Genomic DNA, 144,179 nt, shown 5'->3' on the forward strand with positions numbered 1-144,179 from the left:
AAGTAACCCTGGCATCACAAATCCCCTCTGTGGGAGTCCCCAGGCAAACCCTAATCCTGGAGATTGTCATTTGACGGAACCCATTGTCATATTGGTTTCCAATAGAAGCAGGAGGTCACATGATGCAAACAGTATGACAAAGGACAGAGGAAAGTGATAGGGAAGAGATAGTTACAGTGCAGGAATTACAGACGCATGTCCACACTCTAATCCCAGGATTACACCTTTAAATCTTCATAAACGTCTTTGAGCCTGGATTTATCAGGTGAGCACAGATCCAGTTACACTTTCCCCCAGGCATCAGTTTGTAGAAGAGGTTCTGCAGCAGCTACTGTAAGTAACATGATCATTCTGTTATTATAGAGGATATCTGCATCACTCAATATGAGTTACTGTCTCCCCACCTCATCCGCCCTCAGTGCTGCTGGAAACCACTTGTCCTAGATTTTGTTGATCATTGTCTAATCCAGGGATTCGTTTTATCAACCGGACCCCAGACTTTATTTCATGAAGTTGTAAATGAAGCTAACTCAAGTGAATTTGTCACTATTGTCTAAGAAAATATAAACCACAACAAAAAGAATGATAGACTTAATACTACTGTTGTTATTGTGATATAAAATAGGCTTGTTAGATGCACACTGGGAAAAACACAAATCCCAAGACGAAGAGGGGAAGAATTCCAGGTCCACCAAGCTGTGAGGTGTAATTAGTGTGTGCTTTGTAATCTGAGGAGTAATTAAAGATATTTTCCAACAAGATATTTTAGGACAAAGATAACAGAACTATTAAGGGGTGTATTTATCAAAGAATGGAGAGAAGATAAAGTGGAGAGAAACATATCACTAACCAATCAGCTTCTGACTCTCAAATTACAGACTGTGTTGGAGAATTTACATTTAGGAGCTATCTGTCCACTTCATCTCTCTCACTGCTACGATAAGTACCCCCCAGGTACTGTAGAAATTAATGAGCAGATTCCACACCTTAAGGGGGGTACTCACGGGAGAGATGTGTGCTGAGCGATCTTAACACAGACCGCTCAGCACACATCTCTCTCCCCGCTCAGCACAGCGCGATGTGCTGAGCGAGGGGGAAAGCCGACGGGGGGCCGCTCACTTCACACAACGGTGAAGTGAGCGACCCGCTAGATTGAGACTGCATGCAGGCTCAATCTAGCATCGGCGACAGCGATGCGCGGGGCCGCGCATCGCTATCGCTGGAGGGCATACACACGGCAGATCCGTGCTTAAAATCTAAGCAATCTAGCAAGATTGCTTAGATTTTAAGCACGGATCTCTCCGTGTGTACCCCCCTTTACAGTACAGCTGATAAATAAATGATGGAACTCCGTACGGGAGTAGTATATTTTGTTAACACGAGAATATTGACATGGGGGGTCATTCCGAGTTGTTCGCTCGTTATTTTTTTCTCGCAATGGAGCGATTAGTCGCTAATGCGCATGCGCAATGTCCGCAGTGCGACTGCGCCAAGTAAATTTGCTATGCAGTTAGGAATTTTACTCACGGCATTACAAGGTTTTTTCTTCGTTCTGGTGATCGTAGTGTGATTGACAGGAAGTGGGTGCTTCTGGGCGGAAACTGGCCGTTTTATGGGAGTGTGCGAAAAAACGCTACAGTTTCTGGGAAAAACGCGGGAGTGGCTGGAGAATCGGAGGAGTGTCTGGGCGAACGCTGGGTGTGTTTGTGACGTCAAACCAGGAACGACAAGCACTGAACTGATCGCACTGGCAGAGTAAGTCTCGAGCTACTCAGAAACTGCACAGAGAAGTATTTTCGCAATATTGCGAATCTTTCGTTCGCAATTTTGATAAGCTAAGATTCACTCCCAGTAGGCGGCGGCTTAGCGTGTGCAAAGCTGCTAAAAGCAGCTTGCGAGCGAACAACTCGGAATGACCCCCATGGTCTTAATGCATACTTGCCGACTTTCGGGGCAGGTTGCCTCCCCAGGGGGCGGGGCTCAACATCTGAGGGTGGTTCGGGGGCGTGGAGATGTGGTCACGTCATTGCGCCCCCCCCGCTATGCAATGCCCACATTACCGGCATTGCAATGCGGAGGTGGAGCTACGATTACGCAATTCACTACAGATCGCATCATCGCCCCACCCACTTTCCCTCGGTGCGGGCGGGTACAGGCCGGCTGTTAAGAGGGGATGTGCAGGCAGCTTGCGGGAGACTAGCCCCCTTTTCCGAGCGGTCTGGAGTGCCATCCAATTTTCGGGAGCCTCCCGGCCATTCCGGGAGAGTAGGTAAGTATGTCCTAATGTCAACATGCTTGGCATATAATTACTATTTTAAACCCAGGGGTCAAAAGAACCAATGAAAAGTGCTGATTTGTAAATGTAACCACTTGTCTTACTCATACAGTAATTCCCATAATGCTTTTACAAATGTTTAATGAGCTTTAATATATTCTATTTGACCTGTCTACTGGGATCTATGAAGTTGATTAACTAGCGAATGAAGAGCGGGGTCTGCAGAATACAGCGGCTTAATAAAGCAAGGCAACCTTCTTACGCATTTATCAGTTTAACCATGTCAGGGCAGGATGTACTGTACTAAGCTTCAAAATGCAGCCAAACTGGATGGTCCGCATTCCGTATGTACCAAGCTCCGGAATGCGATACATTCCAGAGCTTGGATCCGGTGGGTAACACCATTTTTAGATTTGCATTACCCGGTAGAAGCCTATGGGCTTCTATTCTAAGAGGGATCCTTGCCAGCAGCCGCTGCATCCCTGAGCAGAAGGGATCCCGGGTCCTAAATGTGGAAGCCCGGTGATCAGAAAGGTCAGTTCTTATCAGGAGAGCTGTCCTTTGTGAGGGTGGTATTCATGTGACCGCCGGTCAGCTGACCGACAGTCACATGACCTCCTCCGTGAGCCCGACGGCTCACTATCCCGATGGTCGGCACGCCGACCAACAGGGACTATTTCCACTCGTGGGTGTCCACGACACCCATAGAGTGGGAATAGAACCCGCAGCGTGGCGAGCGCAGCGAGCCCGCAAGGGGCTTTCTGCACTCGCTCCTCCCCGCCGGGATCCCGGCGTCGGTAAGGTGACCGGCGGTCAGGAGACCGCCGGTCACCAGTACTACACCCCTTTGTGATACTAACCACATTTCTAGGTACATACCACTCTTATTAACACCGGTATGTACCCAAAAAGTGGCAGGATGTATCACGGATGCAATGTGTATTGTGTAGTACATCCCACCCTCTGTCTCTGTCGGCTTCCATGATGGTTTACCATTATGTACAGTATACTATAAATGCTTAATAACAAACTGTATTATGGTGATGTTAGCTACACCAGATTGTTTGCCCTGTAGAATGTAAGATGTCAGGCAGGGCCCTCTTCCCTTTTGTTATTGTCTTGCACTATCTTTACCACCAGTGCTCCTGGTCTTTTGTCTCCTCCCCTTCAGCGACTCCGACCCTGGGCCTGATTCACAGCTGGGCGCAATGCTCAGGTTGTGTGCATCGGGTTATTCAGAAGGACGATTATAGAACGATGTGTGCCCAACGGTTGCATCTTAGTACATAAGCAGCAGATCTCAGAAGTCTCCAGCGGGTGTTTCAATACATATCCCAGCGTCGACGACATTAGCATATTTTCAAACAGCCGTTTCATACTAAATCACAGCTGTGAAGCCATTTGCATCATCGCTGAAGCAGGCCCACTGTTTGCTTATAATATGGGTACATGATCATTAAGAGCTCCTGTGCCTTCCTAGTGGCTGACCAATGCTTGCTAATTCCAGCTACATACAGCAAGATGCTATACGATTCCCCTTTACTCATCACTCTCTGGGGTCAATTCAACTAGCCGTTACTAGGGGGGGACCAAGTTGCTGTTGTAACAGCATGGAAACGCCCGTATCTGCACATCAACATACCGGCTCATGCCAAATCTCACCCCTGGACTCGTGGAATTTTGTACACAGCCCTATAAGGGTTGCATGTATAGATCCGTGAGTCTGGAGGTACTGTAAATGCAGCATATAGCCACACTCATTCGCACTGCTAAGGGACTCACGGATATTGAATTGACCCTTCCTTCTGTGTTTTCTTACAATACTTGTATTTATGCTTTGTCGCCATGCTTGTATCAATGCTGTTTACTCTTATCTTACCTCTAGGTCTTGTACAGCGTAGCGTACACCTTGGGGATCCTAGCAAATAAAAGCTATTAATAATAATAATTATTATTTATTAACACTAATTTATTTACTTATCCTGTAAATTACCTGGAATAGAAACTTTCACAGAAATATGGCAGCGTGCATGGGTGACCTCTAAATTATTTTCTAACTGACTGAACAGACAGGGTATGATATCTGAGGAAGAGAAGATAATACAAATTGCCTCTAAAATATTCCAAATATGTCCCACTTTAAAGAGATCTTAATCTCAAAAGTAAGGTATTTTTTTCTCCTTTTCTATTCCTTATAAATCCATTAACTCAGTGGTTCTTAAACTGTATGCCATGGCTCCCTGGGGTGCCTCGGAACACTTGCAGGGGTGTCTTGGATTGCTGGTCCAGGACCAATTCTAAATTTTTATGGTCAATGTAATCGGCAAAACCAGTGCTGGTGGCTGCCAGTTATACAATATGTGGACAAACCTGTCCCTCACCACATAACTGACCCTAAGGATGACCTATAAACACAATTTACTTCATTTAATATTTCTTTCTAAATGTCTCACTAAAACTTCTGGCCTACGGGTGCCGTGAAAAAAAATCTGATACTCTAGGGCGCTGTGATTCAAAAAAGTCTGGGAACCACTGTATTAGGTGGATTGTGTGGAAAATATTACAAATGGGCCTAATGTGCCTTAATAAAGTAATTTGTTCTCCCCTTTTTAAGTAAATGAGTTTGTAATTAGATGCACCATCATAACTTCAGAAGGGACACATGCCGGTTACCTAGCGATGGTAGGAGTAAATGCTTCCTTTTAGCTGGGATTGTTGTCATAAACAAAATAGACTTGGTTAGCAGCTTCAGTAGTTTCTGAACAAAAACAGAATGAATCCCCCCCCCCCCGGTTGCTGCCTCTCATTGGTTGTTACTGCTTGAACATTATTGACACGCGGTTCTGTCATTGCAGGAGTGCAGCTGACCCCCTGCAAGGCCCCAGAATGAGCCTGAGTAAGTACATGGGATCTCTACTGTACGGATGTGGTATAATATATCTACACTTAGGGCAGTATTCAAATGATAAATCACGCCCAATCTCCTTTCTAAAGTGATCCCTGATTTTGCGCATATCGTGTCCATAGTGATCAGGTTTAGTTTTGTAAAGGTTTGGGTGCCCTCGCTACCACAAGGGTAGCGAGCGGAAATTATTATATCACGCCCGTCAGGAGAAACGGAATGGGTGTAGAAGGGGCGTGAAAAGAATTGAATACCGCCCTTAGTGTCTAGGTCGACAAGATATGGTCAACTTAAGTTGGGAAAACATGTGATAGCCCTCACCCTCCCAAAATGGGTCAACCATTTGTGTGTCGACCATTGTCAGGTCAACCTTTGTACCTGTTGACCTTATGATGTTGACCTATTGACTGCCAACCAATACATTGTTAATCTCTCATCCAGATACAGCCTGTAGGCCACCTGGTTTATCCGGCAACAGCGCCACCTGTGCAGAACAAACCATAAACAATTGTTTTATTTTTTAGAAGGGGTGTCACTGCCAAGTACCCCCGTTGTTACCTGGGGAAACTGCAATCCTCCTAAAAGAAGATGCCCCATTACTCCCCTGTACCTTCCAGCCTTGCCTTCAGTAGCAGTGTCACATACAGCAAGTATGGTAAGTGTGGCGGATATATGACTATATTGGGGGCTAAACAGAGATATGTGCTGTAAACGTCGATTTACATACAGGACTAAAAGAAACACTTTAGAAACACATTAAATACGCTTTAAAATGGAGCCGCTGCGGCCGTTTGTGATCAACCTTAGCCTACGTACTTTTTACACCATTAGCGCACAAAGCCCCGTACCGTGTACGTACTTTGCGTATAAACGGCACGCTGGCCGTACAAAGTACACGCAGTGCGTACACACCCAAAGACTCGCCGTGAGCACTCTGCAGCTACACGTGTGACTGAAATACACTTATAACCTTAGCAGGGAAAAGAGACACGACACCAGATTGTATTTAAGATGCTGGGTTCCGACACACCAACATATAATTAACAAAAGGGGGGTTACAATAACAACAATACAATACAATAGAAAAATGGCTACAGTCAATGGTACATACGTTTTGGTTTCGCCTGCGCTTCCCAGCCGGTCCTCAGTCATCAAGGGAGATGACCTTCAGAGTCTGTGATAGTGACCTGGCCTGCCGCTGGCTTTTTATACAGTGGATCAAAACATAATACAATAGACACTGTGTGCTCTTCTTCCATTGGTTCGGGGGTGGGACATATCCTGTGCACCGGGGATCATTGGTCAGCTCAAGAGGTGGGCGATGGCTAAGACTTGAGATGTGATTTCTGTTGTTTGCATCCGAGTTCCCGCCCCATGACCAGTTAAACCCATCACATTAATCATACATAAATCTGGTATTATTAATAACTTAATGTTGCAATATATGATAATATTCTTATACCCACCAGATTAATGCTTATGTGACTCTGAACAATAAGATCCCACACATGATATGATTATCTAATTCCATCCTCGATAGATATATATATATATATATATATATACATATATATATACATATACACACTCCTGCTATTACAATTTGTTAGGAAATATATATATCTCCAAGAGTTTAGACTATGAATGTTATTACCTCAGATTTCTAAATGTCTGGTTTGTAATTTGTTAGCTATTGCTAATTGAGTTTCTCTTCAGTCAACCTAGGTTCCTGGATATTGTCTTTCTGTTTGTCCGGTCTTCAGATAAGACAATGACAATCCAGTATTTATTGTCTTTGACAGATACTGGACAACTCTAGAACAATAGGGGTAAACAAAGGTATTTGCCTTCTTCATAGGAGTTCAAAGCTTTGCGTAAATAAGGCCATCTGGTACATTGTATTTGAGTCTCTGGGAGGATAATTTATGTGCGAACCATCTTCATGCTATTAGAAGAGTGAGCAGACAGTGGATGATTTATGCAATATATGGATTAAATATATGATATGTCTTTGTGGCTTTTCCATGCGAGTACAAATGCCTCCATAAATTACTCATACCACGCGCTAACACGCACGACCGCGTGAGCAATCATATGCAATTTGCGAATATGTGCACGCACGGCCGAATAAGTACGCGCACGGAGGCCATCTATTTGGTGTTTGTACGTGATGTGTGTACTGTAATATTTTCCGACTTCGACAGTGCAGTAAGCTAGATGTGAGGTCACTCACTTAAAAAGCAGAAGTATAGGGTTTTCTGCTGTATTTTGCCTCAGGAGAAAACCTTTTAAGGGTCCAACAATATTCAGCAAGCATACTTGGACTCCACTTGCCCTGTTACAGCTTTTCCATTACGGAAATATCCTGGTGGAACCACTCCTTCATTGCTGACTGCTCCAAGATTTGCTGGGAAGAAATCCAGGTGCAAGTCCAAGAAATGGATTTTCAAAGACACGTTACATTCCATGGTCTTGTAAGATTTGAAAAGATTGTCCACTATTACTTCATAGTTATCTGCCTTATGTTTCCCGAAGACGTTCCAGCAAAAACACCCATGCAGCTTTTTCAGATTAAATCAGACCATCAAAGCTCTCATCTCAGTTATCTTATTTGAGGTCCTACAACAATCCCCTCTTTGATCTTTGCATCACAGATCCTCAGGATTTTTTTTCTTAAGTATGTAAATCCAAGTCAACTTCGTTCCATTGCTTTAATAATGTTCTTTACAAGACCAAGCTTTATATGGAGTGGAGGATGATATACTTTTCCCAGATCAACAAGTGGTGTACTGACAACGTTCTTCTTTCCTGGGGTTACTGATATTCGCTTTGGCCACTACGGTCTCTGCTGTCCCAAGTTGTACTCCAAGCATAAGAGCAATGACTTTTAAGTCACCACAGACATTCTATGTGTATTCTCCATACATGATGTTATCCAGGAGTTTCATGTTCTCATATGTTTCTTTCACATCAGAAGCATAAGCGTAGTGGTCCTGATGGAAACTTATTTAATTGTGGAGCACAACATTCAAGAGAACTTTTTAGCTACTCTGGACCCTCTTCTTATTATATGAATATTCCCAGAACAGTATAATTAAAGATAGCAATGAAATTTTATGGGGAAAAAAACCCTCACTAAACGCTCTATAAATGGGTTATATATAGTAATGTAATGTAATGTAATGTATATTCTAAAACTGATTGGCAGTTGGCGCGTCTCCCCTATTTGAATTTTGAACTGAGCCGCAGCCCCACTTCTGGAGCTGCCCCTGCCAGGGAGGGTTGGGGTTAGGCTGTGGGAAGGCCAGGTGGGAGGTTAGGGCTGGGCTGCAAGAATGGAGGGTTAAGGTTAGGTTACGGGAAAGGATTGGGGCTGAGAGAGGGTTAATATACTTACCTACCAGGTGTTGGGACTCTAGGCATCAGGATGCCGCTGTCGGTCATGTGAACGATGGTATTCTTAATACCTCCCCAACCCCCGTAGGGATGCCCTTTGATGGTTTGACAACTATGTTTGTGAACATAAAGAGAGGAACCGCAGCATTTATCACCCTTGTTAATTACCCCCAAAGCCCCAAAATGCAGCAATCATCCTACAACAGCAGTTTTCAGGAAATTTACCACTTTTTTGTCCATAATAAACAGGATTCTAAGTTCAAACCCCAATCAATTAAAATTATATACAGTATCTATTTTCACTGTCCAGCCCTGGTGCGTGATATCTTGGCGGCTCTGCACAGTAACCACTAACTGTATCATCAACATTTTGCCATACTGTATATTGATTCCCTAAAGATGTATGAAGACCTGCAGCGGTCTGTATATCAGCAATGTCAGGTGAAGAAGGATTCATTTGTTTACCTTCATTGTCCTAATGTAATCTCTTTATGTTTAGGGGTTAGTGCAGAGGTTCTCAAACTCGGTCCTCGGGAGCCCACACAGTGCATGTTTTGCAGGTAACCCAGCAGGTGCACAGGTGTATTAATTACTCACTGACACATTTTAAAAGGTCCACAGGTGGAGCTAATTATTTCACTTGCGATTCTGTGAGGAGACCTGCAAAACATGCACTGTGTGGGCCCCCGAGGACCGAGTTTGAGAACCTCTGGGTTAGTGGGTCCTTTAAACAGCCTTCAGCCAAACTACTTTATAAGCAGCTTCACCGTGGGTCGATTTATCAAAGCTTGGAGACGGATTAAGTGGGGAGAGATAACGTATCAATCAATCATCCTTTGTTTGAAAAACGACATCTGGGAGCTGATTGGTTGGTACTTTCTCTCTCTCCAAGCTTTGATCCCCCCTTATGTAAAAATTTTGGGTGAGTTTCTATCGGGTGTGGATCATCAAATCGACAGTGTCTAGGTCGACAATGTTTAGGTCGACCACTATAGGACGACAGTCACTAGGTCAATAGGGTTGGAAGGTCGACAGGGTTTCTAGGTCGACATGTGCTAGGTCAAAGGTCGACATGAGGTTTTCTGTGGGGGTTTTGTGTCGTTTACTGCGTACAGTGACCGGGAAGCTGAATTAGTGCACCGTGTCCCCTCGCATGGCTCGCCATGCTTCGGGCAAGGTGACTCGCTTCGCTCGGCACAGATTACCGTTCCAATCATAGTCCACGTGGATCGTTAAGTATAAAAAAGTTCAAAAAATATTTTTTTTTTTAAAAACTCCTCATGTCGACCTTTTGACCTGTCGACCTTCCAACCCTGTCGACCTAGTGGCTGTCGACCTAAACGTGGTCGACCTAGATAGTGTCGATCTTCAAACCGGATCCCGTTTCTATCATGTTACATGCAAAGCTATTGTATTTTTGCAGTTCCCCCCTCGCCTAAACCCCCTGCATCCTCCAGGAGTCAAGAGGAGGACGGTGAGCCTGGAGACCATGGCTGCTCATCATCATAATCAGCAGAGGGTTATGAACATGCAGCAAAAAGAATACAGCAGGTGAGCCTGGGCCCGTACAACACAGTGGTTACGGAGCACGGCCTCTATTAGCTGCTGATAAAAAGCGGTGTTCCCCGGGTAGGTACTAGAAGTATACACTAGTTACAGTAAGTTCCATTTCACTTACCTGCAGCATTGCAGCAATCAGAAATGACTTATGTTTGTTTCTTTAGTACGGATGCCAGGAAAACTCATTTTGAACGCGATTATTTTTATTAGTAACGTCACCTCTGTGTTCCGCTAGGTTCCACCAGGGTTGGAGGCGACCGTTCTATGGCACAATAACAGAAAGAGAGGAATACAGGTAAGAAGTCATTTAGGTTGTTATCTGTAGGTCATCACTGCCCAGCCAGGGTGCTTGGATCAGTTTGCTTGTTGTCACCGGGTTGGATGGGACTATGAAGTATGAGCAACAAGGGAAAACTACTCATATACAGATGTAGCCATGTTCAGATTTGCCGCATGGCCCGCCGGGATGCGACTACTTCTATCCAACGTTCGCTCCATTAATTCCTATGGACATGCGTGCCAAACCTAGGTCGCAGGCACACTAGTCGTACCAATTATGCATATGCATCGCGCAAAGCTGAGCGTGGCTAGATCTTTATGTTATCTTTTGCACAACTGGGATGGAGGTGATCTATTTTTAACAAATGTAACACAGGTTGAGTATCCCTTATCCAAAACAACAGTTGTGCTCATAAGTCTACATACCCTAGCAGAATTTGTGATTTTCTGGCCATTTGTCAGAGAATTACCTTTTCCCGCAGATCCTTTGACAATTCTTTTACTTTCCAGATGACTCAGAATCCAGACACGTCAGTGCAGCACTGGATGAAAGATGCAAGGGTCTTTCAGGAGTCCAGAAACTCACTGACCTTTTATACACACACTGATTACAAGCAAACAGATCACAGGTGAGGATGGTCACCTTTAGTAGCCATTCAAACCCATTTGTGTCAACTTGTGTGCATGTTATCAGCCAAAATCTCCAAGGTATGTAAACTTTTGATCAGGGTCATTTTGGTAGTTTCTGTTGTCATTATGATTTAAAAAGAGTAAACACAGTTGTTTGACAATAAATGGCTTCACCCAACCACTAACCATGAGTGAAAGAAAAGTTTGTGAGTTATCATTCATATTCTCTGACAAATGGCCAGAAAAGCACAAGTCCTGCTAGGGTATGTAAACTTATGAGCACAACTGTATATGTCATTAGCTCAGTAAGCGACACAAAAATGTTGTATTTTGTATTTTGGATAAGGGATACTCAACCTGTACTTGGATTTGGTTTTCAAGTATATTCAGATTTATGCAAGATTCAGTTACATCAGTGATTCCTAAAATCCATCCTCAAGGCACACTAATACCCCTTTCACACCGCAGCTTGTACCCGGTAATTTGCCGTTTTTACTGGCTTCCTAAACGGTTCGAGCTGCGATGTGAAAGGGTCACCTTCAATTTACTGTTTACAAAATACCGGTATTTTGAAACTGTAAAAAAGCAGGGTCCTACCCGTTTCAGACCCGTTTAATTGTGCAGTGTGAAAGGGTCTGAAACGGTATTTGCAAGCCCCAGGAGGTGATAGGCTGTCTCCATGTGTGATGTCACCAGGCAGAAGCAGGAAATAAACATATAAAATGACAACCACTGTTTTGTATGGGTGAAACGGGTTCAGTGTAAAAGGTACCAAAACGGTAATGAAATGGTAACATACTGGTTACAACATGCGATGTGAAGGGGGTTTAACTGCTCAGACCCGTTTTAAGAACCGTTTAAAGAACCGTTTCAAAAGCAGGTTTTGCGATGTGGAAGCTGCTTAACAGTCCAGGTTTTAGCGATATCCATGCTATTGCACAGGTGGTAAAATCAAAATAACTAAGGTACTAATTAAGTCACCTGTGCTCACACATGGCTATTCTTAAAACCTGGACTTTTAGTGTGCATTGAGAACCAGAGTTAGGAGATCTGAACAACGCAGTGTCACAGAGAAGTTACTATGGCATACCTCCCAACATGACCCTCTCCAAGAGGGACAGAATGCTCTGCTCCTGGACTTCCCTCTTAATTTATGATTGCCAGCACCTGTGCTGAAACACCTATCTTATCCATTAACCCTTTCAACACAGGTGCTGGATATCATAAATTAAGAGAAAAGTCCAGAAGCAGAGCATTGTGTCCCTCCTGGAGAGGGTCATGTTGGGAGGTATGCTATGGTGAAAATGTTGAGAATTACATCACCCATTTTTCACCTTTCCAATGGTTTATCTGGTCACTGAATGCCAGTGTCCAGACCTGGAAAAGGTGCTGCTGTAGATGGTCCCTCTACCTTTGTGTCAACAAGTAGGTGCTGAAACACAATGGGTGAGATTCAAAAGTTTGAAAAGTCAGTTGGGCGTCTGTTTTTCCTATCTAATAGACAGGAAAAAACAGATACCCAACCGACTTTTCAAACATTTGAATTCCACCCCATGTCTACCCATTATCACACAATTAGCAATTACAAAACCAAGACAACGCTAAATATCACAGGTGTGTCAGGGTTAGTCCTAGCCGCCACCCCCAATGGTTAGCCCTAGCCGCCATCCCCCTGGGGGTGAAGAAAAGCAAAACTACTTATCTCCTCCTTTGGTGGGATGCCGATGTCAGTCATGTGACCGCTGACATTCCATAAACCGGGATAACATACCGAACCCCTCAGTATATGTTGGTGTTAACGAATAGCCAGTGTGCTTAAAACGTCTAACCAGACCTCCTAGCTGACACAGCAAGATCACAAATTGTATGATTAGACAGTGGTAGATGAAAATAATTTATAAATGTCTGCTGACATACACTTAGGGACCAACTCAGTTGATTTGGGCGTCTAAAAATCCTGTCTAAATGTGACTTTTTAGATGCCTAAACAACGGTCACAATTCAATTGTGTTTGGGCGACTATGTATATCGTGCATGTCGCGCCCACACAGACCGGGTTTAGCCATCTCAACCCATCCAAACTCCAGATTAGACGCCCAAAGTACAGAGTTTGCAGACACTTTTTTTCTGCAAAGAAAGGCGGCTGCGAGAAAAAAAAATGTCAGCCCCGCGACTACTGGGCATCTAAATGGAGCGCACAATTTAATTGCTGAGTTTTGCGCCCCCTGGTGGTAGCAGTGAGGTAGAAAAATTGAATCGGCCCCTTAGGGTTCATTTCCATTGGCAGTTTTTTATTCCATATAAAAAAAACCAGGTCAGCATGTAAAAATATATGGGGGAAGTCTACAGAGATTTGTAACAAGCATATCAAACACATTACTATGTAACACTACAGTATAATAAGGGCTAGCGGAACACGGCAAGCTTAGCCGAAGAGAACGCAACCAATAGCCAAAAACTTTCTCCAGGTATTGATGGGTCGGCAGAGTTCCGTTCCGTCTTCTGTGGTTACCACATTTTGGGCTTGATGGTGCATTCTACAACAACTTCTGTACATACGCATTGATGCCGACATTGGGTCACTTTATAGTAACAAATAACAGCAGGAACAGCTACATATAGTATACATATATTTATTTTCTTTCATCGCAGGAGAGAAATTAGACAACTCCTTAAGAAGCAAATGACTGAAAAATGGGCCACGAAAAGGGAGGGACTGTCCAGCCAAAATAAGGAACTAGAGATCCTAATGGAAGCAGATAGGGCTGCTGTGATTCAAGACCTAGAGCAAGAAAAAGCCAAGTCCCTGTTCCTGAGGCGATACAGAGATGAGAATAAGAGGGTAAGCCCGGCTGCATCTACAATTCGTTGCATACAGTAAGTGGTGCTTACTGTACGGTGCCTGCTACCGCCGCTGTCCCTGCATGCGCCGAAGGTACACATGCTCCCGGAAAAGTGGGCACGGCCGTGCCTCACAACAGGGGGCATGGTCGTATGGTGAAGAGAGGGAGATGCCCTGGAAAGGCAGAGGGTGACAGGAGAGAGATGGTGATGGGGAGACAGTGATGCAGGGGTGATGCAGTGGGTGAGAGGTAAAGGGTAATGGGGAGAGGCAGTGGGTGACATCAGGGAGAGGGTGATACTAGGCTGAGGCAGTAGGTGACCGGTAAAGGGTGACAGAAAGAGGCAGTGTGTGATGCCAGGGATGGGGTGACGGAGAGGGCAACAGCAGTAGGTGACAGGGAAAGGGTGATGCCAGGGAGAGAGCAACAACAGTCAGTGCCAGCTGTGGGTGACAGGGAGATGGTGATACTAGAGAGCACATCTCTGTGCAATAAGCCACACACACCCTCAGCTGTGTATTTAATGTATGGTATTTCTCATTGGCATCCTGCACACTACAACTCCTAATCTGAATTCGCAATAATATATGATTTAGCAGTGTATGTAAATGTATTTGTATAAGATTAGTACGTGCTTGTAGCTGATATTATGTCTTCTGAAGGAATACGGTCGTTAGGTCAACCACTGAAGGTCGAATATTGCTGTCCAAATCTTACACACAAACGCACCGTTTTACCACCTGTTCTCTCGCTCGCATTTACATAATTTTGAAGTACATTCTATTAGGATTGTCACCACTTTCTCTCTGCGTGTTGCAACTATCTATTGCCCACCTGGGCAACCCAAAAAGTTTCTGACATCTCCATCCTCATTATGGGGGATTTCAATATCTCTATTGACAGTCTACAACCTTCCCATGCATCCAAACTACTCTCTCTAACCTCCTCTCGTGGCCTCTTCCAATGGACTGACTTCCCTACTCATCAGGAGGGGTACTGCCTTGATCTTGTATTCACCAGACTATACTCTGTTTCTGAATTCACTAACACTCCTTTCCTTCTCTCAGATCACAACCTTATCACCTGCATGCTCTCCTCCATTACTTCAAACTCAATGTCCCTGAAGTCTACAAATCTGCCTGTAACCCGCAAAAATATTAACGCTATTAATTTTCAACAACTATCTACCTCACTGCAACCACTGCTCTCACCAATTTTTACATTCACCTTTCCTGAGACGGCTGTATCACACCTTAACCAAACTCTAGAAACGGCACTCGAAGTGGCTCCAGCTATCCATCACACTCCACGTAGACTTAGATGTCAACCGTGGCACTCTAAATACACAAGACACCTACAAAAACTCACGTAAAGCAGTTCAAGTGACTTTCGCACATATAAGACTGTGTACCACTCTTATCATAATGCTCTGGAGACTGCCAAACATATTTCCAATCTCTCATCTCTGCTCAAGCCTCTAACCCCAAGCGACTTTTTAATACATTTAAATCACTTCTTGTCCCACCCAACCCACCAGCCACTATCAGTGCGCAAAATCTTGCTTCCTATTTCAAGGACAAGATTGAGAAGATCTGAAATTAAATGGTATGCTCTTCCACAGCCAGTGCCCTGCTCAAGTCTCTTCCTGAACCCTCTAACACCTTCTCTTCATTTGAGCCTACAAATGAAGATGCAGTATCTGCACTCTTCTCATCTGCCTACTATACTATCTCTCCCCTATACCCTCACAAGTTAGTAAAGATCTGTCATCCCAAACTAAACTAAAATTTGTAATCTCTCTCTGTCTACTGGTATCTTTCCTTCTCTGTACAAGCATGCAGCGATTACTCCCATTCTGAAAAAACAAAACTCTGACCTAAACTCTTTCAAACTACCGTCCCATCTCTAAGCTCCCATGCCTCTCTAAGCTACTTGAGAGACTTGCCTACACCCGCCTCACACACTTTCTTAACTCACACAGCTTACTGGACCCACTTCAGTCGGGATTTCGTGCCCAACACTCCACAGAGACAGCACTAAGGTAGTGAATGATTTGGTCACTGCTAAATCTAAAGCCATTACTCTTTACTCATTCTCCTTGATCTCTCTGCTGCTTTTGACACTGTTAACCACTCTCTTCTCATACAAACACTACAATCCCTAGGTCTTCAGGGCACAGCCCTTTCTTGGCTCTCATCCTACTTTTCTAATCACTCCTTCAGTGTTCGTTTCTCTGATTCCACCTCCTCTTAGCTACCTCTCTCAGAGTACCGCAAGGCTCAGTCTTTAGTCCTCTGCTTTTCTCTATCTATACCACATCTCTTGGCAAACTAAAATCAACTCTTTCGGATTTCAGTACCATCTGTATGAAGATGATACTCAAATCTACCTATCCTCCCCAGATTTATCACCATCTGTATTGGGCAGTGTCACTGAATGCCTGCCATTTCATCTTGGATGACATCTCGCCAACTGAAATTTAATATTTCCAAAACAGAATTAATTGTATTTCCACTGGCCAATAGTAGTTACCAACCTGATATTTCTATCACTGTTGATAACTCAACAATCATCCTTACCCCCAAAAGCTCGCTGTCTAGGTGTCATTCTTGACTCTGAACTGTCCTTTGACCCCACATTCAAGCTGTCTCAAGATCATATTACATACATCTAAGAAACCTATCCAAAATACGACCATATCTTACACAAGACACAGCAAAAACTCGAATCCAGCATCTCATTATCTCCCGCATTGACTGGTCTTCCCAAACATAGGCTCTCATCATTACAATCCATTTTGAATGCAGCTGAGAGGCTAATATTCCTTGCTAGACGTGCAGATCCGCTCTGTCAATCCCTCCATTGGTTACCGGTATTCTACCGTATTAAATATAAAATACAATTTTACTTACATACAAGGCTATTAACCAAACTGCACCAACATACATCTCTTCACTCATCTCAAATATCTCCCTACCCGACCAATCTGCTCTGCACAAGATCTGCATTTCTCATCCACACGCATTACTTGTTCCCACTCAAAATTACAGGACTTTATCCGGGCTTCACCCACTCTGTGGAATGCCCTCCCACGCACAATAAGACTCACCTCTAATCTCCAAACATTCCCTGAAAACTCACCTCTTCAGACAAGCCTATCAAATTCCAGACCCACCCACATACCCTTCAATGCTTCCCTATCTAATTACATCCTCTCTGTACAGTACATATAACATCACCTATCTTGTCTTTCTTTACTCACACCCTCTGACCCTTGGTCAACATTCCTGGGTGACCATATCATACAACCCATTAAGAACCTAGCAATCTGGTGGACCATTATGCAATAGGTAGCATCTATCCTTGTGTATCAATGCCTATTTCCTTATAGATTGTAAGCTTGCAAGCAGGGCCTTCCTACCTCTATGTCAGTCTGTTTTTACCCAGTTTTGTTCTATTACTGTTGTTCTAATTGTAAAGCGCAATGGCATATGCTACGCTATATAAGAAACTGTTAATAAATAAACAAACATTACTCTGCTGGTAGTATAGCATACAACATAAGCAGTACAGCCTTGGGTTCCCAATACAGCATGAGTGAGCTTAGCCCATTATAAAACTAAATGACCCACTACTCTCCCTTGTAAATCCCAGCCAGCACTCTCCCTGCCACAGCCGGTAACAGAGAGATGAATTAGCAAACCTGCTCCTTGTGGCGGGGCTGCTCATCCTTCAGCACTTCCTAGCTCTGCCTGCTCCGTACAGGGCTGTGCTTGCCTGCGGTTACTACTCTGGTGTGGCTGGGAGCCTGATAGATAGGAGCAGACGGAAGCTAGGCTGGAGTAATTTGGAGAGGTGAGGGGGATCGCAGCCCTTCCTTTCCCTCTGGTTGGACTGCGTAACTGGGGGACTTGAGTGGGCAGCCGCATACAGTGGGGATTGAAAGTTTGGGCACCCCAGGCAAAAGTTCATTTTAATGTGCAAACAGAAGCCAAGGAATGATGGAAAAATCTCCAAAAGGCATAAAATTACAGTTTAGACATTCTTATAACATGTTAAAAAAAGTTTGATTTTATTTCCATCATTTACACTTTCAAAAGAACAGAAAACAAAAAATGGCATCTGCAAAAGTTTGGGCACCCTGCAGAGTTAATACCTTGTATGGCCCCCTTTGGACAGCTGAGACCTGGCAGTGTCATGGATTGTTCTCAATCATCGTCTGGAAAGACCAGGTGATGTCAATCTCAAAGGTTTTAAAAGCCCAGACTCATCTGACCTTGCTCCAACAATCAGCACCATGGGTTCCTCTATGCAGTTGTGTAGAACACTGAAACTGAGAATAGTTGACGCTCACAAAGCAGGAGAAGGCTATAAGAAGATAGCAAAGCGTTATCAGATGCCCATATCCTCTGTTCGGAATGTAATTAAGAAATGGCAGTCATCAGGAACAGTGGAAGTTAAAGCAAGATCTGGTAGACCAAGAAAAATATCAGACAGAACAGCTCGCAGGATTGTGAGAAAAGCAAGTCAAAATCCACGTTTGACTTCACAATCCCTCCAGGAAGATCTGGCAGACACTGGAGCTGTGGTACACTATTCCACTATAAAGAGATTCTTGTACAAATATGGTCTTCATGGAAGAGTCATCAGAAGAAAACCTTTTCTACGTCCTCACCACAAAAATCAGCGTTTGAAGTTTGCAAATGAACATATAGACAAGCCTGATGCATTTTGGAATAAAGTTCTGTGGACCGATGAGGTTAAAATTGAACTTTTTGGCCGGAATGAGCAAAGGTACGTTTGGAGAAGGAAGGGCACAGAATTTAATGAAAAGAACCTCTGTCCAACTGTTAAGCATGGGGGTGGATCAATCATGCTTTGGGGTTGTATTGCAGCCAGTGGCACAGGGAACATTTTACGAGTAGAAGGAAAAATGGATTCAATAAGATCCCAGCAAATTTTGGATGCTAACTTGATGCCATCTGTGAAAAAGCTGAAGTTAAAGAGAGGCTGGCTTCTACAAATGGATAATGATCCTAAAACACCTCAAAATCCACGGTGGATTACATCAAGGTTTTGCCATGGCCTTCACAATCTCCTGCCCTCAACATAATTGAAAATCTATGGATAGACCTTAAAAGAGCAGTGAGTCACAGACAGCCCAGGAATCTCAAAGAACTGGAAGACTTTTATAAGGAAGAATGGGCGAAGATACCTCAAAACAAGAATTGAAAGACTCTTGGCTGGCTACAAAAAGCGTTTACAAGCTGTGATACTTGCCAAAGGGGGCAGTACAAAGTATTAACTCTGCAGGGTGTCCAAACTTTTGCAGACGCCATTTTTTGTTTTCTGTTCCTTTAACAGTGTAAATGATGGAAATAAAATCAAACTTTTTTTGACATGATATAAGAATGTCTAATCTGTAATTTGATGCCTTTTGGAGATTTTTCCATCTTTCCTTGGCTTCTTTTTGCACATTAAAATGAATTTTTGCCTGGGGTGCCCAAACTTTCAACCCCCACTGTATGTAGATACATTTTTTTTTATTCTAGATGAGGCCCCCCCCCTTCCCCCCAAAATCTACCACTGCCCAATCACATCAGTCTCAGTGACAGGGGCGTGCTTTTATATGGGCTGACAGCATGCCCCTGTCAAAGATGCATTTCTAGTAGGTGCCGTTTTTTGGTAACGGGCTTTTACTGCACGATGCTTGGCCCCGCCCCCCACCCTTTCACATTGATGCAACTGAAACACATTTAAAACAGATTTTTATAAGGAAAAAATGATTAAAATAACGTAAAGGCTAAAGCACATACTTATGACACAGAATGTGTGTCATAAGTATCTTCATTGTATTATTTCAATAATTAATGACAGGGCAGTCGCTGCCTCCCCTGAGTGCACGTCCCTGGTCAGTGTACACAAAATGGTTTACAATTTTGCATAACATTACGTTCAGGCTATGTATAAAGCGTATAGGAAACAAATTAATTTTTTGTCTCTACACAAACTTGGGTTTATGCACAAAATTATAAAAAATGTTGTATAGGATGACCTTCAAGCTGTGTGTATAATGCGTATATGAAACCTAAATGCATTTAGTGTTTAGACTTGGGTCCCATCCCCAAGATCGCTCATTATGGTATGCAAATATTCCAAAATACAGAAAAACGAGTTTTATGGTAAGAACTTACCTTTGTTAAAACTCTTTCTGCAAGGTACACTGGGCTCCACAAGGATAGACATTGGGGTGTAGAGTAGGATCTTGATCCGAAGCACCAACAGGCTCAAAAGCTTTGACCTTCTTCCCAAGATGCATAGCGCCGCCTCCTATATCAACCTGCCTCCGTGCACAGGAGCTCAGTTTTGTTAACCAGCCCAATGCAGTAGCAAGTAAGAGACGACAACTGCCAGTTGTCACAAACACCACACTCTCCCGACAGGAGAAGTGTCAGCGGCTAATGCCATACCAACCCAAAGAAGCCAAGTGCGGCAGGGTGGGCGCCTTGTGGAGCCCAGTGTACCTCGCAGAAAGAGTTTTAACAAAGGTAAGTGCTTACCATATAACACTTTTTTTTTTGCTGCGGGGTACACTGGGCTCCACAAGGATAGACATTGGGGATGTCCTAAAGCAGTTCCTTATGGGAGGGGATACACTGTAGCGGGCACAAGAACCCGGCGTCCAAAGGAAGCATCCTGGGAAGCGGCGGTATCGAAGGTATAGAACCTTATGAACGTGTTCACAGAGGACCACGTAGCCGCCTTGCACAATTATTCAAGGGTCGCACCACGTGGGCCGCCCAAGAAGGTCCAACAGACAGTAGAATGGGCCTTAATGTGATCAGGAGCAGAGAGACCAGCCTTCACATAAGCATTTGCAATCTCCATTCTAATCCATCTGGCCAGAGTTTGCTTGTGAGCAGGCCAGCCCCGTTTGTGAAACCCAAACACAGCAAAAAAAAATAAAAATCAGACTTCCTAATAGGAGCAGTTCTCTTCACATAGATACAGATAGCCCGTACCACATCCAAAGACCACTCATTGGGAGACAGATCAGGAGAAACAAGTGCCGGAACTACAATCTCCTGATTAAGGTGGAACAAAGAAACCACCTTAGGTAGATAGCCGGGACGAGTCCTAAGAACCGCCCGGTCACGGTGAAATATCAGATATGGGGAACTACAGGACAAGGAACCCAAATCAGACACTCTTCTAGCCGAAGCAATAGCCAGCAGAAACACCACCTTAAGGGAAAGCCACTTAAGGTCAGCTGAACCAAGAGGTTCAAACGGAGACTGTTGTAACGCCTCCAAAACCACCGACAAGTCCCAAGATACGCAACACGCCCTGAGTAAAGGTATGCACATCAGGTAAGGTCGCAATTTTTCTCTGAAACCACACCGACAAAGCAGATATTTGAACCTTGAGGGAGGCCAGACGCAGGCCTAAGTCCAGGCCCTGCTGAAGAAAAGCCAACAACTTGGCTATACTAAACTTGGAAGCGTCATAATCGTTAGATGCGCACCAAAGTAAGAATGCCAGACCCTATAGTAAATCCGAGCAGAAGCCGGTTTCCGGGCCCGCAACATAGTTTGAATGACCGCCTCAGAAAACCCATTAGCCCTTAAGACGGAAGCTTCAAGAGCCACGCCGTCAAAGACAGCTGGGCTAGGTCCTGGTAGACACAGGGGCCCTGAACGAGGTGGTCTGGGAATTGTGGAAGTAGAATTGGACACTCTGACGATAGGCCTTGCAGGTCTGAGAACCAGTGTAGTCTGGGCCACGCTGGATCTATGAGAAGCAGAATTCCTTTTTCTTGCTTTAACTTCTGAATTACCCTGGGCAGGAGTGACACCGGAGGAAACACGTACGGCAGCACATCTACGAATGCTGCTTGAGGATCCCTTGTCCTTGCTCCGAAGACCGGAACCTTGCGATTGTGTCGAGACGCCATCAGATCTACGCCTGGAAGGCCCCACCTTTACACTAGGAGTTGAAACACTTTTGGATGGAGGCCCCACTCGCCGGCATGCACGTCCTGACGACTGAGAAAGTCCGCTTCCCAATTCAGGACTCCCAGAATGAATATTGCCGATATGGCCAGTAGATGGCATTCTGCCCACTGTAGAATCCGTGAGACTTCCTTCATTGCTAGGCGGCTTCGAGTGCCGCCTTGATGATTTATGTAAGCCACTGTGGTGGCGTTGTCCGACTGTATTTGAACAGGACGGTTCTGAATTAAATGCTGGGCTAGGTTCAAGGCATTGAAGACCGCCCACAACTGCAGAATATTGATTGAGAGGAGGAACTCCTCCTTGGCCACCGCCCCTGAAGGGAGTGTTGCTCCAGCACCTCGCCCCAACCTCTTAGACTGGCATCTGTCGTCAACAGGACCCAGTCGGATATCCAGAACGGACGGCCCCTGCACAGTTGTTGGTCCCGAAACCACCAGAGCAGCGATAGACGGACCTCCGGAGTCAATGAGATCATTTGAGAACTGATTCGGTGAGGCAGGCCGTCCCATTTGGCTAGAATCAGCCTCTGGAGAGGCTGAGAGTGAAATTGAGCGTACTCCACCATGTCGAATGCTGACACCATGAGGCCCAGGCACCTGCATCGCCGAATGTATCGACACTTGCGGACGAGATAGGAAGCAACGAATCCTGTCCTGAAGTTTCAGGACTTTTGTCCTGAGACAGGAACAACCGCTGGTTGTGAGTGTCCAATAGTGTTCCCAGATGCACCATGCTCTGAGCAGGGATCTGGGATGACTTCTTCCAGTTGATGAGCCACCCGTGGGCTTGCAGAAACCGTACCGTCACATCTAGATGACGCAGGAGAAGTTCTGGGGAATTTGCCAGGATTAACAAGTCGTCCAAAAACGGCAGTATCCTGACCCCTTGACGGCGGAGTACCACCATCATCACCGCCATGACTTTTGTAAAGACTCGCGGAGCCGTTGTTAAACCAAAAGGTAACGCCCGAAACTGGGAATGGCAGTTGCCAATCGCAAATCTCAGGTGTTGCTGATGAGACACTGCTATAGGAATATGCAGCTAAGCATCCTGTATATCCAGGGAGACCATGAAGTCCCCAGGTTCCAAGGCCAGAAATATAGAGCGAAGGGTTTCCATACGGAACTTGGAAACCTTCACAAACCTGTTCAATGCCTTGAGGTTGAGAATGGGCCGGGAGGACCCATTCGGTTTCGGGACTAGAAACAGCGGAGAATAGTACCCCCGGCCCCTCTGTGCAAGAGGCACCTGTACTACGACTCCTGTATCCAGGAGGGTTTGTACCACCGAATGTAGAGTGTTTGCCTTTGTCTTGTCCAACGGGACATCTGTCTGGCAAAATCGATGAGGGCGTTGGTTTTTGAAGGCTATGGCGTAACCTCGAGTGACGACTTCCCGTACCCAGGCATCTGAAGTGGTCTTCAACCATTCCTGGGTATACCCTAGAAGCCGGCCCCCCACCCTGGGATCCCCCAGAGGGAGGCCCGCTCAGTCATGCGGCAGGCTTATCGGCCTTGGAAGCTGGCTGACGGGCCGCCCAGGCTCTTTTGGGCTTAGGATTACCAGGTTTGGAAGTGCGGGCCTGCTTGTTGGACACCTGACCTTTTGCTTTACCTGAAGGACGAAAGGGGCGAAAGGAAGTACCTTTAGACTTCTACACAGAAGGAGCAGTACTTGGCAGACAGGCAGTTTTGGCAGTAGCCAAGTCAGCCACAATCTTATTTAAATCCTCCCCAAACAGAAAATCTCCCTTAAAAGGGAGTACCTCCAGGGTTTTTCTAGAGTCCAGATCCACAGACCAGGATTCTCAGCCACAATATCCGGCGAGCCAGGACTGACGTAGTAGAGGCCTTGGCTGCCAGGATACCGGCATCAGAAGCCGCCTCTTTAATATAACGAGAAGCTGTGACAATATAGACAAGCATTGTCTAGCATGGTCAAAGGACATTTCAGCATCTAACTCCAAGGCCCATGCTTCAATGGCCTCTGCAGCCCATGTAGCTGCAATAGTGGGCCTTTGTGCAGCACCCGTGAGGGTGTAAATCGCTTTCAGACAACCCTCCACACGTTTATCCGTAGGCTCTTTTAGAGACGTGACGGTGGTGACCGGTAGAGCGGTAGAGGAAACTACCATCCTAGCCACATGTGAGTCCACTGGAGGAGTTTCCCAATTCTTAGACCGCTCCGGCGCAAGGGGATAGCGAACCAGCATCTTCTTTTGAGGCACAAACTTTGTACCCGGGTTTTCCCAGGGTTCCTGACTTATATCAAGTAGGTGGTCAGAGTGATGTAAAACTCTGGGGGGGGCAAGGAGCCCCCAGAACCAGATCCCAAAGCTGCTATATTCTCTTCATAGGTATCTGCGGCTTCAGCAACACCGGCAGTGTGTTCAGCCCCAGAACTGTTACCCCCAGAAGCAGACATGATATAACTTGCAGTATCAGGTAACACAGTACAATTTGTCAGCAGCACAATACCTCTAGCCCAAACCCCTGTGAAAATCCTATATTAGATAAAACCTGACGCACCAAGCCCCCTCAGGTTATGGAATATAGGGATAGCATGTTGAGTGAAAGACACGAAATGAACACCACTCAGCTATCAAATGCACACACAAATAGTCAGTCTGTACAATGCAGAGGTTATTACTAACAATAATACTGCACTGGACTAGCTTACACAGCTATATAACAATAGATATAACTTTACACAGTAAGAACTGGATGTATATCACAGGGTAATTGTACTAGGAAACCCTGACTAAGTGCACTCTTTCTTAACTAACACCGACTAAAAAAGGCAGGTAGAATACTTAAGTGTCTTGTAAAGTCACAGCACTGACAACCAGGCGGCTTTACATAGGAGGATTTGCCCAAGCAATCCCAGGAACAGTGAGCGGAGGGATAATGGTGCCGCAGACACTGCCAGGGAGTGAGGGAGAGACAGATATGCAGCTCCAGGGTGGGAACATTTGCAGAAAATGGCGCCCTGGGGCTGGGGGAGGGGCTTCAGGTCCAAGCTCTATCCCCCTGCTAGCAAAACCACCGGGTACTGCGGGCTCTAATAAAACGGTTTATAGAGAAAACCTGACTTGTTCCATGCCCTGGTGATCTAGTGGGATCGCCTGTACTGCCACAGTGTCCACCGCCAGCGCGCGCGGCCCACCTCCCACCGGCCGCGCCGGATCGCGATAAAGTGCGGGTCCCGCGAGCGGGACCCACTTACCTCCTCCCGAAGTGCGGCCACGCGATCCCGGAGAGCCCCAGCCATGTGTGACTAACTTGGAAGAAAATCAGAGCCTCCTACTGTAGGTACCCGGCAACCAGGGCACGGGAGTGTACAGCGCCGCTGGGGGAGAGATGGAGCTGCAGCAGGCAATGTCTACTGACATCCAGCACAATCTGTGCCTCTGCTGCAGCCCTTGTAGTCTTCTTTTTTCCTCAGAAAAAGCTTTTTCTGGAGCTGCTGTGAGCAGCTCTTCCTGTTACATGCTTGCCCTGCAAGCACAAACTACAAACTGAGCTCCTGTGCACGGAGGCGGGGTGATCTAGGAGGCGGCGCTATGCATCTTGGGAAGAATGTCAAAGCTTTTGAGCCTGTTGGTGCTCCGGATCAAGATCCTACTCTACACCCCAATGTCTATCCTTGTGGAGCCCAGTGTACCCCGCAGCAGAAAGTCATGTTATCCAAAGTACTTCTGGTCCCAAGCATTTTGCATATGGAGACACAACCTGTAATCAGAGGGGTGGTCGCCAGAAGCGTTGGGCGTGTTGGACTCCCTTGTCCCAGCAGAACACTATAAATGAATTGAAATGGAATAGAAGCATTTTTTTTTATTTTTTTTATTACAGCTTATGGAGAGCAAGTGGCAAGAAAATCGCTTGACCCGATCCATGGAGACACTGAAGGAGAGAGAACTGCTGCAGTACAACCCAATCAACTGGAGTGGAACACTGAAATAAATACAGCTGGACGCACATGCAGAGTGGTGCTTTTAACCAAGAAACCTTAACTAGCAATATACAACCATACCATACACAGAATAATACGGCGGTTCCCAACCTCCGTCCTCAAGGCACCCTGATTTTAAGGATATACATGCACAGGTGACTTAATTAGTAGCTCAGCCAGTTTGATTATGCCATCTGTCCACAAGCATGGATATCCTTAAAACCTGGAATGTTAGGGTTCCCTGAGGGAAGAATTTAGGAAACCTTGGAATAATGTAATAAGTATCTATTGTGCAGATTGCTCAACATTACAATGATTATATTGAGCAATTCAGAGATGTACGCAAATGCCTTCACGGCTGTGTTCCCATACACCTGCTCTGGCACTGTTTGAACCGGATTGACAATAGTTATGGCACATAGACACCTATGTACTAAGCCTTGGAGAGAGAAAGTGGACAGAGATAAAGTACCAACCAATCAGCTCCTAACTGCAATGTTACAAGCTGTGTTTGAAAAAAATGACAGTTAGGAGCTGATTGGTTGGTACTTTATCTCTGTCCACTTTCTCTCTCTCCAAGACGTCGTACATAGACCCCTAACTTTGCTGTTGGGTAGTAAAGTAGTGAACTTAGATTGTGCGACATATAAAGGGTTTTGCATAACAGCGTCTTTATTTTTTATCTCCTTTTATATCTGCAGATAAACAGAAGTAATAAAAAAAAAAAAAAAAACGCACTAAGCAAAAGTAACGGAAAGTAGACTGACATACAGAAGATAACATCTAATAAAAAAAATAGGAATACAGTTCAAGTTTAAAAGGTTTGAACATGTTTATTATTCTGAGATGAATAAATAGAGACAAAACACAGCAGTTCTAAACAAACAGTGAGATAAAACAAAGACTTGAGCACAAGTTGCTCACTTCCCGTTACCGAGAGCACCTCTCTGGTACACCCAGGTTTGAGGAATACCAGAAAACATTAAAACTAATTTCCATTCTTCTTTTTGTGCAAAAGGGTGAATTTAAGATTTAAAACATGTTTTTTGTTGGTTTAATTTAGAAGCGATAAATTGGGGAACATTTCCAGCTTATAAAGTCTTATTTTATTGTTTTTTTTTCTTAGCTTATGCTCAACTTAATTTTGATATTTCTGAATAAGTGACGCTTTGCTCCAATTACTGCTGCTCACCGATCTTCCTGTGCCTTGTGATTGATACATAGGCTTCATTGAATATAGGTCTGACCTGCGCACCATATCAACTGTGTGTAAGCAGGAAGCTGCAGAACCAGAACACAGGAGCGACTGTGCAGCAATCGGATATTGTTTATGGCATTTGCAATATGAAAAACAGACAGTAATAACAAGAATCCATATTAAATTATGCACAACATGCTTTCATGTGACAAACTAAAAAGACACGTCTAAATGTGTAGTGCAAATCTGAGTGGCAGCTCCCAGGCTAGTACAGCGTCAGACACCCTGAGACTATCTGGGATCTACTGTATATACCTGAAGCAAACACCACTAAACCGTACATTCCCGGCTCTGGAGGACTAGCAATATCCTCCCCCAATAATAGACTAAGGGGGAGAGGTTTCAAGCCTTCTAAACAGGACAGGTGCAGAAGTTGCTACGGGCTCTTGACCTCTTTTACAGGCCTGGCCAACCTGTGGCTCTCCAGCTGTTGTGACATTACACATCCCAGCATGCACTGCCACAGTTTTAGCATTCCCTAATAGCAAAACTGTGGCAAGGCATGCTGGGACTTGCAGTTTCACAACAGCTGGAGAGCCACAGGTTGACCAGGCCTGCTTTAGATGGTCTGACATTTCTCCCCCTAAGAGCCAGAACCTCTTTAGGTTGGATTCAGGTGCACTAAATCCTAGCAACCAATTACATTTACATTCAGTGTCTAACCTGCACGAAACATAATAGCCGATTGGTTGCAAGTTTATAACCTGAACACCCTGTTAGAAAGTGCGGAATAGATATTACTCACCAGCACACTTCCAATTGTAACCCTTAATGTACAGCCACATTAGTAAGCAAACAAATACACTTTCTTTAAAGCGGCAATCCTCTCCCCCTCCTCAGAAAGTACTATTAATGACTGCTACTTCTGCAGGGTTTCCAGCAAGAATCATGCGACTAGCATGATAACCCCAGGCGCGTGATTTAGGGTTCTATTTACTAAGTCATAGAGAGAGATAACGTGGACGGAGATTAAGTATCAGCCAATTAGATCCCAACTGTCCTTTTTCAAACGCAGCCTGTAATATAGCAGTTAGGAGCCGATTGGTACTGGTACTTGATCACCGTCCACTTTCTATCTCTCCAAGACTTAGTATATAGACCCCTAGGTGAGCTGAGAGGCTTTGAATTAAACTTGATCTTCAGCCATACTGGTCTGTACTCTGGAGAGATTTTTTAAATGAACAAAATTATAATTTTACATAAAAAGAAAAGATTGCTGCTTTACGTATTAGGCACAAATCATATTTAAGGGAACAGCTTATGAATCTACATTTCTTTCCAAGTAGTTTGGAAAGACGGCTTATACCCACCGAGGATGCAGTAGTTGTAGTCCATCTTTTTGGAAATACATGTAAATAGTTGGAACTTCCATGCATTGCAACACAAGCGCTAGTCCTCAGATGGGGATATGAAAGTAGACGTTTCCCTACACTGACTGCAGATTAGGCTTGGCCTAAGTTAGGTAAGTGATCACACCACATAAGCTCCTCCTTGCCAAGAGACAGTGCAACACGTCACAATAAAACGAGCATTATACAGCAACAGTAGTCACCCTACAGCCCACCCTAGTATGAGGCGCAGGTGAAGCAGATAAAACGTTAAATGCAAGTCAGTTCGCCAACATGTGTCGTATATTCAAGTTGACATTCTTTCGGTTCATGACAAGACACCTACAGGGCACAAGCCATCCAAATCTCAGACTGTTCAATATTCTTCCTGTGCAAATCCATTTCAGTCTGTCCTTCTGCAGAACTGTCAAAAGCAAAGTCCATAAACCAGCCTAGTGCCCCAATAAATCATAGGAATACCCAACCAGTTGTGTACGGTGCTGTCCGGGGGTGCATTGCGCATACAGAACAGAGGCACGTGATGTCTTATCTCCGAATACAGAGCCGGGAAGATAAACATGTAGACTGCATGAAGAACTTGGTAGTCAGAAGCTTACATCCATGGTCTTTTCATCCACGGTAGGGAGATAGAGGAAAGCGACTTTCTATCCTTTGCCAAAATTGTTCCGTTATGTATTTTCCAGATAAAGAAAATCCAAGTAAACACAAGTAAATTGTTGTTCATAAAATAGGTACAACAAATATATTGTTGTTTAGTGGTCTCCAGTACGATGCTGCTGCCATTTGTGCTTGTGTCTTTTTAAAATAAATACAAGGGCGTTACCTGGGGTGGTTGCTTATTAGTGCCTAGTTTAAGGACGCTACTCACCATTCTCTGCTTCAAAGCAGGACATGAGCTCTTTGGTGCCTGCTTGAGTGGAGCTCCGCACACATTACCTTCCGTCACATATCCATGTCCAGGTCACTGAGAAGTTATCTACCTTTCAAGAAGCCATCTAGGACTCTGTCACTTTTCTCCGAGAACCAGTATCCGGCCATGGCAGCTACGGCGCCAATGAAGATGGCGGTGAAAACCATGTCTCCTTTAGCCGCTAGTGTGGCCAAAGCACAGATCACCACGCCGAAGAACATCTGCTGCAAAACCACTACCTCGTCGTCTGTGATGTCATCAAAGAGACCTTTATCTGCATCATCTATGACAGAAGAAAAAATAAGAATTTACTCACCGGTAATTCTATTTCTCGTAGTCCGTAGTGGATGCTGGGTACTCCGTAAGGACCATGGGGAATAGACGGGCTCCGCAGGAGACTGGGCACTCTTAAAAGAAAGATTAGGTACTATATCTGGTGTGCACTGGCTCCTCCCTCTATGCCCCTCCTCCAGACCTCAGTTAGGGAAACTGTGCCCGGAAGAGCTGACATTATTAGGAAAGGATTTGGAATCCAGGGTAAGACTCATACCAGCCACACCAATCACACCGTATAACTCGTGATTACTATACCCAGTTAACAGTATGAACAACAATTGAGCCTCATTCAACATATGGCTCATAACAATAACCCTATAGTTAAGCAATAACTATATACATGTATTGCAGAAAGTCCGCACTTGGGACGGGCTCCCAGCATCCACTACGGACTACGAGAAATAGAATTACCGGTGAGTCAATTCTTATTTTCTCTGACGTCCTAGTGGATGCTGGGTACTCCGTAAGGACCATGGGGATTATACCAAAGCTCCCAAACGGGCGGGAGAGTGCGGATGACTCTGCAGCACCGAATGAGCAAAGGCAAGGTCCTCCTCAGCCAGGGTATCAAACTTGTAGAATTTTGCAAAAGTGTTTGATCCCGACCAAGTAGCAGCTCGGCAAAGTTGTAAAGCCGAGACCCCTCGGGCAGCCGCCCAAGAAGAGCCCACCTTCCTCGTGGAATGGGCTTTTACTGATTTAGGATGCGGCAGTCCAGCCGCAGAATGTGCAAGTTGAATCGTGCTACAGATCCAGCGAGCAATAGTCTGCTTTGAAGCAGGAGCACCCAGCTTGTTGGGTGCATGCAGGATAAACAGCGAGTCAGTTTTTCTGACTTTTCTGCCGTCCTGGAAACATAGATTTTCAGGGCCCGGACTACGTCCAGCAAAGTGGAATCCTCCAAGTCCCGAGTAGCCGCAGGCACCACAATAGGTTGGTTCAAATGAAACGCTGATACCACTTTTGGGAGAAATTGGGGACGAGTCCTCAATTCTGCCCTGTCCATATGGAAAATCAGATATGGGCTTTTACAGGACAAAGCCGCCAATTCTGACACACGCCTAGCTGAGGCCAACAGCATGACTACCTTCCACGTGAGATACTTCAACTCCACGGTCTGAAGTGGCTCAAACCAATGTGATTTTAGGAAATCCAACACAACGTTGAGATCCCAAGGTGCCACTGGAGGCACAAAAGGGGGCTGAATATGCAGCACTCCCTGAACAAACGTCTGAACTTCAGGCAGTGAAGCCAGTTCTTTTTGAAAGAAAATAGACAGGGCCGAAATCTGGACTTTAATGGATCCCAATTTTAGGCCCATAGTCACTCCTGACTGTAGGAAGTGCAGAAATCGACCCAGCTGAAATTCCTCTGTTGGGGCCTTCCTGGCCTCACACCAAGCAACATATTTTCGCCATATGTGGTGATAATGTTTTGCTGTCACATCCTTCCTAGCTTTTATCAGCGTAGGAATGACTTCATCTGGAATGCCCTTTTCCATTAGGATCCGGCGTTCAACCGCCATGCCGTCAAACGCAGCCGCGGCAAGTCTTGGAACAGACAGGGCCCCTGCTGTGGCAGGTCCTGTCGGAGCGGCAGAGGCCAAGGGTCCTCTGAGATCATTTCTTGTAGTTCCGGGTACCAAGTTCTTCTTGGCCAATCCGGAACGATGAGTATAGTTCTTACTCCTCTCTTTCTTATTATCCTCAGTACCTTTGGTATGAGAGGAAGAGGAGGGAACACATAAACCGACTGGTACACCCACGGTGTCACTAGAGCGTCCACAGCTATCGCCTGAGGGTCCCTTGACCTGGCGCAATATCTTTTTAGCTTTTTGTTGAGGCGGGACGCCATCATGTCCACCTGTGGCCTTTCCCAACTATTTACAATCAGCTTGAAGACTTCTGGATGAAGTCCCCACTCTCCCGGGTGGAGGTCGTGCCTGCTGAGGAAGTCTGCTTCCCAGTTGTCCACTCCCGGAATGAACAACGCTGACAGTGCTAGCACGTGATTCTCCGCCTATCGAAGAATCCTTGTGGCTTCTGCCATCGCCATCCTGCTTCTTGTGCCGCCCTGTCGGTTTACATGGGCGACCGCCGTGATGTTGTCTGACTGAATCAGTTCCAGAATATTTATGTATAGGGAAGTCTCCTGACTCGACCACTGTCCTTGGAAGTTTCTTCCCTGAGTGACTGCCCCCCAACCTCGGAAGCTTGCATCCGTGGTCACCAGGACCCAGTCCTGAATGCCGAATCTGCGGCCCTCGAGAAGATGAGCACTCTGCAGCCACCACAGCAGAGACACCCTGGCCCTCGGGGACAGGGTGATCAACCGATGCATCTGAAGATGCGATCTGGACCACTTGTCTAACAGATCCAACTGAAAGATCCTTGCATGGAACCTGCCGAAGGGAATTGCTTCGTAAGAAGCTACCATCTTTCCCAGGACTCGCGTGCAGTGATGCACAGACACCTGTTTTGGTTTCAGGAGGTCCCTGACCAGAGATGACAATTCCTGGGACTTCTCCTCCGGGAGAAACACCTTCTTCTGTTCTGTGTCCAGAATCATGCCCAAGAACAGCAGACACGTCGTAGGAATCAGCTGCGACTTTGGGATATTCAGAATCCAGCCGTGCTGTTGTAGTACTTCCCGAGATAGTGCTACTCCGACTAACAACTGCTCCTTGGACCTTGCCTTTATAAGGAGATCGTCCAAGTACGGGATAATTATAACTCCCTTCTTTCGAAGGAGTATCATCATTTCGGCCATTACCTTGGTAAATACCCTTGGTGCCGTGGACAGACCAAACGGCAACGTCTGGAATTGGTAATGACAGTCCTGTACCACAAACCTGAGGTACTCCTGGTGAGGTGGGTAAATGGGGACATGTAGGTAAGCATCCTTGATGTCCAGTGACACCATAAAATCCCCCTCTTCCAGGCTTGCAATAACCGCCCTGAGCGATTCCATTTTGAACTTGAACTTCCTTATATAAGTGTTCAAGGATTTCAAATTTAGAATGGGTCTCACCGAACCGTCTGGTTTCGGTACCACAAACATTGTGGAATAGTAACCCCGTCCCTGTTGAAGGAGGGGAACTTTGATTATCACCTGCTGAAGGTACAGCTTGTGAATTGCTGCCAGTACTACCTCCCTTTCCTTGGGAGCAGCTGGCAAGGCTGATTTGAGGTAACGGCGAGGGGGAGACGCCTCGAACTCCAGCTTGTATCCCTGAGATACCACTTGTAGAACCCAGAGATCCACCTGTGAGCGAACCCACTGGTCGCTGAAGTTCCGGAGACGCGCGCCCACCGCACCTGGCTCCACCTGTGGAGCCCCAGCGTCATGCGGTGGACTTAGTGGAAGCAGGGGAGGATTTTTGTTCCTGGGAACTGGCTGTCTGGTGCAGCTTTTTCCCTCTACCCCTGCCTCTGGGCAGAAAGGACGCGCCTCTGACCCGCTTGCATTTCTGAGGCCGAAAGGACTGTACTTGGTAATACGGTGCTTTCTTAGGCTGTGAGGGAACCTGAGGTAAAAAAGTCGACTTCCCAGCTGTTGCTGTGGATACGAGGTCCGAGAGACCGTCCCCAAACAATTCCTCACCCTTATAAGGCAAAACCTCCATGTGCCTTTTAGAATCAGCATCACCTGTCCACTGCCGAGTCCATAATACTCTCATGGCAGAAATGGACATTGCATTAATTCTAGATGCCAGCCGGCAAATGTCCCTCTGTGCATCCCTCATATATAAGACGACGTCTTTAATATGCTCTATGGTTAGCAAAATAGTATCCCTGTCAAGGGAATCAATGTTATCTGACAGGGTATCAGACCAAGCAGCTGCAGCACTACACATCCATGCTGAAGCAATTGCAGGTCTCAGTATAGTACCTGAGTGTGTATACACAGACTTCAGGATAGCCTCCTGCTTTCTATCTGCAGGCTCCTTTAAGGCGGCCGTATCCTGAGACGGCAGTGCCACCTTTTTTGATAAGCGTGTGAGCGCCTTGTCCACCCTAGGGGATGTTTCCCAACGTAACCTGTCCGTTGGCGGGAAAGGGTACGCCATTAGTAACCTCTTAGAAATCACTAATTTCTTATCTGGGGAACACCACGCTTCTTCACACAATTCATTTAACTCATCAGATGGGGGAAAAGTCACTGGCTGCTTTTTCTCCCCAAACATAATACCCTTTTTAGTGGTAACCGGGTTAATGTCAGAAATGTGCAACACATTTTTCATTGCCGTAATCATGCATCGGATGGCCCTTGTGGACTGTACATTTGTCTCATCCTCGTCTACACTGGAGTCAGACTCCGTGTCGACATCTGTGTCTGCCATCTGAGGTAGCGGGCGTTTTTGAGCCCCTGATGGCCTCTGAGACGCCTGGGCAGGCGCGGGCTGAGATGCCGGCTGTCCCAAAGCTGTTACGTCATCGAACCTTTTATGCAAGGAGTTGACACTGTCGGTTAATACCTTCCACATATCCATCCACTCTGGTGTTGGCCCCGCAGGGGGCGACATCACACTTATCGGCTCTTGCTCCGCCTCCACGTAAGCGTCCTCATCAAACATGTCGACACAGCCGTACCGACACACCGCACACACACAGGGAATGCTCTGACTGAGGACAGGACCCCACAAAGTCCTTTGGGGAGACAGAGAGAGAGTATGCCAGCACACACGAGAGCGCTATATAACAGAGGGATTTACACTAACACAAAGTGAATTTTCCCCCAATAGCTGCTTATATCACCTTTTGCGCCTAAATTTATGTGCCCCCCTCTCTTTTTTACCCTTCTTGTAGTGTATACTGCAGGGGAGAGCCTGGGGAGCGTCCTTCCAGCGGAGCTGTGAAGAGAAAATGGCGCCGGTGTGCTGAGGGAGATAGCCCCGCCCCCTCCGCGGCGGGCTTCTCCCGGTTTTTTAATAATGTTAATGGCGGGGGATTAGGCACATATACAGTTTATAACTGTATTATGTGCACATTTGCCAAAAGGTATACTTATTGCAGCCCAGGGCGCCCCCCCCCCCCAGCGCCCTGCACCCACCAGTGACCGGAGCGTGTGATGTGGGAGCAATGGCGCACAGCTGCAGTGCTGTGCGCTACCTTATTGAAGACCGGAGTCTTCAGCCGCCGATTTTCTCCTGGTTCTTCCGTCTTCTGGCTCTGCAAGGGGGACGACGGCGCGGCTCCGGGAACGGACGATCGAGGTCGGGCCCTGTGTTCGATCCCTCTGGAGCTAATGGTGTCCAGTAGCCATAGAAGCACAAGCTAGCTGCAAGCAGGTAGGTTTGCTTCTCTCCCCTCAGTCCCTCGTAGCAGTGAGTCTGTAGCCAGCAGATCTCACTGAAAATAAAAAACCTAACAAATACTTTCTTTTCTAGTAAGCTCAGGAGAGCCCACTAGGTGCATCCAGCTCTGGCCGGGCACAGATTCTAACTGAGGTCTGGAGGAGGGGCATAGAGGGAGGAGCCAGTGCACACCAGATATAGTACCTAATCTTTCTTTTAAGAGTGCCCAGTCTCCTGCGGAACCCGTCTATTCCCCATGGTCCTTACGGAGTACCCAGCATCCACTAGGACGTCAGAGAAATATCAGAAATTCTTAAACAGAAATCCTAACTTGTGGGCCAGACTATGCTGTATGTACGGGTGTGATACATATGACTGGCGGTCAGGATGCCGGCAGTCACATGACTGACACCGGCATCTTGACCTTCAGAATGCAGGCAGGGAACGTGGTAATTATTTTACCCTTCCCCTGTCCCCTACCTTAACCTGCCTGGGGTGGTGGCTAGGGCAAAGACACCGGGGGTGTCCGCTGCGGCTAACCCTCTCCTTCCAACGCCTAACCCTAACAGGCACCCCAATACTTACCTTAGGGATGCTGGCGGGCAGCACTCCAGCGCCGGGATTCCAGCATTGGTCACCTGACCGGTGGCATCCCGACTGCCAGGATGTTAACCGCGTTCCGTATGAATACATGCTGATGTGTGGTCACTTCCAGGTACGAATTGGCTGCTGGCATCTGTGCTAATATAAAGGTTTCAGTGCTGCCAGTTTATTGGCTGACTTATGAGTACTAATCCTGCGGTGTGTATTGCTGGAAATGGATCTTGCTGCTTTCCGTTGTTAGGGGTGCTTGCCAGACCTCCTAAAACGATTGTCTACCTTTAATAAAAAAATCCTATTTGAGAATATGAAAAGCTGGCATTTCCCTTCAGGTCTAACATTATCTGAAACTTAAAGCTGCACTACTACGAATGGGAAAGATTTTGTCAACAAACCCCAGAGATGGCCAAATGAGGGTTGGGGCTGGAGGGCCAATCACAAGGGACTGCTGCTTACGATTGGGCCTCTTATTTCCTTCCCCCAGAAACCCCACTCCTGGCACCATTTCTCAGTCAGCATTGATTTGCAGATGTAGTGTAGCCTTAAGACAAAGTATTCAATCCCTTTAGGACAACCACGTTAGATAACCATGGGGGGGAATGCAGGAAGCACATACTGTAGCAGCTATTCATGATTGGTGCTATGGACAACTTCATCACTCTTTTCCCCCCATGTCTTCTACTAAGCCATCATCACACACAGGAAAAGGAATGAAAGGAGAGAAGTCCGTAATCTGTGCAGACAGGCATTTCAGTGAAATACGTCCTTCTATACTCAGTACTGCCTTAAAACCTATGGGAATAAAGTGTAGTGGGGAGAGGATGATGAGCAATGAACGGGGTACAGAGAGAAGACTAGGTGCCACTACCTTGGTTGTCTGCTCTGCACATTCCGTCAACCTTGGAGTAACCCTTCTCACACACACAGGTGTAACCCCCCTCCGTGTTTACACACTCCTCCCTGGATCCTTTGCACCTGGGCAACTCATTGTCGCACTCATCCACATCTGTAACATAGAAAGGGAGAAATAGCACAATCATTTCCAGCAACAACTGAAATTTAAATAAGGATTAGTACGCTTCGTAATAAATTGTTTAACGATAAAATCTATTGTAGTCAGATGTTTAATGCTCAAGCAAGCATGACTCCTTACCAAACTGATCTGGGATCTTACAGTCTACGGTCATAAAAAGGTGGGGGGTTTCAAGCCCCCTAAGGGGTATATTCAAAACCTGTCAGATCCTTTCCGACGGAAAGGATCAGACAGGTCAAATATTCAGTGTCGCAGCCAAACCACACAGGTTTGGCCCGTTCCCGACATTGCCAATCCGACTTCTTCTTAAAGTCGGATTGACATTGTTGGGAACGGGGCTAAAACCTGTCAAGTTTTGCCGCGCTTCAGACAATACATGCGGCTCAAGCTGTCGAACTGCGTGTATTAAGACTTGTATTCCTAAGGAACAGGTCGGAACCCCTTCCGACCTAAATCTGTCGGAAGCTGCCGTCTTTCCGACGAGAAGGCAGCTTTCAACACTTATTGAATACACCCCTTAAGAGTAAAGAACCAAACCACTGCAAGGTAGCATTTATCAAGTGCATTCTATAAAAGGTGTTCACTACGGCTGGCCGGCGGTCGGGCTCCCGGCGACCAGCATCCCGGCGCCGGGAGCCCGACCGCCGGCTTACCGACAGCGTGGCGAGCGCAAATGAGCCCCTTGCGGGCTCGCTACGCGCGCCACACTATTTTATTCTCCCTCTATGGGGGTCGTGGACCCCCACGAGGGAAAATAAGTGTCGGTATGCCGGCTGTCGGGCTCCCGGCGCCGGTATACTGAGCGCCGGGAGCCCGACCGCCGGCATACAGAAGACCACCCCTATAAAAGGGTAGGTAGACACCGATTGATTGGTTGCTATTGGCAACATCTCCACTCTTTAGAAGGGTTAATACTATCGTGGCCAATCCCGGGATCGGGATCGGCGGGATCCCGGGATTTAGGCCCAAAAATGGCCGGGATTCAATCCCGGGATTGGAAGCTACAATCCCGGGGATTGAGGGATCAGCGTTGAGCATCCACAGGACGCTCAGACGCTGCCCGACTTCCTCCTTCCAGGTCCCCAGTGCAGCATGAGAGGTCACGCTGCGCCGTCAGCAGTGATCAAAGGATGATCTCCTCCTGCCCGCCCTCGGTATATGGTAAGGTATATGTGCGGGGCGGGCGGGGCAGGGTGGGGCGAGGCGGCGGCCACCTATCTAAAAGCCAATCCCAGGATTGGCCATTTTTCAATCCCGATAACCGGGATTGAAAAAATGGCCCGGGATTGGCTTCCCTAGTTAATACATCTCCCCCATAGTTCTATCTCTTCAGCAAAATGCATTCATTAAGGCTCTCTAGCGCCACCTTGTGACAGGTTATGGGGCTGAACAGTTAAGGACTTTAATTGCATTGCAGTACCGCCTGCGAGTTCTACTGTGACCTCCGTATTAAGTTCTGTTGAATGTTTAGTCTATGACTAGAGACAGGGTGATGATCAAACTGCGCTAAAATATTGGAGCGTATTCAGAACACGGCAAATGTTGCATTCGACATCAATTGTGTAGACTGCAAGAGATTATTGGTTTTATTGCTGTAAACTACACTGGTTGTCACTGCAGACGGTCTGTTTGGTTCTAAAAGAACAGCAAGCTGCAAAATGCATAACTAATAATTATGTAGGACTTAGCATACCCTGACCAAATGTTAGTAAAGTGGTCTTCTCATCGCAATACACTGACTGCAGTGTCTGTAATGTCATTTTCAAACTAAAACTTAAAAAATGGTTCATTCCAAGCTGCTTACAGGAGTATTACGCCCACATTTAATTCTGTATAATAATCCACGCCAGCTCACTAGGAAAGGGCACGATACTGATTTGCACAGATACAGGGAAGTGGCTGAGCACCGCACAAATGAACTGCAAATGTAGCACGGGGTTTCTGCAGGAAATAGACGCCTCCTGCCAGCATCCAAAGACCAGTGATCGCGCTGAGCCCCAAAAAAAGTGGGTCCCAAGGACCCCTCACTTTTAAAAATTGGGGTCTGAACGGTCCTTTTCTGGGTCCCATCGGATTAAAGGTTCTTATTAATCTTAATCTTATTTGGACACTACAAAAAAGTGTTGCAAGGTGGGGGGATGGGGTGACAGTGCTGCTGGGCTGTGTAGCATGCAGGACACCCTGCACCAGAGCTGTAACTAGACATTTTGGTGCCCTTTGGCAGAAAGTGAATTGCTGCTCCACCTCCAAGACCCTAGACCAGTGGTTCTCAAACTCGGTCCTCAGGACCCCACACAGTGCATGTTTTGCAGGTAACCCAGCAAGTGCACAGGTGTATTAATTACTCACTGACACATTTTAAAAGGTCCACAGGTGGAGCTAATTATGTCACTTGTGATTCTGTGAGACCTGCAAAACATGCACCGTGTGGGGTCCTGAGGACCGAGTTTGAGAACCTGTGCCCTAGACTATAGGCAGTGCGTGCCGCAAAAATATAGGGGTGTTTCTTCATGGGGAAGGGGCGTGACCACATAACAGTGCCAATTCACATTACACCACACAGTAGTGCCGCTTATACACATTGCACCAGGTAGAACCTCCTATACACACTGCGCCAGGTAAAGCACGTTATACACATTGCGCCAGATAGAGCGCATTATACACAATGCGACAGGTAGAGCACGTTATACACAATGCGCCAGGTAGAGCACGTTATACACAATGCGCCAGGTAGAGCACGATATACACATTGCGCCAGGTAGAGCACGTTATACACATTGCGCCAGGTAGAGGATCACTTGCACATTGCAGCCACCACCTCAGACCCCCACTACTTGATGTGCAGGCTAGAGATGGTGTAATATGGCCAGGGAGAGAGAGAGGGGGCAGGATCCAACCTGCTGTTGCTAGTGGCTGCTATTACATGTCTCCCTGCAGTGCAAACTGCAGCTCAGCCTCTTGGGCTCCATGAGCTGAACGTTCAGAGCAGCCCTCACCCCTGGCTTGTGCCTAGCCCTGTCCTATGCTGGGAGCTGGCTGCACATAGTAATAACTGTATGGACACTGCAGCCCTCCCCCACCACCTCCGAGCTCCGTTCACAGCACAGCCTAATAAATCAAGTAGAGGCTGCCGCTGATCTCCATAAATCACGGGTGGTAAGAGAGTGTGTACAGTGAGAGCTTTGTGATGGATTACATAGAGAGAATCAAGGACGGACTTTGCTAGGGGATGCGAACACTAGCAATGACGTGCGGTAGTGTAGCGGCCCTTTCACTCCTTCACTGCCTGATCCTCCTGTGCGGTGTGCGCCTGGAACATACTCGCCAACCACATCCCCGCTGCTGCTGCGCTTAGTGAAGCATGCGGGACATCAGAGGTGCGTGCCCCCCCCCCCCCCACATCCCCATGTGGTTTATATCTAAAACAGCGCGTCAGCCGATCAGAACTGCAGCAGCGCGTTATAAATACACACACAGTCACTGTTGTGGCCAGAGCGCCCGGGAAGCGTCATATACACTTTCTGAATAGGTGTGTCCCTGGGGACAAGGGAGACATCAATCATTACACCTCCAGCCAATCCCAGTGGAGCGTGTCCCCGGGGACCCACCCATTCAGGGCCTTAATATTGGGTAAAATACGCGCTATGCCGCGTTTTTGCGATCACTGAAAGACGCAGGATCATCACGAAGGTCGTTGCCCTCGGTCAGTGTGTGTGTAAACTGAAGGTTACCCAGACTGAGCATTGGAACCAGTCAGCCAGGTCCAGGAAGTGTGCGTCCGATGGCGCAGACTCTGGGCTCGACAGGCCTACAAAACAGGGAGCGACATGCCCGTTTTTTTAGAACGGTCCCACTTGCTGCCCCCCAAAATGCTGCAGTGGTAATGGGGTTTGCGAGTGATAGGACCTGTTCTACGCATGCACAGAAACATCAGATTAGTATGTAAACCACTAGATTTATGTATTAATCAGTATTAGGCCCATAGACAACATATGAATACCTATGCGAGTAGACTAGTTCAGACACACAAAGATCCTCTTATAGGGGGAAATAATTTTGCACAAGACACACAGATTATGTAGAAAACTTTCTGACGGTTACTTTACTCTAGATCCACTTTCCACACTTCCGTCTGTATCCTTGGGGCCAGCTTCTGGATTAATCCCCCTTCCCCTCTCCTTTTCCCCCCTCAGCAGCAGCGTTATTTCTTGCCTATGAGTCATATGTTCCTCAATCAGGTGCAATGTGTGTCCATCATAACGGCAAATCAAGTGGCTCCTACATTGTCAAATTTACATCGCTCCCATAGAAGCGCACACAGGAATCATATGCGCTGCCACAAGTCACGCCACATCATGCCCACTAACTGAATCAAAGCCAACGTACGTCACAGCGTCCTAGTCTCCTTTTACAGTTATTGTGACTAGTGTTGGCAATTGCTCTTCTTGTTCATTTCGTCAACACCCATTAGTCTGGTACATTTGTAAAACTAAATAAAAAGTGGTCTAAAAGAAAAGGGGTATTCATAGCAATTCTAGGTATGTACCATGAGACGACAAATAACTAACTATGGTACATTCTTGGTTCCTAGCTTTGTACCTGGTCACCTGTCGGACAAGAGAGACTCACCCAGACATTTGGCGCCATCCCGATAATAGCCAGCGTTGCACTTCTTACAGCGGACTGACCCTGCTCCCATGCAGCCAATGCAGGATTTGTCGCAATCTGGATAACAGAGGCAACATGGATTCACAAGATGATGAATGACACAACCCATAGAAGAATAAAAAGGTCAGGCTGGTAAAGGAAAATGGCTATGCTGCACGGAGAACCTCCCTCAGACAGACCACCTAGAGATTTTATTTTTCCCGGTTACATGTGTGTCATTAATCCCTGTAACTAGAAGGCAGATTTTCTTACATGAAAGCCTAAACCGTAACCAGATTAATGCTATGTAATTACTAATCATCGATTCCCACTGTGGGCACTGCCCTTACCAATAATGAAAGGGGAGGGGGGAGGGGACCTACCAGTTTGATTCAGTCTGTGTGAAGGGGCGGAGCCAACTGTAAGGGGCAGGGCAAGGCAAGACATGTGTTCTACGGAGGAGCTAAAAGATCCTATCCTCCTCTTACACCCAAACTATGAACACACATTTAACATGTGAATGTGGACCGTGGCTACAAACCTCTGCATTCATAGGATCCTTCTGTGTTCAGACAGTACTGGTTGGACTTGCAGCGATCCAGTGTGCCACATTCATCCACATCTGTTGTTGAAGAACAAAATCATTCTTTTCTAAATTTGTTTTTCCTTAGCATGTAAGCAAGGGTTCCAATGTCACACTCCCGTCCCCACGCTTGTTACTTACCGATGCACTTCATGTCATGTAGTATCCAGCCCCTCTTGCACTGAACACACTGGTCTTCCTCGGGTCCCAGGCACTTGCTGCAGGCTTTGTGACACTCTGCGCATTAGAATCCACAAAATGATCAGTCTTACACATCAGTCTGACACAAATACAATCTCAGCTACAACACAACAGCAGTTACCGCCAGTGCCAATAAGGATCTAGGTCTGCAACGGTCCCAAAGCTCCTGGGGCTTAAATGGTGACCTCTATTGATAAAGACCTGGATTCCTACATTGTTCAATAAACTGATGGACGTAGACAAGAAGCCAGGTGAGATGTTTGTGGTGTCAACTGATGGAAACCTCTTTAAGAGTCATCTCCTATGTAGGCAGATTTTAACCCGTCTCCCACAATTATTAAAGGAACTGTAAACAGTTATTATATTTGTGTCTACTATAGGGGAATCTGTATGTCAGATATAGGTTTCAGCTTTCCCTCTGTACAGGCGAGTATGGGTCATTAGGTCGACATGCATTAGGTCGACATGAGGGTTTGTTTGTTTTATACGTTTTTGGTGTCGTTTTCTTCGTAAAGTGGCGGGGAACCCCAATTAGTGCACCGTGTCCCCTCATGGATCGCTTCGCTCGCCATGCTTCGGGCAAGATGCCTTGCTGCGCTTGGCACCGGTTACTATTCCCAATCGTAGTCCACGTGGATCGTAAAGTATGGAAAAGAAGAAAAAAAGAAAAAAAAAAACGAGAACACACCCCCCCCCCCCCCCCCCCTCATGTCGACCTAATGACTGTAGCCTGTATGGGATACGATCATATTCAGGGAGTGTTTGGTCATGGCAAAAAACAGGCTTTTAATACCTACCGGTAAATCCTTTTCTCTTAGTCCGTAGAGGATGCTGGGGATGCTTCAAGAACCGTGGGGTATAGACGGGATTCGCAGGAGACATGGGCCCTTTAAGACTTTAAAAGGGGTGTGAACTGGCTCCTCCTATGCCCCTCCTCCAGACTCCAGTTATAGGAACTATGCCCAGGGAGACGGACATTTCGAGGAAAGAATTTATTGTTAAACCACGGTGAGTATTTTACCAGCTCACACCTCAAGTATGCCGCAGAACGTGGCATTCAATAGAATACCACCGACGGCATGTAGAATATGCAGCAATACGCTGACATAAAAACGTAACACAACCTATGTGTGTAAACACAACCAGTAACAGCATAACGCATGCTATGGCCTGAATATCGTCAGTAACAGGCTGACTTGAACACAACACACCATGGGGGAGATTCAAATGTTTGAAAAGTTGGTTGGGTGTCTGTTTTTTCCCATCTAATAGACAGGAAAAAAAAAAAAAAAAAAGACTCCCAACTGACTTTTCAAACATTTGAATCTCCCCCCATGTGTGTAACCATACCCAATAACTGCAGATACAGCCCGCACTGGGACAGGCGCCCAGCATCCTCTACGGACTAAGAGAAAAGGATTTACCGGTAGGTATTAAAATCCTATTTTCTCATACGTCCTAGAGGATGCTTCAAGAACCATGGGGTTTATACCAAAGCTCTAGAACGGGCGGGAGAATGCGGATGACTCTGCAGCACCGATTGACCAAACAAGAGGTCCTCCTCAGCCAGGGTATCAAACTTGTAAACTTCGCAAAGGTGTTTGATCCCGACCAAATAGCAGCTCGGCAAAGCTGTAATGCCGAGACCCCTCGGCAGCCGCCCAGGATGAGTCCACCTCTCTGGTAGAATGGGCCTTCACCGATTTCGGTAACGGCAATCCCGCCGTAGAATGAGCCTGCTGAATCGTATTACATATCTAGCGTGCAATAGTCTGCTTGGAAGCAGGAGCCCACAGGACAAACAGAGCCTCTGTTTTCCAAACCTGAGCCATTCTGGCGACATAGATTGTCAAAGCTCTGACCACATCGAGAGACTTAGATTCCGCCAAGGCGTCAGTAGCCACTGGCACCACAATAGGCTGGTTTACGTGAAACGATGAAACCACTTTTGGCAGAAATTGCTGACGAGTTCTCAACTCCGCTCTATCTGCATGGAAGATTAAATAGGGGCTTTGGTGAGACAAAGCCGCCAATTCAGACACCCACCTTGCGGATGCCAAGGCCAACAGCATGACCACTTTCCAAGTAAGGAATTTCAACTCAACATTATGCAAAGGTTCAAACCAATGAGATTGAAGGAATTGCAACACCACGTTAAGATCCCACGGTGCCACAGGGGGCACAAAGGGAGGTTGGATGTGCAGCACGCCCTTCACGAAGGTCTGAACTTCTGGAAGGGAGGCCAATTCTTTCTGAAAGAAAATAGATAAGGCCTAAATTTGTACATTAATGGAGCCTAACTCTAGGTCCACACCCGCTTGCAAAAAATGGAGCAAACGCCCCAGCTGAAATTTTTTCGTAGGAGTCTTCTTGGATTCACACCAAGACACATATTTTCTCCAAATACGGTGGTAAAGCATCGCCGTTACTTCTTTTCTAGCCTGAAGCAGTGTTGGAATGACTTCACTGGGAATACCCTTTCGGGCTTGGATATGGCGTTCAACCGCCTTGCCGTCAAAAGCAGCCGCGGTAAGTCTTGATACACGCACGGTCCTTGCTGTAACAGGTCCTCTCGTAGAGGAAGAGGCCAGGGATCTTCTATTAGTAATTCTTGAAGATCTAGATAGCAAGCCCTCCTTGGCCCGTCTGGAACAATGAGATCGCCTGAACCTTTGTTCTTCTTATGATCTTTATCCCTTCGGAAAGAGTGGAAATGGAGGGAACACATAGACCGACTGAAACACCCACGGTGTCACCAGGGCGTCCACCACTATTGCTTGAGGGTCCCTCGACCTGGAACCATATCTCTGAAGTTTCTTGTTGAGGCGAGACGCCATCATGTCTATTTGAGGAATTCCCCAAAGACTTGTCACTTTTGTGAAAACCCCACTATTCTGGATGGAGTTCGTGTCTGCTGAGGAAGTCTGTTTCCCAGTTGTCTACACCCGGAATGAAGACCGCTAATAGAGCGTTTACATGCCTTTCCGCCCAGCGGAAAACTCTTGTGGCTTCTGCCATTGCCGCTTTGTTCTTCGTTCCGCCCTAGTGGTTTACTTACACCACTGCTGTAAAGTTGTCCGACTGAATTAAGATGGGCAGATCGCAAAGATGTTCCGCTTGCAGAAGGCCGTTGTAAATAGCCCTTAATTCCAGAATACTTATTGCAGACAAGCTTCCCGGCTTGACCTTTTTCCCTGGAAATTCTTCCCCAGCCTCGGAGACTTGTATCCATGGACACCAGGATCTAATCCTGGATCCCGAACCTTCGTCCCTCTAGGAGGTGAGAACTGTGCAGCCACCAAAGGAGAGATATCCTGGTCCTGGAAAATAAGATTATTTTCCGGTGCATGTGCAGGCGAGACCCGGCCCCCATGTCAAACTGGTCCCGCTAAAACCACTCTTGCATTTAACCTGCTCACCAAATGGCCTCGTAGGCCGCAACCATCTTCTTCATCAACGGAAAATATTGATGGGTTTACACTGTTGCAAATCTGATCCGACTCTGGATCCTCAGATCTCTTTCCACTGGAAAAAACAAACTCTCAACCGTTCTGTATCTAACCTTATTCCCAACTCAGACATCCGCGTCGTTGGGATCAACAGTGATTCTGGCAAGTTCAGGAGCCAACCAGTGTGTTAAAGAACTGTCAGAGAGAAAAAAAAAACAATTTGCACCACTTGTTTCTTGACCTCGCCGTAGTCAGGAGAGCGTCCCAGTACAGAATAATAATGGCTTTTACTATTGAAGGAAAACCATCATACTGCCATCACTTCGGTGAATTGGCAATGACAATCCTGAATAGCAAACCCAGGTAAGCCTAATGCGGAAGAAACTGCATTGAAACCCTCTTTCTCCTTTAACAGATTGGAGATCCCTGCCCTGAGAGATTCAATCATGTAGTTCAACTTCATAAGTAGAAATTTTGGGGATTGTTCTGACCGGGCTGTCCGGGTTTAGAAGCACGAAAAAGCTTGAACAGCTTTTTTTTTTGTGACAGGGACAGCAGGATATTGTCCTGATCCTGACCCAACTCTTGTATGGAGTCGCATACTATCTCCCCGTCCAGAGGAGAATCGGTAAGATCTATTTGAAAAATCAGTGAGGGGAATTATCTGGACACTGCAGTATGTCCCCCTTTGGGACTCTATTCTAAGAATGCCAAATTGATTTTTCACAAATATTTAAAATGCCCGCTCTAATATATATTGCAGACGCCAGGTGCATCTTATTACCATACACGATAAAAGTGCGCTGTACATCGCAAAACACTGTATCCCATAAGAGAAAACAATACACCCACACATTATCGGAGTTCCAAAGCTCATTGAAGTATATATTTGCTATTAAAAGGATATGGATTCAATATATATTACAAAGTACAGTATACCTATAGTTACATGAATACAACTCACACAGTAAGCAGTTAAAACATAGTTACATACAATTACATACAGTTACATGCCAGCGATACAATACCATTATCCTTAAGTTTTTTTTTTTTAAACATTTCTTTCTTTATTGAAGCATTTCTTTAGATATAGTAACAATAAGCATAGTGACATTGTGAGTGACGATCAAAGAAAAGAAGAACAAGACAAACAGATATAACGTGGCAGTCACAAAATGTAATACATGACGCAAAGAGGAACTTAGATACAAGCAGTTTGCACAATATTCTAAAGTACCAGGCAGCATCTATAAATATTCCATATACGTACAGAGAGACAGGAACACGTCATAGCCCCTAGTTAGCGCTATCAAACTCGATGGGAGGGTCTCCAAGAAAAATTCTAGTTTCATACCAAAGTGTGTTGCGAAAACACTGACTAATGGCTTCTTTGGTATGAATAGGAAGTGTTTCAATAAAACTTTCCCATGTTGCGAAAAAGGATTCTGTGCGAGATTCTTTTTGAAGTGAGGCCTCCAGCCAATCCATATGGCAGATGAAAAATAGTTTGTCCCTAAACATTTCCAGTGTCGGAGCAGAGCTATGGACCCACATTTGCAAGATGGCAATCTCCTCGGCAGCTAGGAAAGCTAACAACAACTTCCTGACGGGTTTGGAAACTCTAATACCAGGGGGTGCAATACCAAATATGGCCCATTCCGGTGTAAGGGGAGTGTAATTCACTAAATGCTGAGAGGCAAAGCGCCATACTACTAACCAGAACCTTCTTAGAAGCGGGAAGGCCCAGAAGCAGTGATACAAATCGGCCGAAGGGTGGCCGCATTTAGGACAGGAGGAGTCAGCTAGTAGGCCTATCAAGAAACCCCTGTGGGGAGAAATATAAGATCTGTGAAAGATGTTTAGGTACATTTCTGTGTATTTAGCGGCTGGGAACGTGGCTATTGAAAAATGTAACATGCGTAGTAACCCATCTACATCCAAATTGGGAAAGTGTTCCAACCATTGAGCTATTCCAATTTTATATAAAGAATGGTCTAGTGTGGTGTGGAACTGTTTATAGTAGAATGAGATAGCCCCTTTAGATTGTTCTGGTCGCATTAATATGTGGTCTAATTGGTTTCCCCAATCAGTTGTAGGTATTAATCTAGAAATTTTACTTATGTAATGTTGGGCTTGAAAAAAAGCAAAGTTCTGTGGGCCAATACAAGGGTATTTAGATAAGGCCTCCGCATATGTTAATGGTTTATGGGATCCAGGATCAAGGAGCTGGCCTATATTGCAAATTCCTAGGGATTTCCATTCCTTAAAAGAAGGAGCGGCTTCTCCATTTTGAAAACCCGGGTTATTTAGAAAAGGCAAATGAATAGATATATGTTTGTGTAGTTTGTATTTATGTCTCAATGACAGCCAAACTTTCCTCGTAGTCATTAAGAGGGGATTGAGCATTAAGTCAGATGAAATCTCAGCGTCAGTCAAATGTAAGAAAGCTACCAAGGACACTTGCGGAATAAAATTTTGTTCGAGAAGCGAGTCAGCGTATGTGTGGGTGCTAGACAACCAGTCTTTGATATAACGAACATGAGAAGCATAACTATACGTCAGGATGTCTGGAAAGTTAACTCCCCCATTTGTTTTAGGCTGACCTAGTTTGAACAGACCAATTCTCGCGCGTTTGTTGTTCCAGATGAATTTCCTAAAGGTCGCCGTAATTTGTAGGAGATCCTGTCTAGAAAGTATGAGGGGGAGGACTTGTAGTGGGTAGAGGAGTTTTGGGAAGTATATCATTTTTATTATATTCGTCCTTCCTAAAAAGGAAAGTGGTAAGTGTACCATTGCCTCAATATCCCTTGTAAGTTTTGAAAGTGTTTTCCCAATATTTACATCATAGAGGTCCATAATGTTCTTGGGGAGGATGACTCCCAGGTATGGGAGTTTCTTTTTAGCCCAGTTTAGAGGTAGCTGCTTTGCCCACAAAGGTCTATAAAAACCCTTTTTAAGATAAAATGCACTGGATTTTTCAAAGTTAATAAAGAAACCAGATAGGGATCCCACCCTGTCAAGCAACTCCAGCAATGGCCCGAGGGAGTGTTTAGGATTAGACATGTATATCAGAACGTCATCCGCAAATGCAGTGAGTTTTACTTCCACCGAGCCAATCGAAATGCCTTTCAGGGTGGGCCAGGAATCAATTATACGGAGTAAGGGGTCGAGGGATAAATTAAAGAGTAATGGAGATAAAGGACAGCCCTGGCGGGTGCCTCTAGACATGACAATAGGATCACTTCTCGTGCCGTTTACTAAAAGAAGAGTTGTGGGGGAACTATAGAAGAACTGTATGAGATTAATAAAGTCTGAGCCAAAATTTCTGGTTGACAGAACTTTAAATAAGAAGGGCCAGGATACCGTATCGAAAGCTTTCTGGGCGTCTAGGCTCAAAAGCATGTTGGGGACGGTGGGGTTATTGTTGGAAGCAACAATGGAAGCAATGGCTGTTCGAATACCCTTGACTAGTTGCCTGCCTCGAGTAAATCCTAATTGGTGAGGTGAACAAAGGGAAGAGGAAAATAGTTGTAGTCGAGAGGACATTATTTTGGATAGAATTTTAAAGTCCACATTTAATAGAGTAATAGGACGATATGAACTCAATTGTGTGGGGTCACGGTCAGGCTTCGGGATGAGAGTCGTATAGGCAGCATTAAAGGAGGGATAGTGTGGGCGTTGTTTGTGGATAGTGCGATATAATTCTAGCAACGTCGGGACAATGTCTATGGATAGGATTTTAAAGTATTCTCCCGAGAAACCATCTGGTCCCGGTGCTTTGCCAGTCTGTAAGGATGAGATTGCCAGCCTTATTTCTTCCTCAGTGATTTCCGAGTTTAAAAGGTCAGTTTGTTCTGGATCTAGACTAGGTAAGTTGGCCTCCCTAATGACGTCTTCTAACGATTCTGGGGTCGAAGGTCTTGCAGAATATAGTTTGCAATAGTAGTCATAAAAAGCCTTTGATATGTCAGATGTGCGTGTCAGACAAAGAGAAGTCCTAGTGTCTTTAATGGAAACAATATGATTTCTTCGCTTATAGCCTTTGGTTAATGAGGCCAATAAACGTCCCGTCTTAGCTCCCCATCTATAATATTTGTTTTTCGTGTAGTCTAGTCGTGATTGAGCCTGAGAGAGTAAAAAATTTTCCAATACAGATTTAGCCTGATTATATATAATTAATTTCTCCTCCAAGGGGTCTGTCACATATTCAGCAAATGTAGTCTGTACCTTGTGGGAGAGGGAGCGATATTGGTCTTTTTGAATCTTATTGCGTCCAGATACATATGAGATGATACTACCACGCATCACAGACTTCGATGCTTCCCAGAAAAGAACCGGGTCATTCCAGTGTGTGATATTGTTGTCTACATAGTCTAGCCAATTACGTTTCAAGTACTCCTTAAATTTTTCTGATTGGAATAGATATGCTGGAAATCTCCAAGTAAGGTGTGTGGGACCTGTGCGTGGCATCCTAAATGAAAATTCAAATCGGCGCGTGATCCGAAACCAGAATCTCAGCGATGTTTGCGGAGGTCACCTCGGATATTAGAGAATCCGCCACTAAAAAGTAGTCTATACGAGAGACCGTACGGTGGACCCCCGAGTGGAAAGTGAAAGATTTATCTGATGGGTTGAAGAGTCTCCAGACATCAGTCACTTGGAGCCCCAGTATAAATTTCACAAGTGTAGACCAAATAGGAGAGTGGCGGTTGGACGGGATTGGAGTTTTATCCAGGGTCGGATCACGCACCGTATTGAAGTCCCCTCCAAGTATTAATGGAAAAGTTTCCCGCTGCTGTATCTGGAAGGTTATCTTAGTTAAAAATTCAGACACCTGAGTGTTGGGGGCGTATATGTTCATAAGAGTGTATGTGGCATCTCCAATTTTAACATTAATCAGTAGGTATCGACCATCAGGGTCTGGGACAACATTCAAAATAGTGTATGGGAGGTGTCGTGCAAAAAGAATGGCCACCCCTCTAGTCTTATTGACAAATGAGGCCGAAAAACAATCACCTAGCCAGCTAGCGCGGAGGGAGGAGCCATCCCCCTCCTTCCAGTGGGTTTCCTGTAGGAAGATGATGTCTGGACTGAAGTTCTTAAGATGGGATAGGACCCTTTGGCGCTTGATGGGTGTGTTAAGCCCGCCTACATTCCATGATAGGCATTTTATCGAGTCATGGAGAGGCATGTACGGTAAATTATGTATATTACTTGCCATCATCCAATTCCAGATTTCACTACGGTAGGTTCACCACACGGTCCCAGCAATATACTTTGGGGTCCCCCGTCCCAGCAAGCGGAGGATAGCCCATCAGACCCATTCTCGGCTAGGTGTTCCCATCTCTCTGCCGTCGTCACTCCAAAATATAACAAACATTTGTAAATATAATAGATTAAACATATCACGATTGTCAAGAAATGAGAAATCATGCTTCAATAACCTTTTCTGAATTTTCTCATACCAAAAATTTTCCTGGAGGATCGCAGTGATATTACTGCGACCAACTCTTAGAGTCAGCAAGAAACAAACAATAAACAGAATATGGAGAACTATTCCCCTAAACAATAACATAGTAACTGTAAATTAAAGTGGGGCGAATAAAAAATAGAACCTCTTCCCCCATTATTAAGTTGAAAACAGTGTAAAAACACAAACAATATTTGTGCTTGCACACCCATTCAGCGATTGGGAGATCTCTGGGATAGCATTACTGGCGAACTCTGTGAGGAAAGAGGGGGCAGAAAGTGTCTGCGGGCCTCTTCTGGGTCGTCAAAGAAGAGAGTGCGGCCATTGTCGGTGACCCTCAGTCTGGCAGGGTATAGTAGGGCAAAGCGCTTTTGCGATTCTACCAGAAATTTGCAAACCGGTGAGAATGCCCTGCGTTTTTGGGTGACCGCCACTGAAAAATCTTGAAAAATCAATATACGGGTACCTTCGATGACTAATTTGCCCAATTTCTTATATGCGCGTAATATTATTTCCTTCGTCCTGTAATCAAAGTAACGGGCCACCACCGGTCTGGGGGGGGGGGGGGGTTAGGACCTTCCCGCTCAGCCCCTACTCTATGGACCCTTTCAACCTGGGGAAATTCCATCTTGTCAGATATATGGAGAGCAGGAATTAATTGACAGGCCAGGAAGTCGCCCAATAGGGAGGGTTTGACATGTTCCGGGATACCAACAAAGCGAAGATTATTTCTCCTATTACGATTTTCTAGTTCATCTAGCTTGTCTTGGAGTTCCCGAATCATGCCAATAGACGAGTCAGCCGAGGACTCCACGTTGTGGACCGTGTCCTCTAAATCACTGACTCTCTGCTCCACCTCCGACACTCGAGGTGTTCGAAGCCACCTCGCGCAAGGTGGACTGGAACGAATCCCTGAATTCATCCAATTTCCTATCAATATGGGGCATTAGTACCGAGAGAATCTCTTTAGCGGTTTGGGAAACTGGGGGGATCGTATCGGAGTGGGGCGTGTGGTCGGAGTTCCCATCCATATTCGTTATGGGCTGTGATTGAGTAGGGGAAGAACCACCTGTTTTATGTGTCTTTCTTCTGACCATAGTTTCTGATACGGTTTTGTTCAGAAACCTCTCCATCAATTATGGAATGTTTAATAGGAAAGATCCAGAAGGATCGGACACTGTTCACCAGTAAATAGAAGTATCAGATGAGGAACATCTGAAATCGTAAAGTATATCGCCCCAAGAGGGTATGTAACATGTCACATAATTAACTAAAAATCTTATACCTCTTGGCTATTCAGCTACTAGACAACCAACAGCAAACTCTGAAAATATAAAAAAGAGGTAGTACCGATTCAAAGTATTGCATGTAGAAAAAATATTTGTACGTGAGTTGGCTAAAACAGTAGTGAGTAATTTAAATAAAATCAAAGTTTAGAGCATTAATATTGTACCAGCAAGATAAATACTATGCGTAATGATAGCAGTCAGCCACAGGGTGGCAGTGTCCACCAGGCCAGTGAACAAAATAGCCTCTAGTAGCACAGGGTTAGTATGTAAAAAAAAAAAAAAAAAAAAGGAAAGTGTATGGTAACTTTTAAATGGGAATGAGAGGGAAAGTAAGGAAGGGAGGAGGCAGCATCAGGAGAGTGGGAAAATAAAAGGAACAGCCAGAAAAAATAAATAAAAAGGGGGGGTATGATATGCAAAATGGAAAACAAAGGTGGTGATGATACCAGGTATGCTCCAATGTGTGGCAGTTCAGTAGCGTCCAGGAATTTTAGCAAAGTTCAGGGGCTGCCACAATAGAGGCAGAGAGCACCAGCCGCGTATCTCTAGGTCGGAGAATCAGCAGGCAGAACGGTACGGGCCTCTATTAGTCAGTGAGGTCCAGCCGGCACCCAGCAGCCACAGCCTGATTCCAGCGTAGGCACCCAGCGAGTGGCCCCAGGACGTCACGTCACGGCCACCAGCACACAGGAGGATGTGTTGTGTTAGAGAGAGTAGCAGGATCCCTCATCCGGGCCAGAACACGGCAGGGAGTCCGTAGCCCTCCGTAGGGAAGTCCAGGCAGGCAGGTCAAGGAGCTTGAGTATTGAGCACACAGCGGGGAGGTATATGTTGCAGGTCCCACAGCCGGCTCAGCTACGCAGGCTGTCACTGTGTATGCAGCAGGCACAGATTGTCAATCAATCTCCGGGGAGACAGCGGGGAGAGGCGGGCGTTCCCACGAGGTGGCGGGTGAAGCGATTCCCCGCTCGTGTGTCCCGCTGCCGCCCGGGCGTCCAGTGCACCACACCAAAGAGCTCCCCCACGGCGGCACTTCAGGCAGACGGGAGCACGGAGGGCGCAAGTCAAGAGGAGAGGGAGAGAGCCGTGTCGTCGCCCCAGCGAGGACGATCCCACACCACTTCACCGCCGCAGACGAGGGCCCGGCCAGCCAGGACTCCAGGGGACCTCACCTCGCAGGGGCTCCGGAACCAGGTGGGTGAGTAGCCGCAGCGTAGTTCACCGGAGGCACAGTAGACGGCTTCAGGGCAGTGGGGAAGGGCAGCGATCCCCGAGGGAAGGCATACTCAGGAAAGATCCAGCCAGAGGGGGGAGCAGCACCAACACCCACCATGCGGCGGCCCGAACGTGGGCCTGACTCCGGGGAATAGGGCCTCCAGCCACTCCACTCGTCCGAGCCGGGTATCACCGGACTCAGCAGCCACCAGATGGTAAAGGCCAGGCAGTGTGTCAAGCCAGGGAGCACCAAATCGGTCGGATGGCAATGGATAGAGCCTGTTAGAGCAGAGCTCTTCTAAAACGTGGCCATCTTGGATGTGCCACCCACCGGAAGTCTCCATTATCCTTAAGTTATATAAATTCGTCTTTCCATATCACTCTCTCTCTCTCTGTAATGTAATGCTGGGACTCCATCTTCCTCTGAGACCTTACAGCAACTCTGAGACCAAAACAGGAACTGATCTGCCAGCAAGCCCATCAACGTCTCAGACCTTACAGCCACTCTGAGACCAAAACAGGAACTACCTTCCTGTGTGATCAGTGTGTTATCTAGTTTCTGGGGGAGGGGTTCATGATGAGTCACTATTCTCTTTGTATATGCTGATCAGGTTCAGCCTTGAAGACGTCCAAAGGGCTGGCCTGAGTTTCCTGTCCACTACCTGTTTGGTCTATGTATTGTTCTAATAAAAGTGATTTTAGCTTTTATACATGTAATCATAACTATCCACTGCAATGTCCCACAACAAGTATCAAATGAATCTACACATCAATCTGGTTGCTTCAATAGTAAACATGACCGGTCTATTTGGTTTCGTTCAAATAATAATACACATTCATGACATTAATTCATTAGATAATTTGAAATCATCATGATGTCTGGCGCTTGATATATATATATATATATATATATATATATATATATATATATATATATATATATATATACACACACACACACATATATATATATATATACAGGTATAGCTTTCTGAAATGCATCACATCATCATGTCAATTTTTACCCAGTCATATTAGTTGGTGCAGACAGGGTCACCCACACACGTCTGTGTCTCCCATATAGTTTTCTCATTGGAAAAGCATACATCTACTGGCATGTTGACGCTTATTTACATGAACCAAGTACCATCAGGAGTCGGCGGTGCCTACAGAGACATTCCCATAGCCGTTTGTGGCAGAGCCCTCAGCTTCAGACATGCCGACTATAAGGGATAGACCCAGTACTTTCTGTCAGGGAAACACAGCAGACGTTTACCAGCTCTTCTACACCACACTCATTACATATTGTGCTTTATTTTTAACATATATTGCACTAAACACTGTGCCCCCCCCTCGTTTTTCACTGTGATCTGTTCAGCAGTGCTTCGGCAGGGCCAGCGTCTCTGAGGAGAAAATGGTGCTGGTTAGAGCTGTGAGGGCTAAGCCACGCCCCCTTAATGGGGCGCTTCAGTCCCGCTATTTTCTATATATTTATACTGGCGGGGGTCTGTATTTAGTGCCCAGGCACTTAATATCTCTCTTGACAGTCTCTATCTGAGGTATACATGCTGCCCAGGGCGCCCCCCCTGCGCCCTGCACCCTTGTAGTGCCGCTTGTGTGCGGGAGCAATGGCGCGCAGCGCGGTACCTCAGAGTCACAAAGTCTTCTGCCATCACTGAAGTCTTCTGTTCTTCATTTACTCACCCAGCTTCTTTCTTCTGGCTCTGCAAGGGGGGTGACGGCGCGGCTCCGGGAACGAGCAGCTAGGCGTACCAAGTGATCAGACCCTCTGGAGCTAATGGTGTCCAGTAGCCTAAGAAGCAGAGCCTTTGAACTCACAGAAGTAGGTCTGCTTCTCTCCCCTCAGTCCCACGATGCAGGGAGACTGTTGCCAGCAGTGCTCCCTGAAAATAATAAACCTAACAAAGTCTTTTTCGAGAAACTCAGTAGAGCTCCTCAGTGTGTGACCAGTCTCTCTGGGCACAGAATCTAACTGGAGTCTGGAGGAGGGGCATAGAGGGAGGAGCCAGTTCACACCCCTTTTAAAGTCTTAAAGTGCCCATGTCTCCTGCGCATCCCATCTATACCCCATGGTTCTTGAAGCATCCCCAGCATCCTCTAGGACGTATGAGAAAATGTTATAATACCCCTCCCAATTCCACGCCAGTAGGTCATACTCGCTAGCTGTAAGTGCTGGGAGGAGATAACGGAATTATTAGAAACAGAAGAGAAACAATGGTACCTATACTGAACAATTAACTTGGAAAACAGTAATATCTACACAGAAAACAAAGATAAGAATGTTTTTCATATGAGCTATGGTGGCTTCATATACCTACCCCCCAGAATGGTCCACTATTAGTAGAGATATGCGGGTTCAGATTTACACACTTAATGCCATATTAGCACAAGTTCAGATTTTTGTGGATTTTTTTTAATTGGCTATCCAACACACGTGACAGCCGGATAGCCAATAAGATGCCATTTTGAGATCCAAGTAAACCCGAATCTGCGCATCTCTACTAATTTGCTTAAACTGTAAATCACATCAAATATACAATAATGTTATTAACAATTGTATGTCCTATAGGCAACAAAGAGTTCAGTGCTGGTTTCTGTTGTATCTAGTCTGAATTGGCATGAAACGGTGGATAAATAAAACCACAGAAAAAAGTTAATCTGTCCATGCACTATCCTCCTCTTACATACCAGAACATACCAGGTGGCTCTCATTTCGGACTTGTTCATAATAACCAATAGCGCAGTCCATGCACAGCGGCCCGCCGTAACCAGGGTAACAATCACATGATCCTGTGCCGGCTCGTGTTCCCGCACCGTTGCATTTCCCATTACCGCTGCAGGGTTTCTCAGAACCCCCAGGGCAGGCTGCAACACAGAAGGAGGTAAGTGCCAGAATTGAGCGGGAGTCGGAGAAACTATAAAACCCATAAGACTGCTTACTTCCTCACTTCTGACATTCCTCCATTATCTTAGGCGACTTCAACATCCCAATTGATATCCCCACATAATCCCCTGCCTCTAAACTCCTTAACCTTACATCTTCACTCGGTCTGTCACAGTGGACCTCCTTCCCCTCCCATGTGAATGGGAGCTCACTGGATCTGGTCTTCACTCACCGCTGTGATATTTCTTATTTCTCCAACTCCCAAGTTCCCCTCTCAGACCACCACCTGCTCTCCTTTAACTTATCTCTCTCTGCTTCCCCATCTCTCCCTCTAAAACGGCTACCATCACTAAATGCAACATTGAGGCTATCGACACCACATCCCTGCTCGACTCACTTCTCTCTCATGCCCTGAAAAAGCCACATCCCTATACAATGCTTCCCTTACTTCTGCTCTTGACTCTGTTGCTCCAACAACCACTATTCACCCTCGCAGATCAACACCTCAACCCTGGCATCCCAAATGCACCAGATATTTGCAAAAATGCTCACCTACCGCTGAGCGACAGTGGAGGAAATCACGCTCTGAGGCAGACTTCCTCTATTTCAAACTTATGCCCTTCATTCAGTGCTGCCCTTTCCCTCGCTAAACAGTCATACTTCAAGAACCTCATCTCCTCCCATTCTTCCAACCCCCGGCACCTCTTTGCCACTCTCAAGTCCCTCCTCTGCCCACCCCCACCTAGTCTCCCCTCCTTACTCTCTGCTCTTGACTTTGCCACTTCACATCCAAAATTGACTCCATGCGTCAGGACATCACATCCCACCAAACTATCAGCAACCAGCCACCTTCTTTCCTCACACTCACTGCTTGACCCATTCCAGTCTGGCTTCCGTCCTTTCCACTCCACTGAAACTGCCCTCAAGAGTCTGCAATGATAGTCTTTCTGCTAAATCCAAGGATCACTACTCTGCCTATTCTACTTGATCTCTCTGCTGCTTTTGACACTGTGGACCACTCTCTTCTTCTGCAAATCGTCCACTCCCTTGGTCTGCATGACACTACCCTCTCCTGGCTATCCTCCTACCTCTCCGACCGTTCCTTCTGTCTCCTCTCATGGCTCCGCCTCCCCCCCCACTTCCACTAACTGTAAGCGTCCCCCAAGGTTCTGTTCTTGGGACTCTCCTTTTCTGTCTCTATACGGGTTGGGTATGTGTTACCGGTGGCCGGAATGCGGGTGGTGGTGGGGGATGGTGGTTTGGGTGTGCGCTACGAGTCCACTTGTGGGCTCACCACAGGTTCTATTCCCACTCTATGGGTGTCGTGAACATCAATGAGTGGGAATAGTCCCTGCTAGTCAGCATGCCGACTGTTGAGTTTAGGCGAGTGCGGTATGTAGGTGCTGGTAATGTGACCGGCGGCCTCCTGACACATAACTACATACCCTCTATACATCCTTTTTAGGTGAACACATTAGCTCTTGATTTACAATATCATCTCTACGCTGATGATACTCAAATCTACCTTTCTTCCCCGGACCTCTCACCTGCTCTACTCACTCATATCTCCAACTGTCTCTCTGCTATCTCTTGGATGTCCCAGCGCTTTCTTAAACTCAACATGTCTAAGACTGAGCTGATCATGTTCCCTCCCTCCCACAATCTCATTATCCATTGATGGCACTACTATCTCCTCTAGCCCCCAAGTGCGCTGTCTTGGAGTAATCCTCGGCTCCTCCCTCTCCTTCAAACCACACATTCAGCACCTCTCACAAACCTGCTGTTTTCATCTAAAAAATATTTCCAAGATCAGACCCTTTCTCACCCAGGATGCTACTAAGACTCTTATCCACTCACTGGTCATCTCCAGACTGGACTACTGTAATCTCCTCCTGCCTGGCATTCCTAACAATTACCTCTCTCCACTCCAATCTATCCTCAATGCTGCTGCCCGGCTCATCTTCCTCACCAAACGCACTACATCCACCTTCCCTCTCTTACTAGCCCTTCACTGGCTTCCCTTCCCCTTCAGAATACATTTCAAGCCTTCTCACATTCATTTACAAAGCCCTCATCCACTTCTCTCCCAGCAACATCTAAAACCTTATCTCCCTTTACACTCCCGCCCGTCCACTTCGCTCCGCTAACGCACGCCGCCTCTCCTGCCTACTTATCACTGTGCCCCTAGCCTTTAGAATGTAAGCTTTCACGAGCAGGGCCTTCTTCCCTCGTGCTTTTACGTCTCTTACTAATCTATCTTTTCATACTCCCTTTGATGGCACCAAATCCCTCAGTTTTCTGCCACCCTGATACTTATTTCAGTGCAGTTTACTGACACAGCAATGTTTGTATACCCTGTACTTGTCCTATAATGTGTTGAATTGTAAGTCACTGTCTTCATGTTTTGTTTACTCTGTAATTGGGCGCTGCGGATCCCATGTGGCGCCATATAAATAAAGGATAATATTGTATAATCAGGATTTTGGTACTTACCGATAAATCCCTTTCTCCGATTCCACAGGGGACACTGGAGCGCAGTTGCAATGGGAAATAGTAGGCAGTAACTGGGAGCTGGCACTTTAAAACTCAAACACTGTGGCTAGCTCCTCCCCTACTATGTCCCTCCTCCAAACCAGTCTACGTAAAACTGTGCCCGAGGAGAGCTGGAATAAACTAACGTTAAAGTAAAGTAGGAGGTGGTTAACGCCGCCATGTAAACCAAGATAACACGAAAAACCAACTTGGAACCTAACCTAACAAAAGGTTAACCTGAACCAAACAAGCAGTCACATAGTGATCTGCGAACCGTTAAGCGAAAAAGGAGGAAACAGCGCTGGGTGGGCGTCCAGTGTCCCCTGTGGAAATCGGAGAAAGGGATTTATCGGTAAGTACCAAAATCCTGATTTCTCCTTCATCCACTAGGGGACACTGGAGCGCAGTTACAATGGGGACGTCCCAGAGCTCCCAAGACGGGCGGGAGAGAGCTGAGAGTCCTGTAAAACCGCTAGGCCAAACTGTGATGCAGAGGCCGCAAAAGTGTCAAATCTGTAGAATTTGACAAACGTATGTCGGCCCGACCAAGTAGCGGCCCGACAAAGTAGTCATGGATACCCCATGACCAGCCGCCCATGAAGGCCCCACAGAACGCGTAGAGTGCGCTGAAATTGAAGACGGAGGTTCCAGAGAAGCTGCCAAATAAGCTTGTCTGATGGTCAGCCGAATCCATCGAGACAAGGTCTGCTTAGAAGCCAGCCAACCACGGCGGGCAGCATCGTAAGAACAAATAAGGAATCGGACTTCAGAATAGCCGAAGTCCTATCCACATAGATCTTGAGCGCCCTGACGACGTCCAATGATCTCGAATCCGGAGAGTCCACCGAGAGGGCCGGAACCACAAGTGGCTGACTGATGTGAAAATCGGACACCACCTTAGGTAGAAAAGACATGCAAGTACGGAGCTCGGCCCTATCAGCATGAAACACCAGGTAAGGAGGTCGACAAGAGAGAGCCCCAAGTTCCGACACCCGTCTGGCCGAATCGAGAGCTAGGAGAAGAACCACCTTCCAGGCGAGATATTTCATCTCCACTAACTCCAGAGGCTCAAACAACGAAGATTGCAGAAAAGAGAGGACCAGATTGAGGTCCCATGGCGCTGTTGGAGGGCGAAAGAAAGGCTGTATTCGTAGAACCCCCTGAAAGAAAGTCTGAACTTCCGGCAGCAAGGCTAACTTCTTCTGGAAGAAAACCGAAAGAGCCGAGACCTGCACCTTTAGTGAACCCAGTCTTAAGCCTGCCGAGAAACCCGCTTGCAAAAAACTGAGAAGGCGGGCTAAGCGAAAAATTGAAGGAGAAAACTCTCGACGTTCACACCAGGCCACATAGGCCTTACAAATACGGTAGTAGTGAGACGATGTGACTGACTTTCTAGCCCGAAGCATAGTTGGTATAACCGTACGAGGAATCCCCTTCTTTTTCAAGATGGCCTTCTCAACAGCCACGCCGTCAAACGTAGCCTGCGTAAGTCTGGATAAAGAAAAGGACCCTGTTGTAGAAGATCGTCCCGTAGTGGTAGGGGCCAAGGCTCGGCCACTGACAACAGGTGTAGGGTGGAGTACAAAGCCCTGCGTGGCCAATCTGGAGTCACCAGGAGGACCAGAGCGTTTTCTCTCTTGATGTGTTGCAGAACCCGAGGCAACAGCGGGAAAGAGGTAAACGAACTGGAAATTCCAAGGAGCCGTGAGGGCATCCACGGCCGCCGCGTCCCTCGTTCGAGAGTAATAAAGAGGCAGTTGATGGTTCAGGCGGGACGCCATGAGGTCGATCTGTGGTTTTCCCCACCAGCGGACCAACTGCCAAAACACCTGGGGATGGAGTGACCACTCTCCCGGGTGCATGTCCTGTTGGCTGAGATAATCGGCTTCCCAATTGTCCACTCCTGGAATGAATATCGGCGAGAAGGACAGAGTATACTCCTCCGCCCAGAGAAGGAGGTTGGTGATTTCCCTCATCGCCGCACGGCTGCGAGTGCCGTCCTGACGGTTGATGTATGCTACCGTCGTGGCGTTGTCGGACTGAACTCTGACCGCTCGACCGCGCAGCAGGTGATGCGCCTGAAGCAGGGCGTTGTATACCGCCCGTAATTCGAGAAGGTTTATGGGAAGAGCGGATTCGTGGATCGACCAGCACCCCTGAAATCGATGTTCGAGGGTCACTGCCCCCCATCCTCGCAGACTTGCGTCCGTGGTGAGGAGAGTCCAATCCTACACTCCGAACCGCCTTCCTTCCAACAGATGTGCCGACTGGAGCCACCAGAGAAGCGACGACCTTACCTTTGGAGATTCATCAGCAAATGATGAAAGAACAGATGAGATCCTGACCACTGATGTAGAAGACACAGCTGAAACGGTCGAGAGTGGAAGCGACCGTACGGAAGAGCTTCGAACGCTGCTACCATCTTTCCCAGAAGACGAATGCACAGATACACGGACACCTGACGGTGTCGAAGTACCGACCTTACCAGCGTCTGCAGAGACAGGATCTTGTCCTGAGGAAGGAAAACCTTCTGACGGACCGTGTCGAGAATCATCCCCAAAAACAGCAACCGTTGTGAGGGGCATAAGTGAGACTTCGGGAAGTTCAGAATCCACCCGTGCCGAATCAGAAGGTCCAGCGTTATCCGGATATTCTGAAGTAACAGGTCTGCCGAGCGCACCTTTATGAGCAGATCGTCCAGATAGGGAACAATCGTCACACCATGCTTTCGAAGGAGGGCCATCATGACCACCATGACCTTTGTGAACACTCTGGGAGCAGAAGAGAGACCGAACGAAAGGGCCTGGAACTGGAAATGAGCGTCTTGAATTGCGAACCGGAGAAAGGCCTGATGAGGAGGCCAAATGGGAACATGTAAGTATGCATCCTTGATGTCTAAGGACGCCAGAAACTCGTTTTGCTCCAAACTCACAATAACAGACTGGAGGGACTCCATCTTGAACTTGAATACCCTCAAATACAGACTGAGATCCTTCAAGTTCGGAATTGGTCTGACCGAGCCGTCCGGCTTCGGTACGAGAAACAGGCTTGAGTAACAGCCCTGTTTCCGATGATGAGCAGGAACAGGGATCAGTACCTTTGCGGATAGAAGCTTCTGTACCGCTGCCTGTAAGGCAACTCTTTTGTCGTCGGAAACTGGTAAACCCGTGGTAAAAAAACGCTGGGGCGGTCGGGTTTGAAAATCAAGCTTGTAACCGCAAATGATGAGATCCCTGACCCAAGCATCTGGACAGGACTGTACCCAGACTTCCCTGAAGTCCCACAGACGAGCTCCCACCCTGTGGTCTCCCAGGTGGGAGGGAAGCCAGTCATGCGGTGGTAGTGGTGGAGGACTTAACCTCTGACTGGGTTGAGGCAGTGGAACCCCTGCCTCTAACCCTATGGCCACGGGAGGCGGCAGCTCCTCCCTTGGCCTGGCCTCAAAACTTGGAAGGGGCACGAAAGGATCGAAAGGAGGGACCCCTATATGGCCTACGAGGGGCTGGAGCAGCAGAAGGAAGATAAGTCGACTTACCTCCGGTGGCCTGAGAAATACAGGCATCCAGACCCTTACCGAACAGGACCTCTCCCATAATGGGCTACGCTTCTGCTGCCCGCTTGGACTCCGTATCCGCTTGCCACTGCTGCAGCCAGAGAGCTCTGCGGGCCGAAATTGCTAAAGCGGAAATCCTAACACCGAGGATACAGATGTCCTTTGAAGCCTCGCAAAGATAAAGGGCTGATTTACGGATGTGTTCTGCCAACTGTATCAGCTGATCCGCCGGCAAATCGCCCCGAATTCCAGAGGACAATTGCTCCGCACATGCTTCAATCGCCTTGTTGACCCAACAACCTACCTGCGCCGGGCAATGTAATACCCCCGCCGCCGAGTAAATAGTCTTCAAGGTGGATTCCAACTTCCTATCCGATGCCTCCTTAAGCGAAGTCGCTCCAGGAACCGGCAGAACCGTCTTCTTGGACAGATGAGACACCGAAGGATCCACAATCGGAGAGGTCTCATAACGCATCCCGCTAACTGCGGGAAAAGGATAGGAAGACAACATTTTCCTTGATACCTGAAACTTTGCGTCTGGATGTTTCCAGGCTGCCGTTATGAGCGCATCTAGCTCCTCCGAAATTGGAAGAGTCACCGGCAAGCATTGGTTGGTGCCAAACCTTGAAAGGCGTAAGGCGTCCTGCTCCGTCTCCTCCACCTGTAATACTGAGCGAATAGCAGTAATAAGAGCCTCTATACCCTGAGCTACTGGTTCAGAGTCCTCATACACCTGATCGTCATCAGTATCCTGTATATCTACCACCGCCTCATCTAACGGAGGCATATCATCAGACTCCTGCAACACAGAGGCTAGCAATCTCTTTTTAGAAGCCTGTGGGGGAGGACTAAAGGACGGGGCTTGGGAAGGGATTACAGCCCTAGAGAGCCCTTCATCTGATTTTGCCAGGGAAACAGCCCATGCTGGTTCTGGCTCTGGTACCGTGACTGTCCGGGTCGCCTCTCTATCTTCCCGAGAGGCCTTCAGTTCCCTAGTCAGCAGGGACATAACCTCTGTGAGCTGTGCTGTCCATGCAGGGGTGCTCTGGGGTTCTGATGAGGGCTGGGCAGATGGTTCTGACCCACCTTCCTCACATAAAAGGTGCCCCTGTTTCTGTGCTGCCTTGGAGCCTTTGCTTGCCATGTCAGCACCGGTTACCCTCCCACACAAATACAGTAATAGGCAGAAAGGCAGGGGGAGAGCAGGGAGAAACGCAGCCACAGCAGCCCTAAGATCTCCTGCACTCTACTGTGCAGTGTACGCAGCCCTAATAAAGTATAGGTGCCTCAGTGCCCCCTATCCCCACTGTAACACGCTCACTGTGACCGGAGTGCTGCTATCTCTCGCGTTGCAGCATGGAGGAAATGGCCGCCAGCGCGTGCTGAGCCCAGCGGAGGAGAGCGGGACTAAGCTCCGCCTCCCTCCGTAAAAGGCACCAGATTCAAATCTGCTTCGCGCCTCCAGCGGGATCCCCGTGCCGGCTCTGTGAGCCGAGCAGGGGGTGCGAGCCGCGGCCGCCGGGACCAGCAATCAGAGCGGGGGAGCGGGTACTGTGAGCCACGGCCGCCGGGACCAACTTAAGAACGGGGGGCAGGTAGTGCGAGCCCACCGGGGGACCAGTGCAAAGAGGAGAAGCGGGGAGCCGGGGTTTAATAAATCAAAGTCCCTAGGCATATCTGCACTGTTTATATAGTGAGCACATAAAAAAGGCACAGCTTTTTACTCACCGTCTTGGTGGAGCGGCCCCGACACGCGACGCACGCAGCGGTGTCCGGCCGCATATACTTACCGCTGCCGGAATCTTCTGCCGACTGAGCGGCCGCGACACGCGCCGCGGTGTCCGGCCAGCTCAGTGTCTCCTTCAGCCAGGGCCCATCCCGAGCCGCACGCAGCTGCGATGGGGCCCCGCCGGCAGCCTCCCGCGGTGCAGACTGGCAGTGGCAGAGCTGCCAGTCTGTGAGTGCAAGAAAGAGAAAAAAAAAAAAATAATTATTCTTCAGAGAAAACCCAAAAGTGAACCAGCTCCCTCTGGGCACAAAACAAAGACTGGCTTGGAGGGGGGACATAGTAGGGGAGGAGCTAGCCACAGTGTTTGAGTTTTAAAGTGCCAGCTCCCAGTTACTGCCTACTATTTCCCCATTGTAACTGCGCTCCAGTGGCCCCTAGTGGATGAAGGAGAAATAATAAGAATTTACTTACCGATAATTCTATTTCTCGGAGTCCGTAGTGGATGCTGGGGTTCCTGAAAGGACCATGGGGAATAGCGGCTCCGCAGGAGACAGGGCACAAAAGTAAAGCTTTTACAGGTCAGGTGGTGTGTACTGGCTCCTCCCCCTATGACCCTCCTCCAGACTCCAGTTAGGTACTGTGCCCGGACGAGCGTACACAATAAGGGAGGATTTTGAATCCCGGGTAAGACTCATACCAGCCACACCAATCACACCGTACAACTTGTGATCTAAACCCAGTTAACAGTATGATAACAGAGGAGCCTCTGAAAGATGGCTTCCTAAACAATAACCCGAATTAGTTAACAATAACTATGTACAAGTATTGCAGATAATCCGCACTTGGGATGGGCGCCCAGCATCCACTACGGACTCCGAGAAATAGAATTATCGGTAAGTAAATTCTTATTTTCTCTATCGTCCTAAGTGGATGCTGGGGTTCCTGAAAGGACCATGGGGATTATACCAAAGCTCCCAAACGGGCGGGAGAGTGCGGATGACTCTGCAGCACCGAATGAGAGAACTCCAGGTCCTCCTTTGCCAGGGTATCAAATTTGTAAAAATTTACAAACGTGTTCTCCCCTGACCACGTAGCTGCTCGGCAGAGTTGTAATGCCGAGACCCCTCGGGCAGCCGCCCAAGATGAGCCCACCTTCCTTGCGGAATGGGCCTTAACAGATTTAGGCTGTGGCAGGCCTGCCACAGAATGTACAAGTTGAATTTTGTTACAAAACCAACGAGCAATCGACTGCTTAGAAGCAGGTGCACCCAACTTGTTGGGTGCATACAGTATAAACAGCGAGTCAGATTTTCTGACTCCAGCCGTCCTTTAAATGTATATTTTTAAGGCTCTGACAACGTCCAACAACTTGGAGTCCTTCAAGTCGTCTGTAGCCGCAGGCACTACAATAGGCTGGTTCAGGTGAAACGCTGATACCACCTTAGGGAGAAAATGCGGACGCGTCCGCAGCTCTGCCCTATGTCGAATGGAAAATTAAATAAGGGCTTTTATAAGACAAAGCCGCCAGTTCAGATACTCTCCCGGCCGAAGCCAGGGCCAGTAACATAGTCACTTTCCATGTGAGATATTTCAAATCCACATTCTTTAGTGGTTCAAACCAATTGGATTTGAGGAAATCTAAAACTACATTTAGATCCCACGGTGCCACCTTAGGCACCACAGGAGGCTGTATATGCAGTACTCCTTTGATAAAAATCTGGACCTCAGGGACTGAGGCCAATTCTTTGTGGAAGAATATTGATAGGGCCGAAATTTGAACCTTAATAGATCCCAATTTGAGACCCATAGACAATCCTGATTGCAGGAAATGTAGGAAAACGACCCAGTTGAAATTCCTCCATCGGAGCACTCCGCTGCTCGCACCACGCAACATATTTTCGCCAAATACGGCGATAATGCTTCGCGGTGACTTCCTTCCTTGCCTTTATCAAGGTAGGAATGACTTCTTCTGGAATGCCTTTTCCTTTTAGGATCTGGCATTCAACGCCATGCCGTCAAACGCAGCCGCGGTAAGTCTTGAAAAAGACAAGGACCCTGCTGAAACAGGTCCCTTCTCAGAAGTAGAGGCCACGGATCGTCCGTGACCATCTCTTGAAGTTCCGGGTACCAAGTCCTTCTTGGCCAATCCGGAGCCACTAGTCTTACTCCTCTTTGCCGTATAATCCTCAATACCTTTGGTATGAGAGGCAGAGGAGGAAACACATATACCGACTGGTACACCCAAGGTGTTACCAGCGCGTCCACAGCTATTGCCTGCGGATCTCTTGACCTGGCGCAATACCTGTCCAGTGTTTTGTTGAGGCGAGACGCCATCATGTTCACCATTGGTTTTACCCAACGGTTTAATAGCATGTGGAAAACTTCTGGATGAAGTCCCCACTCTCCCGGGTGAAGGTCGTGTCTGCTGAGGAAGTCTGCTTCCCAGTTGTCCACGCCCGGGATGAATACTGCTGACAGTGCTATCACGTGATTCTCCGCCCAGCGAAGGATCCTGGCAGCTTCTGCCATTGCCCTCCTGCTTCTTGTGCCGCCCTGTCTGTTTACATGGGCGACTGCCGTGATGTTGTCCGACTGGATCAACACCGGTCTTCCTTGAAGCAGAGGTTCCGCCTGGCTTAGAGCATTGTAGATTGCTCTTAGTTCCAGAATGCTTATGTGAAGAGACTTTTTCAGGCTCGACCACACTCCCTGGAAATTTCTTCCCTGTGTGACTGCTCCCCAGCCTCTCAGGCTGGCATCCGTGGTCACCAGGATCCAATCCTGCATGCCGAATCTGCGGCCCTCCAATAGATGAGCCTCCTGCAACCACCACAGAAGGGATACCCTTGTCCTCGGCGACAGGGTTATCCGCAGGTGCATCTGAAGATGCGACCCTGACCATTTGTCCAACAGATCCCTTTGCATGGAATCTGCCGAAAGGGATTGCTTCGTAAGAAGCTACCATTTTTTCCCAGGACTCTTGTGCATTGATGTACAGACACCTTTCCTGGTTTTAGGAGGTTCCTGACCAGGTCAGATAACTCCTTGGCTTTTTCTTCGGGAAGAAAAACCTTTTTCTGAACTGTGTCCAGAATCATCCCCAGGAACAGCAGACGAGTTGTCGGCATTAATTGGGATTTTGGAATATTCAGAATCCATCCGTGCTGCTTTAGCACCTCTTGAGATAGTGCTAAACCCATCTCTAGCTGTTCTCTGGACCTTGCCCTTATTAGGAGATCGTCCAAGTATGGGATAATTAATACGCCTTTTCTTCGAAGAAGAAATATTATCTCGGCCATTACCTTTGTAAAGACCCGAGGTGCCGTGGACAAACCAAACGGCAGCGTCTGAAACTGATAGTGACAGTTTTGTACAACGAACCTGAGGTACCCCTGGTGTGAGGGGTAATTGGAACGTGGAGATACGCATCCTTGATGTCCAAGGATACCATAAAGTCCCCTTCTTCCAGGTTCGCTATCACTGCTCTGAGTGACTCCATCTTGAACTTGAACTTCTTTATGTATAGGTTCAAGGACTTCAGATTTAGAATAGGCCTTACCGAGCCATCCGGCTTCGGTACCACAAATAGAGTGGAATAATACCCCTTCCCTTGTTGTAGAAGAGGTACCTTGACTATCACCTGCTGAGAATACAGCTTGTGAATGGCTTCCAAAACCGTCTCCCTTTCTGAGGGGGACGTTGGTAAAGCAGACTTCAGGAAACGGCGAGGTGGCTCTGTCTCTAATTTCAACCTGTACCCCTGAGATATTATCTGCAGGATCCAGGGATTTACCTGCGAGTGAGCCCACTGCGCGCTGTAATTTTTGAGACGACCGCCTACCGCCCCCGAGTCCGCTTGCGAAGCCCCAGCGTCATGCTGAGGCTTTTGTAGAAGCCGGGGAGGGCTTCTGTTCCTGGGAAGGAGCTGCCTGTTGCTGTCTCTTCCCTCGTCCTCTGCCTCGTGGCAGATATGAATAGCCCTTTGCTCTCTTATTTTTAAAGGAACGAAAGGGCTGCGGTTGAAAGGTCGGTGCCTTTTTCTGTTGGGGAGTGACTTGAGGTAGAAAGGTGGATTTCCCGGCCGTAGCCGTGGCCACCAAATCCGATAGACCGACCTCAAATAACTCCTCTACGCATCGCCTGTCCACTGTCGTGTCCATAAAGCTCTTCTGGCCGAAATGGACATAGCACTTACCCGTGATGCCAGTGTGCAGATATCTCTCTGTGCATCACGCATATAAAGAAATGCATCCTTTATTTGTTCTAACGACAGTAAAATATTGTCCCTGTCCAGGGTATCAATATTTTCGATCAGGGACTCTGACCAAACTACCCCAGCACTGCACATCCAGGCAGTCGCAATAGCTGGTCGTAGTATAACACCTGCATGTGTGTATATACCTTTTTGGATATTTTCCATCCTCCTATCTGATGGATCTTTAAGTGCGTCCGTCTCAGGAGAGGGTAACGCCACTTGTTTTGATAAGCGTGTTAGCGCTTTGTCCACCCTAGGAGGTGTTTCCCAGCGCTCCCTAACCTCTGGCGGGAAAGGGTATAAAGCCAATAACTTCTTTGAAATTAGCAGTTTTTTATCGGGGCACCCCACGCTTCATCACACACGTCATTTAATTCTTCTGATTCGGTAAAAACTACTGGTAGTTTTTTCACACCCCACATAATACCCTGTAGTATCAGCTAAATGTAACATCTCCTTTATTGCCAAAATCATATAACGTGTGGCCCTACTGGAAAATACGGTTGATTCGTCACCTTCACCACCGGAATCAGTGCCTGTGTCTGGGTCTGTGTCGACCGACTGAGGCAAGGGACGTTTTACAGCCCCTGACGGTGTTTGAGGCGCCTGGACAGACACTAATTGAGTGTCCGGCCGCCTCATGTCGGCAAACGACTGCTTAAGCGAGTTGACGCTATCCCGTAATTCCACAAATAAAGGCATCCATTCTGGTGTCGACCCCCTAGGAGGTGACATCCTCATATTTGGCAATTGCTCCGCCTCCACACCAATAACGTCCTCATACATGTCGACACACACGTACCGACACACAGCAGACACACAGGGAATGCTCTATACGAAGACAGGACCCACTAGCCCTTTGGGGAGACAGAGGGAGAGTCTGCCAGCACACACCAAAAAGCGCTATATATGACAGGGATAGCCTTATGATTAAGTGCTCCCTTATAGCTGCTTTTATATTAATATATTGCCATTTATTCTGCCCCCCCTCTCTGTTATACCCTGTTTCTGTAGTGCAGTGCAGGGGAGAGACCTGGGAGCCTTCCTGACCAGCGGAGCTGTGACAGAAAATGGCGCCGTGTGCTGAGGAGATAGGCCCCGCCCCTTTTTCGGCGGGCTCGTCTCCCGCTATTTAGTACATTTAGGCAGGGGTAAATATCTCCATATAGCCTCTGGGGCTATATGTGAGGTATTTTTAGCCTTTTTAAAGGTTTTCATTTGCCTCCCAGGGCGCCCCCCCCCAGCGCCCTGCACCCTCAGTGACTGCCGTGTGAAGTGTGCTGAGAGGAAAATGGCGCACAGCTGCAGTGCTGTGCGCTACCTTAAGAAGACTGCAGGAGTCTTCAGCCGCCGATTCTGGACCTCTTCTTGCTTCAGCATCTGTGAGGGGGCCGGCGGCGTGGCTCCGGTGACCATCCAGGCTGTACCTGTGATCGTCCCTCTGGAGCTTCATGTCCAGTAGCCAAGAAGCCAATCCATCCTGCACGCAGGTGAGTTCACTTCTTCTCCCCTCTGTCCCTCGTTGCAGTGATCCTGTTGCCAGCAGGAATCACTGTAAAATAAAAAACCTAAGCTAAACTCTCTAAGCAGCTCTTTACGAGAGCCACCTAGAATTGCACCCTTCTCGGCCGGGCACAAAAATCTAACTGGAGTCTGGAGGAGGGTCATAGGGGGAGGAGCCAGTACACACCACCTGACCTGTAAAAGCTTTACTTTTGTGCCCTGTCTCCTGCGGAGCCGCTATTCCCCATGGTCCTTTCAGGAACCCCAGCATCCACTTAGGACGATAGAGAAAATAATAATAATAATAATAATAATAATAATCACATGCACAATCCGGTCCAAAGGTGCCTTCTGGACAACACAGCTTCAAGGTGTCCATACACAGCCAGTCGAACAGGTCAGTGGGTTCCTTTGGTCTATAAATAAACAGAAAGATAACTCAAAAGATATTGTAAACTAGGGATGGGACAAAGACATTGGCGATGAGTGGCCAATGTTCTCGCACCATTAATGACTTATACCAATGTTAATTTACATCCAACTTCCTGTGGCTGCTGCATTCTGATTGGCCGTCCCTCTCTGTAAAGGCCGTGAGAGCTGTAGAACATCAATAATATGCAAGTTGGTGGTTGAAGGTCCCTCCTCTCCCCATCCATGGCGAGAGCCTGATGGTCCATCCCTGCCCCACTCACCACCACTAATGGCCATGTGTTATGGCTTTGAAGTTGCATTCCTACTGTAAACTCATACATAGATCCAGCGGATGCATTTGGTCATTCTTTGTGGAATCCGTTTTAGTCTATATGGACGGCAGGAATATTTCAGCCAAATTTTACTTAACTGTTGTTAATTAAATGGGAAAATACACTACAAATTTGTAGGTTTAGCATGCTTCATGTGAATGGAACAACTAAAATAAAGATTAAATCATTTGTATGGAGAAGTTGTCCGTAGAAACCGATCAGCTTCTACCTATAATTTTACAGAATGTTCTTTAAAATGCTATCTAGAACCAGAATGGTTTATATAAAGTAATTTTACTCTACTCCAATTGCTCCCACGTGTCTCCAGGAACGCGGAACAGATCAGAGCTGCAGCACCATTAATAAGAGCCGTCAGCATTAACTCTAGAATTCAGGAGCCAGACAGTGAAATCTAGAAGCGGAGCCAGGAGAGATCTGCACCCATTGACATGATCTGAGCTAGATTAGAAACCAGGACACATTTTTCAAGCTAGCCGACAAGGATTTGTCCAACACTTACAGGAAACGAGATTTAATCTGACAAACCAGAAACCAGTAGTAACAAAAACACACTACATACTACCAATACCAAAATCATGGGAATAACTAGAGAACAAATAAATTGAGGACATACAGTAGAAGTACAGTAGATTTAGGGGTATATTCAATTGCAGTCGAAACCTGCCGTCTGTCGAAAAGACGGCAGTTTTCGACTTGTTAAGGTTGAATCCTGATTCGACCTATTCAATGCTTTTCGACAAGTCGAGGCATTCGACTTGTCGAAAAGCACGTGGATCGGCGGAACAGCTGCCGATCCACATGATGATGTCGAAAACGGGGCCAAATCCAACAGGTTTTGGCCCCGTTTTCGACAGTCTCAACCAGACATCAAAATGAGGGAGACAGCCGGCGGGCATAAAGGGAGATCAGCGCTACAGTAACGCTGCTGCTGGATGTCACTCACCCACCCCGACCTCACGGCAGCTTCTACCCGGCTCCAGCACGCCGTGAGGTCACCTCCTCTGGGTCCCATCTAAATTCGACTTGAAAAAGTCGACCTTTAGATGGGATTGAATAGGGGTTGTCGGATCCATTCCGACAAATACATGTCGGAATGGATCCGACTTTAATTGAATATACCCCCTAATACATTACTTTCTGGACAAGTCAGTTTCAGTAATAGTAAAACTTATTAAGTCATCTATTTAGACAAGAAAGAAAATATTCCGTGTGTGTAAAGTAAGTTTTGCAGCTTTGTTATAACAGACACCCTCACCTCTTGAACCACCAAGTCTCCAGATGCTCCTCGTTCTGCTCCAACATCTTATTACACTCAAAGTCAGACTTGTCACAGGCTGACTCCACCACTTCCAGAAAGCGCGTCTCGCTGCGTTACAGGACAAGGGAACATGGTCATCTCAGCGCTATGTATATTACAGACAAAGATCTACTCACACACTGGGCAAGGAGTAAAACGACCAGCTGGCGAGAACTTATTCACTCAACAAGAAATAGGTGCAAGAGCTACAAATATACATATTAAAAATGGAAGCTCGGCCACACATTGAGGCCGTGTACCCAGGGTAAGATGGCACCATTTTGCAGCAATATTAAAATGCTAGTTTGTAGAGATTACTTATTTCTATGGCTTCCTGTTCTAAACTGGCTCAAAAAGACCTCAGGGCTGCAAGCCCTAACCTGGGTCTGTCATCTGCTGCAGAATTTATGGAGAACAGGATTACCATAGAGATCAGCTGTCTCTACAGACATTAGTGGACACAGGCAAACCGCACCAGGTGTAAATGCCATTATTTACACAACATGTTAAAGTCCCTAAAGAGTACCTGGCACGTACACATGCAACATATACAAAGAAAATAATTAATAATGGGGTAAATTTACTAAGGTGGAAGTTTTATTGTTTTTTAGAATTGGTGATGTTGCCCATGGCAACCAGATTCTACTTAACATTTATGTAGCTGCTTCTAGAAGATAATAGAATCTGATTGGTTGCTATGGGCAACATCACCTGTTCTAAAAAAAAAAAAAAAAAACCTTCGTAAATTTACCCCAGTTTCCATTTGCTCTGATACAATACTATAGCAGTGGGACAAAATCGAATTAACAGAGTAATCTAGGGTACGAGATTAAACGTTTATGTGTAACTCAAAATATTAGGTTTATACAATTACTGAATGTCTTTATCGTGCTTCACAGGTAACACTGCAATGAAAGCTGTAAAGCACAAATAGCCTCAGACACTGTATTTTCTGCTTTTATTAAATACTGCATGTATAATGTAACTGTATTGTGCAGACCTCAGACACTAGAAATAAGATAATGAAGCTTTATCCCATCCCCAGACTATAGTGAAGCTGATTGTACAGAAGAGAGTGTAGTATAAATGTGTAGCATGGATGCTAGAACAGTCGAAAGAGTCAAAAGGGTTATACTTAAGATGAGGAGGTAGAGTTGTCGTCAGTTTAGGCCGTGGGATTAACGGAAGACGATATGCAACACAAAAAACAGAAGTGTTGTACATTTAATATTATTCCCCTTTGAAATACAGTGGGCAGATTAGATTTTATTTGAATAACAATAATAGGGGTAAAATAAGATTTTACTCACCGGTAAATCTATTTCTCGTAGTCCGTAGTGGATGCTGGGGACTCCGTAAGGACCATGGGGAATAGCGGCTTCGCAGGAGACTGGGCACAGCTAAGAAAGATTTAGGACTACCTGGTGTGCACTGGCTCCTCCCACTATGACCCTCCTCAAGACCTCAGTTAGGATACTGTGCCCGGAAGAGCTGACACAATAAGGAAGGATTTTGAATCCCGGTTAAGACTCATACCAGCCACACCAATCACACCGTATAACTCGTGATATGATACCCAGTTAACAGTATGAACATAACAGAGCCTCTCAACAGATGGCTCAACAATAACCCTTTTAGTTAACGATAACTATATACAAGTATTGCAGACAGTCCGCACTTGGGACGGGCGCCCAGCATCCACTACGGACTACGAGAAATAGATTTACCGGTGAGTAAAATCTTATTTTCTCTGACGTCCTAGTGGATGCTGGGGACTCCGTAAGGACCATAGGGATTATACCAAAGCTCCCAAACGGGCGGGAGAGTGCGGATGACTCTGCAGCACCGAATGAGAGAACTCAAGGTCCTCCTCAGCCAGGGTATCAAATTTGTAGAATTTTGCAAACGTGTTTGCCCCTGACCAAGTAGCAGCTCGGCAAAGTTGTAAAGCCGAGACCCCTCGGGCAGCCGCCCAAGAAGAGCCCACTTTCCTCGTGGAATGGGCTTTTACAGATTTAGGGTGCGGCAGTCCAGCCGCAGAATGTGCAAGTTGAATCGTGCTACAGATCCAGCGAGCAATCGTCTGCTTAGAAGCAGGAGCACCCAGCTTGTTGGGTGCATACAGGATAAATAGCGAGTCAGTCTTCCTGACTCCAGCTGTCCTGGAAACATATACTTTTCAGGGCCCTGACTACGTCCAGTAACTTGGAATCCTCCAAGTCCCAAGTAGCCGCAGGCACCACAATAGGTTGGTTCACATGAAAAACTGATACCACCTTAGGAAGGAATTGGGAACGAGTCCTCAATTTCGCCTTTCCCATATAAAATACAGATAAGGGCTTTTGTCAATTCTGATACACGCCTGGCCGACGCCAAGGCCCACAGAATGACCACTTTCCACGTGAGGTATTATAGCTCCACGGATTTAAGTGGCTCAACCCAATGCGACTTCAGGAAATCCAACACCACGTTGAGATCCCACGGTGCCACTGGAGGCACAAACGGGGGCTGACTATGCAGCCCTCCCTTAACAAAAGTCTGAACTTCAGGCAGTGAAGCCAGTTCCATTTTGGAAGAAAATCGATAGAGCCGAAATCTGGACCTTAATGGAACCCAATTGTAGGCCCATAGTCACCTCTGACTGTAGGAAGTGCAGAAATCGACCTAGCTGAAATTTCTCCTTTGGGGCCTTCCTGGCCTCACAGTACGCAAAATATTTCCGCCATATGCGGTGATAATGGTTAGCGTTCACTTCTTTCCTAGCTTTAAATAGCGTAGGGATAACTTCCTCCGGAATTCCCTTTTCCTTCAGGATCCGGCGTTCAACCGCCATGCCGTCCAACGCAGCCGCGGTACGTCTTGGAACAGACAGGCCCCCTGCTGCAGCAGGTCCTGTCTGAGCGGCAGAGGCCATGGGTCCTCTGAGATCATTTCTTGGAGTTCTGGTTACCAAGCTCTTCTTGGCCCACCCGGAACAATGAGTATAGTTCTTACTCCTCTCCTTCTTATTATTCTCAGTACCTTGGGTAAGAGAGGCAGAGAAGGGAACACATACACCGACTGGTACACCCACGGTGTTACCAGAGCGTCCACAGCGATCGCCTGAGGGACCTTGACCTGGCGCAATATCTTTGTAACTTTTAGTTGAGGCGGGACGCCATCATGTCCACCTGTGGCCTTTCCCAATGATGTACAATCATTTGGAAGACTTCTGGATGAAGTCCCCACTCTCCCGGGTGGAGGTCGTGTCTTCTGAGAAAGTCTGCTTCTCAGTTGTCCACTCCGGGAATGAACACTGCTGACAGTGCTAAAACATGATTTTCCACCCATCGGAGAATCCTTGTGGCTTCTGCCATCGCCATCCTGCTTCTTGTGCCGCCCTGTCGTGTACATGAGCGACCGCCGTGATGTTGTCTGACTGGATCAGCACCGGCCGGTGTTGAAGCAGGGGTCTAGCCTGACTTAGGGCATTGTAAATGGCCCTTAGTACCAGAATATTTATGTGTAGGGAAGTCTTCTGACTTTTCCATAGCCTTGGAAGTTTCTTCCCTGTGTGACTGCCCCCCAGCCTCGAAGGCTGGCATCCGTGGTCACCAGGACCCAGTCCTGTATGCCGAATCTGCGGCCCCCTAGAAGATGAGCACTCTGCAGCCACCACCACAGCGACACCCTGGCCCTTGGAGACAGGGTTATCCGCCGATGCATCTGAAGATGCGACCCGGACCACATGTCCAACAGATCCCACTGGAAAATCCTTGTATGGGACCTGGCGAATGGAATTTCTTCGTAAGAAGCTACCATCCTTCCCAGGGCTCGCGTGCATTGATGCACCGACACCTGTATACGTATTAGGAGGTCTCTGTCTAGAGACGACAACTCCTTGGACTTCTCCTCCGGGAGAAACCCTTTTTATCCTGTTCTGTGTCCAGAACCATACTCAGGAACAGTAGACGCGTCGTAGGAACCAGCTGCGACTTTGGAATATTCAGAATCCAGCCGTGCTGTTGTAGCACTTCCCGAGATAGTGCTACTCCGCCGAACAACTGCTCCCTGGACCTCGCCTTTATAAGGAGATCGTCCAAGTACGGGATAATTATTTCGGCCATTACCTTAGTAAATACCTCGGTGCCGGGGACAGACCAACGGCAACGTCTGGAATTGGTAATGACCATCCTGTACCACAATTTTGAGGTACTCCTGGTGAAGAGGGTAAATAGGGACATGCAGGTAAGCATCCTTGATGTCCAGTGATACCATGAAATTCTCCAGGCTTGCAATAATCGCCCTGAGCGGTACCACAACATTTTGGAATAGTAACCCCGGCCTTGTTGAAGGAGGGGTACCTTGATTTCACCTGCTGGAAGTGCAGCTTGTGAATTGCCGCCAGTACTACCTTTCTCCGAGGGCAGCAGGCAAGGCTGAGGTGAGGTAACGGCGAGGGGGAGTCGCCTCGAACTCCAGCCTGTATCCCTGTGATACTATTTGCAGAACCTAGGGATCCACCTGTGGGCAAACCCACTGGTCCCTGAAGTTCCCGAGACGCGCCCCTACCGCACCTGTCTCCACCTGTGGAGCCCCCACGTCAAGCGGTGGACTCAGAGGAAGCGGGGGAAGATTTTTGATACTGGGAACTGGCTGCTGGTGCAGCTTTTTCCTTCTTCCCTTGTCTCTGTGCAGAAAGGAAGCGCCTTTGACCCGCTTGCTTTTCTGAAGCCGAAAGGACTGTACCTGAAAATACGGTGCTTTCTTAGGCTGTGAGGAAACCTGAGGTAAAAATTTTTTCTTCCCAGCTGTTGCTGTGGATACGAGGTCCCAGAGACCATCCCCAACAATTCCTCACCCTTATAAGGCAGAATCTCCATGTGCCTTTAATAGGCAGCATCACCTGTCCACTGCCGGGTTTCTAATACCCTCCTGGCAGAATGGACATTGCATTAATTCTGGATGCCAGCCGGCAAATATCCCTCTGTGCATCCTTTATATATAAGACGACGTCTTTAATATGCTCTATGTTAGCCAACTATTATCCCTGTCTTAGAGTATTAATATTATCTGACAGGGTATCAGACCACGCTGCAGCAGCACTATTTATGCTGAGGCAATTGCAGGTCTCAGTATATAACCTGAGTGTGTATATACAGACTTTAGGATAGCCTCCTGCTTTTTATCAGCAGGCTCCTTCAAGGTGGCCGTATCCTAAGACGGCAGTGCCACCTTTTTTGACAAACGTGTGAGCGCTTTATCCACCCTAAGGGATATCTCCCAACGTGACCTATCCTCTGGCGGGAAAGGGTACGCCATCAGTAACTTTTTAGAAATTACCAGTTTCTTATTGGGGGAACCCACGCTACTTTACACACTTCATTCATTCATCTGATGGGGGAACAAAACACTGGCTGCTTTTTCTCCCCAAAAATAAAACCCCTTTATGTGGTACTTGGGTTCATGTCAGAAATGCGTAACACATTTTTCATTGCCGAGATCATGTAACGGATGTTCCTAGTGGATTGTGTATATGTCTCAACCTCGTCGACACTGGAGTCAGACTCCGTGTCGACATCTGTGTCTGCTATCTGAGGTAACGGGCGCTTTTTTGAGCCCCTGATGGCCTTTGAGACGCCTGGGCAGGCGCGGGCTGAGAAGCCGGCTGTCCCACAGCTGTTTTACGTCATCCAGCCTTGTAAGGAGTTGACATTGTCGGTTAATACCTTCCACCTATCCATCCACTCTGGTGTCGGCCCCACAGGGGACGACATCCCATTTATCGGCCTCTGCTCCACCTCCACGTAACCTTCCTCACCCCACATGTCGACACAGCCGCACCGACACACAGCACACACACAGGGAATGCTCTGACTGAGGACAGGACCCCACAAAGTCCTTTGGGGAGACAGAGAGAGAGTATGCCAGCACACACCAGAGCGCTATATAATGCAGGGATTAACACTATAACTGAGTGATTTTTCCCCCAATAGCTGCTTGTATAAACAATATTGCGCCTAAATTTAGTGCCCCCCCTCTCTTTTTAACCCTTTGAGCCTGAAAACTACAGGGGAGAGCCTGGGGAGCCGTCTTCCAGCTGCACTGTGAAGAGAAAATGGCGCCAGTGTGCTGAGGGAGATAGCTCCGCCCCTTTTTCGCGGACTTTTCTCCCGCTTTTTTATGGATTCTGGCAGGGGTATTTATCACATATATATATCCTCTGGGGCTATATATTGTGATCTATTTGCCAGCCAAGGTGTTTTTATTGCTGCTCAGGGCGCCGCCCCCCCCAGCGCCCTGCACCCTCAGTGACTGGAGTGTGAAGTGTGTATGAGGAGCAATGGCGCACAGCTGCAGTGCTGTGCGCTACCTTGGTGAAGACTGATGTCTTCTGCCGCCGATTTTCCGGACTCTTCTTGCTTCTGGCTCTGTAAGGGGGCCGGCGACGCGGCTCTGGGACCGAACATCAATGGCCGGTTCCATGCGGTCGATCCCTCTGGAGTTAATGGTGTCCAGTAGCCTAAGAAGCCCAAGCTGCCACCAGTTAGGTAGGTTCGCTTCTTCTCCCCTTAGTCCCTCGCTGCAGTGAGTCTGTTGCCAGCAGATCTCACTGTAAAATAAAAAACCTAAAATATACTTTCTCTCTAGGAGCTCAGGAGAGCCCCTAGTGTGCATCCAGCTCAGCCGGGCACAGGATTCTAACTGAGGTCTGGAGTAGGGTCATAGTGGGAGGAGCCAGTGCATAACAGGTAGTCCTAAATCTTTCTTAGCCGTGCCCAGTCTCCTGCGGAGCCGCTATTCCCCATGGTCCTTACGGAGTCCCCAGCATCCACTAGGACGTCTGCGAAAAGGGGGATATAAGGAAATATTTAAGGGGGGGGGGGACTGAAGCAGGCAAATGACGAGAGAGAGAGAGAGAGAGAGAGAGAGAGAGAGAGAGAGAGAGAGAGAGAGAGAGAGAGAGAGAGAGAGAGAGAGAGAGAGAGAGAGAGAGAGAGAGAGAGAGAGAGAGAGAGAGAGAGAGATTGATTTCAGGTCAAACCACACACCCGATCTGGGTTCAGTTTCCGCAGCACTTATCAGGGTGTTTTTTGTTTTTTTTGGCTTCGGAACCTCAGTGGGTCCACACCAGAAAAAAAAACAAGCAACGAGTTCTGGCGTTGGGCTGCCTTCGGGGCTAATTGGATAGCCCCGGGGGATCAATTAGCCCATGGTAAATTACCGCAAACAGCTGAATTCTCTGCATAGTTTTTTAGGGAGCAGCAGATTCAGATTTTAAATTAATAAATATTTTAGAGTTGTAACATGTCACATGGAACAAACACACTGTACTGCTATGACCAGAGGGTGGGGGAAGGATAAGCAAGAAGATGTTCTTTTAAGACAAAAAGGGGGAGCAGGAGGATAAAGGGGGAATAGGTAGCTGGCCAGTCATTAGACCTGAGGCTAGCGTCTGGCCAACTACCTAGGAGGTGATGTTGTCCTTTATAACAGGGGGTAGCAGATTGGTCCATGCAACTCAAACAGATTATTCCAGTAATAAACGGGTTGGCAAGGACAGCCATGGATAATGCCAGTGTTAATTTCGTTATAAAGCGTGTGAAACAAAGAATCTATTTTCTTCCAGTTAAGTGGTATTAGGCATCAGAATATGGCCTATAAGTTTCAAAGTACATTTGGGTACACATAAGAGCAGGAACGGGAAGAGACTGCAGGAGTGGTTAAGCAGAAACTGTAAATGAGCGATGGTGTTGACTAAATTACGTAAATCCCGCCAAGATGTATCGATCTTGGGGAAGCACCACCCAATATGGAAGAAGCTGTCCTCCCTTCTGTAATTCCCCCAGCAGAGGTATGTTGGATGTTGGGTAGATGATTCACAAACGGGATGGGCTCAAGTGCCATCGGAATAAGAGTTTGTAGCAGTTTTCTCAGTGTACAGACGAAGCTTTTAGCAACTTCTCTTATTTGCGACCAATCTTCCAACTCACCAGTGTCGCTAAGTCCTTCTCCCAGCGGAGTCCGTGCGACTCATGGATAGGTTGGTTATACATAACAGGGGAGTACACAGTAGAAATAAGGACTCTGGAAGTATAGCATGGAGTGATTCTGGCATCATTAATGAAAGTATTTCCTTATACCTCATTGGTTCCTGGATAATATTAGTACATAGAACTTATAACATATCTAATAACAGATACACACTGAACGATTACAATACCTGATTTCATATTTTGCCAGTTTCTCTTCCTCCCAAGCAGTGTTGCCACCACCAAAATTCAGCCTTGCCGTCTTCTCTATGCCCTACAACAGAAATGATGACCACCAATCATTATCTACGCAATAGAGAGGATTCAACACCCCCTCTTCTGTTTACCTATAGTAGAACTAATGTTCTAAAAACATCCAGACATTATTCAGAGACAGAGGTTCTGCTTTGAACTTTTTTTATACGTCAGAACAGCTTTACTGATTTTGACATCAATATGTTGGGTGTTTAGGGTCAGAAAGGGAAAGCTACCCTACAATCTTATTTTATCCAGGTTTACGGGATCTCTTGATTCGCACAGCTCATTTACACTACTCATGGACATTGGACATGTGCCATGTAATTTGTAAAGATTGCAGATCTAAATCTTGCGACAAAATCACTGAAAATATCAGCGCTTGCTATAACGTGCAGGCTATTACATTTGGCCCCAGAAGGGATGTCAAAACACTGTCTATAAAGATTGCGGCTGGCCTGCCCCGAGACCAACGTGTGCAGTGGGAGCCAATGGCTCACAAGGCAGCGACAGAATGAACTGTGGGAAACTGCGGCCAGGGTAAGTGTAGGGGGGTAATGCAGAAAGAGACCCCACGACGGGTCCAATAATGGTATCATTTACAGGAGTTTACACATATTAGCATCATTTGTGTATTCTAGAACTCTTGTACAGTTCCGTCAAAATACAAGGAAAAAGCAATACAAACGCACACTGAGGTTAGAGTCGCTACGGCCGCAATTGCGTATATACACTGCGTATATACGCCGACACCTTATGCGCCCAATATAGCGATGTGTGTGGCTGTATACACTTTACCCCTAACAGGAATGGAATGCGACACCAGTAGTTAGATGTAATGTTGTGGTCCAACGCATCAACAGTATTTACTTGTAAAACAATAAACAGAGAAGAGCTACAACCAATAATAATAAGAATTTACTTACCGATAATTCTATTTCTCGGAGTCCGTAGTGGATGCTGGGGTTCCTGAAAGGACCATGGGGAATAGCGGCTCCGCAGGAGACAGGGCACAAAAAGTAAAGCTTTAGGATCAGGTGGTGTGCACTGGCTCCTCCCCCTATGACCCTCCTCCAAGCCTCAGTTAGGTACTGTGCCCGGACGAGCGTACACAATAAGGAAGGATTTATGAATCCCGGGTAAGACTCATACCAGCCACACCAATCACACTGTACAACCTGTGATCTGAACCCAGTTAACAGTATGATAACAGCGGAGCCTCTGAAAAGATGGCTCACAACAATAATAACCCGATTTTTGTAACTATGTACAAGTAATGCAGATAATCCGCACTTGGGATGGGCGCCCAGCATCCACTACGGACTCCGAGAAATAGAATTATCGGTAAGTAAATTCTTATTTTCTCTATCGTCCTAGTGGATGCTGGGGTTCCTGAAAGGACCATGGGGATTATACCAAAGCTCCCAAACGGGCGGGAGAGTGCGGATGACTCTGCAGCACCGAATGAGAGAACTCCAGGTCCTCCTTAGCCAGGATATCAAATTTGTAGGATTTTACAAACGTGTTTGCCCCTGACTAAATAGCCGCTCGGCAAAGTTGTAAAGCCGAGACCCCTCGGGCAGCCGCCCAAGATGAGCCCACCTTCCTTGTGGAATGGGCATTTACATATTTTGGCTGTGGCAGGCCTGCCACAGAATGTGCAAGCTGAATTGTATTACACATCCAACTAGCAAAAGTCTGCTTAAAAGCAAGAGCACCCAGTTTGTTGGGTGCATACAGGATAACATCAAGTCAGTTTTCCTGACTCCAGCCGTCCTGGAACCTATATTTTCAGGGCCCTGACCACATCTAGCAACTTGGAGTCCTCCAAGTCCCTAGTAGGCGCAAGACACCACAATAAGCTGGTTCAGGTGAAACACTGACACCACCTTAGGGAGAGAACTGGGGACGAGTCCGCAGCTCTGCCCTGTCCGAATGGACAAACAGATATGGGCTTTTTTGAGAAAAAAAAAAACCACCAATTTGACACTCGCCTGGTCCAGGCCAGGTCCAAGAGCATGTTCACTTTTCATGTGAGATGCTTCAAATCCACAGATTTGACTGGTTTTAAACCAATGTGTTTTGAGGAATCCCAGAACTACGTTGAGATCCCACAGTGCCACTGGAGGCACAAAAGGGGGTTGTATATGCAATACTCCCTTGACAAACTTCTGGACTTCAGGAACTGAAGCCACTTCTTTCTGGAAGAAAAATCGACAGGGCCGAAATTTGAACCTTAATGGACCCCAATTTGAGGCCCATAGACACTCCTGTTTGCAAGAAATGCAGGAATCGACCGAGTTGAAATTTCTTCGTGGGGCCTTCCTGGCCTCACACCACGCAACATATTTTCGCCACATGTGGTGATAATGTTGTGCGGTCACCTCCTTTCTGGCTTTGACCAGGGTAGGAATGACCTCTTCCTGAATGCCTTTTCCCTTAGGATCCGGCGTTCCACCGCCATGCCGTCAAACGCAGCTGCGGTAAGTCTTGGAACAGACATGGTACTTGCTGAAACAAGTCCCTTCTTAGCGGCAGAGGCCATAAGTCCTCTGTGAGCATCTCTTGAAGTTCCGGGTACCAAGTCCTTCTTGGCCAATCCGGAACCATGAGTATAGTTCTTACTCCTCTACGTCTTATAATTCTCAGTACCTTAGGTATGAAAAGCAGAGGATGGAACACATACACCGACTGGTACACCCACGGTGTTACCAGAACGTCCACAGCTATTGCCTGAGGGTCTCTTAACCTGGCGCAATACCTGTCCCGTTTTTTGTTCAGACGGGACGCCATCATGTCCACCTTTGGTAATTCCCAACGGTTTACAATTATGTGGAAAACTTCCCCATGAAGTTCCCACTCTGCCGGGTGGAGGTCGTGCCTACTGAGGAAGTCTGCTTCCCAGTTTCCATTCCCGGAATGAAACACTGCTGACAGTGCTATCACATGATTTTCCGCCCAGCGAAAAGTCCTTGCAGTTTTTGCCACTGCCCTCCTGCTTCTTGTGCCGCCCTGTCTATTTACGTGGGCGACTGCCGTGATGTTTTATCCCACTGGATCAATACCGGCTGACCTTGAAGCAGAGGTCTTGCTAAGCTTAGAGCATTATAAATTTACCCTTAGCTATATTTATGTGGAGAAAAATCTCCAGACTTGATCACACTCCCTGGAAATTTTTTCCTTGTGTGACTGCTCCCCAGCCTCTCGGGCTGGCCTCCGTGGTCACCAACATCCAAAACTGAATGCCGAATCTGCGGCCCTCTAGAAGATGAGCACTCTGTAACCACCACAGGAGAGACACCCTTGTCCTTGGATATAGGGTTATCCGCTGATGCATCTGAAGATGCGATCCGGACCATTTGTCCAGCAGATCCCACTGAAAAGTTCTTGCATGAAATCTGCCGACTGGAATTGCTTCGAAGGAAGTCACCATTTTTTTACCATGGCCCTTGTGCAATGATGCACTGATTTTAGGAGGTTCCTGACTAGCTCGGATAACTCCCTGGCTTTCTCTTCCGGGAGAAACACCTTTTTCTGGACTGTGTCCAGAATCATCCCTAAGCACAGGAGACTTGTTGTCGGGATCAGCTGCGATTTTGGAATCTTTAGAATCCACCCCTGCTGTTGTAACAGTATCCGAGATAGTGCTACTCCGACCTCCAACTGTTCCCTGGACTTTGCCCTTATCAGGAGATCGTCCAAGTAAGGGATAATTAAGACGCCTTTTCTTCGAAGAAGAACCATCATTTCGGCCATTACCTTGGTAAAGACCCGGGGTGCCGTAGACAATCCAAACGGCAGCGTCTGAAACTGATAGTGACAGTTCTGTACCACGAACCTGAGGTACCCTTAGTGATAAGGGCAAATTTGGGACATGGAGGTAAGCATCCCTGATGTCTCGGGACACCAGATAGTCCCCTTCTTCCCGGTTCGTTATCACTGCTCTGAGTGACTCCATCTTGATTTGAACCTTTGTAAGTGTTCAAATTTTTTTAGATTTAGAATAGGTCTCACCTAGCCTTCTGGCTTCAGTACCACAATATAGTGTGGAATAATACCCCTTTTCTTGTTGTAGGAGGGGTAATTTAATTATCACCTGCTGGGAATACAGCTCGTGAATTTTTCCCATACTGCCTCCTTGTCGGAGGGAGACCTTGGTAAAGCAGCCTTCAGGAGCTTGCGCAGGGGAAACGTCTCGACATTCCAAACTGTACCCCTGGGATACTACTTGTAGGATCCAGGGGTCCTGTACGGTCTCAGCGTCATGCTGAGAGCTTGTCAGAAGGGTTGGAACGCTTCTGTTCCTGGGAATGGGCTGCCTGCTGCAGTCTTCTTCCCTTTCCTCTATCCCTGGGCAGATATGACTCTTATAGGGACGAAAGGACTGAAGCTGAAAAGACGGTGTCTTTTTCTGCAGAGATGTGACTTAGGGTAAAAACGGTGGATTTTCCAGCAGTTGCCGTGGCCACCAGGTCCGATGGACCGACCCCAAATAACTCCTCTTCCTTTATACGGCAATACACCTTTGTGCCGTTTGGAATCTGCATCACCTGACCACTGTCGTGTCCATAAACATCTTCTGGCAGATATGGACATCGCACTTACTCTTGATGCCAGAGTGCAAATATCCCTCTGTGCATCTCGCATATATAGAAATACATCCTTTAAATGCTCTATAGTCAATAAAATACTGTCCCTGTCAAGGGTATCAATATTTTTAGTCAGGGAATCCGACCAAGCCACCCCAGCTCTGCACATCCAGGCTGAGGCGATCGCTGGTCGCAGTATAACACCAGTATGTGTGTATATACTTTTTATGATATTTTTCCAGCCTCCTGTCAGCTGGCTCCTTGAGGACGGCCCTATCTATAGACGGTACCGCCACTTGTTCTGATAAGCGTGTGAGCGCCTTATCCACCCTAAGGGGTGTTTCCCAACGCGCCCTAACTTCTGGCGGGAAAGGGTATACCGCCCATATTTTCTATCGGGGGGAACCCACGCATCATCACACACTTCATTTAATTTATCTGATTCAGGAAAAACTACGGTAGTTTTTTCACATCCCACATAATACCCTCTTTTGTGGTACTTGTAGTATCAGAAATATGTAACACCTCCTTCATTGCCCTTAACGTGTGGCCCTAATAAGGAATACGTTTGTTTATTCACCGTCGACACTGGATTCAGTGTCCCTGTCTGTGTCTGTGTCGACCGACTAAAGTAAACGGGCGTTTTAAAACCCCTGACGGTGTTTTTGAGACGTCTGGACCGGTACTAATTGTTTGTCGGCCGTCTCATGTCGTCAACCGACCTTGGCGCGTGTTGACATTATCACGTAATTCCCTAAATAAGCCATCCATTCCGGTGTCGACTCCCTAGAGAGTGACATCACCATTACAGGCAATTGCTCCGCCTCCTCACCAACATCGTCCTCATACATGTCGACACACACGTACCGACACACAGCACACACACAGGGAATGCTCTGATAGAGGACAGGACCTACTAGCCCTTTGGAGAGACAGAGGGAGAGTTTGCCAGCACACACCAAAAACGCTATAATTATATAGGGACAACCTTATATAAGTGTTTTCCCTTATAGCATCTTTTTTATATATTTCTAACGCCAAATTAGTGCCCCCCCTCTCTGTTTTAACCCTGTTTCTGTAGTGCAGTGCAGGGGAGAGCTTGGGAGCCTTCCCTCCAGCCTTTCTGTGAGGGAAAATGGCGCTGTGTGCTGAGGAGATAGGCCCCGCCCCTTTTTCGGCGGCCTCGTCTCCCGCTCTTAACGGATTCTGGCAGGGGTTAAATATCTCCATATAGCCCCCGGAGGCTATATGTGAGGTATTTTTAGCCAAAAAAGGTTTTCATTTGCCTCCCAGGGAGCCCCCCTCCCAGCGCCCTGCACCCTCAGTGACTGCCGTGTGAAGTGTGCTGAGAGGAAAATGGCGCACAGCTGCAGTGCTGTGCGCTACCTTAAGAAGACTGAGGAGTCTTCTGCCGCCGATTCTGGACCTCTTCTCGTTTCAGCATCTGCAAGGGGGCCGGCGGCGAGGCTCCGGTGACCATCCAGGCTGTACCTGTGATCGTCCTTCTGGAGCTAATGTCCAGTAGCCAAGAAGCCAATCCATCCTGCACGCAGGTGAGTTCACTTCTTCTCCCCTAAGTCCCTCGTTGCAGTGATCCTGTTGCCAGCAGGACTCACTGTAAAATAAAAAACCTAAGCTAAACTTTTCTAAGCAGCTCTTTAGGAGAGCCACCTAGATTGCACCCTTCTCGGCCGGGCACAAAAATCTAACTGAGGCTTGGAGGAGGGTCATAGGGGGAGGAGCCAGTGCACACCACCTGATCCTAAAGCTTTACTTTTTGTGCCCTGTCTCCTGCGGAGCCGCTATTCCCCATGGTCCTTTCAGGAACCCCAGCATCCACTAGGACGATAGAGAAACATACGTTCAAACGCTAGCGCTCCTGGATCCAGGCCTCAGTCAGTCTTGGCAAGATGACCTTAGAGTATAGGGACTGAAGCTTGGACCACGAGACCTCTCTTTTATACAGTTTGGCCAAATACAGTATAATGGGGAATGTAAGCTCTTCTTCCATAGGTCAGGGGGCAAGTCATTTACAGTACATGAGGGGTCATAGGTTGGTTTGAAACAGTGGGCGATGCTTGGTCCAGGGTGCACTTGCAGATGTTGGTCTATAGGTTCCCGCCGAATATCACGAGTACAGTATAATAGCAGTTTGCGAATATTCCAATTCTGCGTATATCTATACGCAGAAATATGCAATATACTTGAATATACTTGAAATAGCCACCGGGATGTAGATCATCAAATACTGCACATCTAGATTCCAAACACTAAGTCCTAACACTGCCCCATCCCCTGAATAGCTCCGTTGCTTTACCTTTAATGTGTTTGCAGGTCGCTGACAAGGTGTATGGAGACTGTGTGTGAATTATGCACTATACGAATAAAATATAGAATATGTTTTTGTGGCTTTTCTGTGCGAATGCATATACTATCGTAGATACTCTCGCCATGCGTTAATACGCAAGGTGTGCGAACCTGTGCTCGATGCTTGTATGCAAATGCACGGCGCTTTCCCGCACAGAAGTTGCGAAATAACGCACCCGCACTGAAGCTACTCTGTTTGGAGTTTGTATGTTGTGTGTATGTACTATTTTTGACTCTGACACTCTTAACTGGGCAGAGAATGGGACACACTTATGTTCATTTTGGAAAGCAATATGCTCTAGACAAACCCATAGGAGGCATGATTCCAGTATTCATGAAGGCTTGATGTGTATAGTGGCTAATTATTCCCACGGTTGGCCACCAAATTAACAACTCGGGCATGTAACCTATGTAAAGTTTCCTTGCATTGGGGGCGTCTAGGAGATCTAAGTGACAAAGGGCAGATAGCACACACCGAGCACCTCTCACCTTCACAAAATTGTTAACCAAGCTCCGGCATGTCCAGCAGGGCTCTGGTTTGGCAGCACCAAGGTTAAAGACTAGCAGGAGGAAGAACACAGTGCAACTAGCGGAATCCAGCAACCTCTGCTGGCAGGCCATGTTGGAGAGTTGTCACCCTGGAAATTTGTCCAAGACCAAGCCGTACTACATGTAAAACAAAACAGAAAGACAAAAGTAAATCATTGCTGAAGATATGGAGAAAAACTAAACAGCACTGGTCACCTATGCACATAAGAAGTCACAATACAGGAGAATGCAGCAAGCAAACCATTAGGAACCCAAGCATTGAGAATAACAGTAATGCAGCTCCGGTGTGAGGTCACCCCTAAATCGGCAACATTATGAATAGTAGCTGTAGCACGGAGAATGGGTTACAGATGGCCAGCGGAGGGTTAACCACTGACAGTTACCAACAATGGTGCAATCGGTTGTACAAAACCATTAATGGGGAGCCATGGATGGTTTTCCCTGTGGTGAAATGGCAAACCAATTAGGAATGGAAGTGGGACGTAGTGGGCAGCCGAAATGGAGCTCCATGCCCAACCAACAAGGGGATAAAAAGTAAAAATCCATCGCAGCCTCTCAGCCATAGATGGCAAAACCACCACTGTCAAATTATTGGTGGTCGCTAATCCGGCTCCCTCCACTGTGTATAGAACACTCTAAGCTTTAACAATGACTTTCTTCCAACTGTGTTACAGCCGGCTCTTGTGCTGCCCTGAGATCTATAGATCTGCCTTATGGCTCAGAGGAAGAGCTTTCATTATTAATAAGACTCTGCATCCTCATGTTCTGCACCCGACAATAGCATAATCAGGGTGCCTGATCCGCAGCTCAATATAATGACCCCATACGCAGGGTTCATAGAGGCTGGGAGGATTTGCTTGGAGAAGGTGCAGCCAAAGCTTTGCTCCAGAAAGAAAGCGTATAGAGACATAAATAGGGCACATTCCCATGTTAGTAGTGAGTGTAATACAGCAGGTTTCTACTGCGCTACAGAAACCCATGGTACAGCCAGTCACCACAGCCATCCCCAGCGCTGCCAGTCTCCGCTACCACTCACTGTAATGAGGAATATGACATCACTTTCCGCTAATCATAAGAGCACCAAGGAGACAATATAATACAGTTAATTGCGCCCCCACACAAAAGGGCACATTTACAGTGTAACATGCAAATGAGCATCACCATCTGTCACTACCTAAGCCATGCCTTCTTCTGTACGACGCGCGCTGTACAGCGTGTAATATAACGTATTTGCATTCAGGCGGGAGGGGGTGATGGGCTATTAGTCGTCACAGAAAAGGTGTGCACACTGGAATCCCCTTAGCGCTAGGAAAAGACGATTTCCTAAATAATACTGCTAATGGCTGGCCAGCTCAGTCTGCGCCCCCTTACTGTATACATGGCAGAAGGTATACGACAGACAGGGTGAGTGCTGCAGCCTGTTAGCGACTCTATGAATAAGGCAATGCTGGGAGTGGTAGTCCTACCGGTCACAATGCACTATATGTATTGTGGGCGTGAGTCTATGGAAACAGGTGGGGTAATGACTGATACAGCAATGTAATGGTACCTGAGGACATAAGGCACATGCTGCATTGCATTTATATCAGGCAGGTTCTGCATAGATAAGGACCCAATTGCATTGCAGCAGGCAGGAGGCATATCACCCCCAGGCACAGTATATTGGAGACCCGGCCACCTCCAAGCCACCCTGCCACCATTACCAGCGCCTCACCGCCCCGTCCCGTTATTCTGCACATCAGGACGCAGCAGCCTGCACGCCACTTATGCACATATGTCCCCCCTCGTCCCTGCGCCCCTACCTGCCAGGGACCCTGCGCCCCCCGTGGGGTGTGTCCTGAAGGCAGATGTCGGCCGAAGTGCAGCTCAGCGGTGATGATGTTCCCAGCAGCTCCCAGCATGCACCGCGCACGCCGCATTGCCCTCACCAGCAGCAGCTGGCTGCAGGACACGTTTGCCATTGGAGCAGAGCCTCAACCAATAACGGCCGGCCATGTGCGGTGACGTCACTCGGGGAACAGCTGCCGCTGCCAGTGAGGGGGGATCAGTAACCTCTAGGTAACGGGTACGGGTCGTTGGGTCGACTCAATTTAGGTCGACCACTGAATGGGCATTAGGTCGACAGGTGAAAAGGTCGACATGAGTTTTTGGACTTTTTTTGGTGTCGTTTTCTTCGTAAAGTGACAGGAAACCCCAATTAGTGCACCGTGTCCCCTCGCATGGCGAGCGAAGGTGCCTCACTGCGCTCAGCATGGGTTACCGTTCCCAATTGTAGTCCACGGGGATCGTCAAGTATGAAAAAGTACAAAAAATGGAAAAAAAATGTGAAAAACTCGTCGACCTTTTGACCTGTCAACCTAGTACATGTCGACCTAATGACCATGTCGACCTTCAGTTGTCAATTTACCTGTCGACCTAAACTGTGTCGACCTAACGACCGTATCCCTTGGTAACATGCTGCAGGGCTAGCTAGGCTGTGGTGCTGCTGTGCTCTCGGTGTGTGGGAGGGTGCAGCAGAGTCCTCTGCATGAGTTTCTGGGTTAGATGAACATGAATGCAGAGTGCTAGACAGGCATATAGTGGGCCTTATATTCTGAGTCAGTCTGAAGCACAATTTACATTTTTATTTTTACCTCAAGACCTGAAAATTGGATATTGTGGGTATACTAATTGTCCAGAACGTGCAGTTTATCAGGTAGTTCCCCGGACACCTGGGAGAGTGGGCGGGTCTCCCATATCCCACCCATTTCCTAGTGATGCGGAAAGTATGGCGGGGTGGGAAGTGTAGCGGTAGGCATCGAGGATCTGGGCCCAGTATGATGACATTCAATTACAATTGCTTCATTTGCAGCCGCGTAACTAGGTGTGTGCCAGCGGTGCCTGGCACACAGCGCATAAGCACTGTGGGCGACACCCACAGGGCTGTACCGTGCCAGTAAGTCTAAGCGGCAGCGCCTGGCTACTTCTCAGCTGGGCATAAGGCTGCGCTGCCATTACACATAGCAGTGGAGCTGTAGCTGTCTGTACACTCCCCCGGCTTGTTCTGCATCCTGCCCGGTCCCCCCTCCCATTCGGTACGCTCACTCCCTGGCTTGTCTGCGCTGCTAGCTTACCCACGCTACTCCTGTATCCCATTGGATACATTGTGTGTGGGCTGCTGCTGCTGTGGGAGGTGGCGCGGTGTCCGGCTCCATCACTGACTCTAGCTGCTCACCGCCTGTCTGTGTGCCGCGCAGCTCCTCTCTGGCATTTCCGAGCTGGGCTGGTGAGTGACTGCACGCATGTCGGAGGGTGCCGCGGGAGGGAGGAGGGCTTTAATAAATGCTGCCTGCCGGGTGAACTGAACAAACTCTGACCCGGCATCGTCAGTGCTTATGTACTTTACTAAACAGGGCTAAGGGAGATCTGTTACTGGTGCCGCACAGTCCGACACCTCACTGCACTACACTATTGGTTCAGACTAAAAATAAACTACAGCTCCCAGCAGCCCTTGCTGCTGAGAGCTGTAGTTTATTTTAAGTTTGAACACTCAGTAGTGAGAAGCAGGGTCGTAACTACGTGTGTGCCAGGGGTGCCTGGCACACAGCGCAGTCGCCCTGAAGGCGTAACTGTCTACATCGGTTCCGGTATAAAAGATAGTGTCTAGTTAGACAGTCAATAGATAGACACCATATGTTAGACAGACATTAGGTCGACATGGTCAAAATGTCGACATGAAAAATGTCGACGTCAAATGGTCGACATGAAAAAGATAGACACCGTGTTTTTTACATTTTTGGGGTTTGTGTGGATAGTTTTGTCATCTGGGACCGCCAATTGTAAAAAGGCATACCCTCGCGGGGCTAGCTGCACTCGCCACAAGGTTTATAACCAACTGTATGCTAACATGGATAGAGAGGGTATGAAATAGTCCAAAAACATGTTACATTTTTAAAAAAAGAAAAAAATATTTTTATGTCTAGGGGGGGGGGGGGCAATGTGTATCTGGTACTGTGAGGCAATGTATATCTGGCACTCTTGGGGCATTTGTGTATCTGGCACTGTGAGGCAATGTATATCTGGCACTCTTGGGGCATTTGTGTATCTGGCACTGTGAGGCAATGTATATCTGGCACTCTTGGGGCATTTGTGTATCTGGCACTGTGAGGCAATGTATATCTGGCACTCTTGGGGCATTTGTGTATCTGGCACTGTGAGGCAATGTATATCTGGCACTCTTGGGGCATTTGTGTATCTGGCACTGTGAGGCAATGTATATCTGGCACTCTTGGGGCATTTGTGTATCTGGCACTGTGAGGCAATGTATATCTGGCACTCTTGGGGCATTTGTGTATCTGGCACTGTGAGGCAATGTATATCTGGCACTCTTGGGGCATTTGTGTATCTGGCACTGTGAGGCAATGTATATCTGGCACTCTTGGGGCATTTGTGTATCTGGCACTGTGAGGCAATGTATATCTGGCACTCTTGGGGCATTTGTGTATCTGGCACTGTGAGGCAATGTATATCTGGCACTCTTGGGGCATTTGTGTATCTGGCACTGTGAGGCAATGTATATCTGGCACTCTTGGGGCATTTGTGTATCTGGCACTGTGAGGCAATGTATATCTGGCACTCTTGGGGCATTTGTGTATCTGGCACTGTGGGGCAATGTATATCTGGCACTCTTGGGGCATTTGTGTATCTGGCACTGTGGGGCAATGTGTATCTGGCACTGTGAGGCAATGTATATCTGGCACTCTGGGGGCATTTGTGTATCTGGCACTGTGGGGCAATGTGTATCTGGCACTGTGGGGCATTGTATATCTGGCACTGTTGGGCAATGTATATCTGGCACTGTGGGGCAATGTATATCTGGCACTCTGGGGGCATTTGTGTATCTGGCACTGTGGGGCAATGTGTATGTGGCACTGTGAGGCAATGTATATCTGGCACTCTGGGGGCATTTGTGTATCTGGCACTGTGGGGCAATGTGTATCTGGCACTGTGAGGCAATGTATATCTGGCACTCTGGGGGCATTTGTGTATCTGGCACTGTGGGGCAATGTGTATCTGGCACTGTGGGGCATTGTATATCTGGCACTGTTGGGCAATGTATATCTGGCACTGTGGGGCAATGTATATCTGGCACTCTGGGGGCATTTGTGTATCTGGCACTGTGGGGCAATGTGTATCTGGCACTGTGAGGCAATGTATATCTGGCACTCTGGGGGCATTTGTGTATCTGGCACTGTGGGGCAATGTGTATCTGGCACTGTGAGGCAATGTATATCTGGCACTCTGGGGGCATTTGTGTATCTGGCACTGTGGGGCAATGTGTATCTGGCACTGTGGGGCATTGTACATCTGGCACTGTTGGGCAATGTATATCTGGCACTGTGAGGCAATGTATATCTGGCACTCTGGGGGCATTTGTGTATCTGGCACTGTGAGGCAATGTAAATCTGGCACTCTTGGGGCATTTGTGTATCTGGCACTGTGAGGCAATGTATATCTGGCACTCTTGGGGCATTTGTGTATCTGGCACTGTGAGGCAATGTATATCTGGCACTCTTGGGGCATTTGTGTATCTGGCACTGTGAGGCAATGTATATCTGGCACTCTTGGGGCATTTGTGTATCTGGCACTGTGGGGCAATGTATATCTGGCACTCTTGGGGCATTTGTGTATCTGGCACTGTGGGGCAATGTGTATCTGGCACTGTGAGGCAATGTATATCTGGCACTCTGGGGGCATTTGTGTATCTGGCACTGTGGGGCAATGTGTATCTGGCACTGTGGGGCATTGTATATCTGGCACTGTTGGGCAATGTATATCTGGCACTGTGGGGCAATGTATATCTGGCACTCTGGGGGCATTTGTGTATCTGGCACTGTGGGGCAATGTGTATCTGGCACTGTGAGGCAATGTATATCTGGCACTCTGGGGGCATTTGTGTATCTGGCACTGTGGGGCAATGTGTATCTGGCACTGTGGGGCATTGTACACCTGGCACTGTTGGGCAATGTATATCTGGCACTGTGAGGCAATGTATATCTGGCACTCTGGGGGCATTTGTGTATCTGGCACTGTGGGGCAATGTGTATCTGGCACTGTGAGGCAATGTATATCTGGCACTCTTGGGGCATTTGTGTATCTGGCACTGTGAGGCAATGTATATCTGGCACTCTTGGGGCATTTGTGTATCTGGCACTGTGAGGCAATGTATATCTGGCACTCTTGGGGCATTTGTGTATCTGGCACTGTGAGGCAATGTATATCTGGCACTCTTGGGGCATTTGTGTATCTGGCACTGTGAGGCAATGTATATCTGGCACTCTTGGGGCATTTGTGTATCTGGCACTGTGAGGCAATGTATATCTGGCACTCTTGGGGCATTTGTGTATCTGGCACTGTGAGGCAATGTATATCTGGCACTCTTGGGGCATTTGTGTATCTGGCACTGTGAGGCAATGTATATCTGGCACTCTTGGGGCATTTGTGTATCTGGCACTGTGAGGCAATGTATATCTGGCACTCTTGGGGCATTTGTGTATCTGGCACTGTGAGGCAATGTATATCTGGCACTCTTGGGGCATTTGTGTATCTGGCACTGTGAGGCAATGTATATCTGGCACTCTTGGGGCATTTGTGTATCTGGCACTGTGAGGCAATGTATATCTGGCACTCTTGGGGCATTTGTGTATCTGGCACTGTGAGGCAATGTATATCTGGCACTCTTGGGGCATTTGTGTATCTGGCACTGTGAGGCAATGTATATCTGGCACTCTGGGGGCATTTGTGTATCTGGCACTGTGAGGCAATGTATATCTGGCACTCTTGGGGCATTTGTGTATCTGGCACTGTGAGGCAATGTATATCTGGCACTCTTGGGGCATTTGTGTATCTGGCACTGTGAGGCAATGTATATCTGGCACTCTTGGGGCATTTGTGTATCTGGCACTGTGAGGCAATGTATATCTGGCACTCTTGGGGCATTTGTGTATCTGGCACTGTGAGGCAATGTATATCTGGCACTCTTGGGGCATTTGTGTACCTGGCACTGTGAGGCAATGTATATCTGGCACTCTTGGGGCATTTGTGTATCTGGCACTGTGAGGCAATGTATATCTGGCACTCTTGGAGCATTTGTGTATCTGGCACTGTGAGGCAATGTATATCTGGCACTCTTGGGGCATTTGTGTATCTGGCACTGTGAGGCAATGTATATCTGGCACTCTTGGGGCATTTGTGTATCTGGCACTGTGAGGCAATGTATATCTGGCACTCTTGGGGCATTTGTGTATCTGGCACTGTGGGGCAATGTATATCTGGCACTCTGGGGGCATTTGTGTATCTTGCACTGTGGGGCAATGTGTATCTGGCACTGTGAGGCAATGTATATCTGGCACTCTGGGGGCATTTGTGTATCTGGCACTGTGAGGCAATGTATATCTGGCACTCTTGGGGCATTTGTGTATCTGGCACTGTGAGGCAATGTATATCTGGCACTCTTGGGGCATTTGTGTATCTGGCACTGTGAGGCAATGTATATCTGGCACTCTTGGGGCATTTGTGTATCTGGCACTGTGGGGCAATGTATATCTGGCACTCTTGGGGCATTTGTGTATCTGGCACTGTGGGGCAATGTATATCTGGCACTCTTGGGGCATTTGTGTATCTGGCACTGTGGGGCAATGTATATCTGGCACTCTTGGGGCATTTGTGTATCTGGCACTGTGGGGCAATGTGTATCTGGCACTGTGAGGCAATGTATATCTGGCACTCTGGGGGCATTTGTGTATCTGGCACTGTGAGGCAATGTATATCTGGCACTCTTGGGGCATTTGTGTATCTGGCACTGTGAGGCAATGTATATCTGGCACTCTTGGGGCATTTGTGTATCTGGCACTGTGAGGCAATGTATATCTGGCACTCTTGGGGCATTTGTGTATCTGGCACTGTGAGGCAATGTATATCTGGCACTCTTGGGGCATTTGTGTACCTGGCACTGTGAGGCAATGTATATCTGGCACTCTTGGGGCATTTGTGTACCTGGCACTGTGAGGCAATGTATATCTGGCACTCTTGGGGCATTTGTGTACCTGGCACTGTGAGGCAATGTATATCTGGCACTCTTGGGGCATTTGTGTATCTGGCACTGTGAGGCAATGTATATCTGGCACTCTTGGGGCATTTGTGTATCTGGCACTGTGAGGCAATGTATATCTGGCACTCTTGGGGCATTTGTGTATCTGGCACTGTGAGGCAATGTATATCTGGCACTCTTGGGGCATTTGTGTATCTGGCACTGTGAGGCAATGTATATCTGGCACTCTTGGGGCATTTGTGTATCTGGCACTGTGGGGCAATGTATATCTGGCACTCTTGGGGCATTTGTGTATCTGGCACTGTGAGGCAATGTATATCTGGCACTCTGGGGGCATTTGTGTATCTGGCACTGTGAGGCAATGTATATCTGGCACTCTTGGGGCATTTGTGTATCTGGCACTGTGAGGCAATGTATATCTGGCACTCTTGGGGCATTTGTGTATCTGGCACTGTGAGGCAATGTATATCTGGCACTCTTGGGGCATTTGTGTATCTGGCACTGTGAGGCAATGTATACCTGGCACTCTTGTGGCATTTGTGTATCTGGCACTGTGAGGCAATGTATATCTGGCACTCTTGGGGCATTTGTGTATCTGGCACTGTGAGGCAATGTATATCTGGCACTCTTGGGGCATTTGTGTATCTGGCACTGTGGGGCAATGTATATCTGGCACTCTTGGGGCATTTGTGTATCTGGCACTGTGGGGCAATGTGTATCTGGCACTGTGAGGCAATGTATATCTGGCACTCTGGGGGCATTTGTGTATCTGGCACTGTGGGGTAATGTGTATCTGGCACTGTGGGGCATTGTATATCTGGCACTGTTGGGCAATGTATATCTGGCACTGTGAGGCAATGTATATCTGGCACTCTGGGGGCATTTGTGTTTCTGGCACTGTGGGGCAATGTGTATCTGGCACTGTGAGGCAATGTATATCTGGCACTCTTGGGGCATTTGTGTATCTGGCACTGTGAGGCAATGTATATCTGGCACTCTTGGGGCATTTGTGTATCTGGCACTGTGAGGCAATGTATATCTGGCACTCTTGGGGCATTTGTGTATCTGGCACTGTGAGGCAATGTATATCTGGCACTCTTGGGGCATTTGTGTATCTGGCACTGTGGGGCAATATATATCTGGCTCTCTTGGGGCATTTGTGTATCTGGCACTGTGGGACAATGTGTATCTGGCACTGTGAGGCAATGTATATCTGGCACTCTGGGGGCATTTGTGTATCTGGCACTGTGGGGCAATGTGTATCTGGCACTGTGGGGCATTGTATATCTGGCACTGTTGGGCAATGTATATCTGGCACTGTGAGGCAATGTAAATCTGGCACTCTGGGGGCATTTGTGTATCTGGCACTGTGGGGCAATGTGTATCTGGCACTGTGGGGCAATGTATATCTGGCACTGTGAGGCAATGCAGTGATCGCGCTGAGCCCAAAAAAAAGTGGGTCCCAGGGACCCCTAACTTTTAAAAATTGGGGTCCTACCGGTTCTTTTCTGGGTCCCATCGGAATTAAGTTTTTTATTCATATTAATCTTATTTGGACACTACAGAAGTGTTGCAAGGTGGGGGAGTAGGGTGACAGTGCTGCTGGGGTGTGTAGCATGCAGGACACTCTGCCCCAGAGCTTTAACTAGATATTTTGGTGCCCTTTGGCAGAAAGTGAATTGGAGTTCCACCTCCAAGATCCGAAACAGGTGGTGCGCGCCGCAGGCGCGCCGCAAAAATTTAGGGGCATGGCTTCATGGAGAAGGGGCGTGACCACATAATAGTGCCAATTCACATTACACCACACTGTAGTGCCGCTTATACACATTGCATCAGGTAGAACCTCCTATATACACTGCGCCAGGTAGAGCACGTTATACACACTGCAGCAGGTAGAGCACGCCGTTATACACACTGTGCCAGGTAGAGCACGCCGTTATACACACTGCGCCAGGTAGAGCACGCCGTTATACACATTGCAGCAGGTAGAGCACGCCGTTATACACATTGCGCCAGGTAGAGCACGCCATTATACACATTGCGCCAGGTAGAGCACGCCATTATACACATTGCGCCAGGTAGAGCACGCCATTATAAACATTGCGCCAGGTAGAGCACGCCGTTATACACATTGCGCCAGGTAGAGCAGGCTGTAATACACATTGCGCCAGGTAGAGCACGCCGTTATACACATTGCGCCAGGTAGAGCACGCCGTTATACACACTGCGCCAGGTAGAGCACGTACCTTCCGCACCACCAGGGCCCTGCGCTGTCACCGCTGCTTCCGTCAGGCAAAAGAAGTGAGAAGAAGTTTGAGGGGGGGTTGTACCCAATGCGGTCACCTCGGGAACTGGCTCTCCTGTCACAGGCCCGCTAGCTGAGCGTCCGTAGGGATGCTGGGGACACCTGATGGTAATGGTGCAGCCCGCTCTTCTCCCCAGCAGCGGTATGGGGGCAGAGCACAGCAGGGGCTGGAGGTGAGGTTCCTGGCCGGTCACCGCTGCTCTCCCTCACACAGATCGCGGGAGAGCACACCGGAGGCAGCCGAGAGGGAGGCAGATATCGGGTTGGGAGGGAGCTGCAGTTCACGGTGTTGGCGAGTCACCGCCCGCAGCACACGCCTTCTCTCTCGGCCTGGCTCCCGTGTGAAGCCGCTGCAGCCAACTACTTGTAAATTGAAGGGGACGGCGCTTCCTGCCTGTACAGAGCGGAGCCTTACCACAGGCAGTGTGGCGGTGCCCCCTCCCCCTCCTGGTCACTGTACGTGACCAAGAGGGGGAGGGGGTACCGCCAGACTGCCAGTGGTAAGGCTCCACCTCCGCTCTGTACGGGCAAGAAGCGCCGTCCCCTTCAATTTACAAGTAGTTGGCTGCAGCGGAGCGCGTCCCCGGGGACCCTCCCATTTTTGAAAAACGCCTTCAGATCCGGGTAAAATACGCGCTATAGCGCGTATTTGCGAACACTGCACGTAACCAGGGGAGACACACAGCGTACAGTACACGTAACCAGGGACACGCACACACAGTGTGCAGTACACGTAACCAGTGGGGCACATAGCGTATAGTACACGTAACCGGGGAGACACGTAGCGTACAGTACATGTAACCAGGGGGAAGACACAGCGTACAGTACACGTAACCAGGGACACGCACACACAGTGTGCAGTACACGTAACCAGTGGGGCACATAGCGTATAGTACACGTAACCGGGGAGACACGTAGCGTACAGTACATGTAACCAGGGGACACAAACAGCATACAGTGCACGTAACCAGGGAAGGATGACTTAGCGTTCAGTACAAGTAACCGGGGGGGAGGGGAGGGGGGGGGGGCGGACGGGCGGGCGGACACAGCCTACAGTAAACGTAACCAGGGGACACACGTCGTACAGTATGCGTGACCTCGGCCTGGCTCCCGTGTGAAGCCGCTGCAGCCAACTACTTGTAAATTGAAGGGGACGGCGCTTCCTGCCTGTACAGAGCGGAGCCTTACCACAGGCAGTGCGGCGGTGCCCCCTCCCCCTCCTGGTCACTGCACGTGACCAAGAGGGGGAGGGGGCACCGCCAGACTGCCAGTGGTAAGGCTCCACCTCCGCTCTGTACGGGCAAGAAGCGCCGTCCCCTTCAATTTACAAGTAGTTGGCTGCAGCGGAGCGCGTCCCCGGGGACCCTCCCATTTTTGAAAAGTGAGTCCCCGCCATCAGATCCGGGTAAAATACGCGCTATAGCGCGTATTTGCGAACACTGCAATGTATATCTGGCACTCTGGGGGCATTTGTGTATCTGGCACTGTGGGGCAATGTGAATCTGGCACTGTGGGGCAATGTATATCTGGCACTGTGAGGCAATGTATATCTGGCACTCTGGGGGCATTTGTGTATCTGGCACTGTGGGGCAATGTGTATCTGGCACTGTGGGGCAATGTATATCTGGCACTGTGAGGCAATGTATATCTGGCACTCTTGGGGCATTTGTGTATCTGGCACTGTGAGGCAATGTATATCTGGCACTCTGGGGGCATTTGTGTATCTGGCACTGTGGGGCAATGTGTATCTGGCACTGTGGGGCAATGTATATCTGGCACTGTGAGGCAATGTATATCTGGCACTCTGGGGGCATTTGTGTATCTGGCACTGTGGGGCAATGTGTATCTGGCACTGTGGGGCAATGTATATCTGGCACTGTGAGGCAATGTATATCTGGCACTCTGGGGGCATTTGTGTATCTGGCACTGTGGGGCAATGTGTATCTGGCACTGTGGGGCAATGTATATCTGGCACTGTGAGGCAATGTATATCTGGCACTCTTGGGGCATTTGTGTATCTGGCACTTTGAGGCAATGTATATCTGGCACTCTTGGGGCATTTGTGTATCTGTCACTGTGAGGCAATGTATATCTGGCACTCTTGGGGCATTTGTGTATCTGGCACTGTGAGGCAATGTATATCTGGCACTCTTCGGGCATTTGTGTATCTGGCACTGTGAGGCAATGTATATCTGGCACTCTTGGGGCATTTGTGTATCTGGCACTGTGAGGCAATGTATATCTGGCACTCTTGGGGCATTTGTGTATCTGGCACTGTGAGGCAATGTATATCTGGCACTCTTGGGGCATTTGTGTATCTGGCACTGTGAGGCAATGTATATCTGGCACTCTTGGGGCATTTGTGTATCTGGCACTGTGGGGCAATGTGTATCTGGCACTGTGAGGCAATGTATATCTGGCACTCTGGGGGCATTTGTGTATCTGGCACTGTGGGGCAATGTGTATCTGGCACTGTGGGGCATTGTATATCTGGCACTGTTGGGCAATGTACATCTGGCACTGTGGGGCAATGTGTATCTGGTAGTATTTGGGTCATATGTGTATCACACCCCCATTTTCATTGGCCATGCCCCAAGTGGCATTTGGCCATACCCATTTTTCTGGCGTGGGCACACAGCACCCATAAGACATTTTTTCTACTTGCACCACTGCCTATGCAGCAGCAGCTCATACCTCGGTGGAGGAGGTGGGCTGCTGCTGGTCGTGCTGCTGGGTCTCTCCTCCCTTGTCCCGGCATCTGTACAATGTAGTTCACAGATGCTGGGACCTGCGCATTCGCAAACCCTGGCTTCTATGGACTGCATCGGCTGTGGATGACTAGGGCACTGACACAGGGGTGAAAATGGTGTGCACTTGTGGGAAATGGGCGCGCCTTCTGGTAGTATGACTACGATGGCCATTTAAATGTCTCATATGCAGCCTCTGGACGGGGTATCATCCTACTTCCCAACATGACCCTCTCCAATTTATGATTGCTGGCACCTGTATTGAACAGGTTAATGGATAAGAAAATAAGATTTTACTCACCGGTAAATCTATTTCTCATAGTCCGTAGTGGATGCTGGGACTCCGTAAGGACCATGGGGAATAGCGGCTCCGCAGGAGACTGGGCACAACTAAAGAAAGCTTTAGGTCTACCTGGTGTGCACTGGCTCCTCCCACTATGACCCTCCTCCAGACCTCAGTTAGGATACTGTGCCCGGAAGAGCTGACACAATTGGGAAGGATTTTGAATCCCGGGTAAGACTCATACCAGCCACACCGTACAACTCGTGATACTATACCCAGTTAACAGTATGAAACACAACAGAGCCTCTCAACAGATGGCTCAACAATAACCCTTTAGTTAACAATAACTTTACACAAGCATTGCAGACAATCCGCACTTGGGATGGGCGCCCTGCATCCACTACGGACTACGAGAAATAGATTTACCGGTGAATAAAATCTTATTTTCTCTGACGTCCTAAGTGGATGCTGGGACTCCGTAAGGACCATGGGGATTATACCAAAGCTCCCAAACGGGCGGGAGAGTGCGGATGACTCTGCAGCACCGAATGAGAGAACTCAAGGTCCTCCTCAGCCAGGGTATCAAATTTGTAGAATTTAGCAAACGTGTTTGCCCCTGACCAAGTAGCAGCTCGGCAAAGTTGTAAAGCCGAGACCCCTCGGGCAGCCGCCCAAGAAGAGCCCACCTTCCTCGTGGAATGGGCTTTTACAGATTTAGGATGTGGTAGGCCAGCCGCAGAATGCGCAAGCTGAATTGTGCTACAAATCCAGCGAGCAATAGTCTGCTTCGAAGCAGGAGCACCCAGCTTGTTGGGTGCATACAGGATAAATAGCGAGTCAGTTTTCCTGACTCCAGCCGTCCTGGAAACATAAATTTTCAAGGCCCTGACTACATCCAGTAACTTGGAATCCTCCAAGTCCCTAGTAGCCGCAGGCACCACAATAGGTTGGTTCAAGTGAAAAGCTGATACCACCTTAGGGAGAAACTGGGGACGAGTCCTCAATTCTGCCCTATCCATATGGAAAATCAGATAAGGGCTTTTACACGACAAAGCCGCCAATTCTGACACACACCTGGCCGAAGCCAAGGCCAATAACATGACCACTTTCCACGTGAGATATTTTAAATCCACGGTTTTAAGTGGCTCAAACCAATGTGATTTTAGGAATCTCAACACCACGTTGAGATCCCAAGGTGCCACTGGAGGCACAAAAGGGGGCTGAATATGCAGCACTCCCTTCACAAATGTCTGAACTTCAAGCAGTGAAGCCAGTTCTTTCTGGAAGAAAATCGACAGAGCCGAAATCTGGACCTTAATGGAACCCAATTTTAGTCCCATAGTCACTCCTGACTGTAGGAAGTGCAGAAAACGACCCAGCTGAAATTTTTCTGTTGGGGCCTTCCTGGCCTCACACCACGCAACATATTTTCGCCAAATGCGGTGATAATGGTTTGCGGTTACTTCTTTCCTAGCTTTAATCAGCGTAGGAATGACTTTCTCCGGAATGCCCTTTTCCTTCAGGATCCGGCGTTCAACCGCCATGCCGTCAAACGCAGCCGCGGTAAGTCTTGGAACAGACAGGGGCCCTGCTGCAGCAGGTCCTGTCTGAGCGGTAGAGGCCATGGGTCCTCTGAAATCATTTCTTGTAGTTCCGGGTACCAAGTTCTTCTTGGCCAATCCGGAACAATGAGTATATTTCTTACTCCTCTTTTTCTTATTATTCTCAGTACCTTGGGTATGAGAGGAAGAGGAGGGAACACATAAACCGACTGGTACACCCACGGTGTCACTAGAGCGTCCACAGCTATTGCCTGAGGGTCTCTCGACCTGGCGCAATATCTTTCTAGCTTTTTGTTTAGGCGGGACGCCATCATGTCCACCTGTGGCCTTTCCCACCGGCTTACAATCAGTTGGAAGACTTCTGGATGAAGTCCCCATTCTCCCGCGTGTAGGTCGCGTCTACTGAGGAAGTCTGCTTCCCAGTTGTCCACTCCCGGAATGAACGCTGCTGACAGTGCTAACACGTGATTTTCTGCCCATCGGAGAATCCTTGTGGCTTCTGCCATCGCCATCCTGCTTCTTGTGCCGCCCTGTCGGTTTACATGGGCGACTGCCGTGATGTCTGATTGGATCAGTACCGGCTGGTTTTGAAGCAGGGGTCTTGCCTGACTTAGGGCATTGTAAATGGCCCTCAGTTCCAGAATATTTGTGTAGGGAAGTCTCCTGACTTGACCAGAGTCCTTGGAAGTTTCTTCCCTGTGTGACTGCCCCCCAGCCTCGAAGGCTGGCATCCGTGGTCACCAGGACCCAGTCCTGTATGCCGAATCTGCGGCCCTCTTGGAGATGAGCACTCTGCAGCCACCACAGCAGAGACACCCTGGTCCTTGGAGACAGGATTATCAGCCGATGCATCTGAAGATGCGATCCAGACCACTTGTCCAACAGGTCCCACTGAAAAGTTCTGGCATGGAACCTGCCGAATGGAATTCCTTCGTAAGAAGCTACCATCTTTCCCAGGACTCGCGTGCAGTGATGCACCGAGACCTGTTTCGGTTTCAGGAGGCCTCTGACTAGAGATGACAGCTCCTTGGCTTTCTCCTCCAGGAGAAACACTTTTTTCTGGTCTGTGTCCAGAACCATCCCCAGGAACAGTAGGCGCGTCGTAGGGATCAGCTGTGACTTTGGAATATTGAGAATCCAACCGTGCTGTCGTAGCACTTCCTGAGATAGTGCACCCCCGACCAACAACTGCTCTTTGGACCTCACCTTTATTAGGAGATCGTCCAAGTATGGGATAATTAAAACTCCCTTTTTTCGAAGGAGTATCATCATTTCGGCCATTACCTTGGTAAATATCCTCGGTGCCGTGGACAGGCCGAACGGTAACGTCTGGAATTGGTAATGACAATCCTGTACCACAAATCTGAGGTACTCCTGGTGAGGGTGGTAAATGGGGACATGCATGTAAGCATCCTTGATGTCCAGCGATACCATGTAATCCCTCTAGTCCAGGCTTGCAATAACCGCCCTGAGCGATTCCATCTTGAACTTGAATTTTTTTATATATGTGTTCAAGGATTTCAAATTTAAAATGGGTCTGACCGAACCGTCCGGTTTCGGTACCACAAACATTGTGGAATAGTAACCCCTTCCTTGTTGAAGGAGGGGCACCTTGACTATCACCTGCTGGGAATACAGCTTGTGAATTGCCTCTATCACAGCCTCCCTGTCTGAGGGAGTTGTTGGCAAGGCAGATTTGAGGAAACGGCGGGGGGGGAGACGTTTCGAATTCCAGCTTGTACCCCTGAGACACTACTTGTAGAATCCAGGGATCCACTTGTGAGCGAGCCCACTGATTGCTGAAATTTTTGAGCCGGCCCCCCACCGTACCAGGCTCCGCTTGTGGATCCCCACCGTCATGCGGTGGCTTTTGATGAAGTGGGGGAGGACTTTTGTTCCTGGGAACTGGCTGTATGCTGCAGCTTTTTCCCCCTACCTCTGCCTCTGGGCAGAAAGGACGCTCCTTTTCCCCGCTTGCTCTTCTGGGGCCGAAAGGACTGCACCTGATAATACGGTGCTTTCTTTGGCTGTGAGGGAATATGGGGTAAAAATGCTGACTTCCCAGCTGTCGCTGTGGAAACTAGGTCCGAGAGACCGTCCCCAAATAACTCATCACCCTTGTAAGGCAAAACTTCCATGTGCCTTTTAGAATATGCATCCCCTGTCCACTGCCGAGTCCATAACCCTCTCCTGGCAGAAATGGGCATTGCACTTATTTTAGATGCCAGCCGGCAAATATCCCTCTGCGTCTCTTATATGCTCTACGGTTAGCAATATGGTGTCCCTGTCAAGGGTGTCAATATTTTCCGATAGGGAATCTGACCACGCAGCTGCAGCACTGCACATCCATGCTGAAGCAATAGCTGGTCTCAGTATAATACCTGAGTGTGTATACACAGACTTCAGGATAGCTTCCTGCTTTCTATCAGCAGGTTCCTTTAGGGCGGCCGTATCCGGAGACGGTAGTGCCACCTTCTTTGACAAGCGTTTGAGCGCTTTATCCACCCTAGGGGGTGTTTCCCAACGTGACCTATCCTCTGGCGGGAAAGGGTACGCCATTAGTAATCTTTTAGAAATTACCAGTTTTTTATCAGGGGAAGCCCACGCTTCTTCACACTTCATTTAATTCATCAGAAGGGGGAAAAACTATTGGTAGCATTTTCTCCCCAAACATAATACCCTTTTTAGTGGTACCTGGGGTAAGATCAGAAATGTGCAACACATTTTTCATTGCCTCAATCATGTAACGAGTGGCCCTATTGGACATTACATTAGTCTCCTCCTCGTCGACACTGGTATCAGTATCCGTGTCGACATCTGTGTCAGCCAGCTGAGGTAGCGGGCGTTTTAGAGCCCCTTATGGCCTTGGAGACGTGTGGGCAGGCACGAGCTGAGAAGCCGGCTGTCCCGCATTTGGCATGTCGTCAAATTTTCTATGTAAGGCGTTAACACTTTCACGTAATTCCTTCCACAAATCCATCCACTCAGGTGTCTGCCCCGCAGGGGGTGACATCACATTTACAGGCATTTGCTCCGCCTCCACATAAGCCTCCTCGTCAAACATGTCGACACAGCCGTACCGACACACCGCACACACACCGGGAATGCTCTGACAGAGGACAGGACCCCACAAAGCCCTTTGGGGAGACAGAGAGAGAGTATGCCAGCACACACCAGAGCGCTATATAACACAGGGATCCCACTATAAATAAGTGTTTTTCCCCTTATAGCTGCTTATAATAAATATATATATACTGCGCCTAAATTTAGTGCCCCCCCTCTCTTTTTTACCCTTATGTAGCTTGACACTGCAGGGGAGAGCCAGGGAGCGATCCTTCCAGCGGAGCTGTGAGGGAAAAATGGCGCCAGTGTGCTGAGGGAGATGGCCCCGCCCCTTTTTCGGCAAACTTCTCCAGCTTTTTTCAGGAATTCTGGCAGGGGTATTTTATCACATATATAGCCTCTGGGACTATATATTGTGATGATTTTGCCAGCCAAGGTGTTTTTATTGCTGCTCAGGGCGCCCCCCCCCCCCCCAGCGCCCTGCACCCATCAGTGACCGGAGTGTGAGGTGTGCATGAGGAGCAATGGCGCACAGCTGCAGTGCTGTGCGCTACCTTGTTGAAGACAGAAGTCTTCTGCCGCCGATTCTCCGGAAACTCCTTGCTTCTGGCTCTGTAAGGGGGCCGGTGGCGCGGCTACGGGACGGAACGATCGAGGTCGGGTCCTGTGTTCGATCCCTCTGGAGCTAATGGTGTCCAGTAGCCTAAGAAGCCCAAGCTACCTCCAGTCAGGTAGGTTCGCTTCTTCTCCCCTTAGTCCCTCGATGCAGTGAGTCTGTTGCCAGCAGACCTCACTGTAAAATAAAAAAACTAAAATATACTTTCTTTCTAGGAGCTCAGGAGAGCCCCTAGTGTGCATCCAGCTCAGCCGGGTACAAGATTCTAACTGAGGTCTGGAGGAGGGTCATAGTGGGAGGAGCCAGTGCACACCAGGTAGACCTAAAGCTTTCTTTAGTTGTGCCCAGTCTCCTGCGGAGCCGCTATTCCCCATGGTCCTTACGGAGTCCCAGCATCCACTTAGGACGTCAGAGAAAGGTGTTTCGGCAAAGGTGATGGAAATCATAAATTAAGAGGGAAGTCCAGGAGCAGAGCATTCTATCCCTCCTGGAGAGGGCCATGTTGGGAGGTTTGTGGTGTAAGTGTAATGGCGACTGAGTCCGATTGGTCACACACATTGGAAAGTTGGCCCTTTATGCAAACCACTAATACTGCTGTGATACTGTCACTCAACACTAAGAGCACAGTCGTATTGGCCAAATAATGCTGCATACTCAGTTGGTTAATGGGGCGCCTCAACATACATTTTTTTAATATCAGTAAAATATCCGATTTGCATCTGCTATTTTTACATGATTTAATCCACTTAGGTATTTAGTATCTGCTCTATCCGGCCATTATCTGTAATGTCTTTATCATTATTACTAGGTGCTTCATCGCGCCCTACGGGCGCTCTTCACACCGTCGCAAGGGGCTACGCCCCCTTAACCCTTGCATGCCTTTCTGGGGTTCAATATTTGTGTTATATGAAGTATCACCTGCATTCCTTTGTTAGTGGTTAAATATTGCACAATGAAAGGGCGTGCGATGGTGAAGGAGGCGCAGCCCCTTGCGACGGCGTGAACAGCACCTGCAGGCCACAATGTACAGAATGTAGCGGATGCGGGGGGTACTGCGGATGGTGTCTGTATATGCTGCGTATGGAGGGGGGGGCAGAAGTGGGGGTGGGGCCCGGATGGGGAAGGGTTGGGAGGTGCTGCGGGTGGGGGAGAGGCAGAGGAGTGGGGGATGCAGATGGGGGAGGGGTCCGGAGGCACTGCAGGTGGGGGAGGGGCAGGGGTGCCATGGGTAGGGGAGGGGCAGGTGTAGGGATGTTGCAGATGGGTGAAGGGTTCCGAAGGTGCTGTGGGATGGGAAGGGGCGGGAGTGCCGCTGGTGGGGTAGGGGTCCGCAGGCGCCATGGGTAGGGGAGGGGCAGGTACGGGTGTTGCGGCGGATGGGGAAGGAGGTCCGGAGGTGCTGCAGGTGGTGGAGGGGCAGGTGCGGGGGTGCCATTGGTGGGGGAGGGGTGGGTGAGGGGCGGACCGCAGATGGAGGATGGTGTCTGCAGATGCTGCGGGTGGAGGGGGGCAGGTGTGGGGGAGACATATAAGGGGGGTGAATGGTGGAGGGGGCCTGGAGATTGCTGGGGGTGGTGAAGGGGCGGAGGAGTGGGAGCCGCGGGTGGTGTAGGGGGTCAGGAGTCACAGCATGTGGGGGAGGGGTGGAGTGCCACATGTGGTGGAGGGGAAGGTGCGGAGGTGTGGTGCATTGGGGAGAGGTCTGGAGGTGCTGCGGGTACTGTACCTGCCAAAAAGGTAGTTGGAGGGTATGCAGTAACAGGGCCAGGACAGGGGTGACAGGGTCAGAACAAGGTTGACTGGGCCAGGACAGGGGTGACAGGGTCAGAACAGGGGTGACAGGGTCAGAACAGGGGTGACGGGGCCAGGACAGGGGTGACGAGCCAGGACACGGGCGACGGGGCCAGGACAGAAATGACAGGGACAGGATAGGGGTGACAGGGTCAGTGTAGGGGCGGCAGGACCAGGACAGGGGTGACAGGGCCAGTATAGGGTTGACAGGGCAAGCACAGGGGTGACAGGGCCAGGATAGGGGTAGCAGGGCCAGCATAAGGGTGACAGGGCCAGGATAAGGGTGAAAGGGCCAGGATAAGGGTGAAAGGGCCAGGATAAGGGTGGCACGTCAAGGCCAGGGGTAACAGGGACATGACAGAACACAGGGCACGGGAGAGATTGGTATTAGGGACAGAACAGTGGTGACAGACAGATGTGTTTTACCGGAGTCACTGCTGCTGGCTGCTGCTGTTCCACTCCAACCTGTTGGGATCTGCTGCTGGTGGAGACTTGGCATGGCTGACTCTCTTAGGCTGTAGTCCTGCTTCCTCTGCCCGTCCGCATCACTCCCCCCCTCCTCAGTCACACACCGCAGACCTCGCGCAGCTGCCGGGCACTGTGGTAAGGTGAGACTGGGAGTGACTGGTTAGCCCCCAGGAGATGCTGCGGCTGGAGGGAGGAGGGGGTCATAGCATGCACGTGGCGCGGACCTCACGGCTGCTGGGCACTATGGTAAGGGGAGACTGGGAGTGACTGGTTAGCTCCCAGGAGACGCTGCCGCTGGAGGGAGAAGGGGGTCAGAGAGCCTGCAAGCAGCGCGGACTTCTGCAGCGCTACCCGCCGGCTAAAGTGTGTGAAGGAGCTGGGCGCACCTCACTGCGGGTGGCAGCGCTGCAGCTAGCGGTGGGGTTGCCGGGGCTGGAGATAACAGAGGCAGTACGGAAAGTGCACAGCGGCTGGTGACCCACAAAACTACAGCTAAGAAGCGTGGAGTGTGCCAGAAAGTGACGCTCTTCCCCGCCAGAGAGACCCTGCTGAGTATGCTGATGTGGGGGTCAAGTATGGCATACCCCCTCACACACCCCCATACCTCCCAAATGTCCCAATTTTCGCGGGACAGTCCCATTTTTTGGGGTCTGTCCCGCTGTCCCACCCGCGGGTCGCAGTGTCCTGCGGTGGTGGTGGTGGTGGTGGTGGGGGGGCAGTTGGAAAGCTCCTGTACTCGCTGTTCTGCTTAGCAGAGCAGCGGTGAATAGTGGAGGGAGAGGGGTCATCAGGGGGTACGGATTAAGGGGGGGTTCCAGCAGCAGAGCCGGATTAAGGGGGGGGGGGGGGGGCAGGCGGTACGTACCGTTGGCCCCACAGTTTTAGGGGTCCCCCCGGCTCGAGTAGCTCTGTCCCAGCTCAGAAGCTCCCCCAGCAACAACGGCAGCATTGTGCTACAGTCAGCACACGCTGCTGCGTATTGGCAGGTCTGTGGTGTTGCAGGGAGGCAGCAGTCTCCCTGCTTTCTTCTGCCTGTGCGGGTGTGTACGGGGGAGGGACCACCTCCTCTGGATTTACCCCTAGCTAAGGGGCCAAAATTCCATATAAAAAAAAATCAAAAAAAAAAAATCCGGAATTTGCATAAGGGGGCGTGGGCTCGCGTGGCGCGATTAGGCCAAGCCCCAACCCCACAGCAGGCACAGCAATGAGATAGGGCTCCCCTGTCTCAAGTACCCTGTGCCCCCCGGACTCATAATCAGCCCCTGGGGGCATGCCAGCAGCTCACAGAGCGCTGGGCATGCCCCCTCACTGACGAAAACGGGCCCTCCCGTGAAGCCACGCCCCCTTTTCGCTGTGTGTGTGTGTGTGTGTGTGTGTGTGTGTGTGTGTGTGTGTGTGTCCCTCCTTCTGCCTGAAGAAAGCTCATGAAGAAAGCTGGGAGGTATGCACCCCTGCCTGTGCCATGTCCATACTATCTGCTTCTGCAGCTGCTCCTAGTGTCCTATAGATTTGGCCAGATCTGTGACTCATTTGACTAACTCCGCCCACTGTTGTGACTCCGCCCAGTGTTAGCAAATGAATCACAAAATCACAGATCTGGGCTATTATATAGGAGATTATTATCCTTTATTTATATGGCGCCACAAGGGTTCCGCAGCGCCCAATTACAGAGTACATTAGCAAATAATCAAAACAGGAAAACAGCGACTTACAGTTGAAGACAATATAGGAAAAGTACAGGGTAAATAAATGGGTAGTCTTCAGGTTGCCGGCGGCCGGGCTCCCGACGACTACCATTCCGGCGCCGGAATCCCGACCGCCGGCATACCAACATCTGTTCTCCCTCTTGGGGGTCCACAACCCCTTCAAGAGGGAGAATAGATAGCATAGCGAGCGCAGCGAGCCCGCAAGGGGCTCATTTGTGCTCATCCAGCTGTCGGTATGCCGGCGGTCGGGATTCCGGTGCCGGTATGCTGGCCACCAGGAGCCCGACTGCCGGCATCACATACTACACCCAAAGAAACATAGCTACATCAGCAGATGACACCGAAATAAGTATCAGGTGGCAGAAGACTGCTGGATGTGGTGCAGTTAAAGATTATTAAAGTAAGAAAAGAATAAGCACATGAGGGAAGAGGGCCCTGCTCGTGAGAGTTACATTCTAAAGGGGAGGGGTGGACAGACAGGGGTGACACAGATGGGGTTCATAGAGAGCGTGGAACAGAGGGTTAAGGGCCCCATACACTTATGCAACATGGTTGGCCGAGAGGGTCACCCCGGCTGCCTCCCGGGCGGCAGGATCGCCCAAGATACATCATATGCTGTACTTTTGCATACGATGTATCTTGTGCGATCCCAGCCATGCCTGTGGGGTCGGACATTATCGCTAGTGCAGCACGGTCAATATGGAGGATCCGATCCGATGCTCACGGGAACGCGCATCGGCTTGGAAGCACCTCCAAAATGCCCGATTTCATCCGATATATAGAACCGAGTGCATGAAATCGGGCATTATCATTAGTGTATGGGGCCCTTTAGAATGAGATTTGGCTGGGTTTGGTAAAGAAGTGGGTCTTGAGAGCCCGTTTGAAGTTTTGTAGAGATAGGGAGAGGTAGGGAATTCCAGAGAAATGGAGCAGCACGTGAAAAATCTTGGCGGTAGGAGTGGGAGGAAGTAATCAGTAGGCAGGAGAGTCGGCGTGCATTAGCAGAGCGAAGAGCAGGGCCAGCCCGACGTATACACAGCCACGTAGAGCGTCAGGCAGTAGAGGGCGCTGCTACAGACAGTGAATCACCGTGACTCACTCTCTACAGTGCCACGGTGCACGCCCTGGACACCGCTTCACTGCGTCCTCCCAGCTCCCAGCCCTCCCCGATAGCTGGAAACGGAGATTTAAGGGGCCCTCCTGCTGATTGCCTCTGCCGCAGTATGTAGTGTTTAGCTACAGGATCGGGACAGAGCACACAAGAATCTGCAGTGCACTACTGGGTAATAAATCTCAGGAGACTCTGCAGAGGGTCAGAGAAGCATGTGCTGGGCTCTGATTGGAAGAGAGCCATCACATGCTCCTCTGAGCCTTGTGGATGATCAGCAGCAGCAAGAGCAGCCTCATGGGAGTCCGAGTCCTCACTTCCTAGCCCGGCACACAGACAGCTTCAATTGACACTTCTACCACACCAGTGACCAGCACCCTGCAGGTATAGGCACCCACACTGGTAGCAGCTTGTGTGAGGTGGAGCTGAGGAGCAGCTACGTACCTCCCAACATGACCCTCTCCAGGAGGGACACAATGCTCTGCTTCTGGACTTTTCTCTTAATGTATAATTCTTGTTTTAAACAGGTTAATGGATAAGTGTTAGGGTCTCCTGCCCTGTGCTGCCACGTCGTCATGGCAACCGGGAGACAAGTGCTAGTGGAGTAACCTGAGCGCAGCTGATACTCCGGTTCGGGTCTTTTGCTGTGCAGTGGTTATAGGCTCTGTGCACGGCAGGGGATCCGGTGCTGGTTTTTGTGCTCACAGTCTGTGAGGTCTGAGTGGGGCGTGGACAGCACCTGCTTTATAAGGCCTCTTTTCAGAGTAAGCAGATGCTGCTGAATCTTTGTTGGTTAGTCAGTTCATGAAAGTTAGCCAGTACTGTGTAGCTTTGTATTTGTTTGTTGCTTACTGCAAATAGGCCTGGGGATTTGGTATTACACTCTGCCAATCCAGACCTAGCAGTAAGACTGGAGTCAGTCGTTTAGCTTGCTGGGGTTCTGTTACTACTCTGTGAACTTAGCAAGTTTGCGGCTGCATTCTAAGACTTGCCTGTCTAATCCTGTCTCACTGTGCTAGGTGTCAGGGGTCAGTTTAGTGGCAGTAAGCTAAAACCTGTGCACTGCAAGTGAGAATTAAGATTGTGGAGACTCTCCTTGTGTCTATCATTCCATCTCTGACCAAGGAGTTTACTGCCACACCCGTTGGTAACCCTTTAGGGTTTTGCTGTTGCCCTTAGCAACAGCATTTCGGGTTCTTTATGTATTAAAACACAACATCTTGCTTTTTCTATCTGAGCAGTTCTAATACAAGGGAGATACCCAGTTCCTTAGCCTCTGGGCTTCTCTGTTCACTTTGTGTGTATTTTGTTACCCTATCACCTTCTGTGTGCGTTATGTCATATTCCCCAGTTTGTCTGTGAGTCCATTTGTTTTGCATAACAGTTCAAACACCAGTACATTCCTGCAGACACTGGAGTGCATAACAGTTCTGACACCAGTACTTTCTTGCAGGCACTGGTGTGCATAACATATTCAGCAGCCCAATACTCCTGTTGAAATTTTGTGGGAATATGGAGCATACCCCTCAAAATACGTTGCAACAGGTGGTCGATCAGGTGCAGGTCCTGACTCGACAATTTAATGATTTGTCCATTAAAATGCACACCTCCCAGGCTGCTGGCGGAGCTCCCGCAGCAGCAGCACCTGCAGGGGTTAAGGAGCCGAAAGTAAATCTCCCGGATCGTTTTTCTGGAGATCGCTCGCAGTTCTTTTGTTTCAAGGAGAGCTGCAAGCTATACTTCCGGCTTAGGCCTCAGTCTTCTGGGTCGGAGATTCAGCGTGTGGGCATAGTGATTTCCTTGCTACAAGGGGACCCACAGGTCTGGGCATATGGGTTGCAGCCTGACTGTCCGTCGCTTAAAAGTGTTGATGCTTTTTTTACGGCACTGGGCATGTTGTATGATGACCCTGACAAGACGGCTTCAGCCGAGGCTCAGATTTCGATCCTTAAGCAAGGGCGAAGGCCAGTTGAGGTTTACTGTACGGAGTTTCGGAGGTTGGCCCATGATACCCAGTGGAATGACCCAGCCCTGAGACACCAGTACCGAAGAGGTCTTTCTAACCAGATAAAGGACCAACTGGTACAATATCCCTTGCCTGATAGCTTGGATCAGCTCATGCAGTTATCCATCCGGGTGGATAGACGGCTGAGAGAGCGTAGGCTTGAAAGGGAGACTGAGATTTCCTTCCTTCCCAAGGGAACCTCAGACTCTGAGGAATTTTCTGAGGAGCCTATGCAGATTGGGGCTACCCGCCTCTCCTTGCGTGAGAAGACGCGGAGGAGACAGCAGGGGTTGTGTTTGTACTGTGGGAATAAAGGTCATGTGGTAGTATCATGCCCAGAAAAGCCGGAAAACTTCAGGGCCTGAGGGTGATGGGAAATATCCTGTCAGGCCAGAAGTCAGAATTTCCCAAGAAGACTTTTATCATTCCGGTGACCTTGAAGATCCTCGGTCAAACTGTCAAGACTGAGGCCTTTGTGGACAGTGGGGCCGACGGGGTTTTTATGGACCGCCAATTCGCCCTGAAACACTCTGTTCCCTTAGTACCCTTGGCATCGGAAATTGAGATTTGTGGGTTAAACGGGGAACCATTATCCCAAGGTAAAATTACCTCTTGCACTAGCCAGATTTCTTTGTTTATTGGAGCCACACACTCTGAAAAATTGTCCTTTTATGTGACTGTCTGTACTTTTGCCCCATTGGTGTTGGGGTTACCCTGGTTAAGGGCCCACAATCCTCAATTTGACTGGGTCTCTGGGGAGATTCTTAGTTGGGGTACTGATTGTTTCAGGAGTTGCTTGAGCCTTCCAGTCAGGCTCTCGCAGCTAAGTTTGCCAGGATTGCCAGGGTGTTATGCAGATTTTGCAGACGTGTTCTCCAAAAAAGTTGCAGAGGTACTACCTCCCCATCGCCCCTATGACTGTGCCATTGATTTGTTGCCAAATGCTAAGCTTCCCAAGAGCAGGTTGTACTCCCTGTCACGTCCTGAGACTCAGGCTATGGCAGAGTACATTCAGGAGAACTTGGCTAAGGGATTTATCAGACCTTCACAGTCTCCAGTTGGGTCGGGGTTCTTCTTCGTGGGTAAAAAGGACGGTTCGTTGCGACCCTGCATCGACTTCAGGGAATTGAACCGTATCACGATTAAAAACTCATACCCACTGCCTCTCATTTCGGTCTTGTTTGACCAGCTTCGTACTGCCACCATTTTTTCTAAGATTGACCTACGCGGTGCGTACAATCTAATCCGAATAAGAGAGGGGGATGAATGGAAGACTGCCTTTAATACCCACTCAGGGCATTATGAATATTTGGTGATGCCTTTTGGGCTCTGTAATGCCCCGGCAGTCTTCCAGGATTTCATGAATGATGTGCTCAGGGAATATTTGGATAGATTCTTAGTTGTATACTTAGATGACATCCTAATCTTCTCCCATTCCCTGGAGGAACATCGGAAGCATGTACGCTTAGTCCTCCAGAAACTCAGAGACCACCGGCTTGGGGCGAAGCTGGAGAAGTGCGAATTTGAAGTTCAGCAAATCGCATTTCTAGGATATATTATCTCCCCAGAAGGTTTCCAAATGGAGGGTTCCAAGGTACAGGCAGTCCTGGATTGAGTGCAGCCCACTAGTTTGAAGGCGCTTCAGCGTTTCCTGGGCTTTGCGAATTTTTATAGACGATTTATCGCTGGATTTTCGTCTATAGTGGCGCCCTTGGTGGCACTCACTAAGAAAGGGGCGGATGTTGCTCACTGGTCTTGTGAGGCTAAAGCGGCTTTTGCCCGTCTCAAAAGGGCATTTGTTTCGGCCAAGGTGCTGCGACACCCAGATCCAGAGCGTCCTTTTGTGGTGGAGGTGGATGCCTCTGAGATGGGTATTGGGGCAGTGCTTTCTCAGATGGGAGTGTCTGATAATCGCCTTCATCCCTGTGCTTACTTTTCCCGTAAATTTTCGCCTGCCGAGATGAATTATGACGTGGGTAACCGGGAATTGTTGGCTATTAAGGATGCACTCGAGGAGTGGAGACACTGGCTTGAGGGGGCTAAGTTTGTGGTCTCAATTCTCACTGACCATAAGAATCTGGCATATTTAGAGTCAGCGAAGCGTCTCAATGCCAGGCAGGCACGATGGGCTTTGTTTTTTGCTCGCTTTAATTTTTTGATAACATATCGCCCTGGGTCAAAAAACATCAAGGCTGATGCGCTCTCGCGGAGTTTTGCTCCAATCCAGGAGACCACCGAGGAGCCGTTGCCCATTGTTTCCCCATCATGTATTAAAGTGGGCATTACCCAGGACCTCTTATCATTAGTCCTTAGAGCACAGGAGCAGGCTCCTCCAGACCTTCCGGTAGGTCTTTTGTTTGTGCCTCCTAGGTTAAGACAGCGAGTGTTCCTGGAATTCCATGCCAAGAAGTCGTCAGGTCACCCGGGTATTGCCAGAACTCGGGAGTTGCTATCTAGGGCGGTGTGGTGGCCCTCGGTGGCTAAGGATGTGGATCAGTGGGTTCGGGCATGTGACATCTGTGCCCGAAATAAGACTCCTAGAGGGGTTCCTGTTGGCCCATTACATCCACTCTCTATTCCATCTAAGCCATGGACCCACATTTCAATGGATTTTGTGGTGGACTTGCCCAAATCCTCGGGGATGACAGCCATCTGGGTTGTCGTTGACAGGTTTTCGAAGATGGCGCACTTCGTTCCACTGGTTGGGCTGCCATCAGCCAGACGCCTGTCTGAATTATTTATGCTGCATGTTGTGCGTCTCCACGGGTTGCCACTTGATGTGGTCTCTGACCGCGGATCCCAGTTTGTGGCCAAATTCTGGAGGGCATTTTGTTCCGATCTCCAGATTTCTGTCAGCTTGTCGTCAGGCTACCATCCGCAGTCTAATGGGCAGACTGAAAGGGTGAACCAGTCCTTGGAGCAGTTCCTCAGGTGTTATGTCTCCAAGTGTCAGACTGACTGGGTTGCTCATCTGTCCATGGCGGAGTTTGCCTATAACAACGCGGCTCACTCTGCTACAGGGATCTCTCCCTTCCTTTGTGTGTATGGGCATCATCCTAAGGCCAATTCTTTTGACCCCCTGGACTCCACGCCTGGTGGTTCCTCTGTGGTTTCGGTCCTTAGAGGTATTTGGCGGAAAGTGAAGAAAGCCCTTGTGTCTGTGTCATTAGTGACCAAAAGGGTTTTTGATAAGCGGAAAAGACCCTGCAGCTTCAAATTAGGAGACTTCGTCTGGTTGTCTACCAAGAATTTGAAGTTGAGACAGCCATCTCATAAGTTAGGCCCCCGGTTCATCGGCCCTTATAAGATCACCAGGGTTATCAATCCGGTGGCATTTCAGTTAGATCTGCCCCGTTCTTTGGGTATCAATAAAACATTTCATTGTTCCCTTTTAAAACGGGCGATTAGTAATCCTTCTTCCAGTGGAAGACCTTCCCCTCTTCTGATACGTGGCCAGAGGGAGTTTGTTGTTGAAAGGATTCTTGACTCCAGGGTGGTTCGGGGTCGGCTGTCATTTTTGGTGCACTGGAAGGGGTATGGCCCGGAGGAGCGGTCGTGGGTGCGCAGTTGTGATCTTCATGCCCCCAGACTGATACGCTCTTTCTTCTCGCAGTTCCCCGATAAACCCGGTGGTAGGGGTTCTTTGACCCCTCGTCAGAGGGGGGGTACTGTTAGGGTCTCCTGCCCTGTGCTGCCACGTCGTCATGGCAACCGGGAGACAAGTGCTAGTGGAGTAACCTGAGCGCAGCTGATACTCCGGTTCGGGTCTTTTGCTGTGCAGTGGTTATAGGCTCTGTGCACGGCAGGGGATCCGGTGTTGGTTTTTGTGCTCACAGTCTGTGAGGTCTGAGTGGGGCGTGGACAGCACCTGCTTTATAAGGCCTCTTTTCAGAGTAAGCAGATGCTGCTGAATCTTTGTTGGTTAGTCAGTTCATGAAAGTTAGCCAGTACTGTGTAGCTTTGTATTTGTTTGTTGCTTACTGCAAATAGGCCTGGGGATTTGGTATTACACTCTGCCAATCCAGACCTAGCAGTAAGACTGGAGTCAGTCGTTTAGCTTGCTGGGGTTCTGTTACTACTCTGTGAACTTAGCAAGTTTGCGGCTGCATTCTAAGACTTGCCTGTCTAATCCTGTCTCACTGTGCTAGGTGTCAGGGGTCAGTTTAGTGGCAGTAAGCTAAAACCTGTGCACTGCAAGTGAGAATTAAGATTGTGGAGACTCTCCTTGTGTCTATCATTCCATCTCTGACCAAGGAGTTTACTGCCACACCCGTTGGTAACCCTTTAGGGTTTTGCTGTTGCCCTTAGCAACAGCATTTCGGGTTCTTTATGTATTAAAACACAACATCTTGCTTTTTCTATCTGAGCAGTTCTAATACAAGGGAGATACCCAGTTCCTTAGCCTCTGGGCTTCTCTGTTCACTTTGTGTGTATTTTGTTACCCTATCACCTTCTGTGTACGTTATGTCATATTCCCCAGTTTGTCTGTGAGTCCATTTGTTTTGCATAACAGTTCAAACACCAGTACATTCCTGCAGACACTGGAGTGCATAACAGTTCTGACACCAGTACTTTCTTGCAGGCACTGGTGTGCATAACAATAAGAAAGGTGTTTCACCACAGGTGATTGCAATCATAAACTAAGAGGGAAGTCCAGGAGCAGAGCATTCTGTCCCTCCTGGAGAGGGTCATGTTGGGAGGTATGCAGCTACCAGCCAGCGCCAGGAGTTCCTCAGCCTGCTCCTCCCTCATCAGTTCCCGTGCCTATGACAGACATGAAGCTTTACCTCACACAGGTTGGTGGGAGTAGAAATGAATGTAGCTTATAAGGCGCAGGGGAGAAGCAGCAGGTAAATAAGAACAAGGAGTGAGCTGCAGTTAGAGATAGATGATGTAACCCACTCTCGCCCTGTACCACGGGGTGTACAGTTGTGTAGCCAGACCCTTCTCTTGTAAGACCACATTCCTTTTTGTGGCACGTCTTTAGAAAATGTATCAAGGGGCGCCAAAATTGATTTTTGCTTACAAAAAAAAAATAAGCTTGGTCCCACCCTGGACGGGTGGGAGTGTAGGCGATAAGGTCAGAGATGTAAATGGGAGAGGAGTGGGTGAGGGAAGGGGAGCCAATGAAGGTCTTGTTAGAGAGGAGAGGTGGACGTAGTGCATTTGGTGCGGAAAATGAGCTGGGCTGCAGCATTGAGGATAGATTGGAATGGGGAGAGGTATTTGTCAGGAATGCCAGTGAGGAGATTACAGTAGTCCAGTCTGGAGATGACCAGTGAGTGGATAAGGGTCTTAGTAGCATCCTGGGTGATAAAGGGTCTGATCCTGGAAATATTTTTTAAGATAAAAACTGCAGGTTTGTGAGAGGTGCTGGATGTGTGGTTTGAAGGAGAGGGAGGAGACAAGGTAATGAGATTGTAGGAGATGAGGTTATGCTGGAGGGAGGGAAGATGATCAGCTCGGTCTTAGACATGTTAAGTTTAAGAAAGCGCTGGGACATCCAAACAGAGATAGCAGAGAGACAGTTGGAGATACGAGTGATGAGAGCAGGGGAGAGGTCCGGAGAGGAAAGATAGATTTAAGTGTCATCAGCATAGAGATTGTCGCGTTTGAATACAGAAAGGAGGATCACAAATTATATGTGATCTAAGGTGTGGTGATTACCTGCAGGAATAATCACCAATAATGTTTTCAAGTGACTGTATATATATATATATATATATATATATATATTGTCAAAGTCGAAAAATATCATGCTGCACGTTGCCATATATTTAACCCCCATGCGCTTGCCCGCTGCACGTGCACATTCTCTCCCGTGCGTATGCATACTCGCAGTTGCGTGACGGCGCCTCCACAGCCGTGCGCTCACGCGCGTGGTATGTGCATTTACGGTAGAGTTTGTGTGCGTCTGGCGGGCGACTCAATCGTTACATAGTTAATCCGAATAGTATGTTTTACAGGTAATGGTCCCCTTAATAATAACTGTAAATTTGTTTAGTGTAACTGGTTCATGAACAAGGGAATGCCTCTTTGCATGATACAAAGGGTCAGACAGAGTCTGAGCGGTGGTCTTTGGTACCTAACTAAAGAACATTTTATTAGAAACAATCCGGTGCTGGTTAGGTAGAGATTAATCGCTCCTGCGTATAGTTATGTCTATAAGTAGTTTCTGAACATTTACTGTATTTGCGGTTCATTATTCATGCGGCAGGAATCCTGAGATTCCCTCCCACCTGAGCTGTTCGATATAGTCACAGCCCACCTGTTTAAACTAACCTATGACCTTTTGTTATAATGCGAGGAGACATTCCTGTGTCCAATGAACAATGAGATTATAGGTCCCTTTGTAGTATACTGTATGCAGTGTATATAAGAACAGCCAGCCAGGGCCAGCTCAGTCTTCTCTCACCAACGGTTTTCATCATTGACTAACTCGGGAGCTGGTTTCCAGGACTGCGCTTGCGATCATTCCCCACGTGTGTAAGTTCTCTGTGGCCATTTCATTCTCCTTCTGTGTTAGCCTTTTATTCTCTCTCATTGGCCCTCATTCCGAGTCGTTCGCTCGGTATTTTTCATCGCATCGCAGTGAAATTCCGCTTATTACGCATGCGCAATATTCGCACTGCGACTGCGCCAAGTAATTTTACAATGGAGATAGTATTTTTACTCACGGCTTTTTCATCGCTCCGGCGATCGTAGTGTGATTGACAGGAAATGGGTGTTACTGGGCGGAAACAGGCCGTTTTATAGGCGTGCGGGGAAAAACGCTACCGTTTCCGGAAAAAACGCAGGAGTGGCCGGGGAAACGGGGGAGTGTCTGGGCGAACGCTGGGTGTGTTTGTGACGTCAAACCAGGAACGACAAGCACTGAACTGATCGCAGATGCCGAGTAAGTGTGGAGCTACTCTGAAACTGCTAAGTAGTTTGTAATCGCAATATTGCGAATACATCGTTCGCAATTTTAAGATGATAAGATACACTCCCAGTAGGCGGCGGCTTAGCGTGAGCAACTCTGCTAAAATCGCCTTGCGAGCGATCAACTCGGAATGAGGGCCATTGTATGTTATTGTTTGCGATTGTGCCGCTATTGTATATTTACGTATAGTTATCCTGTTTAGATATTAATGTTAGTCTGTAGTGTATAAGCTGTATTGTATATTCTTTGCATTGAACGTCTCTCTCTCTTAAAGGTTTTGGAACCTAAACAGGAATTTGTGTGTTTATTACATTGCTAAGGGTATTTGGAGCGTCTCAATCGCTCAAGCAGCTTTTATATCAATAAGGTTAAGAAGCGTTATATCGCTACAGTATTTCATTATTAAGGTATACAATATAAGTATATCCCTTTAGAGTGTCGCTAACAAGGTTTACTGAGTGTCATCCCGTGAGCGTCTGCGCCGCTCGTGTTCCACTCGTGAGCACAGTGTCCGCTACGCTAGTAGCGTAGCATTACGGTAGTCGGCCGCCTATAGCGTGCTCGATACCAAGCGTAAAGCTGTGAGCGAACGTGCCGCTCGTGCGTCTCGACCACGGTTTAGCGTCTGCTACGCTAAGTGCGTACCCTTACGGTACCCCCGTACGCCAATTGCGTACTGAGACTCTTACCAATTTATAGTGAATGTTATAAGATAAATAATCGGCTTTATCAATTGAGGGCTCGTCCGTCCTCCACATATCCGCACTAGCGAAACTAAGCAGACTTTATCTGTCAGCAAAGGGCGGGAAGGCAGTATCCCTTCGTATCCGTGTTGGTGGTTGGGGATACGGTAGTGCTGACTAGATAAGCGTCTGCTTCGCTACGTTGTAGGAGTGCTGGTGGAATCCGGAACCGTAAGGTAAGAACAAGTACGCTATTGTCTTTTTTTTTAAAAACTGTTTATTCCTGTTTGATACACATTGCGTACGCAACACACGCGCACACCTGCATTTCTCTGACGTCCTAGTGGATGCTGGGGACTCCGTAAGGACCATGGGGAATAGACGGCTCCGCAGGAGACTGGGCACAATTAAAGAAAGATTCAGGACTATCTGGTGTGCACTGGCTCCTCCCCCTATGACCCTCCTCCAGACCTCAGTTAGATTTCTGTGCCCGGCCGAGCTGGATGCACACTAGGGGCTCTCCTGAGCTCCTAGAAAGAAAGTATTTGTTAGGTTTTTTATTTTACAGTGAGACCTGCTGGCAACAGGCTCACTGCACCGAGGGACTAAGTGGAGAAGAAGCGAACCTACCTAAGTGGTGGTAGCTTGGGCTTCTTAGGCTACTGGACACCATTAGCTCCAGAGGGATCACACACAGGACCCGACCTCGTCGTCCGTTCCCGGAGCCGCACCGCCGTCCCCCTTACAGAGCCAGAAGCAAGAAGGTCCGGAAAATCGGCGGCTGAAGACTTCTGTCTTCTCCAAGGTAGCGCACAGCACTGCAGCTGTGCGCCATTGCTCCTCATGCACACCACACACTGCGGTCACTGATGGGTGCAGGGCGCTGGGGGGGGGGGGCACCCTGAGCAGCAATATTAACACCTTGGCTGGGGCTATATAGGTGTATATTAACCCCTGCCAGAAATATTAAAATAGCGGGAGAAAGCCCGCCGAAAAAGGGGCGGAGCCATCTCCCTCAGCACACTGGCGCCATTTTCCCTCACAGCTCCGCTGGAAGGATCGCTCCCTGGCTCTCCCCTGCAATCCTGCACTACAGAAAAGGGTAAAAAAGAGAGGGGGGGGCACAAATTAGGCGCAGTATAAGATTTATATGCAGCTATAAGGGGAAAACACTTTTATAGGTGATATCCCTGTGGTATATAGCGCTCTGGTGTGTGCTGGCATACTCTCCCTCTGTCTCCCCAAAGGGCTTTGTGGGGTCCTGTCCTCTGTCAGAGCATTCCCTGTGTGTCTGCTGTGTGTCGGTACTGCTGTGTCGACATGTATGATGAGGAAAATGATGTGGAGGCGGAGCAAATGCCTGTGAATGTGATGTCACCCCCTGTGGGGTCGACACCTGTGTGGATGGACTTATGGAAGGAATTACGTGACAGTGTCAACTCCTTACACAAAAGGTTTGACGACATAGGACAGCCGGCTACTCAGCTTGTGCCTGTTCCAGCGTCTCAAATGTCATCAGGGGCTTTAAAACGCCCGCTACCTCAGGTGACAGACACAGATGTCGACACGGATACCGACTCCAGTGTCGACGACGATGAGACTAGTGTACCCTCCAATAGGTCCACCCGTTACATGATTGAGGCAATGAAAAATGTTTTACACATTTCTGATAATACCCCAGGTACCACAAAAAAGGGTATTATGTTTGGTGAGAAAAAGCTACCTGTAGTTTTTCCTGCATCTGAGGAATTAAATGAGGTGTGTGAGGAAGCGTGGACTTCCCCCGATAAGAAATTGATAATTTCTAAACGGTTATTGGCAGCGTACCCTTTCCCGCCAGAGGATAGGTCACGTTGGGAAACGCCCCCTAGGGTAGATAAGGCGCTGACACGCTTATCAAAAAAGGTGGCACTACCGTCTCCGGATACGGCCGCCCTAAAGGAACCTGCTGATAGAAAGCAGGAAACTACCCTTAAAGCTATATACACACACACGGGCATTATGTTGCGACCAGCGATTGCATCGGCTTGGATGTGCAGTGCTGCTGCTGCGTGGTCAGATTCCCTGTCGGATAATATTGACCTCGGCAATGGTCTGGCGATGCCGACTCAAAACGGCACATGGAAGTTTTGCCCTATAAGGGGGTGGAACTTTTTGGGGAGGGTCTTTCGGACCTCGTGTCCACAGCTACTGCTGGGAAATCGACCTTTTTGCCACAGGCTACCCCACAGCAAAAGAAAGCACCGTATTATCAGGTACAGTCCTTTCGGCCCCAGAAAAGCAAGAGGGCTAGAGGCTCATCCTGTCTGCCGAGAGGCAAAGGTAGAGGAAAAAAGCTGCAGCACACAGCTAGTTCCCAAGAGCAGAAGTCCTCCCCCGCGTCCGGTAAGTCCACAGCATGACGCTGGGGCTGCTCAGGCGGACCCGGGAACGGTGGGGGCCCGTCTCAGACATTTCAGCGCTCAGTGGGCTCTCTCACAAGTGGATCCCTGAGTCCTTCAAGTAGTATCTCAGGGGTACAGGCTGGAATTCGAGACGTCTCCCCCCCGCCGTTTCCTAAAATCTGCCTTACCGGCAACTCCCTCTGCCAGGGAGGCGGTGTTGGTGGCTATTCAAAAACTGTATTCACAGCAAGTGATTGTAAAGGTACCCCTCCTTCAGCAAGGAAAGGGTTACTATTCCACAATGTTTGTGGTACCGAAACCGGACGGTTCGGTGAGACCCATCTTAAATTTAAAATCCCTGAACACTTATATCAAAAGGTTCAAGTTCAAGATGGAATCGCTCAGGGCGGTTATTGCGAGCCTGGACGAGGGGGATTACATGGTCTCCCTGGACATCAAGGATGCGTACCTACATGTCCCCATTTACCCTCCTCACCAGGAGTACCCCAGATTTGTGGTACAGGACTGTCACTATCAGTTCCAGACGCTGCCGTTTGGGTTATCCACGGCACCGAGGGTCTTTATCAAGGTAATGGCCGAAATGATGATACTCCTTCGCAAGAAAGGAGTTTTAATTATCCCGTACTTGGACGATCTCCTGATAAAGGCGAGGTCCGAGGAACAGTTGGTAGTGGGGGTAGCACTTTCTCGGGAAGTGCTACAACAGCACGGCTGAATTCTCAATATATGATTCTGGACACAGACCAGAAAAGAGTGTTTCTTCCAGTGGAAAAAGCCGAGGAGTTGTCATCTCTAGTCAGAGACATCCTAAAACCGGGACAGGTGTCGGTACATCAATGCACACGAGTCCTGGGAAAAATGGTAGCTTCGTACGAAGCAATTCCATTCGGAAGGTTCCACGCAAGGACTTTCCAGTGGGACCTGTTGGACAAATGGTCCGGGTCCCATCTCCAGATGCAACAGCGGATAACCCTGTCGGCAAGAACCAGGGTGTCGCTGCTGTGGTGGCTGCAGAGGGCTCATCTACTAGAGGGCCGCAGATTCGGAATACAGGACTGGGTCCTGGTGACCACGGATGCCAGCCTTCGGGGCTGGGGGGCAGTCACACAGGGAAGAAATTTCCAAGGACTGTGGGCAAATCAGGAGATTTCGCTTCACATAAATATTCTGGAGCTAAGGGCCATTTACAATGCCCTAAGCCAAGCAAGGCCCCTGCTTCAGAACCAGCCGGTACTGTTCCAATCAGACAACATCACGGCGGTCGCCCATGTAAACAGACAGGGCGGCACAAGAAGCAGGAGGGCAATGGCAGAAGCCACAAGGATTCTCCGATGGGCAGAGAATCATGTGTTAGCACTGACAGCAGTGTTCATTCCGGGAGTGGACAACTGGGAAGCAGACTTCCTCAGCAGACACGATCTCCACCCGGGAGAATGGGGACTTCATCCAGAAGTCTTCCAAATGCTGGTAAACCGTTGGGAAAAACCACAGGTGGACATGATGGCGTCCCGCCTCAAAAAAAAAGCTAGAAAGATATTGCGCCAGGTCAAGGGACCCTCAGGCGATCGCTGTGGACGCTCTAGTAACACCGTGGGTGTACCAGTCGGTTTATGTGTTTCCTCCTCTGCCTCTCATTCCCAAGGTACTGAGAATAATAAGAAGGCGAGGAGTGAAAACTATTCTCGTGGTTCCGGATTGGCGAAGAAGAGCTTGGTACCCGGAACTTCAAGAGATGCTTGCAGAGGACCCTTGGCCTCTGCCGCTCAGACAAGACCTGCTGCAGCAGGGACCCTGTCTGTTCCAAGACTTACCGCGGCTACGTTTGACGGCATGGCGGTTGAACACCGGATCCTAAAGGAAAAGGGCATTCCGGAGGAAGTCATCCCTACCCTGATCAAAGCCAGGAAGGATGTCACCGCAAAACATTATCACCGCATTTGGCGAAAATATGTTGCTTGGTGTGTGGCCAGGAAGGCCCCAACGGAGGAATTTCAACTGGGTCGATTCCTGCATTTCCTGCAAGCAGGAGTGACGTTGGGCCTCAAATTGGGGTCCATTAAGGTCCAGATTTCGGCCCTGTCGATTTTCTTCCAGAAAGAACTGGCTTCACTGCCTGAAGTTCAGACATTTGTCAAAGGAGTTCTGCATATTCAGCCTCCTTTTGTGCCCCCAGTGGCACCTTGGGATCTCAATGTGGTTTTGGAGTTCCTGAAATCACATTGGTTTGAGCCACTTAAGACTGTGGATTTGAAATATCTCACGTGGAAAGTGGTTATGCTGTTGGCTCTGGCTTCGGCCAGGCGTGTGTCAGAATTGGCGGCTTTGTCCTGTAAAAGCCCTTATCTGATTTTTCATATGGATAGGGCAGAGTTGAGGACTCGTCCTCAGTTTCTCCCGAAGGTGGTATCAGCTTTTCACTTGAACCAACCTATTGTGGTGCCTGCGGCTACTAGGGACTTGGAGGATTCCAAGTTACTGGACGTAGTCAGGGCCCTGAAAATTTATGTTTCCAGGACGGCTGGAGTCAGGAAAACTGACTCGCTGTTTATTCTCTATGCACCCAAGAAGCTGGTTGCACCTGCTTCTAAGCAAACTATCGCGCTGGATTTGTAGCACTATTCAGCTGGCGCATTCTGCGGTGGGACTACCGCAGCCTAAATCTGTAAAAGCCCATTCCACGAGGAAGGTGGGCTCATCTTGGGCGGCTGCCCGAGGGGTCTCGGCTTTACAACTTTGCTGAGCTGCTACTTGGTCAGGGGCAAACACGTTTACTAAATTTTATAAATTTGATACCCTGGCTGAGGAGGACCTGGAGTTCTCTCATTCGGTGCTGCAGAGTCATCCGCACTCTCCCGCCCGTTTGGGAGCTTTGGTATAATCCCCATGGTCCTTACGGAGTCCCCAGCATCCACTTAGGACGTTAGAGAAATCTATTTCTCGTAGTCCATAGTGGATGCTGGGCGCCCATCCCAAGTGCGGATTGTCTGCAATACTTGTAAATAGTTATTGTTACACAAATCGGGTTGTTATTGCGAGCCATCTGTTCAGAGGCTCCGTTGTTATCATACTGTTAACCGGGGTTCATATCACGAGTTGTACGGTGTGATTGGTGTGGCTGGTATGAGTCTTACCCGGGATTCAAAATCCTTCCTTATTGTGTCAGCTCTTCCGGGCACAGTGTCCTAACTGAGGCTTGGAGGAGGGTCATAGGGGGAGGAGCCAGTGCACACCAGATAGTCCTAAATCTTTCTTTAGAGTGCCCAGTCTCCTGCAGAGCCCGTCTATTCCCCATGGTCCTTACGGAGTCCCCAGCATCCACTATGGACTACGAGAAATAGAATTACCGGTGAGTAAATTCTTATTTTTTCATTTGTGTAATTTTCATATTTCACCTTCCTGTTTGCCATTTTTATCATTGATAACGCGCTGAGAAAGATTTGTTGCTATTTGTAGTTAAAAGTAAAAATTAATATTTAAGGGAGTAATGGTAAAAGCATTAGCTCAGAGGGATCGAACACAGGCCCAGCCTCGGTCGTCCGGTCCCGGAGCCGCGCCGCCGTCCCCCTTGCAGAGCCAGAAGACGGAAGAACCAGGAGAAAATCGGCAGCTGAAGACTCCGGTCTTCAATAAGGTAGCGCACAGCACTGCAGCTGTGCGCCATTGCTCCCACAGCACACCACACGCTCCGGTCACTGGTGGGTGCAGGGCGCTGGGGGGGGCGCCCTGGGCAGCAATTAGATTACCTTTTGGCAATAAAAACACACATAATACAGTCTAGTACTGTATATGTGTAAAAACCCCCGCCATTAAAGTACATAAAAGGACAGAAGCCCGCCGCTGAGGGGGCCGGGCCTTCTTCCTCAGCACACTGGCGCCATTTTTTCTTCACAGCTCCGCTGGAAGGAAGCTCCCCAGGCTCTCCCCTGCAGTATCCTGGTACACAAAGGGTGGAAAGAGAGGGGGGGGGGGGGGCCCACATAAATTTAGGCGCAAAAATTGTATATACTGCAGCTACTGGGTAAACACTGAGTTAGAGTGTAATCCCTGGGTTAGATAGCGCTGGGGTGTGTGCTGGCATACTCTCTCTATGTCTCTCCAAAGGGCCTTGTGGGGGAACTGTCTTCAAATAGAGCATCCCCTGTGTGTGTGGTGTGTCGGTACGTGTGTGTCGACATGTCTGAGGTAAAAGGCTCCTCTAAGGAGGTGATAGAGCGGATATGTGTGTGGGAGGGTGTCTCCGTCGAAAACGCTGACACCTGTTTGGATATGTGTAAGTGCTGAGGTAAACTTATTGCACAAAAGGTTAGGGAACAGAAAGGAAATCTACCCTGGTCTGTCCCTATGTCACAGAGACCTTCATAGTCTCTCTATGCTCACTATCCAAATTAACAAACACTGGTATCGACACGGAGTTTAACTCCACTGTCGACTATGATCATGCAAAGTTACAGCCAAGAGGGCTAAAAAATATTCAATATATGATTATTGGAATAAAAGATGATTTGCATATCACTGATGACTCATCTGTCCCTGACACGAGAGTACACATGTTAAGGGGAAGAATGCTGGGGTGAATTTCCCTCCTCTCATGAGGAAAAAGAGCGGGAATCTCCAGACAAGAGACGGCAGCTTCCCACAAGAGAATTCTCAGGCTGTATCCTTTTCCCACTAGGGCCAGGATGTGTTGAGAATCTTCCCCTTTGGGTGTCCTGTTTGCACTAGCTATTCTCAGGGATCCTGCAGATAGTGTGCACATTCTATTATACTACCCAGACCGCCGATTGTGTCGGCATGGGTTTATAGCGCTGTGGCAGCGTGGACAGCTACCTTATCAGCAGAGATTGAGACCCTAGTATGCATATAAATATATTAAGATGCTGTCTTAAGCGATAGATATATAATTATAAAGCATGCCCAAAGGGACATGAGTATACTGGGTCCTAGAGTCAAAGCTATGTCGATTTCTGCTTGACGTGTGCCGGTAGAATATACATTGGACAGATGATGCCGACTTAAGAGGCATATGGAAGGCTGGGGATTGTGTGGAGAAAGGTTCTCAGGCCTGGTCTCCACAGCTATAGTGGGTAATTCTGCTAGTTTGCCCTATATTCCTGCACAGCCTAGGAAAGCACGACATTATTAAATGCAGCTTTCGAATAAAAAAAACAAGAAAGTCTGAGGTGCGTCCTTTCTTGTCAGAGCCGGGGGCAGAGGAAAAGAAGCTGTACAACACAGCTAGTCCCCAGGAACAGAAGTCCTCCCCGGCCTCTACAAAAATCCACCGCATGTCGCTGGGGCTCCACAGGCGGAGCTAGGCCCGGTGGGGACACGCCTTCGTAAGTTCAGCCACAAGTGGGTTCACTCCCTGTTAGATCCCTGGGCAATAGAAATTGTGTCGCAGGAATACATGTTGGACTGTGAGAAGATGCCTCCTCACCGATGGCCCGGCGGGCTTCCCCCTAAGAGAGGGAGCCAGTGTTAACTGCAATTCACAAATTGTATCTTCAACAGGTGGTGGTCAAGGGTCCCCTCCTTAAACAAGAGGGTGTTATTATTCGACCATGTTGTAATCCCGAAACCAGACGGTTCGGTTAGACCCATATTGAATTAAAATCCCTGTACATATACCTGAAAAGGTTCAAGTTCAAGATCGGATCGCTAAGAGCGGTCATTGCAAGCCTGAAAAGGGGGAGACTTTATCGTGAATCGGGACATAAGGGATGCATACCTTCAGGTCCCCATTTATCCACCTCATCAGGCGTACCTCAGAATTGCGGTACTGGATTGTCATTACCAATTTCACCAAGGTATTGGCGGATATGATGGTGCTCCTGCGGAAGCAAGGTGTCACTATTATCACATACTTGGATGATCTCCTCATAAAAGCGAGATCAAGAGAGCAGTTGCTGGACAGCGTATCACTTTCTCTGGAAGTGAAACGGCAACACGACTGGATTCTATATATTCCGAAGTCGCAGTTGGTTCCTACAGCTCATCTGCCTCGCCTAGGCATGATCCTAGACACGGACAAGAAAAGGGTTTATCTCCTGATAGAGAGAGCTCAGGAGCTCATGACACTGGTCAGGAATCTATTGAAAACAAAACAGGTGTCAGTGCATCACTGCACTCGAGTCCTGGGAAGGATGGTGGCATCATACGAGGCCATCCCCTTCGGCAGGTTCCATGCGAGGACCTTCCAATGGGACTTACTAGACAAGTGGTCCGCAGATTCGGCATTCAGGACTGGGTCCTGGTGACCACGGATGCAAGCCTCCGAGGGTGGGGGGCAGTTACACAGGGAAGAAATTTCCAAGGTTTGTGGTCAAGTCAACAGACTTGCCTTCACATCAATATCCTGGAACTAAGGGCCATATACAACGCCCTAAGTCAAGCGGAGATCCTGCTTCGCGACCGGTTCTGATCCAGTCAGACCGGAGGGGCTCATGTAAACCGCCAAGGCGGCACAAGGAGCAGTGTGGCGAGGGTAGAAGCCACCAGAATTCTTCGCTGGGCAGAGAATCAAGTAAGCGCACTGTCAGCAGTGTTCATTCCGGGAGCGACCTCCACCCGGGAGAGTGGGGACTTCATCAGGAAGTCTTCACGCAGTTTGCAAATTGATGGGAACTGCCTCAGGTGGACTTGATGGCATCTTACCTCAATAAAAAGCTAAAAAAGGTTTTACGCCAGGTCAAGGGACCCTCAGGCGATAGCTGTGGTTGCACTAGTAACACCGTGGGTGTTCCAGTCGGCCTAGGTATTCCCTCCTCTTCCTCTCATACCCAAGGGCTGAGTATTGTAATAAAAGGAGGAGGGAGAACATTATTCTTTGCTTCGGATTGGCCAAGAAGAACTTGGTACCCAGAACTACAAGAAATGATCTCAGAGGACCCATGGCCTCTGCCGCTCAGACAGGACCTGCTACAGCAGGGGCCCTCTCTGTTCCAAGACTTACCGCGGCTGCGTTTGACGGCATGGCGGTTGAACACCGGATCCTAAAGGAAAAGGGCATTCCGGATGAAGTCATTCCTACGCTGATAAAAGCTAGGAAGGATGTGACAGCAATACATTATCACCGCATATGGCGAAAATATGTTGCTTGGTATGAGGCCAGGAAGGCCCCAACAGAGGAATTCCAGCGAGGTCGATTTCTGCACTTCCTACAGTCAGGAGTGACTATGGGCCTAAAATTGGGATCCATAAAAGTCCAGATTTCGGCTCTGTCTATTTTCTTTCAAAAAGAACTGGCTTCACTGCCTGAAGTTCAGACGTTTGTTAAGGGAGTGCTGCATATGCAGCCCCCTTTTGTGCCTCCTGTGGCACCTTGGGATCTCAACGTGGTGTTGGATTTCCTAAAATCACATTGCTTTGAGCCACTTAAGACCGTGGAGTTAAAATATCTCACGTGGAAGGTGGTCATGCTGTTGGCCTTGGCTTCGGCCAGGCGGGTGTCAGAATTGGCGGCTTTGTCGTGTAAACGCCCATATCTGATTTTCCATATGGACAGGGCAGAATTGAGGACTCGTCCCCAATTTCTTCCTAAGGTGGTATCAGCGTTTCATGTGAACCAACCTATTGGGGTGCCTGCGGCTACTCGGGACTTGGAGGAGTCCAAGTTGCTGGACGTAGTCCGGGCCCTGAAAATGTATGTTTCCAGGACGGCTGGAGTCAGAAAAAATAAGAATTTACTCACCGATAATTCTATTTCTCGTAGTCCGTAGTGGATGCTGGGGACTCCGTAAGGACCATGGGGAATAGCGGCTCCGCAGGAGACTGGGCACAAATAGAAAGCTTTAGGACTACCTGGTGTGCACTGGCTCCTCCCCCTATGACCCTCCTCCAAGCCTCAGTTAGGATACTGTGCCCGGAAGAGCTGACACAATAAGGAAGGATTTTGAATCCCGGGTAAGACTCATACCAGCCACACCAATCACACCGTACAACTTGTGATATGAAACCCAGTTAACAGCATGATAACAGAGGAGCCTCTGAATAGATGGCTCACAACAATAACCCGATTAGTTAACAATAACTATGTACAAGTATTGCAGACAATCCGCACTTGGGATGGGCGCCCAGCATCCACTACGGACTACGAGAAATAGAATTATCGGTGAGTAAATTCTTATTTTCTCTGACGTCCTAGTGGATGCTGGGGACTCCGTAAGGACCATGGGGATTATACCAAAGCTCCCAAACGGGCGGGAGAGTGCGGATGACTCTGCAGCACCGAATGAGAGAACTCCAGGTCCTCCTCAGCCAGGGTATCAATTTTGTAGAATTTTGCAAACGTGTTTGCCCCTGACCAAGTAGCAGCTCGGCAAAGTTGTAAAGCCGAGACCCCTCGGGCAGCCGCCCAAGATGAGCCCACCTTCCTCGTGGGATGGGCTTTAACAGATTTAGGCTGCGGTAATCCCACCGCAGAATGCGCCATCTGAATAGTGCTACAAATCCAGCGCGCAATAGACTGCTTAGAAGCAGGAGCACCCAGCTTGTTGGGTGCATACAGGATAAACAGCGAGTCAGTCTTTCTGACTCCAGCCGTCCTGGAAACGTAAATTTTCAGGGCCCTGACTACGTCCAGCAACTTGGAATCCTCCAAGTCCCTAGTAGCCGCAGGCACCACAACAGGTTGGTTCAAGTGAAAAACTGAGACCACCTTCGGGAGAAACTGAGGACGAGTCCTCAAATCTGCCCTATCCATATGGAAAATCAGATAAGAGCTTTTACAAAACAAAGCCGCCAATTCTGAAACTCGCCTGGCCGAAGCCAGGGCCAACAGCATGACCACTTTCCACGTGAGATATTTTAAATCCACAGTCTTAAGTGGCTCAACCAATGTGATTTCAGGAATTCCAAAACCACATTGAGATCCCAAGGTGCCACTGGGGCACAAAAGGAGGCTGAATATACAGAACTCCTTTGACAAAAGTCTGAACTACAGGCAGTGAAGCCCGTTCTTTCTGGAAGAAAATCGACAGAGCCGAAATCTGGACCTTGATGGACCCCAAATTGAGGCCCAACGTCACTCCTGCTTGCAGGAATTGTAGGAATCGACCCAGCTGAAATTCCTCCGTCGGGGCCTTCTTGGCCTCCCACCACGCAACATATTTTCGCCCAATGCGGTGATAACGTTTTGTGGTGACATCCTTCCTGGCTTTGAACCGGGTAGGGATGACTTCCTCCGGAATGCCCATTAGGATCTGGTGTTCAACCGCCATGCCGTCAAACGTAGCCGCTGTTAGTCTTGGAACAGACAGGATCCCTGCTGCAGCAGGACTTGTCTGAGCGGCAGAGGCCAAGAGTCCTCTGCAAGCAACTCTTAAAGTTCCGGGTACCAAGCTCTTCGTGGCCAATCCGGAACCACGAGTATAGTTTTCACTCCTCGCTTTCACATGATTCTCAGTACCTTGAGAATGAGAGGCAGAGGAGGAAACACATAAACCGACTGGTACACCCACGGTGTCACTAGAGCGTCCACAGCGATCGCCTGAGGGTCCCTTGACCTGGCGCAATATCTTTTCAACTTTTTGTTGAGGCGGGACGCCATCATGTCCACCCGTGGACATGCCCAACGGTTTACCCGCCTTTGGAAAACTTCTGGATGAAGTCATCGGAGAATCCTTGTGGCTTCTGCCATCGCCATCCTGCTTCTTGTGCCGCCCTGTCTGTTTACATGGGCGACCGCCGTGATGTTGTCTGATTGGATCAGTACCGGCTGGTTCTGAAGCAAGGGCCTTGCTTGACTTAGGGCATTGTAAATGGCCCTTAGCTCCAGAATATTTATGTGAAGCGAAATTTCCTTGGAAATTTCTTCCCTGTGTGACTGCACCCCAGCCCCGAAGGCTGGCATCCGTGGTCACCAGGACCCAGTCCTGTATTCCGAATCTGCGGCCCTCTAGTAGATGAGCCCTCTGCAGCCACCACAGCAGCGACACCCTGTTTCTTGCTGACAGGGTTATCCGCTGTTGTATCTGTAGATGGGACCCGGACCATTTGTCCCACAGGTCCCACTGGAACGTCCTTGCGTGGAACCTTCAGAATGGAATTATGCTTCGTACGAAGCTACCATTTTTCCCAGGACTCGTGTGCATTGATGTACCGACACCTGTCCTGGTTTTAGGATGTCTCTGACATGAGATGACAACTCCTCGGCTTTTTCCACTGGAAGAAACACTCTTTTCTGGTCTGTGTCCAGAATCATTCCCAGGAACAGAAGACGTGTCGTCGGGACCAGCTGTGACTTTGGAATATTGAGAATCCAGCCGTGCTGTTGTAGCACTTCCCGAGAGAGTGCTACCCCCACTACCAACTGTTCTTTGGACCTCGCCTTTATCAGGAGATCATCCAAGTACGGGATAATAAAAACTTCCTTCTTGCGAAGGAGTATCATCATTTCGGTTATTACCTTGGTAAATACCTTCGGTGCCGTGGACAACTCCAACGGCAGCGTCTGAAACTGATAGTGACAGACCTGTACCACACCTCTGAGGTACTCCTGGTGAGGAGGGTAAATGGGGACATGCAGGTACGCATCCTTGATGTCCAGGGAGACCCTGTAATCCCCCTCGTCCAGGCTCGTAATAACCGCCCTGAGTGATTCCATCTTGAACTTGAATCTTCTGATATAAAAATTCAAGTATTTTAATTTTAAGATGGGTCTCACCGAACCGTTCTGTTTCGGTACCACAACCATTGTGGAATAGTAACCCCTTCCTTGCTGAAGGAGGGGCACCTTGAGAATCACTTGTTGTGATTATAGTGTTGAATAGCCATCAACACCGCCTCCCTGGCAGAGGGAGTTGCCGGTAAGGCAGATTTTAGGAAACGGCCGGGGGAAAAACGTCTCGAACTCCAGCCTGTACCCCTGAGATACTACTTGAAGGACCCAGGGATCCATGTGAGAGAGCCCACTGGGCGCTGAAATTTCTGAGACGGGCCCCCACCGTACCCGGGTCCGCCTGAGCAGCCCCAGCGTCATGCGGTGGGCTTACCGGACGCAGGGAGGACTTCTGCTCTTCGGAACTAGCTGTGTGCTGCAGCTTTTTCCTCTACCTTTGCCTCTCGGCAAAAAGGATGAGACTCTAGCCCTCTTGCTTTTCTGTGGCCGAAAGGACTGTACTTGATGATACGGTGCTTTCTTTTGTTGTGGGGTAACCTGCGGCAAAAAAGTCGATTTCCCAGCAGTAGCTGTGGAAACGAGGTCTGAAAAAACCATCCCCAAACAGTTTTACCCCCTTATAGGGCAAACTTTCATGTGCCGATTCGAGTCGGCATCGCCTGGCCATTGCCGAGTCCATAACCCCCGTCTGGCGGCAATGGACCTAGCGCTTATTTTTGATGCCAGCCGGCAAATATCCCTCTGTGCATCACGCATGTATAAGACCACGTCTTTTATATGCTCTATTGTCAGCAAAATATTGTCCCTATCCATAGTTATTTTCCGACAGGGAATCTGACCACGCAGCGGGAGCACTGCACATCCATGCCGAAGCAATGGCTGGTCGCAATATAATGCCCGAGTGTGTGACTATATCTTTTAGGGTAACCTCCTGCTTTCTATCAGCAGGTTCCTTCAGGGCGGCCGTATCCGGAGACGGTAGTGCCACCTTTTCTGATAAGCGTGTAAGCGCTGTATCTACCCTATGGGGTGTTTCCCCACGTGACCTATCCTCTGGCGGGAAAGGGTACGCTGCCAATAACCGTTTAGAAATTATCAATTTCTTACCGGGGGAAGACCACGCTTCCTCACACACCTCATTTAATTTCTCAGATGCAGGAAAAACTACTAATAGTTTTCTCTCACCAAACACAATACCCTTTTATGTGGTACCTGGGGTATAATCATAAATGTGTAATACATTTTTCATTGCCTCAATCATGTAACAGGTGGACCTATTTTGAGGGTACACTAGTCTCATCGTCGTCGACACTGGAGACGGTATCCGTGTCGACATCTGTGTCTGTCATCTGAGGTAGCGGGCGTTTTTAGAGCCCCCCATGACATTTGAGACGCTGGAACAGGCCCAAGCTGAGTAGCCGGCTGTTCTGTGTCGTCGACCTTTTGTGTAAGGAGTTGACACTTTCACGTAATCCTTCCATAAGTCCAACCACACCGGTGTCGACCCCGCAGGGGGTGACAACATATTTACAGGCATTCGCTCCGCCTCCACATCATTATCCTCCTCATACATGTCGACACAGCCGTACCGACACACAGCACACACACAGGGAATGCTCTGATAGAGGACAGGACCCCACAAAGCCCTTTGGGGAGACAGAGGGAGAGTATGCCAGCACACACCAGGGCGCTATATATCACAGGGATATCACCTATAAAAAGTGTTTTCCCTTATAGCTGCATATATATTGTATACTGCGCCTAAATTGTACCCCCCCTCTCTTTTAACCCTTTCTGTAGTGTATTAACTGCAGGGGAGAGCCAGGGAGCTTCCCTCCAATGGAGCTGTGAGGGAAAAATGGCGCCAGTGTGCTGAGGGAAATAGCTCCGCCCCTTTTTCGCGGACTTTTCTCCCGCATTTTTATGGATTCTGGCAGGGGTTAAAAAGCACCTATATAGCCTCTGGGGCTATATATGGTGCCAGTTTGCCAGCCAAGATGTCAGTATTGCTGCTCAGGGCGCCCCCCCCCCCAGCGCCCTGCACCCATCAGTGACCGCAGTGTGAGGTGTGCATGAGGAGCAATGGCGCACAGCTGCAGTGCTGTGCGCTACCTTGATGAAGACTGATGTCTTCTGCCGCCGATTTTCTGGACCTCTTCTTGCTTCTGGCTCTGTAAGGGGGCCGGCGGCGCGGCTCTGGGACCGGACTCCGAGGCTGGGCCTGTGTTCGATCCCTCTGGAGCTAATGGTGTCCAGTAGCCTAAGAAGCCCAAGCTGGCTGCAAGCAGGCAGGTTCGCTTCTTCTCCCCTTAGTCCCTCGTAGCAGTGAGCCTGTTGCCAGCAGGTCTCACTGAAAATAAAAAACCTAATTCTAACTTTCTTTCTAAGAAGCTCAGGAGAGCCCCCTAGATTGCACCCAGCTCGGCCGGGCACAAAAATCTAACTGAGGCTTGGAGGAGGGTCATAGGGGGAGGAGCCAGTGCACACCAGGTAGTCCTAAAGCTTTCTATTTGAGCCCAGTCTCCTGCGGAGCCGCTATTCCCCATGGTCCTTACGGAGTCCCCAGCATCCACTAGGACGTCAGAGAAACTGACTCGCTATTTATCCTGCATGCACCCAACAAGCTGGGTGCTCCTGCTTCAAAGCAGACTATTGCTCGCTGGATCTGTAGCACGATTCAGCTTGCACATTCTGCGGCTGGACTGCCGCATCCTAAATCAGTGAAAGCCCATTCCACAAGGAAGGTGGGCACTTCTTGGGCGGCTGCCCGAGGGGTCTTGGCTTTACAACTTTGCCAAGCTGCTACTTGGTCGGGTTCAAACACCTTTGCAAAATTCTACAAGTTTGATACCCTGGCTGAGGAGGACCTTGAGTTGCTCATTCGGTGCTGCAGAGTCATCCGCACTCTCCCGCCCGTTTGGGAGCTTTGGTATAATCCCCATGGTCCTTACGGAGTACCCAGCATCCACTAGGACGTCAGAGAAAATAATAATTTACTCACCGGTAATTCTATTTCTCGTAGTCCGTAGTGGATGCTGGGAGCCCGTCCCAAGTGCGGACTCTCTGCAATACATGTATATAGTTATTGCTTAACTAAAGGGTTATTGTTATGAGCCATCTGTTGAATGAGGCTCAGTTGTTGTTCATACTGTTAACTGGGTATGGTTATCACAAGTTGTACGATGTGATTGGTGTGGCTGGTATGAGTCTTAGCCGGGATTCCAAATCCTTTCCTAGTAATGTCATCTCTTTAGGGCACAGTTTCCCTAACTGAGGTCTGGAGGAGGGGCATAGAGGGAGGAGCCAGTGCACACCAGATATAGTACCTAATCTTTCTTTTAAGAGTGCCCAGTCTTCTGCGGAGCCCGTCTATACCCCATGGTCCTTACGGAGTACCCAGCATCCACTACGGACTACGAGAAATAGAATTACCGGTGAGTAAATTCTTTTTTTTTTTTTTCTGATCAGAAAATTATAGAATGATAGCGTGGGTTGAAAACGGTATGAGTATATTGAACTCCTCTTGGTGAAGTCAGTCTTGGTGAAGTCTTGGTGAAACTTGGTGAATCACGGTCTAGGTGAATACGTGATGAGCACGATCTAGGTGAAAACGTGCGACGGAGTGTGATAAAGTTTTCATGGTATTACGCTCTGGCTGTTGTGGAGCACAGTAGGGAGACTCCAATGATCCTACCATTTATAGGCAACAAGTGTCTATAAGCGGTACGATTGGACCGCACGGTTGTATGGGCAACACGGCGCAACGTGATATGAAGTTTTGCATATTTGTGCGTAAATCTCGTCATCATAAGCGTTATGTGAAGCACATGCAAGCGTGATTTGTGAAAATATAAAGGTAGGGAATTTTAGGGCCTGCAACGACTACACGTGTCTGCTAAAAGAGGCGGAACCGTGATACTCGAAGCAGAAGAAGCTGGTGGAAGAGCTAAAACTTCCACCGTAGACTTCTGTGTTTGGTGCATTTTAGGAAGTTTTTCTGTGTTAAAAAGGTCCTGATAAAGCTGATTATTTATCTTATAGCATTCACTATATATGGGTAAGAGACTCAGTACGCAATTGGCGTATGGGGTACCGTAAGGGTACGCACTTAGCGTAGCAGATGCTTAGCCGTGGTCGAGACGCACGAGCGGCACGTTCGCTCACGGCTTACGCTTGGTATCGAACACGCTATAGGCGGCCGACTACCGTAATGCTACGCCACTAGCGTAGCGGACGCTGAGCCCACGAGTGGAACACAAGCGGCGCAGACGCCCACGGGATGACACTCAGTAAACCTTGTATGCAACACACTGAAAGATTACGCTTATACTGTAAACCTTACTACTGAAATACTGTAATGATATAACGCTTCTTAACCTTGTTAATATAAATGCTGCTTGAGCGATTGAGACGCTCCGAATACCCTCAACAATGTAATAAACACACAATACCTTGCTAAGGCTCCAAAACCTTTACTAACGAGATTTAGTTATATCAAAAGGGAAAATACAGTTAACATCTTATACACTACAGGCTAACATCAATATCTAACAGAATAACTACACATAAATATACAATAGCGGCACAATCGCAAACAATAACATACAATGAGAGAGAGTAAAAGAGAGAACGTGGAAAAATACAGTCAGAGAATGAGGGGGGTCACAGAGAGAAACTTACACACTGGGGAATGATTCGCAGGCGCAATCTGGAAATCCAGCCCTCAGTTAATCAGTGATGAAAACCTTGTGGAGAGTAGAGTCTTGTGTCCCCAAGCCTATTGCAAACTATATTTATTTACTAGCTCAAGACATACTACAATAGATACTGTGTGCCCTCTTTCCATTGGTTAGGGGGTGGTACATGTACTGCACCTGGGATCATTGGTTAGTTCAAGAAATGGGCGATGGCTAGGACTTGTCAGTATTCTAAATTCCTCTCTGGTTGTATTGTGAAAAGCTATTGTTTGGATTTTCCAAACAAACTCTGTCTCTGTCCTTTGTTTACCCCACCTTCAGTTGAGACAATTGACAACTCAGCACTCATTATTCTGGAGAGAAACCTGGTTCTATTCATAAACAAAGGTGTAAGCCCTCTTCATAGAATCTCAAAGCTTAGTGTAAATAAGGCTATTTGTTTTCAGTCTGTGGGAAAGAAATGACTGAATTCCAGTCACCCACCCTGCATTTATGTGTAATTTATTCGGAATGCAATTAATCTTATTTTCTACTTCTGTGCATAACCATGAGCAGGAACTATGCGAATCCCTCCCAACTGTCATAGGCACAACACCTCTTCAATACCCCACAGCTGGACACCAGACACTACCCTCCAACCTTTGTCTGAACCCTCCCAGCATGCAAAGGAGAATTGCTCAGGTCCAAGAGCCGTTTTAAACTTACCATACTTGTTGACATTATTAAGGGGAATATTAACTATAAAACGCATTATATTGGTTAAATATGTAGCGATCGAGTCGCTCGCTAGTCGCACACAAACACCGCCGTAAATACCCATCTCCATGCGCAGGCGACATCAGAGCGTCCCCTACGCAACCTGAGGGGATGCGTACGCACGGGGGAGTCGGTGCGCGAGCAGCGGGCACGTGCATTGGGGTTAGTACAAGGCATCATAGGTCGCTATATTTTTCGACTTTGACAGTCCACAATGGAAGCCAAGTGCACAACACAGGGACGTTTAGCAGTCAGAGTTCAGGCTGCAGAGATTTTCAGGCCCCGGGGGTCGGCCCGGTTAGTAATGTGGGGGAAGTATGGTCCCCACACTGAGACCTTTTGTGATGAATGGACACGAATGACTGTGGGGGATAAAGCACCATTTCCTGTAATAGGTAGTTTTGACTCAGAGGTATTGCATAATTTAAGGAGAAGGATCTGTCTCATAAAATCCGGGAAGCAACGGATTAGACATTATGATTGTTTACAGTTATGGCAACAGGAAGGTGAGATACAAGGAGGATTAGCTTACACAGCTGACTCTCACTTTGGTAAGAAAAATATGGCAACAAGAGAGAAAGTGGTTACAGAGAATGGCACACTGGTATATGATAATTGTGCACTTAGCAACTGTATTATTGATGATAAGAATAATTGTAACAAATGTAATAATAATAGAAGTAAAACTGATAATTGTACAAACTCTAACCCGTGCAAGTTGCACTCCATGTTAAACTTCCCTCAGGATTACAAGCAAGAAAGTGAGCCCAGCACGATGTCGGCACCTTTTCCAGCAGCCATCATACAAGACAACCAGGTGGACGCGACCAAATCGGTAAAGGTAGTAGTCAAACCCCCTAACGGAGGGTCAGGTGAGGTCGTGTCCACAGGTACGTATCATGCACAAACAAATGTACCTCATATTGTAGAACCAACACAAAATGACGTTATTGGACTTAATCCTGTCAGGGTAATTGCGGTCCCAAATGGGAAAACTGACGCTTCAGGAGCCACTCCCGTCAGGAACATCGCCATGCACTGCCCCTTTTCCCGAACAGAATTAAGATCAATAATGTCTGAATTCCCTGATCCTAGGAAAGATCTAGTTGCAAGCCAGAGATACATTAGAGAGCTAGGAAATTCTGCAGAGCCCAATAACAAAGATTGGCGGACATTACTGAGGGCATGTTTACCCTCCAATGTCTACTCAGTGAAATTTATCGCTGACTGTAAATTAGATGAAGAGGTACCCCTTACGGATGAGTACAACCAAGATAATGTAAAAAGAATCAATCTGCAGTTAGGAGTATATTTCCCTGCTGTTGTCAAGTGGAACAAAATTTTCTCCATAAAACAAAAAGAGGGAGAAGTAGCTGCTGATTATTTTTATCGGGCACTGCAGGAAATGGCTAAGTATACAGGGATAGAAGACATTAAAACAAATGTGAATCATAGAGAAGTAGCTGTGTCCGTATTAATGGACGGCTTAAAAGACACACTAAGAATCAGGGTACAAACCTCTCTACCTCACTGGAGAGGTATCTCGGTGGCTGCATTAAGAGAGTCCGCTATCGAGCATGACCGTAATATCCAAAGAACCAGGGAAGCACAGGGAGAGCGGTTGATGGTGATGAGCATCCAAGCACTAGAGGAGGCATCAAATCGACCGAAACCCCAGGCCACTGGCACATGGAGGAAGCCAAGGGTTTGTTATCTTTGTAAAAGAGAAGGGCATTATGCCAGCAACTGTAACAGCCCACATAAAGTCAGACCCCCTAGACAAGAACACGAGCAGAGTTATGACACACGAAATTGTAATCAGGGATCATATAGGAAGAATTTTCGGCCGCACCTGTAATTTGCAGCCAGTAAAGCTAATCAGTAGCCTTGATAGTAAGCCTGAGGTTACAGTCAATGTAATTGGGAGGTCAGTTCCTTGTAGACACAGGAACGGCCGGGTAAACTTTGTAATTTATCTTTAAATGTTTTCTTCACATCTGTAACGTTCACCAACAGAACTCAAACGTCACATGGCTACTTGGTCTTTTCAGAGGTCTACCTAACCCCAGTGTGTCTTACCAACATCGTTGTGTTTGGCCAGACACAAAGGGTGGAGAGGGGAAATACTGGTGGGGGGAGATTATGCATAGATACTGGTGGACATGTTGATGTGACAGCCTGTTGATGAAAATCTGATAATGTTTTTTTTTTTCTTTTCAAATTGTTCTCTCTCTTTTTGTTCCTTCATGTTTTACGGATGGTATGTCACACAAAAGTTAGACAAATGGTAATGCAAGATTTTTGCTCCTTACAGAAAGATCGCTGATTTGGAAGGAATATTGTATCACCGGAATGTTCGTTTGGAAGACTGAGAGACAGCACCTTTGAGATGACAACAGAGCAAGAAGAACAACAAGACTAGAGGACAAAAGCATCGTAACATTTTTCCTTCCCCCCAAATTGTTTTTTGTACCCCCATTACAAGTTTCTCTTTCTCCTCCTGTAAGATGGACTCGCCCCAAGAGACTGTGATCCGGATTTTCCTGTTGACCATGATGTTGACCAGAGCAGTCTGTTTCGGTGAGAGTACCAGGGAGGTCGAGAAAGGATCTAGAATGGGTTCTGATGACAGAGACGGAGGCGTAGATTTCCAAGAACAACATAATCACAGTGTAAAGGCGAGTATCAGAAAACGATCTTGTAGCATTGACAATAGAAGGAATTGTGAAGGATTGTTAGCTGAAGGAAACTGCATCTGTAGGCATTGTGACAACATAGTTGAGGATGGGTGCATCAAGAAATGTCAGTCCAGTTTTAATATCAACATGGACCGGCATCCATTGGGTGACTATCACTCATTAGTGGGTAAAGTGTTAAATCAGACAGACTCTTGGGTGTGCTCTCAAGTACCTCAAGGTCATAGCAAATCAGGACTAGTACCGTTCCCTTTAACTGTAGGAGAGGTACTTGAGATAAGTGGTGGGAGGCCGGTGGACAAGAGATTTAATATCTCTAGTCCTCCTAGTTTGAAGCTCCACCAATATCATGTGGATAGGTCCTTAGTGTGCTTTAACATTTCCAATTCCCGAAAGCCGGGAAATTGGGAAGTGTCATGGAGTAATCAAACCATGACCTTTTCACACAGAGCCGACAGAATGCCCATAGACACAGAGCTTATATGCCAGATAGCCGAGAATGGAAAATATTTCCGGTATAGGTACACTCTAGGAAGTAGGACCATGCGAGTTGGAGAAGTATCACCAGGATACTGTGCACATATCATACAACCAGAGATGTGTACTAGACAGATGGGAGAATTAGGGTTAGGAGATTTCACATGGAAAGTTTGTAACATGGTTATGACATACTCCGTCCCATATGTACTCCCCGATGATGCATATTTCATATGCGGGAGAAAGGCGTATAAGTGGCTTGCCCCAAACTCAGAGGGATTATGTTATATTGGAAAAATACTGCCAGAAGTAATGACTGTATCTCATAACAAAATGAAAGATATTCACTGTGGTGCCCAAGCTCCTTATACTCACACTCATTACGAGCACGTCGTTAAAAGGCACCTGATAGAGAAGACAGAGCATCATGCCTCTGATCTGATCCATGAATCCACCGGGATTCAATTCCTCCTCGCAATGGATATCACTCGTACAGCCAGGGGAGTGATAAACTTTAGGTATATAAACGCGCTTGTGAACCTGATAGACAATATCACTGAAATGTATGACGACACGTTCAGGTATACTGGGAGAGAGTTACAAGCCTACAAAACAGAGCTGGTTCAGCATAGGATGATTCTCAATTACCTCACAGCAGTGACAGGTGGGTATTGTGTCACCCTAGCGACTCAGTATGGAGTAAAGTGCTGCACGTATATTACAAACAGCACTGAGGACCCGGTCGAGGTCATAGACCAAAAGATGGATGACATTTTGCAATTAAAGTGGGAGTTCCGAAGGAGACACAATCTCACTCTCGCTGCTGTGGGTAATGAGCTGACCGGTTGGGTGTCATGGTTGAACCCACGAAATTGGTTCTCTGGTTTAGGAGAATGGGCCCAAGGAATTATCATGGATGTAGGGAAATTTCTCTTGTGTATTCTGGGAGTCGTCATATTAGTTGGTCTGATATTTAGATGCGTTCGGGCTTTAAAGAAGTGTAAAGGTAGTACCAGAGTGATGAGTCTGAGGAGCGAGGACACTATAATAACAACAACAAATTTGATTTATGACCCAACGATAGAGACAATGTTGTGATGAAAATGTGATTCCACGGTCCGTTTCTTTCACCCGTTTCTCCTTTGTTTTCCTCCAAGGTACAAAGACATCCGCTTGGAAGAATAATTTGACAACCCCATTTATACAGACCATTGATGGACTATGCCACAGACCCCCAATATCCCTAGTAACTTTAACTTTTTACGAAAGCCCAAATACTTTAGAGACCGTAATTTTATGGACATTGGAAAAGCTTTTGTCGCCATTCATAGCAAAAGCACCGAGAGACATCAGACAACATGTACATCAAGACAAGACACCAGACA

General features: G+C 48.1%; 2 protein-coding genes across 2 annotated transcripts; one reads left to right on the forward strand and one right to left on the reverse strand.

Moving 5' to 3' along the window:
• The first annotated feature begins 260 nt into the window (after positions 1 to 260).
• On the forward strand, positions 261 to 25,877 carry LOC134958388 (uncharacterized). Its single transcript, XM_063940948.1, has 7 exons — positions 261 to 333; positions 5,131 to 5,171; positions 5,702 to 5,832; positions 9,997 to 10,124; positions 10,369 to 10,428; positions 13,695 to 13,884; positions 25,752 to 25,877. Exons 2-7 carry the CDS (start codon positions 5,162 to 5,164, stop codon positions 25,860 to 25,862), a joined length of 630 nt encoding a protein of 209 aa, XP_063797018.1. The 5' UTR covers positions 261 to 333; positions 5,131 to 5,161; the 3' UTR covers positions 25,863 to 25,877.
• Positions 25,878 to 26,658: 781 nt separating this feature from the next.
• CRELD1 (cysteine rich with EGF like domains 1) lies at positions 26,659 to 89,755 on the reverse strand. Its single transcript, XM_063940947.1, has 11 exons — positions 89,600 to 89,755; positions 87,738 to 87,914; positions 80,229 to 80,311; positions 71,984 to 72,094; positions 70,289 to 70,380; positions 56,197 to 56,373; positions 42,005 to 42,100; positions 41,822 to 41,902; positions 41,263 to 41,358; positions 36,469 to 36,606; positions 26,659 to 29,651 (listed from the first exon to the last, which is right to left on the reverse strand). Exons 2-11 carry the CDS (start codon positions 87,867 to 87,869, stop codon positions 29,431 to 29,433), a joined length of 1,227 nt encoding a protein of 408 aa, XP_063797017.1. The 5' UTR covers positions 87,870 to 87,914; positions 89,600 to 89,755; the 3' UTR covers positions 26,659 to 29,430.
• Between the last annotated feature and the right edge of the window lie 54,424 nt (positions 89,756 to 144,179).

Source organism: Pseudophryne corroboree, chromosome 9, assembly GCF_028390025.1.
Source record: "Pseudophryne corroboree isolate aPseCor3 chromosome 9, aPseCor3.hap2, whole genome shotgun sequence".
Lineage (NCBI taxonomy): Eukaryota > Metazoa > Chordata > Amphibia > Anura > Myobatrachidae > Pseudophryne > Pseudophryne corroboree.

Excerpts from the sequence above, each read along its gene's own strand:
- CRELD1 (XM_063940947.1), bottom strand. The coding sequence starts at position 87,869 with ATGGCCTGCCAGCAGAGGTTGCTGGATTCCGCTAGTTGCACTGTGTTC. Across the intron at positions 41,903-42,004 it reads ACATGACATGAAGTGCATCG|ATGTGGATGAATGTGGCACA; the intron begins GTAAGTAACAAG and ends CTTCAACAACAG. Across the intron at positions 29,652-36,468 it reads GTGCAGAGCAGACAACCAAG|ATGATGCAGATAAAGGTCTC; the intron begins GTAGTGGCACCT and ends CTTCTGTCATAG.
- LOC134958388 (XM_063940948.1), top strand. Across the intron at positions 5,833-9,996 it reads TGTCACATACAGCAAGTATG|TTCCCCCCTCGCCTAAACCC; the intron begins GTAAGTGTGGCG and ends GTATTTTTGCAG. Across the intron at positions 10,429-13,694 it reads ACAGAAAGAGAGGAATACAG|GAGAGAAATTAGACAACTCC; the intron begins GTAAGAAGTCAT and ends CTTTCATCGCAG.